The sequence below is a fragment of the Pipistrellus hanaki genome (genome assembly GCF_964339955.1).
Source record: "Pipistrellus hanaki genome assembly, chromosome: 16".
Classification (NCBI taxonomy): Eukaryota; Metazoa; Chordata; class Mammalia; order Chiroptera; family Vespertilionidae; genus Pipistrellus; species Pipistrellus hanaki.
Window position 1 is genome coordinate 35,069,627 of NC_140518.1, and position 106,620 is coordinate 35,176,246.

General features: G+C 50.4%; 4 protein-coding genes across 7 annotated transcripts; 2 read left to right on the top strand and 2 right to left on the bottom strand.

Annotated features, from left to right (window-relative positions):
- Nucleotides 1-1,479: 1,479 nt before the first annotated feature.
- SMTNL2 (smoothelin like 2) lies at nucleotides 1,480-22,001 on the top strand. Of its 3 annotated transcripts, none has more exons than XM_084864233.1 (8): nucleotides 1,480-1,557; nucleotides 9,070-9,151; nucleotides 9,634-9,876; nucleotides 10,708-10,783; nucleotides 11,714-11,881; nucleotides 12,798-12,915; nucleotides 13,308-13,459; nucleotides 21,042-22,001. In XM_084864233.1, the coding sequence occupies exons 2-8, from the start codon at nucleotides 9,097-9,099 to the stop codon at nucleotides 21,166-21,168; spliced, it is 939 nt and encodes a 312-aa protein (XP_084720359.1). In that variant the 5' UTR covers nucleotides 1,480-1,557; nucleotides 9,070-9,096; the 3' UTR covers nucleotides 21,169-22,001. The 3 variants fall into 3 exon arrangements, with proteins under 3 accessions (XP_084720359.1, XP_084720357.1, XP_084720358.1); XM_084864231.1 differs by having other exon boundaries at nucleotides 1,490-2,007; XM_084864232.1 differs by having other exon boundaries at nucleotides 1,490-2,007; nucleotides 9,634-9,873.
- A 24,756-nt stretch (nucleotides 22,002-46,757) lies between these two features.
- On the top strand, nucleotides 46,758-65,147 carry TEKT1 (tektin 1). Of its 2 annotated transcripts, XM_084861612.1 has the most exons (8): nucleotides 46,758-46,825; nucleotides 48,254-48,481; nucleotides 52,730-52,895; nucleotides 54,066-54,194; nucleotides 54,716-54,859; nucleotides 56,567-56,789; nucleotides 64,218-64,414; nucleotides 64,890-65,147. In XM_084861612.1, the coding sequence occupies exons 2-8, from the start codon at nucleotides 48,292-48,294 to the stop codon at nucleotides 65,095-65,097; spliced, it is 1,257 nt and encodes a 418-aa protein (XP_084717738.1). In that variant the 5' UTR covers nucleotides 46,758-46,825; nucleotides 48,254-48,291; the 3' UTR covers nucleotides 65,098-65,147. The 2 variants fall into 2 exon arrangements, with proteins under 2 accessions (XP_084717738.1, XP_084717739.1); XM_084861613.1 differs by lacking the exon at nucleotides 54,716-54,859 and having other exon boundaries at nucleotides 64,890-65,143.
- A 6,019-nt stretch (nucleotides 65,148-71,166) lies between these two features.
- FBXO39 (F-box protein 39) lies at nucleotides 71,167-78,799 on the bottom strand. Its single transcript, XM_084862990.1, has 3 exons — nucleotides 74,841-78,799; nucleotides 73,297-73,473; nucleotides 71,167-73,033 (listed from the first exon to the last, which is right to left on the bottom strand). Exons 1-3 carry the CDS (start codon nucleotides 75,864-75,866, stop codon nucleotides 72,905-72,907), a joined length of 1,332 nt encoding a protein of 443 aa, XP_084719116.1. The 5' UTR covers nucleotides 75,867-78,799; the 3' UTR covers nucleotides 71,167-72,904.
- A 2,233-nt stretch (nucleotides 78,800-81,032) lies between these two features.
- Nucleotides 81,033-96,320, bottom strand: XAF1 (XIAP associated factor 1). The gene is made up of 8 exons (XM_084863037.1): nucleotides 96,227-96,320; nucleotides 94,099-94,234; nucleotides 93,270-93,326; nucleotides 92,719-92,914; nucleotides 91,485-91,570; nucleotides 86,099-86,428; nucleotides 81,499-81,571; nucleotides 81,033-81,351 (listed from the first exon to the last, which is right to left on the bottom strand). Exons 1-7 carry the CDS (start codon nucleotides 96,256-96,258, stop codon nucleotides 81,515-81,517), a joined length of 894 nt encoding a protein of 297 aa, XP_084719163.1. The 5' UTR covers nucleotides 96,259-96,320; the 3' UTR covers nucleotides 81,033-81,351; nucleotides 81,499-81,514.
- Between the last annotated feature and the right edge of the window lie 10,300 nt (nucleotides 96,321-106,620).

Sequence of the window (106,620 nt, forward strand, 5' to 3'; positions counted from 1 at the left end):
GTCTCCCACGGTCTCTATCAAAGATTCTACCCAGGGAAAGAATGCAGGGAGCGGTTTGGCTTACCCTGTCCAGACAGCTATTTGGAACACACACGCGCACACACACACACACACACATACATGCAACACGCACGCCTTTTGGCACTTGACTTTCTCATGAAATAATTGCTGGAAGGCTGCTCGGATTAGGTAACCCGGCGTTCCTTCCTGTCCCCGTGGCGGAGGGGGGAGGGGGATCAGCACTCAGCATCTGCTGGGCCCATCCAGCTCCTTTGGGGTGACGCAGGCCAGACCAGGAGGTCCGTGGCTCCAAACATCTTTGGGAGCCAAACGCAACAGGAACGGGCCTCTCAGCTCTCTCGTCCCTGCGGCCATCTGGTGGCCCAGGCCGAGGAGGAGAAGGCGAACCAGGAAAGGTGTTGTGCACGGACAAGGATGTTATGTGCCCACTTACAGTTGAAATCAGTTTTATAATGCGGTATACATGGACATTTACATTATCTGTGCTCACCACCCTAAAGTGAGCTGTATCTGGGCTCAGGTATAACAGGGGCATTGAGAGGGCATAGAGGGAGGAGCCTGGCCTGTGGATGGAGGTCAGTGACGGAGACGTGGATGGAGGGAGGGGGTGGTTATGCTTCCCCTAGGCATCCTCACAGCTGCCCATCCCGGGATTTGGAGAGCAGGCCCTAGGCTCACGCTTCCCTTCTGTCTGACTTGAGCCACTTCTGACCTCTAACCCCAGCCCCTTGGTGAGCCCGGAGCCCCTACTGACCAGTGGCAGAATGGCACTAAGATCGTGCTACAGGGAGTGTGGCTGGGAGGGGAGAGACAGCGAGCAAACCTCACCACCTGTCCTTTACTTTCTTAGGTCTTATAACAGGTGCAAAACAATCCAGGCCACGGCCCCACCGGTGAGGACGTGCTCCTGAGAGCCGTGCCCATGCAGTAGAGAGGCCAGTGCCCCGCACAGGGTGAGGGTCAGGGGGCAGTTCTGGGATCTGCCCCTCTCAAGTCTCTTAGGGCGGGTGGGGGTGGGGGAGGAAGGGGGGGGAAGTTCCCGCCCCAGTAGGACCCCGAACTGGGGTGAGAATGCCTAGGGAAAGCATACCCTCCATGTAACACCCCCCTCCTCCGTTTGTGGTCTCCAAAGTAAAGCTCACTTGGGAGGACAAGACCTTTTCTCCGGGTGGGCCCGCAGCCCGCTCTCCCAGGCCGCACGCCACTCCTCCGGGGTGGGGGTCGGGCCTCGGACTCGACTCAGTGCCCGGGACTCGCACAGGAGGAGCGGCGAGGACCCGCAGAGGCACTCCTCCCGGTGCCTCTGGGGGTCCTCCACCCGCAGCACCGGCGGGTCTCCAGGGCAGGGGGCGGCCGGGAGTAGGCCGAGGCCCCGCCCCCGAGGCCCCGCCCCCCCGCGGCGCCCAGTCCCCTGGCTCCGGGGACCCGCCCCGCCCTCCGCCGCCCCGCCCACCGCCCCTCGGGCGAGCCCAGCTCCCGGGCCCCACTCGCGGCCGGGCGCTGCGGAGGAGCCTGGCCTCTCTCGCTCGCTGCAAGGTTCGTTCCCGGCCCCGCGCTCCCCGCTCGGCTCCCCGCTCGGCCATGGAGCCGGCCCCCGAGGCCGCGGAGGCGCAGGCGGTGCGCGAGGCGCTGGGCCGCTACGAGGCGGCGCTGGAGGGCGCGGTGCGCGCGCTGCACGAGGACATGCAGGGGCTGCAGCGCGGCGTGGAGCGGCGCGTGGCCGAGGCGCTGCGCCTGGCCGGGCCGCTGGCGCGCACCGTGGCCGAGCTGCAGCGCGACAACCAGCGGCTGCAGGCGCAGCTCGAGCGCCTGACGCGCCAGGTGGAGGCGCTGGGCTTGGCGACCGGGCTGTCCCCCGCGGCGCCGGGCACCCCGGGCACGCCCAGCCCTCCGCCGGCGGCGCCAGGCGCCCCGGACCACGCGCCCCGCCTGGGCTCCGCGCGCTTCGCCAGCCACGCCACCTTCTCCATTTCGGGCCGTGGCCAGGTGAGCCCCGGGGAGCGCGGGCGCCGGGGAGCTGGGGTCCGCAGGTGCTGCTGCTGCCCCGCGTCTGTACATCCGCTGGGTTTGGGGGGCTGTGCCTCCACCCGCCGCGCCGCGAGGACTTGGTGGTGGGGGGTCCGGCCCCACTTCGGGTTTGGAGAAAGCCGAGGAGCACTGTCTTGGCCCCCTCCCTTCTGGGGAGCCGGGCCTTGTTTGCCCTAAGTTTTGTCTCCCTCTCTCCGCTGTCTGTCCTGTGACAATAAGGGGTTGGACGCCCAGGTCCGGCCCCTGACCGATCTACACCGACCAGGGCCCCGCCCGCGCGCGTTGGAATGAATGGTCAGCACCCCCGACTCCCCCACCTCCATTCACGCGCCCCAGCGATGCCGCTTCACTGAGGCCTGACGGTTCCGGTGGTTATTGATTAACCAGATGGAGAACGAAGGCCCCCCGTTGGGGGAGGGGAGGACGCAGTCTGGTCAGGTGCAGCCAGGCAGGCGTGCTTTGGAGCTCGCACTGCAGGGGGCAAATCCCTTTACCGTGAAGGGATGGATGGAGAAACCGGCCCGGAGCAGCGTCTAGATTCCTGAGCTCAGCGACTGGCCAGGGGCCCACACCGAGTGGGGGTGGGGCGGAGGCCGCCGGTGTGGCCCGGTCACTGCCCTGGGCATGGGGCCTGGGGAGGCCGGTTAGGACGCCTCCATGGGCTGTGCAGCGGCCCTCAGGTGAGACTTTCCACTCTTCAAGAGGACATGTGCTCTTGGCTTGGGTTCCCAGGGTCTGGGTGTGAGTAGTCTGCACCTGCCGCCCCTGGGTCAGTCCTTCAGGCACTCAGGTCTCCTGGGGAGCGGGGGGTTGGGGGTCAGATTAGCCCTTGGCCCTGCAGGTCCCACCCTGGGTGGGAGATGGCCCCAGATAGAGCAGTACCAACCGTGCAGGCGGCCAGAGCAGGTGTGCTCCAAACGCAACCATCCCTCCCCGTGCGTGTCCCAGGAAGGCTTTGGGCTGCAGGCTCAGGGCTTGCTGCTGCTGGTGCGGATGGGGGTATGGTGGGGGGCCGTGCAGGCATCCTCCAGAAGGCGCAAGGACTCTCTGGCCAGAGGGGAGCCTGGTGGCTGTGAGAGTTGCGGGGGGGGGGGGGGGGGGCAGGCTGTGAAGGCCCCCTGGATGCCGGGCAAGGGACCTGGGCTTTGTCCCTGGGCCATGAGAGGTCCTCACACATGTGCTGGTGGCCGAGTCCTCGGGTGTCCCAGGGATCCCCATGAAGTGTCTGGAAATATGGGTACATTTGATCCTGTCGTCTGAGCAGGACACACTACGTATCCATAGTATAGTCACCACCGTGAGCTCCTGTGTGCCTGGTACACTGTCATCTGCCGTTTCTGAGGGTTCATTTTAACACGCATGTGCTACTTACCTGCTCGTGGAAGCAGCTGCCCAGGTTTTAACAAAAAATACTCCCAGAGCCATATATGTATGAACATGTATATGTACATGCACACACGCACATATGTGAGAGCATTCTCTCCAGTCGTCAACTTTTTTTTTTTTTTTTTCAGTGGGAGTTGGCCATGATCATCTGAGGTGAACGAGTCCTCTGGGTTATGGGGGGATGGTGGGTGAGGGGCGCTGGGCAGGGGAGGGGCAGGGTCCTCCTCGGATCTGGCAGCTCCCTCAAGGGTGGGTGGCGGGCTGGAGGGCGGCTGGAGACTGGCTGACTTAATGATGGTGGCCCAAGGAGAGAGGACAGCCATAGCTGGGGCCGTGGTGGGCCGATGGAAAGCTGGGTTGCCTCGGAGAGGGATGGAAGAGGGAGAACCAGCAAGGTGGAGAGTCTGGACGTGCGTAGAGAGGCAGAGGGAGGCGCTCTGCCGCGGGGACGCCTGGGTCACGTATCTGGCGGAGATGCTTGGCTCCGTCTGGGTTGTGCTGAGTGTGAGGGGCTGTGGACACCCTGGGCGAAGCTGTCCCGGAGCAGGTAGAGTCACCGATCTATTGCACTGAGAGTGGTCAAGGCTGCCAGCTGGGGAGATGCAGGGCAGAGCTGGTTGGGGAGATGTCGGGACAGAGCTGGTAGCTGAAGTCTTCAGTTGTGCAGGAGGAGGAGGTGGGCAGGAGCCCTGGGCAGAGGCTCCACCTCCAGCGCTGCCTGTATCCACTGTCTGTCACGCTGCAGCTTGGCCACAGTGAGCCCCGGGGTGGAGGGTGGGGAGGGGGCCCAGGCACAGGGCCTCGGGGCCACAGACAGCTCTCGGGGCCACACACCGTCCTTGTGCATGGAGCTGCCAGGGCGTCGGAGGCCCTGAAGAGCCCACCCTTAGAAATGGAGAGGGGGCAGCCTTCTCCATGGTTGGGGTCAGCAGGGAAGCTGCTGCAGTGGGGGACGAGGATGGAGACGCGGTTTGGGAGTAGGTTGTGGACCTCAGAGAGGCGTGGGACGAGGCGAAACAGCAGGCATAGCTGAGTGTGGGGCAGACGATAGCCAGGGTCTCCGGTGGGGTCAGAGGCTCTGCAGCCCCCGAGCCTGGCTCCCTGGGCCTGAGGCAGCTTCCTCCACCTGACTAGGAGCGCTGGTGCCCCCTCTCTCCCAGCCCACCTCTCAGAAGCCCCGACACAGGCTCCAGGGTCATGGCTGGATGCAGGGGCTGCTGCTCTCTCTCTCTCTCTCTCTCTCTCTCTCTCTCTCTCTCTCTCTCCATATCTGTGTCTCTGTCCCAGGGGAGCTCTGGGTGTGAGGGTCGCATTCGCACACTGGCCAGTGGTGGCTGTGGTCAGGCATTGTGGAGGCTGTGCTGTGCTGCCCGTCTGTGACAGCAATGAGATTGGTGTCATCCTGCTGTGTGGTTTTTTTTGTTGTTGTTGTTTTTTAATAAATATATTTTATTGAATTTTTTACAGAGAGGGATAGAGAGTTAGAAACATTGATCAGCTGTCTCCTGCACACCCCCTACTGGGGATGTGCCCGCAACCAAGGTAAATGCCCTTGATGGGAATTGAACCTGGGACCCTTCAGTCCGCAGGCCGGCGCTCTATCCACTGAGCCAAACCTGGTAGGGCCATCCTGCTGTTTTAAAATGGGGTCTGCAGGGGTTGGAAGTGGGTCAAATTCAGCATGTAAATGTGCCCTGAACTCTGGGTGTGGAAACCCTGACCTTGCCAGGACCTTGCTCCTCAGGCTTACAGAGGTCTGATGGGAGCCAGGGCGTGAGGAGACAGAAGAGCAGCCCGGGAGGCTCCAGGACAGGGGAGAGGGCAGGTCAGGGGGTAGGAGTCACCAGGGAGGACTCCATGCAGGAGGCCTGAGTCCCTGGAGCAGACGGAGCTGGTTTGGGGGCATTTGCTGAGCCCTTGAGGGCACCTCCTCCCCATTAGACCTCAGTTTCCTTGTATCTAAACCAGGGGGCACTGTCCCAGCCCCGCTGGGCCTCTCGCACTGAGCAGGGTGGGTGATTATAACGGGCATCGGCCCAAACTGCTCACAAAAGTGTCTGTAGAGCCACAGCTGTGACCCGGTGGATGAAGGGAGCCGGCCGGGGGCCTCGGTGGATGGCAGCGGCCCGAGGCCAGGCTGGGGGCCAGGCCGCAGTTGTTCCCTTGGAAATGCCCTCTCGGCTGAGCTGGAGCCGCTGGGTCCCGATGGCCGAGGTGGCGGAGTCCCGTAGGAACCACTGCCAGGAGCGAGGTGTCAGGCCGATCATGAAAGAAACCAGACTCGCCTTATCTGCCTTCCTTTCCCAGACACACTGTGTGATAAGGGAGTTAAATGCTTTGGGGAGAAGTTTGAGTTGAGTCTTTAAAGCCAGGGTGTGAACGAGGAGGAGGAGAGCGGGCAGCCGAGTTCATGGCTTAGAATGGCGGTTCTGGCCGCCTGGGCTGTGCTAGACATACGCATGGGCTCATGCATGGGCTCCCGTGTCCACACATGGGCCTGTGTGGGATCACGCAGCACTGAGAGTGCCTGAGATACGGTTCCTGCGCTCACAAAAGTGTTTAAAACGTCCCCAGAGAGAGTGTCTGAAATCAGACTTATTGCCTAGGCCTTTAACATTCCCAGGCCCCGTGTGGGAGCCTCCCCTTTTAAAATAATCCTCACCGAAGGATATTTTTCCCATTGATTTTTTTTTTTTTGAGAGAGAGTGGAGTGGAGGTAGGAGGGAGGGAGAGAGAGAGAAACATCAATGTGAGAGAGACACATGATTGGTTGCCTTGGCTCCAGCCCTGCTCTGCTCCTTGGCTTAAGGGCTCAGGTCCTGCTAGGGTACTTACCCCACTCCCACGTTTGCTCCCCCTCACCTGATGCAAATGGCTGTGCCTGCCCGAGGTCCTGGGAGACAGGTTTGTCTTTATTTTATTTTATTTTATTTTATATTTTACAAAGAAGAAGGGAGATGGATAGAGCGTTAGAAACATCGATGAGAGAGAAACATCAGTCAGCTGCCTCCTGAACACCTCCTACTGGGGATGTGCCCGCAACCAAGGTACATGCCCTTGACTGGAATCGAACCCGGGACTGTTCAGTCTGTAGGCTGACGCTCTATCCACTGAGCCAAACCGGCTAGGGCGGGAGACAGATTTGTCTTGAGTGTCCTCTCTGCCCTCCGAAGGCCGGAGTACTTTGTGTTGAGCCCTGGGATAAGGCAGGAGACATGAGTCCCAAACCTTGACTGTGCAGAAGCCTTTAGTCCAGGCTTGAAGTTAGGGGTGACCTTCTCCACCCTCGGCTTGAGACGTGGGCAGAGCCCTTTCCCTGGGTGAGGAGTGGCTCCAGTCACGGGTGGGGAGCCAGGGGCAGCTGCCGTGGGTCCTCCCAGCTTGAGTTCGCCCGATCCCTTTTCCCTCCGCTTTGCTGAGACCCCTTGGCAGGAATCTGGCTGGTTCAGAACCACCTTCCTGTCAGGCTGTGACATCTAGTCCCCTGGGGCATCGTGGGGTGTGGGCCTGCAACGTGCAGGGGCAGGTGGCTATGCCTCTCCCCCGCCCCCCCCCCCAGTAGAGACCCACCTTCTTGGGAAAGTGGTTTCATCATCAGCCTGTCCCTTCAAGTCCCTGCCTGGACCTGTGGAACCTGCTGGGCCAGAGCGAGGTGGCTGAGGGGACACGGAGACCCCAGAGCTGGGTGGAACCTGGAGGCAGGTGGGGGCTGGAGCTCAGGAGGGACCGGCTGTTTCTCCACTTTCTGCTGAGCTGGCTTCCAGTTAGCAATGGCGTGGCTCTAGGGGTGCCCTCCCCATGCTAGACTGCCAGGAGATGCATCCCCACCTTCTCTATTGTTCCTTGGAGTAGGCCTGGCCCCTCCCCTCTGTCCTCCTGAATCAGAAGTTGAGGGTCACCTTCTCTCCAAGGCCAGGCTCTTGAGTCCTGTCCTCTCTCACTTCCCCAGAGACCCCCACCCTGCAGAGGGTCCCCTAGTCTTCTGGAGCCTTTCTCTCCGCCTATACATGATACCCTACCCCTTCCATCTGAAAGACCCCCCCAAACCCCTTTGCTCCTCTCCCCTCAGGGCTAAACTTACCATGTGGTCTCCGTGTCTCCCCAGCTTCTCCCCCAGGCCATCTCCTGTGCCCTGCCCCCACCCCTAACCGGCCCAGTGACCTCTTTTTTGCTAAACCCAATGGATGCTTTTTAGAGCTCATCTTGACCTTCTTTTCCTTGACCTCAGGCCACCTTTGCATGCCGCCGACTCACCTGACTTCTTGATACACTTCCACACGCCTTTCTCAGGGTTCTTCTGGTTTCCCTCCCACCTGCCTGCCTGTGCCTTCTCACTCTCAGATGTCTCTCTGCCCCGGGAATGTGGTGCCCTAGGCCCTGGATTTGAGACCCCAGCTTCTTCATTGTCTGTCCGTCCTTCCTGCTAAACTTCACCCTCAAACACCCAGCTACTTCCTGACCTCACCTCCCTGATGCCTAGAGCACCTTACTCTGTCACGCTCCAAACTGAAGTTCTCGTGTCCCCACCCTTCCTGGCCACATCACTCACCCCCGGAAGCCTGGGCTTGGCGGAGGAGTGGCATCTACTGTCTCTCCACTCCTCACTCTCCCCAAAGCCCCGAGTCCTTCTTGCCCTTGGCTCTCCCCCTGTCCCGTCCCCCCTCCCCACGGCCCCCCACCTGGGACTAGTGAGGTGGCTGGCCCTCTGGGCTCCCCTTCCAGGCCACTCCCTTCTGGCTTCTGAAGGATGTCCCTGGAACACGGAGCTGATCACCTCCCGCACTTTCTCATGTGTACGCCCCCTGTCGGAGCCCTCATCGCCCGTCTGCAAAGCGGGGCTGGTAGCACCTAACCGGGGAGGGCAGAGCAAGCTGGCATCAGCGGCATGCCCAGATAAAGGGCCTGACACTTGGTAGATCTCAAGTGGCACTTGCATCGCCCACGTCCATATTTCAAACAAACAAACAGACTCCGGGGGCATGGCCTCACCCGGGTCACCTGGTGGTTGGCAGCCCAGCCAGGATGCCAGGCACTCCCGCCGGCTCTTGGTCTTGGCGCGCTCTCTGCACCCCTCCCCCGCTCCTGCGGTGTGTAAGCCAGTCAGGCCCCCGTGCCCTGGACGTGTGGGTGAATTCGTGACCCTGTATCAGTGCAGAGGCCACAGCAGGAGGGCTCCGGCGCCCGTTGTGGGCCCAGAAGAAGCTCATGTGTGTGTCTCTGCATTGCAGCTGCTCCCACACAGGCAGCCAGGCCAGCCTGCCCCGCTGGGATGAGCCAGAGCCACACTCGCCTCACCCAGTCACCTGGTCCAGCCCGGGATAGGGGCGGGGCCATCGTGCACACTCCTTTGGAACCCTCTCCATCTTGACCTTTGTCCCTAGCATTTTGGGGTTCTGAGGTGAGGCCAATGGAGGTGGCGTTTGCCTCGCCGCAGGATCCCAGGGGCTCAGCAGCTGGGGCTGGGTTTGCCCCCACTTGCTGTGTATCTTCGGCCCATCGTAGTATGTCCTGCGGGCTTGGGCTCTCACATATGAGTGCCGTCTGCGCCGCCAGAATCAGGAGGGCTTTGGGAGCGATTTTGGGAGGGCGGCGGCCCGGGCTGACGGGGCCTTGGCCGTGTTTGTGTCTCCGCAGAGCGTGGATGAAGCCAGCGAGTCGGAGATGAGAAGGTCCTCCACCCAGAGCGTCATTGAGAACGGGCACCAGCCAGGGGCAGGTAGGGGCGGGCTGCAGAGGACGGGCAGCTCTGGGGTCGGGGCCTTGGCAGCCGTGCATCTGTGCCAGGCTACCCCTCGGCTGGGTGGGGGGACCTGAGCGTCAGCCCTAACACATGGAGAGGCTGCCAGGAGAGCGGCCTCACTCAGAGAGAAGGAGGTTTCAGCACTGAGGGACATGGGAGATCTCCTGCTTCTGGAGGAATGCCAGCAGGGGCAGAGGGAGTGTCCAGGCCTGAGCAGGGGAGAGAGTGGGCTGACAGGCCACCTAATGCCCATTGACTTGTCTGTGAGGGGAAGTTGGACCCGATGTGGACTCTGGTTGGAGCAGTGAAAAGTCCCCATTCGCGGGAGGTCAGGGAGGCTGGAGTGGTCAGGGAGGCCTTCTCGGAGGAGGCGGGGAGAGGGTTTGGGGAGGCTGGAGCTTGAGGCCCCAGTGGATGCCTGGCTGACACTATCACCCCCCTCTTGTCACGTGTTGCAGGTCCAGGTGATGGACCCCCTGAGGCCACCCAGACCTTCCGGGCACCAGAGCCCCCCAAGCCTCGCCCCATGAGCCTCTCCTTGGGGCTGCCTCACCAGCCAGTCACGGCCGTCATGCGGGTCTCCGAGAGGTTCTCTGGAGAGACTTCAGCCACCGCGCTCTCGCCCACGTCTGCTGCCATCCTGGGAGGCCTCAGCTCGAGCCCCAGTGAGGCCACCCCCCCCTGGACTCTAAGTCCCAGTGGTAGGAGCAGGGGAGACCCCAACGCTGGCCTGGGAGGGTGGGGAGGGGCTGGGGTTGTCTAGCCATAGACTCAGAAAATCTGGGCTCAAGCCCCAGCTCCCCAGCCTGACACTCCTTTCTTTCTTTTTTCTCTATTAAATATATTTTATTGATTTTTTTACAGAGAGGAAGGGAGAGGGATAGAGTGTTAGAAACACTGATGAGAGAGAAGCATCGATCAGCTGTCTCCTGCACACCTCCCACTGGGAATGTGTGCCCTTGACCGGAATCGAACCTGGGACCTTTCAGTCCGCAGGCCGAGGCTCTATCCATGGAGCCAAACCGGTTTTGGCGACACTCCCTTCTTTAGCCCATCTGCATCCTCCATCCTTCCCAGAATCCTCTCTCAGAGCCGCCTTGAAACAGCAGCGGCCTTGGCAGGTGATAACCATGGCTTTTCTCACAGGTGGAGGCTGTGGTTAGAAGGCGGCCTTGTACCCTGCACATGTTGGCATAGTCAGTCCCGGGCCTGACTTGGGTCTGTGGTCAGGCCTCGGTGGCAGACTTGGGGTGGGACCGTATGGGCCTCCAAAGTGAGGGCTCGCTGGATGCACAGCACGGGCGGCCCTGGGCCCTGTGGTCTCAAAAGACCTTTTACGTCATTGCTCTTCATTCCCAATTTTCTTTCTTCACAACTGTTGGCTGAGGTGGGGCCAGCTCAGCTCAGGGGTCTTACGCGTCCTCGGAGGGGCGCTGGGTGAACAGTGCAGGGCCAGGTCAGAGGGAGGCAGGTGGGGCGGGCCCTCCGTGAGACCAGGGTTTGTTGTTTCTCTCCCTCCCTTTGTCCCGCAGAGAAGAATTCTCCTCTCCCACGGCCCTTGCTGGGCTCTGGCTATGGGGCCGTGACAGCAGGCAGGAGCAATGACAGGTGAGTCGGGGCCCGTGTTCCTGGTGGGGGGTCATTGCTCCCTATGTGTCATCTGCACTTTGCCTTGGACCCTGAGTGCCCAGACCACCTGTAGGGAGCTCCCTGTGCTGCCTCCAGGGCAGGGCACCCTCCTGGGCTTGTGGCCTCCGGAGAACTGAGGCAGCCGGGATGCTGGATCGGGTCAGAGCAGGGAAAGGGAGGCAGTGGCGTTGGATGGAGAGTGTTGTTTAGGGAAATATGGCTGCAGGCTGGCTTTTCTATGGACCCTTCAAGGCAAGTCCATTGAAAGGTTGGAGGGGTGTCTCCATTCGCCTGGAGGAAGGAGGGTAGAGGGACCCCCACTCTCCTCTTCATCCATCCAACCTGGCCAGCGTCCCTCGGAGCGGCTGCTGCCTGCCCTGGGCTGGGAAGGTACCTGGAGAGGCCCTAGGCTGTGGTCCAGGCCTCCCCCTGCCTGCTCTGCGGGTGTCCCTGTGTCCCCCCAGGCCTGCTGGGCTGTGATTGGAGATGGGGATGGGGGACTGGCTGGGCTTTCCTCTTTTCTTTTAATAATGAAGGAATTGTGACTTTCTGGCAGACTGCTCCAGGGGGAAAACAAAAGGGGGTCTTATCGAGTGGCGGTGGAGGAGGGGAGTGTGGCTCTGAGCGCACCTCCTGCCTCTCAGAAAGGGTGTCCTTGCCTGCCTCGGGCATTGACACCCTCACCCAGTGAGGGGCCCTTCTCCCTGCTGCTTCAGACAGAAAACCTGCCCAACCGGTCAGGCCCGGAGCAGGTGGCGCTGGCCTCCTCCTGCCTGCCCCCAAGCCCCCATTTCTGCCTCCTCTCACCCTCAGGGAGAGGAGGAGCCCGGGCCTGGGTGAGTGGGTGACGGCTGGCAATGGGAGCTAGTGATGGCGAGAGGCAGTGACGCCTCCTGGTTCTCTCCTCAGCCCCCCTCTGGTGACGCCGCCCCAGTCGCCCCCGTCCCCGCAGCCGCCAGCCGCCGCCGCTCAGGCCCATCGCCGGGAGCTGGTGAGGTCGCAGACGCTGCCCCGGACCTCCAGCGCGCAGGCCCGGAAGGCTTTGTTTGAGAAGTGGGAGCAGGACACGGTGGGCAAGTACGGACACTGGTCCTCGGATCAGGATGCGCCCCCGGAGTAGGCCCCGCCCCCGCCGGGGCTCCCACAAGGCACAGGCGGGACTGCTGGCCCCGAGCTGTTCCCCGGGGCCCTCCCCTAAGGGGTGACCTCGTGGGGAAGACACAAGCTCAGGGCCTGGGAGCCGGGCAAGGCCTGATGAGAGTCCCCCTCTCTGCCCAGTTTCCAGGGGGCCCCCCCGGGCTGTCCTCACGCCCAAGTTCCTTGTGAGTCGTAGCCCCTTTGGTTTCTGCGAGAGACCAGAGGCCGGGAGGGCAGCCCATTGGGATTCCCGGCAGGAGCTGGGAGGTGACACCCAGGACCCCTGTCTGCCGTCATGCCTGGAACGCTCCTGTTAGAGACAGGACTACGGGCCCTCCTGTCAGTGCAGGGTAGTGACACCTGCTGCGAGCAGGGGGCAGGCAGCGCAGGCCTGTGACAACCACTGGACCCCAGTTCTGGCTCCCGAGGCTCCGACTCTAGTGAGGGAGACAGACCCAGGGAGGGGGTGTCCCCACGGTCCAGACAACCCATCTTGGCTGTTAAGGGGTGTCCTTGGGGCCCAGAAGAGGCAACCGTCCTAGGTTAGGCAAGAGCCGTCAGCGTGGGGGTTCTCAGAGGGAGGCTCAGAAGGAGGATGGGCATCTGGAGGCTGGAAGGGGGCGGCTGGTCCTCTCGGAGACCATCAGGGGCGGCTGTATGGCTGGTGCGCAGGGTTCACGCCTGGACGTGGACACGGGCGAGGGAGGCCAGGTCCTGACAGAGCGGCTCCCTGGGTGAGCAGAGCAGGTGGGGCCACCTTCCCGGCCACGTGGGGATGGCCGGGGACTCCCCTGCTTCTCGGTGGCAATGGCAGCTGCGGGGCGGCCCCCACGGCAGGCCTGCGCTCTCTCCGCAGGGGCAGAGGCGAGGCCCGGGCCAAGCTGAAGCGGTCCCAGAGCTTCGGGGTGGCCAGCGCCAGCAGCATCAAGCAGATCCTGCTCGAGTGGTGTCGCAACAAGACTCTGGGCTACCAGGTGAGCCCCGGTCCCACCCTGGCCCCCGGGACCCCGGCCAGGGGCTTGACTAAGTATCACACCTTGCTTCTGTTTTCCTGGCCAGGGTAAGAACCCAGTGGGGGCGGGGGGGGGGGGGTAGGAGCTAGAGAAATGGTGCCTCCCCGGTCAGTCCCTAGCAGATCCCAGGAGTCCTGTGTCTGGCGCCATCTAGACTGGTGTGTGGATTGGTCTAGTGCCCCCTGTGGTGTGAGGTCCCGTGGCTGTAGCTGGTGGCTGTGGCTGAGCGGAGTGGATGCTGCCCCTTGAGAGGGGGGGCTGGGGAACCTGCCCATGGGGTTGCATTGGGCAGGGAGCGGAGGCGGGGTCCCCGCCCCCCTCACCTGGCCGCACGGACCTCGCCTTGCTCGCAGCACGTGGACCTGCAGAACTTCTCCTCCAGCTGGAGCGACGGCATGGCCTTCTGCGCCCTGGTGCACTCTTTCTTCCCCGACGCCTTCGACTACGGCGCCCTGAGCCCCGCGCAGCGGCAGAAGAACTTCGAGCTGGCCTTCACCATGGCCGAGTGAGTAGATGGCGGTCCCGCGGGCTCCCAGCCTGGCTCGGTCCCGGAGCCCGAGGACCACTGCATGGGTGGCGCTCAGGGGCCGGCAGGATAGGGGGCGGCCGATGCAGAGCCGAGGACCTGGAGGCCTTCCAGCCTGCTCTCCCCTGGAGAGATGGGGAGACTGAGTCCTGGAGGTGGGGATCTGCCTGGGTCCGCCCAGCTCTCTTCTTGGCGCCCCTGCCCTTTTTGCTGGGCGGCTGGCTTCCGGCGGATGGGCTGGGAGATGGGGCATGATGATGGGCAGTGGGGTGACGCCGCCAGAGCACTGAGTCTGCCTCGCGGGGCTGGTGGAAAGACGCAGCGGCCCGGGCGAGCCACAGCTGTGACGGATCAGCAGGAAATTCAGTAATGTCTGCCTGGGGGACATTTAAAAAACGCCTCCAATAAGTAGATGTTGCTTCCCTAGACATTATTCTGGTGTTTCATATAACACTGTCTGCCTTCTCCCTACCCACGTATAGGGGGGCCGTTCTGGGGTCAGGAGGCGCTTGGAAGCCAGTGGGGGTTTGGTGATTGTCGGGAGGCAGCCCCAGAGCACCAGGAGCCTGCGAAGCGGGATGTGTCTGTCAGGGTCCGGCGGGGTGCGTGCACGCTGAGTGGGTGAGGGACTCCGCACGCGGGGTGCAGGAGTGAGGGAGTAAGGGAGGGAGCCAGGTGCCATGCAGGGCCCTCGGCTGGTCAGCCTGAAGGGAGCCGGGAGCATAGCTGTGTGGAGGGCTGGCTGACGGGAGCTGCGCTTGGGGCAGTGGCTCTGACCCGCTCACAGTGACCTGGCAGGGAGGGAGCTGGGGGACGAATCCTCTGCCCTTGCTCTCCTGCCCGCCACGCCAGGGCTGCTTCTTGGCTGAGCACAGGCAGAGGGCAGGGCAGGGCGGCCACTGCTGCCTCCACTGAGGCCCCGGAGCGGCACCCAGCTCAGATGAGCGAGTTCGGGGCCGCCTGGTGCTGAGCCCGGCGGCGATGAGGGGAAGAAGGCCTCCCAGAGTGCAGTTTCCCGGCGGGAACGTTCCCATCCCCTCCTGCCCCGCCATCTCCTGCCCTCCTGCCCACCTGCCCACGCCCCAGTGGCTCCCCCTCTGCTCTGTGGTCTGTGCTGAGGGCCCGTGTCTAGGAGGTGCCCTCCTGTGCTTGGCGAGTTGGAGGAGCCCTTGCCCCAAGCCTCCTCACTGCATTCCCGGCCTGCCCTTCCGGCCCCCACACCCACCGAAGCCCGGCCAGGGAGGGAGTCGGAGCCGGCAGGTGCTGGGACCCGCCTTTGGTCCTGAGGGGTCGCCTCGGGCGGAGGCAGCGGCCCCTCTCCGAGCAGCAGCCCTGGCTCCAGGGCCGCGCTCAGGCCTGGCTCCCTGCTGCTGGCCCGCGCCGCTGGAACACGAGTGCTGCCCCTGTTGTGTTGTCTCGGATGACGCGCTTGGACTCGGGGCCCCTCGGGGTCATAAGAACTCCTTGTATACTTTAAAAGCCTCCCCTTTCTTGGCTGCTCGGGATTAGCTGTCATCCTAATTGCAGAAACAGCTTCGGATGGAGCGTGTTATGCAACTGGATCCAGACCACGGGGAAGGAGAGCCAAGTGCGCGGGGTTGGGGAGGGGCGCCTCGGCGGGATGGGGCCCAGCTGCCCGGAGCCCGGCCATGGACCTTCAGAAACCGGACCGCCGGAGTCTGCAGGACCGGGCAGCGTCACCGAGTCCTCCGTCAGGTCCAGTGGGCCAGGCGCTGCCAGCTCATGCCCCGGCTGCCTTGGTTCCCCTCAGCCCTGGGCCTGTGGCGAGGAGAGGGAGGCCCTGGGCCACGGGGTGGGAGGGGATGGGGGGGAGGGGCGGCCCTGCACCCTGGCTTGCTGGGAGCACAGCTTCCCTTGGCAGCCAGAGCCGGAGCGCTTGGTGGTTGTGCTTCCCCAGCATAAGGTTTGAGCCGGCAGCCTCCAGACTCCGCACACATGGTTCTGCTGTCCCCAGCCCCGGGGGAGCAGTGGCAGACGCTGCTCCAGGGGCTGCCTCCCTCCTCCCCAGAGCAGACAGTGGGGGTAAGAAGCTTGGCCCTGCCTCCCTGCGGCCTGAGTCTGCTCCTGGCTGGGGACGGGAGGGTGCTCTGCCAGGCCCCTGAAACGCATTCTTGTTTTTCCGCTGACTCGAGGGGGCCGGAGTGCCTGGGTGCGGGGAGCTTGCTCGGAGTCTGGGAAGGGGCCTCCCCTCGTGAGTCATCCGGATTGTCTGAGGGCACTCACTGCAGAGGGCTTGGGAGGTGGGCCTGGCTGTCCGAGGTGCTGGGGCGGACAGCAGCCTGGACCCCCCCGTGTCCTGGCTGGTTAGAGGAGATGGAGCGGAAGCACAGGGACACCTGCTCGGAGAGCCATCTACCGGTGTCTTACCCCGTATTCCTGAGGCTCCACACCGAAGCCAAGCAGGTGTGCGGGGCTGCCGGAAGCCGCCAAGAGCCGTACCTGCTGTGAGACGGAGCTGAGGAAGGCGGCTTAGGAGTGGGCAGTGTGGGAGGAGGGGAGCCGGGCTCTGATGAAGTTACAGCCTTTGGAAGGGCAAAGAGGACAGGAATGGGCCTCCCAACATTGGGGCCACCTCACAACAGGAAGGAAAAGTTTCCAGATCCTCCTGTGGGCAAGTTCCTTCAAAGCACAGAGACCCATCCAGCCGGTGTGGCTTAGTGGCTGACTGTTGACCTATGAGCCACGAGGTCAAAGTTCGATTCCTGGTCAAGGCGCATGCCCGGGTCGTGGGCTGGGTCCCCAGTAGGGAGTGTGCAGGAGGCAGCTGATGGATGATTCTCTCCCAGCATTGATGTTTCTATCTCTCCCTCTCCCTCTCCCTTCCTCTCTGAAATCAATTTCAAAAACATGTGTGTGTGTGTGTATATATATATATATATATATATATATATATATTTTTTTTTTTTTTAAATATATTTTATTGATTTTGTACAGAGAAGAAGGGAGAGAGATAGAGAGTTAGAAACATCGATGAGAGAGAGTCATCGATCAGCCGCCTCTTGCACACCCCCTACTGGGGATGTGCCCGCAACCAAGGTACATGCCCCTGACCGGAATCGAACCCGGGACCCTTCAGTCCCCAAGCCGACGCTCCATCCATTGAGCCAAACCGGTCTCGGCAACAAAAACATATATATTTTTAAAAAGCACCGAGATGCCTCAGGGCCTGTGGCGCAAAGGTGGCTTGTGCTTCTCTCCCCACCCCACCCCCAATAATTTACAGTCTCAGAGATTCCTCGTGGCCTAATCCGTGTGAACGGATGCGGTGTTGACAGCAGGACGAGCCCGCTCTGTCGGACAGGTGTTCAGGACTTGGAAAGCGGAGGCCCAGCCCCTTTTATGGGCACTTGACCCTCCGCACCCTCTTCCCCTCCTCCCCCGCGGAGCCAGACGTGCAGCCGAGGCTCCCGCTTGCCCTGCCGGGAATGTGCCCCGCTCTCGGGTTACTCGGAGCAGAAGGGGCTTTCAGGCTATTTGTAGTGTCCATGTGTCCCTGCCTAAAACCAGATAGGAGGCTGCAGCCCGAGCCCTGGCATCCTGGTCTTAGAGAAGCTTAAATAAGTAAAAATAACCCCTCCGGCCCTCCCCCACCTCCCTCGCGGGCCAGCCCTGAGGTGGCTGAAGCCCACGATGGCCTGGGGCGGGAGGAGGCCCTGTTCAGCCGCTCCTCACCCCGCCGAGGTGGGGCCCATGCTCACGGAGCACGGCTGGTACCCAGATGTGCGGGGACATGGGAAGTGATTTGTTTAAGTGATTTAAAACAAGTGCGTATCATGTATACAACATTCACATTTTATTTAGAAGGCAGTTAAAGGCCTCTGATAGTGGAGACGTAAAAACATTTTTGTAAACGTCGCTGATCATCTCCTGTCTCATGAACTGTGTCCTCAGCTTCCGGCAATCTCGTCATTACTGTTGTGGTGGGTCAGCTGGGGTGGGGGCTTGAGGGATGTGGTCCAGTCCCCTCGCTTCCTGCTTGCCTAAGGCCAAGGGTGGGGCCGTAGCCCCAGTCCTGACTGCCGCCCTGATTCCGGAGACTCGCTGCCTGGGCAGGGATGTCATTGCTCTGAGGGTCAGCGCTCCCGCTAGAACAGAGAAGGGATCAGCTCGCCCTCTCCGCACAGGTTGGATGACACCTGGGCTGTGCTGCGGTTTGGATGTGCTCCACGAGGGGATAAGAAATCAGAACGAGCTCAGCAGACAGGGCCCAGGTACCCGTTGGGAGCAGTGAAGGAACCACAGTATTCAGTTTGAGGGAAAGATATGAATTTGAAAATTGTCTTCCAACAGAACTCCTTTGGGGGAAAAATTTTTTAACCGGAGAATAGCCTGTGAGAACAATAGGTGTAAAGAGTCAAGAGGGGAAAGGGTGCCCAGCCAGTGTGGCTCAGGGACTGAGCATCGACCTATGAACCAGGAGGTCACGGTTTGATGATCTGTCAGGACACATGTCCAGGCTGCGGGCTCGATCTCCAGTGTGGGGTGTGCAGGAGGCAGCCAATCAGTGATTCTCATCCCTGATATTTCTATCTCCCTCTCTGAAATCAATAAAAATATATCTGAGAGAAAAATAAAAGGGGGCGGGGAAGAGTATGAGAAACTAAGGGAAAGCTCTCATGGCAGTGCCACCTGTAGAGGGATCCGAACTGTCCTCCGAGGATTCGAGGGCCCCTTCCCTGGACCTGGCGGTGAGCGTGCCAGGCAGGGCCTGCAGAGGGACGGTTGGTGCTTCTGATGGGAGTGTTTGGAGGATGTCTCTTCCATGGCCGAGGTTCTGGGTTCTAATGCTGCCCACATTTACTAGAAGACGGCTGAGGCCACGCTGTTGGTGGCTCTGGTGATGCCCTGGGCACAATGCGGAGTCTGCTCTCACACACACCTGAGGCCCTCTGGCAGCAGCCCCGGGAGGGCAGAGGGAGGGCAAGGGGAGGGCAGGTGCTCTCCTGGGCTGCAGGTGAGGAGGAGGGCGCCAGATGCTACGTGATACCCCAGGAAGGTGAACTCAGGTCCCCGGGAACCCTCAGGAGAACTCCGATTTTCAGACCTTGACCGCGGACAAAGCACCTTCGCATGCCTGCCCTTGTCAGAGCGCCGACTTTCCTGACACCGAGCCCTGCCTGGCCCGACCTGGGGAGCAAGGGTGCCCGCTCATTGGGCCAAACCACTCGCCACCCCACAAAGCTGCTGGATTCTCTTACAGGCTGCCCGCTCCAGAGCCAGGGGGGAGGTGGCAATGGGATCTGGGACAGATGTCTCCATTTCGCCTTGACATTTGGTTTCTGATAGGAGGCCTGGCGTCCGGCCAGCCCCACGAAGCAGGGCCCTGTGCTAATGTCAGGGGCCTTGTCTTTGGAGCACGTAAGCCCAGGGGCGGTGGGGACTGGGAGAAAGGGCTGCGTGAGCCACGGGAGCGGGGTCACAGCTCGGGGCTACAAGGCACTTGAAGACACATACACAACCTCCCAAAAAGGAGCAGGGGCAGGAGGGTGATTTTCTGCTGTTTATTGAGCTCTTTCCATGTGCCAGACACCGTTCCATCTTGTGTGCGTGGATTTGCTCATTAATCCTCACACCACCCAGTGAAGTGGCTGTTATTCCAGATGGGGAAACTGAGGCGCGGAGAATTTGAGGCTCTTGCCCACAGTCCTATGGGTAGTAGTTAAAGGATGGAGGTGGGATGGGAACCCTGACGGCCATGCACTCAGCGATGTGGGCGAGGAAGACCGGGGACCCCTGGAACTACAGGAGTGCCCACAGGTGTTGAAGGAAGGACACTGATGATTGGACCAAGTGCAACTGTCTGCCCTTTTGGGTCTGCCCGGTGCCGCCAGGCCAGCCGCATTGGTGTCCAGGGGAAGCGTCGCTCGGCATTCCAGAGGGCGCCATTTAAAGACTCAGGGCTGCCCCAGCCGGTTTGGCTCAGTGGATAGAGCGTCGGTCTGCGGACTGAAGGGTCCCAGGTTCCATTCGGTCAAGGGCATGTACCTTGGTTGCAGGCATATCCTCAGTAGGAGGCAGCTGATTGATGTTTCTCTCTCATCGATGTTTCCAACTCTCTATTCCTCTCCCTTCCTCTCTGTAAAAAATCAATAAAATTTTTTACAGAGAGGCACCTGTGGCTTCAGAAGGTGACAGGATGGGTGGGGTCTCTAAGAGCCAGAGGGACCCCAGTTCAAACCCTGATCAAGAAAGGGAGGGGAGAGGTCCAAAATGGCTCTGCTCAGGTGCACAATGTGACATTCCTGAACTATGGATTCTCACTGTCCCACCTCCATGGAGCCGAGGCCTTCAGCCGCCTCCCAGCAGGGATGGCGGAGTGGACAGCTTCCGTTACAGCCCAGCGGAAGGCGCCAGTTCCCATACGCATCTGTGCCAGGAGCCAAAATTAAACCAGTGTCTCCCATTGCATGAGGCACAGGGCCTGGGGGAGGGGAGGCAAGGTGGTTTTAGGCAATGTTTGAAACTTTGAATTGTAACCCATCAGTAGGTAGTGAACTCCATGTAGTGACTCATAACCAGCATTTAAAAAAAAAAAAAAAAGGGGGGGGGGAGAGAAATAAAGATGAAATATTATAGAGAAAATATGGGTAGTAGGGTATTTTTGTGAAATGTTATTTCCACATATATATGTGTGTGTGTGTGTGCTGAATTATGATGAAAAATCTCTCTCTAACCATGGGTCACGGTGAGAATAAGTTTAGAATCACTGTTTCGGGAGGCCTGGGGTGAATTTGTTTTTACTTTGCTCTTTCGACAGCAGGCCCTTGAATAATGTCTCATTCAATGTGGTTGTTTGGGTATCACGTTGATGAGATGGTGTAGACCACATGTGTCAAACACAAGGCCCGTGGGCCAAATCCAGCCCGCCAGGCCTTGCAATGTGGCCCGCACCGCGCTGTCATCACTGCACTCCGCTGTCAGTTTATGACATTGTCAGTTTATGACTGTTCAGTAAACCATTCGGCCCGCGATTTAGGCTGGATTTTAGATTTTGGCCCCTTCTCTGATTGAGTTCGACACCCCTAGTGTAGACCAACCATGTCAAACTCGAGGCCAGCGGGCCTCGCTCGGAGCCGGTGAGTTTGACTTGCTTGGGGAGGGACTCCTGTGGATAGCAGCCAGCCTTCGGTAAAATCGGTTTCGTGATGCACCCTTCTACAAAAGTTGCAGAACCTGTCCGCATGGTTCAATAAGGACGTTCCCTGCATTTATTTTTATCCTTTATGCTGATTTTCCATAGACTGCTGAGATACAGCGACATTTTTTTTTTAAGTTAAATTCAGTGAAATGTAATTTAACCAAAAATTGATGTAAGTCTACTTAAGTGAGAATCTGAGTTGCATGGGTGCTTCCCGAATGTGGGAGTTGGGGAAACACTGCGTTAGCCGAAGTGACCGCCCAGGTTCTCCGGAGGGGGTCCCGCTCCGGCTGAGTTCCGCTCTCCTGCGGGCTGACCACTGGGGGCGGGTGACTGTCCAGGACCGAGGACCGGGGACCGAGGACCGGGACCTGCCTTCTGACGGGGCTCCTGTGTTTTCAGGAACCTGGCCAACTGCGAGCGCCTGATCGAGGTGGAGGATATGATGGTGATGGGCCGCAAGCCGGACCCCATGTGTGTCTTCACCTACGTCCAGTCGCTGTACAACCACCTGCGTCGCTTTGAATGAAGCCCTGTGGGCCTGGAGCGCCGCATGGCAAGCCCAGGAGGAGCCCGCGGGGCGCCGAGGCCCCCGGAGCCAGGGCAGCAAGAAGCCGCGTCCTGGTGTGGGCGCTGCGGGCTCCGTGGTGTGTGACCGCCCACCCGCCCGCCCTCCCGGCTGTGTTACTGATGAAAGCGCCCTGAGCCTGCTCCGACTGCGTTGATCACAGCCAGGGGCGTGAAGGAAAAGGGAAAATCACCAGAGAGGGAGAAATTGGTGCTAAGTAATTATCTTTCTTTAAAAAAAAAAAAATGCTTGTCTGTAGATCCCCGAATGCTAAATCCCACGTTTCCCTCTGGTGAGTCTGATCCATTGGTTTCACAGGGTTACATTGATTACCAAGTTTTTTTTTTTTTTTTTAAATCAAAATACCCAGAGTTTTTTACTTCCTCACACTATTGTAGTTTCCTTTCCTCCCTCCCTCCCTCTGGGCCACGGCCAGGAAACAGAGAGGCCGCCTAATCAGCAGCCTGACAAAGAAGACCGAAGCCTTGGGAAGAAGGAGTTGAATCGCTCCCAGGTCCTGGGCTGCAGATGACCTTCGCGTCACCTCGGCTCTCCGGGGAGATGGGAAGGCCCTTGCCTGGTCCCGGAGGCTCTTGTCCTTCTCTGGAGGCCCCACAAGTGTTCGGCTAAGAATAGGCTGTCCTGCAGTTAACACTTTGGGGATGGACAGGCCCTTGGTGGAGAGAGGTAGTTTTTACTCACAGCTTTTTGTAGAGGATTTGCTGCAGATATTTATAAAAAGTAACTCCGTCTGTACCATTGACCGTTTGTACATAAAAGATGTGTCGAACTTCCCTCGGGGTTGGTTCTTTCTTTGGGGAGATGCGGGGCCCACATGGGGATCGACGGACAGGCCCCCTTTACGGTTTACCTGAATTGCTCGCCAAAAGGTTGGCAGTCCCATTCCCTCATCTCAGCTGTGGGAGGAGCACGGACAGAGCGCGCCCCTTGTGGATCCGTGTTGGCTGACATGTCTGTGAGAAGCTGGGGTCCTCCACCGCAGGTTCTGGGGTGGACCCACCCTCGGAGGAAGCCCATCCAGGAATGCTGGGCTAATTTTCACAGCTGTTTGATGGCAGGCTTGATAAATTTAGGAAAAATATATTTTTATTGTTTTCAGAGAGGAAGAGGGAGAGAATAACATCAATGATGAGAATCCTTGATCAGCTGCCTCCTGCATAACTCCCACTGGGGATCAAGCCTGTAATCTGGGCATGTGTTCTGACCAGGAAGGGAACCCCGAGCTCTTGGTTTATAGGTCAATACACAGCCACTGAGCCACACCGGCCCAGCAGTGGTAGGCTTATAATAGAACATCTATAGATTCTTTAAAGCCACAGCCATTAGCTTGCTCTTATTCAAGGTCCATTTTCTACTTGGGTTGGGTTTTAGCCCTGGACTTCTAGAACTTCCTTTTAAGGAACGAATGTATGTCTTCAGCTCGGACAATGGGCTCTAAGCACCATCACTTGTACGCCTGCTTAGAGTCACATGGGTGCCTACTGTGTGGGGTATTGGGACAGAGCTCTTTTGGGGTGGCAGGAGGATCGGGGCAGAGCTGGCTGGGTGGGTGAGCCAGGGATCAGCGGTCTGGTTCCGTCCTTCGGGTGCTCCCACAGCGGGGACCCCTCCCTTTCCAGCTCTCATCCCTGGAGGCTCAAGAAGGCACTTCCTGTTAGCGAAGACCCAGTGCCGGTTCCTGTCATGCTGCAGCTTAGGGTTTCAGGCCCAAAGCCAATGTGGGAACACGGGGGTTCTATAAAAAGCCCGCCTCTGGTTCTGAGTACTCACACATGTTCCATGCAGACACGGCCTTGCACCTCTGCACATAAAAGTAGAGCGGGCCCTGCCAGAAGAAGGAGCGATTTCTCTTAAACTTGAGGGATCGTGTCCCTCATGTCTCACAATCAGGATAATACAGACTGGATATTTTAAAAGTGGGCTCTACAGGGTGGTTGTCTGTGGCCTGCGGGGAGGGCTCCGGTTTGATGGGCTTTAAACCTGATTACCGCGAGGACAAAGCCTACGGGTTCCAAGCCACAGGGGAGACGGGCGGGAAGGCCACATGATCTCATGATGTTTGGAAATCACTGCATTAGGTCACGGTTACACGCAAGTTCCCGTCTGTGAAATTCGACTTCAGATTGCCTTCCACCATGGTATAAATGCTTACACGTCTTTCCCTCCCCCGCCTCTCCTGAGAGAATCGTTTCTCAGCTATGCTTGTGAGATTCTCCTGCTTTTTCCCAGATACATTTCCTCACCTGGATTTTGTTAAAACTTATTAAATCGGACCAAATTGGCCTGCGCGTTTCCCCCGAAGTGAACGTTTCACCAGAGCCAGGAGGGGTTTTAGCTCTTCTGACAGCTGATGGCTGTTTCTCCAGGCGAGTGAGAGCTGCTCGGCACTTTCTGAATATGATACAGCACATGCCGGTTGGAGGGGAGCGCGCGGGCCAGGTGTTTGGGGAACAATTTGTTAAAGCCAATGAGTTTCGCAAATGTGTGAGATGATGAAAAGTTCTCAGCTTTCCAGTTGCAGTGGTCAGTACCCGGTAACCGGAGGAGGCAGGCTCGAAGGGCTATTTTCTGCTGTCCCAGGTCTGGATGGCTCCAGGCACAGGGATGGCCGGCTAAAAAACGCCGATTAAGTGGGGCCATTTCTCAAATGTGACAGGTGGCCAGCTCGTTCTGATGAATTGATTCTGCTCGGTGAGGTGGCCAGCGGGGTTTCCTCTTTTCCCTGTCTCCTAGCTCTGCTCTCATCTCTGCAGGATCATCGATCACTGGCTTCTGCTGAGTGAGAAAGGTCCCTGATACGATGATCATCCTTCATCTCTCTTGATTTTAAGATTCCGTGTGGGCCTGCTTTTAGAGCCTTTGATCTCTTATCTCGTGGTTCTTGGACTTGCCTTGATGTCAAGCAGGCCCCCCTCTCGACACCCCACCTTCATGCCCTGAGCTGATGCAGGGCTGTCACGTAGGCACCCACACCCTCCGGCTGTTTCTTTCCAGGTTCCTTCATGGTCTCCTTTTCCTCTATCCATCACCCGAGTGCTATCTACATCTTACACTCTGCGGTCTGTCTTCCCATCAGGGGCCCATAGCCCAGGGCTGGTGTAGGCTTTGGGACTCTGGATGCCCGGATCGAGTGTTCTCCTCCCTCTTCGCCCTCAGAAACGGGCTCCTTCTCCCGTGTTAGCCTCCTCAGCAGATGGCAGCGTGGTCACTACCTGTTGTCTGTGCTGGAGACCTGGGCACTTCGGCCTTCCTGCAGAGCCACTCGCAGGAAGGATTTTTAAAGGTTTTTCTTCTTTTGAGCTCTGAAGCATCAGAGCTATTGGTTGTCCTCCAGGTTTTATTTTGAAAAGTCTCAAATGTACAGAAAAGTTGAAAGAAGAGTTCAGTGAGCAGGCTCACTCCTTTGCGAATTTGTTAACCAAATTCTGCCACGTCTGTGTCCTGTCTCACTCCTTTTCCTGAGCCGTTTGGAATAAGGCACAGATCCCATGACACTCACCCCTAAATACTTCAGCAGTCATCTCCCAAGAGTGAGAATATTCTCCTACACAAGCACGCTATGTTAGCATACCTGAGCAAGGGGACATTCACTCCTCTACTGTACCGTCTTTACGTAAATTTCCCTAATCGTTCCCACATGACTTTAAGGGTTATTAAAACATTTTAGAGGCCCAGTGTCCAATCGGAGCTCACCCACATCGCATCGGGTTGTGTGCCTCTCTTATCTGACAAAATCTGGAACAGCCCTCTCCACTGTTTGCTCTCCTTTTCATTCCTCCCCTTTGGAGAGCCCAGGCTGGTTGCCTTGGCGACTGCCCCCCACTCTGCTTTTGTCTGTTTCCTCCTGATTAGGCTCGGTGAAACCAGTTTGGCAGGATTTCAACCCAGGTGACAGGTATTTCCATCTGTGGGTTCGCCCACTGTTGGCCATGGTAGGTTTGACTGGGAGGGTAAGGGCTGTCCACACACCTCTTTCCAGCACTTCCCCAGGCAGTTAGTGCCAGGCCCTGTAAGTGTCCCCTTCCGAAACACCTGTAGGGTCATCGGTTGATGACTCCTGCCTGGATCTGTTATCATGTCAGGAATGAAAAAGGCTGATTTTTAAGATTCTGTTATTTTCCCTGTATTTATTAGTTGGCATTCCTTTGTAAAGAAGGCCTTTCCTTCTTCCTACGCTACTTTTGTGAGTGCTACAATGGACTCACGGATTTTTTTTTTTTAATTCATTGTGCTATAATTCCTGATGGTCATTGTTCTTTTTGATACTCAAATTGTCCAAGACAGCTCCTGCCTTTCAGCACTTCCTCACCTTCTGACAGAAGATGTTCCAGACTCACCTTTACTTTCTTTGCCCTCACCCGTGTGGGCTATGGCTATTACCAGAGCTTTAGTAACTCAAAAGAATGTCACATGGCACAGTAAACCTACGTTTTCCCACCCCTGTATTTATACATTTCTTCTGTACTGCAATACACAGACAGCAGTTTCATAATTAAAAAAATTAAAAAAAAATTTTTAAGAGAAGAAGGGAGATGGAGAGAGAGAAACATCAATGATAAAGGAGACTCATTGTCTGCCTCTTGCATGTCCCCTACTGGGGATTGATCCTGCACCTTCTGACTCATAGTTCGATGCTCAACCACTGAGCCACACTGGCGGTCAGTATCATAATTTTAAAATTGATGCTACTGCCAATAACTAACCCACTAAAGAAAGTTCAGGATTTCTATGCAGCCTTCTTCCCCCCTAGGACACATCCTTTCTTTCCCTTTGAAGTTACATTTTGAATTTGTCGTATTTGTTTCAATTTATGTTTGATTGAGATTTATGTCCATTACTTTATGAATATGTAAATTCTTTACCTAGTTCAAAAGTCAAAACTATCTAGAGAGGCGTACTCCCATCACAGCCCCCAACCCTTCCTGCTCACTTCCTGAGTCTCGGGTTCATCCTTCACTCTGCCTGCCTTTCTCTCCTGCTTTCTTTCCCCCTTCCCCCCTTCCTTCCTTCCACAACATTAAGGAATCTCATACCTATATTTTCATTTTCCCTTTTTCCTTACACAAAAGAGACCATAGCATATGCTCACTGTGTACCTTGATTTTTATTTTCATTAACAAGTTAAATTGCTTCATAGAGATCTTCCTTTTCTCTAAAGAACGGCTGCATGGGCCCCGGCCAGGTGGCTCAGTTGGTTGGAGAGTGCCCTGTCCACCAAAAGGGTTGGGGTTGGATTCCCAATTAGGTCACATACCTAGGTTTTGGGTTCGATCCCCAGCTGGAGTATGAATGAGAGGCAACTGATCAATGTTTCTCTCTCTCTCTCTCTCTCTCTCTCTCTCTCTCTCTCTCTCTCCCTCTCTCTCTCTCTTTCTCTCTCTCTTTCTCTCTCTCCCTCTATCAATAAAAAATAAACTAACATCCTCAGGTGAGGATTAAAAAAGAAAAGCTGCATGGACAGGTAGTTTTCTCAGCAGTGACCTGTGTAAGGGCACCTAGATTGTTCCAATATTTTGCTATTGCGAACAGGGCTGCGGTGGGCAGCCTTGGGCATACGCCGTGCCGCACTTGTGGAACTGTATCTTGAGGGTGAAATCCCAGAAACGAGTTGCCAGGCTGAAGGGCAAACACCTATTTTGTCCGATATGTCAACTTCCCCTCCGTAGGGGTTGCGGCATTGTGCACTCTCACCAGTCACATGTGAATCCCCGTTTCCCCCGTCACCTTTCCCCTGAGTGCTGTCAGGCTTTTGAACTTTTGTCAGTCTCATGGGTGACAGATGGCCGCAGTGTAGCGTCAAAGTGCGTTTCCCTCATAAGTGAAGATGAGCATATTTTCACACGGACGGGCCATTGGTACATCTTTTCCTATGAACTCTCTGTTCATGTCTTTTGCCCATTTTTCTATCTTTTATTCCTCTTTTTAAAAAAATATATTTTACTGATTTTTTTTTTTTTTTATAGAGAGGAAGGGAGAGAGAGAATTAGAAATATCAATGATGAGAGAGAAACATTGATCAGTTGCCTCCTGCACACCCCCTACTGGGGATGTTCCTGCAACCAAGGTACATGCCCTTGATCGGAATCGAACCTGGGACCCTTGAGTCCACAGGTTGACGCTCTATCCACTGAGTCAAACCAGCCAGGGCTATCTTTTCTTCCTCTTGGTAAAGTGTAAGGGCCCTTTGTATAGGAGGAAGATTTCTGTATCGCTTGATCCCAGTGTTCTGATTCTGCTCTGCCCTCCAGCCTATCCAGCTCATCTCACTTCTCACTTGGATTAGAACAGTTAACTCCTAAAACCGGTTTCTAGGCCTTTACCCCTGGCCCTCTCTCATCTACTCTCTGTGCTCCAACCAGAACGACCTTCTTAAATTGTAAATCTCGTCATGACAGACAGCGCCTCCATCGGATGGATCCCCCTGGTCTTCAGGATTAGCAGCTCCTTAACCGGGCGTCGGAGTCCAGCGAACCTGGCCGCACGTTTCCAGTCCCAACTCTCACCTTAGCCCTTGTCCTCCCCTCTCCCCTCTGCCCCGTTGATCTGAATCTCTCCCACTTTATGCTCCCAGCTCAGTGCAAACATCACCTCCGCAGGGAGGCCTTACTGATAGCGCCCCCTTCTCTGTCCCCAGAGCGCCATGAGCTTGTCCTGCCCTCAGCACTCTTCTTGTCACTCGATCACACGCTCCACAAGGGACCCTGCTGGTCTGCTGGGCCCAATACATAGCAGGTTCCCCATTGGTTCTTTCTGAGTAGGCGGCCCGCGTGGCCACGTCCCCGGCGCCAGGTGAGTACGGGAGGAACCGGCTGAATGAGCCCGTTGTTCTGGGCTTCGTGGACCCCGACCAAGTTTCTGAAGGCTAAGTGCTTCCTTTCAGAATGAATCAGGTGCCACTGCGTTTCCAGCCAGCGGGACATTCTTTGTGGGATTGCTTCAGCTCCAGCCCCAGACGCGCGGGCAGCGGTGGGAGGCAGCCCCGGCGGTGTGCCTGCTCAGAGGTCGGTAAATAAAGTGCTGTAACTTAGCTCCTCCGGCTCGGACTGGAGCCACCACTGGCCAGCAGGCTTGGATGTCAGCCCCAGCGGGCAGCGTCCCTGCCAGAGATGGAGGGTAATTAGTCATCATCATCATCCTGAGATTGGAAAAAAAGGAAATCAAGTCAGATTAAGGCAAGGCAGTGCCTGGAACCGGCCGGTGACCCTGCGGGGAATCTGAATTCAGTGTGAAAACAGTGCCCGTGCGGGCCCTGGTGAGGGGCCACAGAATGGGCCCTGGGGCAGCACCTCCCAGCGGCTAACGCTGCTTGCTGCGGAGGAGATGGTGGGGCGCTGTGGGCACCTGGGGACGGAGAGGCAGAGTCGTTCTGTCTGTTGGCACTGCCACCCCAGGCGTCAGACAGAGCTGCTTGCACACAGTAGGTGCTCTGCAGGGTCAGCTGCCTCCCTGTTGGCACGGCTGCACCATCCAGGTTGCCATTGCATCCCACGTTGGCAAACTTGGGGGACACCTTTTACCAGGCAACATTGTCACTTTACCCAGGGCTTCGGCATAATCAGACAAGGGTTCTTTGCATAACGAACTACAAATCGGCGGGGTGACCAGCTCTGCTGGCGGTTCCCGGTCTGCGGGGTTCTCGGGTCTGCGGTGAACTCAGCAGGCACAGGGGTGTTCCCCTCTGCTCCCCGCTCCAGCCTGCCGGGCCCACCCCTGAGAAGGGCTCCTTTTGGAGAGAAAAACCCAAGGTTCTGCCCAGAGCCGTGCTCCCTACCCCTCGCTGCCCCGTTCCTCCGGGCCAAGGAATTCCATTCCAAAGGTCTGTTTGTTTCCTCCCGTCACTCTATCCCGGGCTGCGCTGACCCGGGAGGCGTGACTAAGGCGAATGGAGTGTTTCCAGCCAGGGGCCACCACAGTGGCCGTATCCGGTGTCTGTTAGGACAGTGGATCTCATAACAGGTGTGTTTTTATCCCGGAAAAATAATGCACTTAATTTAGAGGGATGGACTTTCCTCCCAAGGACATTCCCCATCCCCCCCCCCCCCCCCCCCACAGCAGCATCTGCAGTGAAGGCGGCCTCCAGGGTTAATGAGGAGAGACCATTAAACTGTAAACCGGGAGACCGGCCTTCTAATCTCCAGCTTATCTCTCAATGACTGTGTGAGCTCGCAGGGCAGGCTGTAGTCTTTCCTCAAACAGGCACCAGCCCCACCCCACCAGCCTGGGGGGACCGGGGAGGGGGGTTAGTGAGATGACCCGGGACTTGGAAATCTGCAGCGGCGGGCCATGCTGGGCGGCACGGTGTGAAGCGTGGCCCCGGCTGTGCGTTGTGTGCGCCCTGCGGGTGCCCTGTGGGTCTCAGCACTCTCAGGACCAGAGGTGGGAAGCAGAAGGCACAGCTGGAGAGGGACCGGGTCAGGGCATTTTCTAAAACTGTCCTTGCCATCTAGATCAGGTGTTCTTTTTAAACATCAATTTCACCTAAACAAAAAATGACATCCTTTTAAAATTCGCTCTTTTATCAAAGCAATCCATGTACGTGGATTAAAAAGTCAAATGGGCCCTGCCCGGGGTGGCTCAGTGGTTAAAACATCAGCCTGTGCACCGAAGGGTTGCAGGTTCGAGTCCCAGTCAAGGGCACTTACCCCGGTTGCAGGTTCCATTCCTGGCAACTGGAGTGCATGTAGGAGGCAATCAATGGGTGTGTCGCTCTCACATTGATGCTTCTCTCTCTCTCTCTCTCTCTCTCTCTCTCTCTCTCTCTCTTTCTGTGTGTGTGTGTGTGTGTGTCATTCTCTCTAAATATACAAAAAAAAAAATCAATGGAAAACATGTTCTCGGGTAAGAATTAATAATAACAGCAACCAAGTCGAATGGTGCTGGAAGACACATCAAAAACACTAGCCCCGCCCCCTTCCTATCTTGTTCCCCAGGAGGGTCATCCTTATGGTTCCTCCTTCTATGCATTTCCCTTAGCTTGTCCCTGTCTTTCTAATGGACTCAGTTTTACTCTTCTTTCCTGATTTTCCCTGTTTACACTCATTGATTTCCCACAATGGGGGTTGGGGGGAGGGAGAGAAGTTGGCTCTTCCACACTGAGACCCCCATTCCCCATTATCTCCTCTCCCTCAAACCCCCCCACCCCCCGATATGGTCACATCACATATTTTGGTTAAGGTAGTGGTCAATGTTTACTGTATTATTACTATGCAAATAGTGTTCAACTGAAAGCGTTCTCCAACTGGCTCAGTGGATAGACCAATGGCTCACAAACCGAGGGATCCTGAGTTCGATTCCAGGCAAGGGCACACATACCTGGGTTGCAGTCTTGATCCCTGACCCTGGTTGGGGCGTGTACGGAAGGCAACCAATTGATGTGTCTCTCTCACATCGAAGTTTCTCTCTCTCTGACTCCCCCTCCTTTCCATTCTCTCTAAACCACTCCTTCCCCCCACAAAGAAAAAAAAAAAAAATCAGAAAAAAATCCTCAGGTGAGGATTAAAAACAACAAAAAATGAACTGAGTCTTATCTTCTTCCCCAAGCTGCTGTGGTGGTTTAAAAACATGCTTACAAATTCTTTGATTCTCCTTGCATCTAGAGGTGCGAGTCTGTGGAAACCCGATCCCCTTCCTACTTGAACAGGGCTACTTGATTCTAAGGAGTAGATGGCAGCTCAGGTGATACTGTGCTGCCTCTGAGGCAGGGCCGTGAAAGAAGGCACGGCTTCCCTCTGTCTTGGGACGTACCCCTGTGGGGCCCTGGGCAGCCATGTAAGAAGTCTAGCTATTCTGGAGCCACCATGTTGGAGAAATTGTGTAGAGAGACCATGGTGGGGGGGGGGGGGGGAGAGAAAGAGAGAGAGAGAGAGAGAGAGAGGACCCCCAGGTGGCCCATCCCTCAGCTCACTGAATCTTCCCAGAACCCTCCCCCCAGGCAAGGGAGACGTGCCTAGCTGAGCCCAGCCCACTGCCAGGACCACTAGAGCTGATCATAGTAAATGATTGTCGTTGTTTTATGCTGCTAAGTTCGGGTTAGCTCAGCAACAGGTAAGGGGAAGACTGCTCTAACTGAGGTCTCCCCATCTCATTCGATGGCAACTTCATCCTTGCGTTCCTTAGGCCAGAAAGCGTGGCGCATTTCTGACTTCTCTCTTTCTTTTGTGCCTCGCGTCCAATATGTCAAGAAATATGTTGGCCCTGCCTTCCAAGTCTACCCTCAATCCAGTCACTTCTCACCTCTTCCAGCTACGCCCCAATCCAACCCACCATCTCCCTCTCAGGCCATCACCGTTGTCTTTCACTGTGGCCACTGCAAGGGCCTTCCAGCTGCAATAGCATCTTGCTTCTCCCTCTCCGCTTCCCCGTGGTCTATTCTCAACACATCAACGGAATCACCTGCTGACACGTGTGATCACTTCACTCCTTAGCACAGAGCCCGGCAGCAGCTCCCATCTCACTCAGAGTGAAGGCGGCGTCCCCAGAGTGGTCCCCGGCCCTTCCCTTCCCGGGCCCCTTCCTTCCTGGCCTAGTCTTCTCCCCTCCCGGTTCTGCTCCAGCTCCTTCTCCTGTCTAGTCCTTGAATGAATTAGGACTAGATTCACCTCTGCCTTAGGTCCTTTGTGTGAGTTTAGTTCCTGGAACTTTTTGTAATTATTTTATTACAAAAATAGTGCTTTTTTCCCCATGTGTTTCCTGGAACTAATGATTCATTTTTGTTTTTTATTTTCTTAGCATTCTACATACCAATTGCTAAACTGCCCCCCCCCCCCTGCCCCCAAGAGCTCCCATGTTCTGGATACTATTTTCTACATTCCTCAGACACGTCCTTTTCTTTCATTCTCACCTGCTCCCCTCTGGACGGGTTGTTTTCTCTCAGCTGCCATCCTGGCACTTCCGTTCTGCCCTCCGTCCTCAGAGGTGGGTTGCACAGAATTGGCTGTATTGCTCAAAGGTAAGGGAAGGAGGTTAAAACACCCAGTTTGTGTGCAGAATGGCCATTCTCACTCATCACCCACACATGCCTTACCCAAGGGGCCAGCATGTCAGATTCCCAGGCGGGGGGCATGGTATTGGCCTCACAGAGTCGTCATGAGGATTCTGTGAGCTAAGATAAGGAAAATGCTTATGGCCGTGCCTGGCATTTGAGTGCACAAGTGGAAGCAACTATAATTATTCTCATCATTTTGAAAGAACATGACTGAGGGCTCTGGGGATTAAGCAGAACGTCGAACCCTCCTGTTCTGTGCCCCGAGACAAGAAGCAGTCTTCTGAGAGTGTCTCCCGGGAAGCCCACCAGCCCATGCACCTCAGCTCCGCAGATTTGGGGTGCAGTGGGGAAACCCCTCGTCCCGGCTGCTCTGGCACTGTGCCCAATGGGCTTCTATGGCACATCCCAGCCCAGCCCGGGTGTTCTTATTTCTTGGCATGAACTGGTCCCTTTGCAAACACAGTCATTTTGTCTTTCCTCTCAGCCCTCTTCTAAAGTTTTCTTCCACTCATTCCTGCCCCTACACATCTTTTTCAACGTCAAGTCCCTCTTTACTTTGTAACGAAGAGACCTGGTTCTGTCTTTGCCACTAATTGCCTAGAAATAGCTCAACCTTGGGATCTGCGTTCAATCTGCCCGCGTTGGAATCTCAACTCTGACATTGATTAGCTCTGTCTCATGGGCAAGCATGAAATCTTTTATGGCCTTAGCTTCCTCACCCGTCAGATCGGGATAATAAATAACAGTAGGGCTGCTGTGGGGATTAAAGAGATCATACAGGTGAAGCACCCAGCCTGGCACTCAGAGTTTAAAAAAACCCCACAACACACACACACACACACACACACACACACACAGGTCCTGGCCAGGTAGCTCAGTTGGTTAGAGGTTGGGGGTTCAATCCCTGGTCAGGACACGTATAAGAACCGACCAATGAATGCATACATACAGGGTGTCCCCCCAAAATGTATGCATACACTTTGAATAATTATAGAGGCAGTGTTTATGGAAATGAACTTCATTTTCAACATCGAGCTATCAGCTGTTAAGGAGTGTATACATTTTTTTTGGGGGGGAATGCCCTGTATGTGGAACAACAAATTGATGTTCCTCTCTCTCCCTTCTCTCCCCCACCCTCAAATCAAATAATCCATAAACAAGCCAAAACACCAAGCTCCCACATCACTCTCCTCCCCAGTTTAAGCCCTCACACGGGCTCTGTCACTCTGGGCACAGAGGCAGAGGAGGACTATTAGGGGGATGAAGCTCTTCAAATGGCTGAGGCAGAGGAAATGTGATCTCCTTGACTTTGTTTGCAGCCTCTATGAGACCACATAGCAACAGAACAACATAGCAACTAATGGAAAGCCATTCCATTTCATGCAAGTCAGTCAACTTGCATTTAAAAAAAAAACACGTTCCGGCTTTTACAAAATCTGCCTGAGTAGTTTCTGTGTCACATAGGCAAACTCCCCAGGGTAAAAAGTGGCATTTGATTTTTGTTTCCGCGCTAAGAATTCTCATCACAAGCTTATAAATGAGCCACAAACTCCCTTCTTGCCAGTCTATTATATTTTGTAAACTACCGTAGTTACTAGATTGTTACCACAGTGCCCTCTAGTGGAATATAATGATTTTCTTGAATTTAGGTCTTAGATTTTACTACTCATAGTATTAGGATCATTTGCGGATGTGGCATAACCATATATTTCACAAAGTTCTTTGTAAGAAAAATAGTTTATTGATTTCAGAGAGGAAGGGAGAGGGAGAGAGAAAGAATCATCAACGATGAGAGAGAATCATTGACTAGCTGCCTCCTGCACGATCAGCCAACAACCAGGGCATGTAGCCTGACCCGGAATCTTGAACTGTGACCTTCTGGTTCACAGGTCAACGTTCAACCACTGAGCCACGCTGGCGGGGCTCACAAAACTCTTTTTAAAAAGTACTTATGATTTCATCTTCAATCCTCTGAACAATGAAGCTTGGTTTTCACCATCTAGGATCTATCTTCCTGCAGAGTCGCTCTACCTGGTGAGCACATCAATCCTGCTCCTAATATCCTCCAGGGTCAGAGGGTTGCTTTCGAATCAGTCCGCAGAAGTTCTGGCGTGGTGGGGACAGCAGGCCCCACCGGGCACAGCCAGATAGTCCTGCACAGGGGCTGCGGTTAGAACTCAAAGAAACAGCCTGACCTCATCCTTTTGCGCCAGCCCGTGCCCCCCCCCCCCCCCCCCCGCCGCCCCCCGGCTGTATATCTCTTGGGGATCAGAATATCCACTCCAAAATGGGCCACTTTGACATAAGGATTATTTTGAGCTGGTAACTGTGAAAAACAAAAACAAAACAGATGCGGAGAAAGTTCTCTGCCCTCCCCTGGTCTGCCTCTTAAAAGGAAGGTGTTCTTCTGCACAGGAGGAGACTGATGCTTATCACTAGGGATGTGGGGGCGGGGGGAGTGTCTCACCAAGTGAGTCGTAGACAGAGACCTTACTGAAAGAACTCTCATCTTCCATTCATTTACCCACGTGTATCTTAGTTACGTTCCCACATTTCATCCCCTAGAAGCCCCAATCCCCTCGTCCCTGTCCTTTCTCAGTATTCATTGCCCTTCCTTAAAATGGTTCTTAAGCCCCATGTCTAGTTGTTCCTTTGAGTATTCTCTTCTGGGAAGCTCCATGCATGGAAAAAATGAACATCAAGAAAATGACTAGCTGGTTTCACTCAGTGGATAGAGTGTCCGGCTGCGAACTGAAGGGTCCCAGGTTCGATTCTGGTCAAGGGCACATGCCTGTGTTGCGGGCTTGATCTCCAGTAGGGGACGTGCAAGAGGCAGCCGATCAACGATTCTCTCTCATCTATTGATGTTTCTCTTTCCCTCTTCCTTCCTCTCTGAAACCAGTAAAGATACATTTAAAAAAGAAGAAAAAGATGCCGGGACCGGTTTGGCTTAGTGGATAGAGCGTCGGCCTGCGGACTGAAAGGTCCCGGGTTCGATTCCAGTCAAGGGCATGTACCTTGGTTGCTGGCACGTCCCCAGAGGGGGGTGTGCAAGAGGCAGCTGATCGATGATTCTCTCTCATCGATGTTTCTAACTCTCTGTCCCTCTCAATTCCTCTCTGTGTAAAATCAATAAAATATATTAAAAAAAGAAAAAAGAAAAAGAAAACGGTATGCCTTTTCTACTGCGGAACACCTTGCTGCTGGCTTGACCCTTGCATGTTGCTACCTCACCCTGTTCCGCAGCCTCAGCTGCTGTGCCTGACAAAGGGCCAAAGACCAGAAGCCAGCCACACAGAGGGCCCAGTGCCCCCTGCGCTCTGCCTCCTCTCTGCTTCCCAGTGGCTTTCTGTGCTCGGCGAAATGCCGGTCCTGCAGGGTGAAACCCAAGCTGGCTTATCCTCGGAGCTACCAGGGCCAGAAGTGATGGGGAGCAAGGAGGCACTCAGTTTTTCCTCCGAAAACACAAGGCGTCTATTCAGCCAATGCACGGTCACAGCACAAAAAGCTATTCTTGTATCAGATCAACAAAGGGAACTGGTCCAAGTGCAAGGACAATTTGAGATTTATATTCTGTTTCCTGTGGAAAAGTGAAACCCGAGAGAGACCCCTGGTAGGATAGAGCAGCCCCCCCCCCTCCCGCCCCCCGCCCCGACCCAAAGGTACGGTGTTTCCTAAATTGATTTGCAGGTTTGTGAGGGGGCCTGGGGACCCACACGGTGACCCCTGGGGTGCTGATGCAGGCTATTGGAGGCCCACACACATTCTGAGGAGCACCTGACGGTGTCTGCCAAGATTTAATAGCAGACCCCATTACAACTGTCAGGAGCACGGGGCCGTGACAGTGTAGGAGTGAGACTAAATACACTTACATTTTCCGGGGTTTGGCCCGATCCAACTTTGCTTGGCCCACGGAAATGCTAGCAGCTAGGTATTTATAAACCATAAGCATATGTTTAGCATCCTAAACTATTTATTTTAAAATGGAACATTAGGAAATAGTTGTTATTTATGCAGTTAACAAGTTTGCAATGAACATTTAACACATGAACAATTAATAATTCACACATACGTTTTACTATGCGATCTTAATTTAACAATAGCTTTCACAACTCCCGGGCTCAGGTTGTTCAGATTTCTGGTGAAAGCCTGGTCGGCATGGTATCCGTGGCTGTGGCCTGACCCGCACTGGATCCGTAACCACCCTTTTCCTGGAAACTGGATCTTCATATCTCGTTGCTGTGTTTCCTACTCCCATCATGAAGAACAGAGGCAACTGCTATATCCAGACACACTCTGCCATCGTGTGGAACTGTTCTTTATAAAAAAAATCTGTTAGATACAGAACGTATGTGAGAAAAACAATGCCCTTTAAGGAAAAAAAAAAAATCCCATGTTTTGGAAGATTCTGGTATTTTCCTTAGGAAATGCAATTCTGTTTAATCATATTATAAGTATGCTTTTTTTCTTTTTCTTTTTCTTTTTTTTTTGCATTTGTTCACTTAAAAAACAAATATTACTAAATAGTTATTTTATTTTAGGTGCTTTTCTCAGAATTGACCTAACTTATTTTTTTTATTTTATATTTTATTGATTTTGTACAGAGAGGAAGGGAGAGAGATAGAGAGTTAGAAACATCGATGAGAGTCATCCATCAGCTGCCTCTTGCACACCCCCTACTGGGGATATGCCCCCAACCAAGGTACATGCCCTTAACCGGAATCCAACCCGGGACCTTTCAGTCCCCAAGCCCACGCTCTATCCATTGAGCCAAACCAGTTTCGGCAGCATTGACCTAACTTAATCTTTAAGGCAATTTTCAGTGAATACACAATTCTGTACTAATTATATGTTATGTACTTTCCTGTGATTAATGTAAGGTGGGATAGTTCATGCTAAGAGAAGTGTTTTCCCGAGAGTCATTTTAGGAGAAGTTCTGCTTCCTTTTCCCTCTTGCAGCAGAAATGTGTTTCCCCCCAACTCAGTGAGGGGCCGTGAGAGAGTTGCTTTCTCTTACCTGATGGACATTATTCTAGCAAATGCAGGACAGGTGGCAAAATGTTCTCATGTCCTCGCTGCTGCCACTCAAGTTCTACATCTTATACAATGAGGTAGTGGGGAGAGATTGAAAATATTTCCAATTTAAAAGTTTGCAAGCCCTAACTGGTTTGGCTCAGTGGATAGAGCATCGGCCTGCGGACTCAAGGGTCCCAGGTTCGATTCTGGTCAAGGGCACGTACCTTGGTTGCAGGCACATTTCCAGTGGGAGGTGTGCAGGAGGCAGCTGATCGATGTTTCTTTCTCATCGATGTTTCTAACTCTCTATCCCTCTCCCTTCTTCTCTGTAAAAAAAAAAAAATCATAAAATATATTTTAAAAAATTTGCAAAAGGTAGCGTGTTTTGGTGTATTCTTACTCAACTCACTTAGCAGAAGATTCAGAGAAGGTCTCGGCCCGGCTTCTGACATGATACATGAAAAGGCCACTTTACCTTGAAAATGACCAGCCTGTGTCTTGTGAGCACCTGAGCGAGTGCGGTGCTCAAATAATGGGCGTGGTGGGCACAGTGGTGAGATTACAGGCTCTAGGGTCAGGTCCTTGTCCAAGATGACTCAACTAATAAGAGCGGGAGCTGGGATTCCACTCCACAGTGTGGAATCAGCTTCGGTATCTGATTTTTCTTTGTTTAATAAAGTTAGCTGCATAATATGGAGAAGATCCTGTAAATAAGTAGTAGCAAACCACATCATTTTCCAGACTTACAAATTCAATGTACCACTCTCTAGTCAGAAACTGATTCTAAAGCTCATAAGAATTAGTGGGAAGTTTTGGTTTCAAAGGAGACACACTCATGGTACATCTCCTCCTTCTTTGTCATAACGATCAACGTCAGCCAGATAACACCCTGCACTTTATGACCACTCCAGCTAGTCCCGGCTTGTCTGTGTCTGTACATGTTGACACTATTGCGTCATGACAAGACACTGCATCCCCACCGGTGGCCTGCGCTCGGCCCAGCACCAACTAACGGTGGCATAAACGCCCTTCCCCAGGCAGTTTTACATGAATAGACACACATACACGCCTGGATTTAAAAAAAGCTCTACTGAACAAACCCTTCCTGACCAAAGATACTTTTAGACGTAGCTGAAAAATATAAAAAGACAACAAAGCTGGTTTTAGCCTGAGGTTTACAAAATGTTGGTTAGCTCCCATGAGCTAAATGGGCCTAGAACATTTTTAATATAGGAGACATTTGACTCTACCTATTTTTTTTTACAGTTTTTAAAAATAAAGGACTTAAAACAAAAGCCAAACATTTGTGAAGCCACCGAGACATCTCTAGAATTCAGAGCCCTGGAATTCTAAACCCCAGGGCGAGCTTCTCCTTCCAAAAAGGAGGAAAGGAGGCGCAAAGCGGGAGGTGACTTGCTCAGAGGGTCAGTGGCATAACCCAGGGTTTGCGGGCTCACCTCTGAGCTGCCGGCCCAGGGCTCCTGCCACGGTACTCCCTTAGGTAATCCATTCCAGGCTCTGCTAAGGGCCATGATTTACTTAGCCATCGAAAGCTCTCAGTTCAGGGTTCATCCTAGAAAACCTACTCCATTAAAATAATTGCCCTCGCTCTAACCGGTTTGGCTCAGTGGACAGAGCATCGGCCTGCGGACTGAAGGGACCCAGGTACGATTCCAGTCAAGGGCATGTACCTTGGTTGTGGGCACATCCCCAGTAGGAGGTGTGCAGGAGGCAGCTGATTAATGTTTCTAACTCTCCATCCCTCTCCCTTCCTCGCTGTAAAAAAAAAAAAAAAAAAAAAAAAAAATCGATAAAATATATTAAAAAAAAATAATTGCCCTCTTCTGGGACAGGAATATTACATACAATTTTGGACTAGAGGTAAACTGAGACAGGGTGCGACAGAAGGCCAGACATACTATGTCAGAAACCAACCTCTGCACACTGAATCAGACCAAGCAGAAAGATACGTTTATCTTTGCAATGTCAGGGCGACAGGAGCAGTGAGTTCCGGGTTGCTCAGAGACGAAGGGTTTTTTTATGGGATAATAAGTTGTTGGGCTTTTTTTCATTTGATTGGTCTTCTTCTTTGGATCAGGATTCCTGAATCAGGGGAACAAGAAGGCGTTTGCGAATTTTTGAGGCTAGCGAATCCCTGTGCGGTTAGGTTAGGGTTCCTCCAGTGCCTGTGTTGGCTGTCCCCAGCTCTACCCAGACAGTCAACACGTTTGTTCCTGACATAAGCGACTCCATTTTCATTTGGGTCTACAGCTGTCAAAAGAAGAAGAATTGAAGAGCCTAAATATTTAGCCTGGAGAAGAGAGTTCTTAGAGGAGAAAGGGCAGATGTGTTAAAATACTGTATGGTTGCTCCTGTATAGGAAAAAGCCGGTTTATTCTGTAGGTAATCCATGTACACTAGTACCCATGGAGGGGAATTGTGGGAAGGCCTTTCCAGCTTATGGGAAGGGCTTCTGTGGGAGGAGTTGAGTTTTCCATCCCTGGGAGTGTTCAAACGTTGGAAACCATTGGCAGGAATGCTATACAGGAATGCTATACAGGGCATTTCAACATCAGATTGGATCTTAGATAACCTTTCAAGTTGTTTTTTTTTTTTCCAATTCCAAAATCAGATTCTCTAAAACAGGTATCTCAAAAACTCAAAAGCAAGTATTGGTTTAAAACCTACCACATTGCTTCCCAATGCAAAATGAAACGAAGATTGAGTGCTATCTCTCCGGGAAGCCACTCTTCAGTGAAGAGGTGTGCTGGGTCCTGGATTCACCCCAGCCGCCTCGCGGAGCCACGCGCGCGGTGCGTGGGCAGGAGCCGCGGCGGGATCCGTGATGCCGAGCAGACGCTGAGAAAATACTGCTGGACTGTGGGTTGGCCGTGACCACATGAAAGATGCTGAGGGCATCTCTTAGTCCTCTTGGCAGTGGAAACATGCTATTTCAAAAGAGAAGCCTGTGCCACAGCCTCTTTATCTTCTAAGGGCCTCTTAAAAGCACACTGCTCTTATTTCTCTTCTTTGGCAAGTTGGTGGACGTTTAAAATGCCAACGAAAGTTCTCATGTTTCTTAACTGCTGTTTTTGTTTCGTGTTTTAAATAGAGCTCTGCAGCAGAGGAGTCAGTTCCTGGTAAGGGCCCAGGACACCGGAGTCTTGAATAGTCAGCTCTGCACAATGGTCTATGCCAGCGGTTTTCAACCCTTTTTATCTCGTGGCACATGTAAACGAATTTCCAAAATTCTGTGGCATCCCTCCCATTTTTTTTTTCCCACTGATCTGACAAAAAAGTAAGTATAATTTTGATTCATGCACACTGGATGGCTATTGTTGTGCTGGCTGTTGCCATTTTTTTTATTTTTATTTTTTATTTTTATAATCAGGGAATGGAGGTCAGTGCCCCTGACTAAATAGTGAGGTATTGCATGTTTTAAAAATTCTTGTGGCAAACTGGTTGAAAATCACTGGCCTGTCACATTGAGACTTAATATAAAGAATGTAGAGACCTGGCTGGTGTGGCTCAGTTGGTTGAGCGTCCACCCATGTACCAAAAGGTCGCTGGTTCAATTTCCAGTCAGGGCACATGCCCGGGGTTTCAGGCTGGACATCAGTAGGGAGTGTTTGTCTCTCTCTCTCTCCCTCCCTCCCTCTCCATTTCTCTAAAAAAATACACACACACCAACAAAACCAAAAATGCAAAAACAATAACAATAACCAATAAAACATATTAAAGAAAAGAATGTAGAGAATGAATGTTGATGGTTTATCAATGAACTTGCTGTAAACCAATGATAGAAAACACTTCACATCTTACCAATAGCTTTATGTAGAGAAAGATCTTTCCCCCTTATTCATGTGCATTTGGTCAGGGAAGCTGATAGACAGTGCAATACCACTGGCAGTGCTACCGAAACGGAATTCAAAGGTCGTGGAGGCACTGTAGGATTCAACAAGAAATCAATATGGTGCTTTGGTAGAAATGTTGATTCCATAAAGTTCTATCATTGCATCAGCTGGACAGGACAGGTATTGATGTGGGTAGGAAACTGAGGCTGTGAGCTGTAAGGCCCGGCTGGCAGCCAGGCCCCAGGCCTCTGCTGAGTGCATGTTCCCACCGCACCAGGCTGCCGCCACCCGCTTCCTTCAGGATCCTTTCAGTGTCAAAATAACAACTTACCTCTGCCCAGCTCTCTCCACACCTACGTTTCTTCTTGCTGCCCTATTTGTGTCATCTGTATACATAAATACTTTATTACTATAAAAGCTTTTATATATTTTTAAAAAAATATATTTTACTGATTTTTTTACAGAGAGGAAGGGAGAGTGATAGAAACATCGATCAGTTGCTTCCTGCACACCTCCTACTGGGTATGTGCCCACAACCAAGATACATGCCCTTGACCGGAATCGAACCTGGGACCTTTCAGTCTGCAGGCTGACACTCTATCCACTGAGCCAAACCGGTTTCGGCAGCTTTTATATTTTTAAAAAGAGTTAATATAGTGTACACTTCTCAAATGGTAGGAAAGTATTCAGTGAAATCTTTCCCCTCTGACCCCCAGCCATGTAGATCCCTTAGGAGGGGCAACCCCAATACTACTAGTTTTTTATGTATCTTTCTAGAGAAATTCTTTGTGTATACAAAGAAGTACATTTTACTTTTTCCTATCAAAATAATGACAGAATACTCTATATAGTTTTCTGAACCTTTTTTTTCCTCTCATTTAATGTATCTGGGTGGCTATTCCATATAAAAATATTTAAAAAATTCCTAGTTATACATTTTACAGGTGAAAAGTGTCCCACTCTATGACTGTTTCATAATTTACTTTATTAGTCTTCTCTTGGGGGACAGTCAGGTTAAAATATATATATTTTTTGTCTATTACAAACAGTGTTGTATTGAATAACTTCTTAAAACATCATTTTTCACAGGTGCAGCTGTATCTGAGGATCCTGGATGTGGAATTGACTTGCCATGTCAAATAGTATGTGTGTTTATAAACTTGATACAAATATAATACTTAATAATATAATAAGCTATTTATGGAGCTCTCACTGTGGAAAAGTTTTGTGTAGGTTATTTTTAGATCAATGCAGAGATAAATTAAGACTTCAACTCTTCTACGCAGGAAAAAATAAGATGGAAAAATAATGAATTTACAAAATAGATGGTGTCATTTGAATCAGAGTAAAATAGAGCTATATCATAAATTCCATAAAAAGGCAGGGACCATCCTCAGTGTGAAGCACAGGTCCCAGAACTTAGAAGATGTTCAAAAAAACACTTGGGGAAAGTAATGAATGAGTCAGTGAGTTCAGAGAATAAGTTCAGACAGTGAGCAACAAGTCTTTGTGGAATGAATCAGTGAATGATTTAGAGACACATGAGTTCAGCTGGGTGGTCAGGAACGTCTTCATGAAAAGGGTGGTGACACTTGGCACCAAACATCTCTTATGGTTCATATGTTACTCTGAAAAAAAAAATCACACCACATTTAAAGCTTCTTCATAGTTGTAACTTTCTTGTACAGCTTTTCAATTTTCTCGGAATTTTTATTTGTCTTGAGATGTAATTTCAACTCACCAGGAGTATGTGGTTATACTTCTGGCTTATGAATCATCGTTTCTGAAAATTTTAAAGATATTCTTCAAGAACACTTCTTGCAGTTGCAATTTGAACTGATTGTGTTCCGGTTATATGGTTATGACACAGAGGCTTCTTTTCATCACACAGCTCACTTGGTTCCACTGTTTCTTTTTTTCTTCTTTTAAAAATATATTTTATTGATTTTTTTACAGAGAGGAAGGGAGAGGGATAGAGAGTTAGAAACACTGAGAGAGAATCATCGATCAGCTGCCTCTTGCACACCCCTTACTGGGGATGTGCCCGCAACCAAGGTACATGCCCTTGACCAGAATCGAACCCGGGACCTTTCAGTCTGCAGGCTGACACTCTATCCACTGAGCCAAACCGGGTTAGGTGGTTCCACAGTTTCTTATAGTCAATATCTCCTCTTTCCACTTTTTCTCTATTAATTCCCCCCCCTCCCAAAAATAAAGGGTACATGTCCAACTTCTAGAGTACTAAGATGTCCAACAATATCTTTTTGTGCTTTCATACTTAATATTTTTTAACTGGTTATAGAATTCCAGATTTCAAATAATTTTCTCTAGAATTTTGAAGACAATCTATGTTATAGGTGAAAAGATGATACCTACACATTCCTTTCTTCCTTATTCTTTGAATTAAGACATTTTAGCAGACTAGGGGGAGAGAGAGAGGGAGAGAGAATTATTTTAAGAGGGTGTTGCAATCCAAAGACTTAAGTCTTCAGCTCAAGGACATTCTCTCTCCATCTTTGTTTGTCATTCTCATTTCTTCCTCCTTGACAAATATTAAATCTTCTGGATCTATCCTTCTGACTTCATCTTTCTCTGGTGTTTTCCTTCTCCCAGTGGACACAGAATGACTTGGGGTGTTTTCCGGAAAGCCTCCTCGTCACACCTGTACTCAGAGTTGCCTGGTCAGGACTCTCAACACAGGAAGAGGCCAACTGTGGAAAAAGGCCTATACTCGTTGTAGCTATTTAAAATCAACTTGGTTTCCTGATTAAAACCCTTCAATTCCAGGGAGAAGGTGTCAAGAGGCGAGGCCAGATAATTAAAGGACTTTATGCTAGAGACTTCTGAGTTCACCATATCTGGGTCTCCTTTCGTCCTTGGGCCCATAGGAGGATTATCCTTCCTAGCTCCCTGCTGGACTGAAGTCACCACGTTTGGGGAGTAATTGCATCTTTAACCTTTGTAAATATGTTTACTAGCGAGCTGAGATTTCTAGTCTGATAAACACCAGAAGTAAAAAAGGAGTACATAGTCTTTTTAAAAAATATATTTTGTGTTTTTTTACAGAGATGAAGGGAGAGGAATAGAGAGCCAGAAACATCAATGAGAGAGAAACATCGATCAGCCGCCTCCTGCACACCCCCCACCGGGGATGTGCCCGCAACCAAGGCACATGCCCTTGACTGGAACCTAACCCAGGACCCTTCAGTCCTCAGACCGACGCTCTATCCACTGAGCCAAACCAGTTTCGGCGGAAGTACATAGTCTTAAAATAACAAATCAAGTCAAAAATCTATAAGCTCATTCTTATGGAGAAACTTGCTTGAAGATGTGAGTTTAACAAATCAAAAGGTTAGATTTAACATTACTTTTATCTTTGTTCTTAATCAATATCAAATTTTAGGATATTGTTCTGTTTCATATTATTTTTATGGTTACTCTCTATCATGCAACTAGATGCTAGTTTTCCATTTATGGTAGAGATGTAAAGTCTTCTTTAAAAATAATTATATTTACATGTAAAATGAGTGTATACGAAAAACACCAATTTTGCAGGTGGTGTATGGGTATGTAAAAAATTAAGAAGTTGGTCCTAGCCAGTTTGCTCAGTAGTTAGAGCATTGGCCCTTGGACTGAAGGATCACAGGTTTGATTCCGGTCAAGGGCATGTACCTTGGCCCCTGCTTAATACCCAGACCCGATCCCCAACCCCAACATGTGGGAGGCAACAAATCCACGTGTCTCTCTCACATTGATGTTTCTCTGCCTCTTCCTTTACCATTCTCTCTAAAAATAAAAATTAAAAAATCCCCAGGTGAGGATTAACAACAACAACAATAACATTAAGAAGTTGGTACAAGCCGAGACTGGTTTGGCTCAGTGGATGGAGCGTCGGTCTGTGGACTGGAGGGTCGCAGGTTCGATTCCGGTCAAGGGCATGTACATTGGTTGCGGGCACATCCCCAGTAGGGGGTGTGCAAGAGGCAACTGGCCGATGTTTCTCTCTCATCAATGTTTCTAGCTCTCTAGCCCTCTCCCTTCCTCTCTGTAAAAAAATCAGTAAAATATAAAAAAAAAAAAAAAAAAGAAGTTGGTACTAAAATGACTGAAGTTTGGGAAATATAACTTTATTCCAACCAAAAATACCTCAAAATCACTTAAAAACCTCATGTACTTTACTTACATATTTCTACTTTAAAGATAAGCTTTGGTTGTACTTACTAATATAGCAAACTCTAAGCTCTGTGCTTGATAACTGCTTTCCATGCCAGTCAGCCATACACTGGTGCCAAACAGACACTGAGTAATTATTGATAAGTTGTTCCACACTTCCTCTATTGGACTCATTCCTTTGTGTGTGCTTGTGCAAGCAAAATAAGGTTTTTCTTTGGAAAATAATTTCAAATATTTCCCATTACACTTAAGCTCCAGAATAAATAGCTGAAGGAAGAGTTTTTTAAAAAAATTTAATTTTAATTTTTTTTTAAAGCATAGGAAGAAAGAGACACCACCATCCAAATTTAGAGTTTTCAGAGGGCAGTCTCCAGCCGAGGAGAGACGGTTTGATTCAACCATCAGCCTTAGTTCTCAGGTTCGGCATCAAGGTTTTTCTATCCCCTGCCACCCCAAAGGGGAAAGAGAAAATTAAATTTGCATACTGACAAAAACGACAATGCTGATCTATGATTATAATTCATGTAGTTAATGTCATGTATTTTTGCCAATTCTATCATGTTTCCAACAGTTCCAAGAAAATCCCCTTCTGTAAATGGGGAGGCGATCCCAGGGTCTGGCCTCCAAGTCAGGGCCCGATTAGGAACCCGCAGAGACCATTCCGGCTGGCTCCCGCCATCAGCCCGCCACCACTCCCAACCGCCCCAGTGGTCGGCAAACTCATTAGTCCACAGAGCCAAATATCAACAGTACAAAAACCGAAATTTCTTTTGAGAGCCACATTTTTTATTTTTATTTAAAATATATATATATATATATATTTTATTGCCTTTTTACAGAGAGGAAAGGAGAGGGACAGAGAGTTAGAAACATGAGAGAGAAACATTGATTCAGCTGCCTCCTGCACAACTCCCCACTGGGGATGTGTCCACAACCAAGGCACATGCCATTGACCGGAATCGAACCTGGGACCCTTGAGTCCGCAAGCTGAAGCTCTATCCACTGAGCCAAACCGATTAGGGCGAGAGCCACATTTTTTAAACTTGAACTTCTTCTAACGCCACTTCTTCAAAACAGACTCGCCCAAGCCGTGGTATTTTGTGGAAGAGCCACACTCAAGGGGCCAAAGAGCCGCATGTGGCTCGCGAGCCGCAGTTTGCTGACCACTGCCTTAAGGCGTCGTCCAGCCCGACCTCGCGGTACACTTTGGGCATCCGAAACCCAGCGGGAGCAGCGCGGCCCGAGATCACCCAGCCCGCGGCCGGGCTGTAGCGAGCGGCTCTCCCCTGCCTGTGTCCCAGGTCTTTGTGACAAGTTGAGGTGGCCGAGCAGCAGGCTCTCCTGCGGCTCCTGGGCCCGATCCTGTGTCTCCTGCGCTGGAGACTGGAGAATTCGCGCCTGCGCTGAGCCTTCCGGAGAAGGTGCTTCGCCCAGACCCCGCCCCCTTTGCCCGGGGACACGCGTCATCGGTTGCCCCGGAGACTTCGTTGTTTACCTCCCTCTTCCGTGAGAGGGGGCAACTCCAGTTGGGATTAGGAGGCTCTCCTTAGTTGTTCTTCCTGGCGCAGAGGTAAGTACATCCCGGCCCCACCCCATCAACCCCTTGCAGCCCTCAGCCCTACCAAAAGTCTTATGCCTGCTCGGCTCAGCCCTAATGTAGGTCTAATTTCGATTTCTCCCGAGGCTTCTCAGATTTATAAAGGAGTCTTGTGTGTTAAGTTTGGGCGCCGGGCTCAGACAGATTTGGGAGAGATTGTAAGAGGGACTGGACTAGAAAGAAATGGGGAAACTCCATGCTGACTGTCGAGGCTGAGTCTCCTGGGATGCTCAGGCTGGTCAAGGTCTGACCAGGTTCCATCCTTGCAGGTTTGAAGGACTTCAGAGATCCAGACACCCCTAAGGCAGGCACTCAGATTTTTGGGTGGGGATGCGGGTGGGAGGGCAGGTTTGAGAAAGACAGTTCTCACAGCCAATCAGAGCTCTGTTGAGTTTGGGGAAGAAGGGGATTTTAGTCTTTCTGTTGCTGTGGGCCTCAGCCTGCTGCCTTCTCATGTGTTCTTTCTCCTTATTGCTCTCTCCTTTTCCTTTGTCCTGGGAAGTTTTTAGATTCTCTTATCTGCTAAATAGGCTCAATACCCAGTTGCTAGTTTACAGATAATCGTATGTGTTCATTTTCAAAGAAACATGTCTGGGTTCATCTGTTTGTCACTATCTAGTAAAATTGAACACTCCCCATTCTGATAAGTCAGAAAAATACATGAACGTGTTCACCAAAAGACAGGTTGGAGAATCTTTATGGCATTCTCATGATAGGCCCCAAACGGAAAACCACCCATGTACCCATAAACAGTAGAAAAGACAGATACATTTTGGTATATTTATACAGTAGTATACTACACAGCCATGAGAATGAACCAACTACAACTATATGAACAATACGGAAGAATACATAATGTTGAGTAAGATAAGTCAGATACAAAAGAGTACATACTGTATGGTTCCATTTATATGAAGTTCAAAAACAACAAAACTAACTTATAGTGTTAAAAGTCAGGATAGCCGAAACCGGTTTGGCTCAATGGATAGAGCGTCGGCTTGGGGACTGAAAGGTCCTGGGTTCGATTCCGGTCAAAGGCATGTACCCTGGTTGCGGGCATATCCCCAGTAAGGGGTGTGCAAGAGGCAGCTGATCAATGACTCTCTCTCATCGATGTTTCTAACTCTCTATCTCTCTCCCTTCCTCTCTGTACAAAATCAATAAAATATATTAAAAAAAAAAAAAAAAGTCAGGATAGTGGTTACCCTGTGGGGGTGCGGTGGAGAATAGTGACTAGGAAGAGGCGTGAGGTGCTGCTGGCAATGCTTATTTCTTGATCTGGGTGCGGGCTACACAGGTGTGTTCATTCTGTGTACAGATTATGATTTAGGCTCTTTTTGGCATGTATATCACCTACAAAATGGACATGTAAAAAAAGGACAAGTTGCTTTCTCTTTCCAGGATCTTACTTAATCTAAAAGAAGTCTGCCTTTGGCCAAATGGCCAAACTACTCCAGGCTCCGCCGAAGTTCCTGCCCTCCGAGTGGCACCTCGCTCACAAGAACCTGTACCACAAGGCCGAGGCCGAGAGGTCGCGGTCCGAACGCCTGGTGGCAGAGAGCGAGAGGCTTGTGGATGAAATCGACAAGTCCACGAGGAAGTCGCAAAGCGACGTGAACAAGAAGCTAGGTAAGACGAAGCACGTGGTGTGCTCATGAACACGTTTTGATGAAACTGTTCAGGGTTCGCTGGACTGTCATTTGCATCCCACGTTCAGAAGACTTAGGGAAAAAACAATATGTCTACGTTCACTGCCCCAAGACAGCATGGTAACCCGGTCTGATTTTCAGCCATCCATCATCTATGATTTATTCGTTCCATACACAGTAGTTGAGCATCTTAGAGCATCTCTGGACTAAGTACTGGGACTATCACCTAGTAATCAGAGGTAATACTTTTGAAGGGCTCCTCGCTTAAGGAGGAGAAAGATGCAAATGTTAATAACCAGAATATAACCAGGTAGGTGCTGGGGTAAGGGGTAGAGAAGTAAGAGAACTGAGAAAGTTTTCCACTGATTCTTAAGTTAAAAGTAATTTTATCTTGGGAATTCCATTCTTAAACACGATAAAGGGCACTGTCCTTAACTAAAACAAGAATAAACATACATTTCCCAAATGCCAAAAAATAATAAACCAGAGGTCACAAACTCAAGTGTTTGTAAGGATTAGGCAGGTAGAATAAGACCTTCTAAGGGTTGAAGCAGACCCTGTAAGGTAATAGGGCTTGGAGTAGATGGTGGTTGCCTGGAGGACATGTGCTCCATCTAAGGAAGGAATCAGCTACTAAATTTCAAACAGTCTTTTTCCAAGAAAGATTATGAGCTTGATATTGTCAAATTTTAAAAAAATATATATATCTTATTGATTTATTTATTTATTTTTTTTTTACAGAGAGGAAGGGAAAGGGATAGAGAGTTTGAAACATCGATCAGCTGCCTCCTGCACACTCCCTCCTAGGGATGTGCCTGTAACCAAGGTACATGTCCTTGACCGGAATTGAATCTGGGACCCTTGAGTCTGCAGGCCGACACTCTATCTATTGAGCCAAACCGGTTAGGGTGGTTATTGTCAAATTTTTGTCTGATAAAAAAAAAAAAAAAAAAAAAAGAAAAAAAAAAAGAAAAAAAAAAGAAAGAAAACCTGGAAAGCAGAAATTTTACCCACTTTTAAAATGTTGGCAACAAATTTAATGCATTTATAACATTGGGCAGGATGAACAAAAACACCTATGAAGAAAACATGGGTTGAGGGTAGTTAGTTTTTCAATCTCCAATAAACCAAAGCTGCTTCAGATCAATAATTTAGATGTTAGTTAGAACTTATAAAGAACTTTTAGAGATAAAGAAGAAAAAGGCAAACAACTCAATAGAAAAATTGGGGAAAACCTTGACAGACACCTTACAAGTGAGGAAATCTAAACAGCCAATGAAAATATGAAGAGGTACTCTAACTTCATTAGTCGTCAGGGACATACAAATTAAAATCACAGTTGAGATGCCATTACATACCCACTCTGACTCTCCTCCCTTAAGCAGAAGGCTAATAGGAGTTCCAGAAAGAGCACAGAGAAGATGGAGAAGAAGAAATCGTCCATGAGAGAATACAAGAACATTTCCTAGAGCCAACAGATCTAGGTTTTCAGATTAAAAAGGCATGTCTAATATGTGGCATAATAATTGAATAATATTGACATTAGGAAAATAGAGAAGACGTTTCTAAAAGCTTTTCAAGTCACATACAAAAAATCTGGAATCAGAATGGCATCAGAAACTTTGAAAACTAAAAAATGAAGCAATACCATCAAAATTATAAATGAAAATTATTTATAACCTATATATCTACCAAATATAATCAAACTAGTGGTCTGGTGCACAAAATTTGTGCACAGGTGCGGGGGAGATGGGGGGGGTGGTGGAGAGGGGCATGTCCTCTCCAATCTGGGACCCCACAGGGATTGGGCCTAAACTGGTAGTTGGACATCCCTCTTGGAATCTGGGACTGCTGGCTCCTAATCACTGCCTGATTGCCCCTAACCACTCTGCCTGCCAGCCTTCTCTCCCCCAACTGCCCCCTTGCTGTTCTGATTGCCCCTGACTGCCCCCCTGCTAGCCTGATCGCCTCCAACTGCCCCCCCCCCAACTTGCTCTCACCCGCAACTGCCCCCCTGCTGGCCTGCTTGTCCCCAACTGCCCCTCCTGCCAGCCTACTTTCCCCCAACTGCCCCTCCCTGCTGGGCTGATAGCCCCCAACTGTGCCCCACTGCCAGCCTGCTCTCCCCCAACTGCCCTCCCTTCCTGGCCTGATCACCCTTAACCACCTCCCCTACTATCATGGCTTTGTCCGGAAGGTCTCCCGGTCTAATTAGCATATTACCCTTTTATTGGTATAGGTGATGGACGAGGTAGAATAAAGGCATTCAAGAATTCCAAGGCTTCAAAAATTTTACCTCTCATGTATCCATTTCTTAGGAAGTTATTGAAAGATGTGTTTCAACACATTGAAGAAGGAAACCAAGAAAAAGAAAGGTTGGCATGGCTCAGTGCACACCCAAGGGGTCTCAAGTTCAATTTCGGTTATGGGCATGTACCTGGGTTGTAGGTTCAAACCCTGCCCCCCAGTTGGGGTGTGCGCAGGGTTTGTCTCTCTCTCTCTCTCTCTCTCTCTCTCTCTCTCTCTCTCTCTCTCTCTCTCTCTCTCTCCCCCCCCTCTCTCTTCCTTCCCCCCTCCCTTCCACTCTCTCTAAAAAAATCAATGGAAAAAATATCCTCACTCCTCGAGAGAGGATTTAAAAAAAGAAAGAGGAATAAATGAAATCCAGGAGGGAGGACTCCAACACATGAGATAGTGAAGGGAATTCCTAGAATGATGGCGAAGCAAAGTCATAGGGTGATAACCACGACACCCAGCTAGAGATTGGAGCTGGGGGAGAAAGCACTCCTGGAGAAAGGTCTCTAGCAAAGAAACAAATCAATAGGTTACTTGATGGGATATTTATACAGTAGTCCCTGCTCACCCATTGGGGATATGTTCCTAGATCCTCCACCCCCATTCGATGCCTAAAACTGTGGATAGTACCCAACCTTATATATCCTACTAGAGGCCCAGTGCATGAAATTCATTCCCTGGTAGGGCCCCTAGTAGCTGCCGGCCCCCAGCTGGGTACTTCCTCCCTTCCCCTGGTCAGCCCTACCCCCTGGTCAAACTCCTGGTGGAGGGGACAATTTGCATACTACACTTTTATTATATTGGGTATTTTCCCATGTACATACATATATACATACATACATACAATATATATCTTTTCACTGAAGGAAATACTTTACGGTGTCTCTTTGGCATGTCCTGATAGCCAGAATCACTAGTCTTGCATGTCGGGGCCATTATTGAGTAAAACAAGGCAAACTTTGGTACCACAACAGCCAATCTGATAACCAGGATGGCTACTAAGTGGCTAACCATAGTGCGGTGTATTCAGTGAGGATGCACTGGACAAAGGGGTGATTCTCGTCCCAGGTGAGACAGAGCGAGAAGGTGTGAGATTTCAGAATGGTGCGCAATTCAAACCTTATGAACGCTATTTTCCCCTGGAATTTTCCATTTATTTTCAGGCCTCAGTTGACCACAAGTAACTGAAACCATAGAAGTAAAACTGCAGATAAGGGGCACTGCTGTAGTTTTGTTAGAAAGTTTGAAGAAAAATTAGTAATAAATATATAGAAAAATAAAGCAAAAATATAATGATTAACCCCTCCAAAAACCCCCAAAAAGTTGTACAAGGAAAGAAATTTATCAGAGTATACTATGTGCTTCAGGTGTAGATGATGTTTAGATATTTACAATACCAACAAGCATTACTTTATTACTTCACAAGATGGTGATACAACTATATTGGGAAGATGGAAGGAGCAGAAGTATGTTGTGAAAGCTATAGAAGAGCAAATAAGTTCTTACCTTCATCATGGGACATTGGTAGAAGATATTCAAACTGATAATGAATCACAGCAGTGTAAGCAAATGGCGGAAGAAATACTAAATGTGTTTAGTAGTTGCTTCTAGAAAGTGGGAGTGGATAGGGATCAGTCCGAGATTTGTGATTCTTGTAATACTACTTGACTTTTCAAGCAAAATACATGCATATGTTTGATAAAATTAAGTTATTTAAAAATAGTGGACATCGAAGAGTTAGAATCAACGAGTGTGGAATGACCTTTGGATTAATTTGATGTTGAATGCAAGCAGTGTTTTCCCTCCCTCCCTGAGAAGTTCTAAGAGGAAAAGAAAATCTCAGGTAGTTTTGCAAGAGTCTTCAAGTTTCTAATCCAAAAGTTGGCTGCGTCGGGAGCAGATGAACCTGCTGTAACGCGTCTGTGTGCTTCAGAACAGAGACTTGAGGAAGTCAGATTCTGGAAGAAGGAGTTAGACGACAAACTTGAGCAGCTTGTGTATGCGACCGATGACCTACTCGCCTATCAGACCAGACTGCAGAAAGCCCTGGAGAGCTTGAAGGAGCCCTTGCACATCACCCAGAGGTGCCTGGAGTACAGGTAGGAGGGAAGGCGCCTCCAGCGAGTCATCCGTTACGAGAAATGAAGTGCTGGGCAGGAGAGCTGAGTGTGCTGGGTGGCGGGTTAGAAGGAGGCAAATGAGCATGTGCTCTTTTAGAGCCTGAAATTATCTCAGCATGCCCGTGGTGCCGGGCAGTGGACGCAGCACTAGACTGGGTTCTTGTCTAAACTCTGCCCCTGACTAACTTAAATATAAGTTAGGACTGGGTTTGGCTGTGGGTAATCAGAAAACCGCAAAATAACATTGAGCTGAAATAAGATCGTTTCTTCTTCTCTCCCATTTAAGGAGTCTGGAGCTAGGTCAGGGTTGGTGTGGAATGCCACAGTGTCAGGGCTCCAGGCCTTCTCTCTCTCTCTCTCTCTCTCTCTCTCTCTCTCTCTCTCTCTCTCTCATATATATTTTATTGATTTTTTTTTACAAAGAGGAAGGGAGAGGGATAGAGAGTTAGAAACATTGATGAGAGAGAAACATCGACCAGCTGCCTCCTGCACACCCTCTACTGGAGATGTACCCGCAACCAAGGTACATGCCCTTGACTGGAATCAAACCTGGGACCCTTCAGTCTGCAGGCCAACGCTCTATCCACTGAGCAAAACTGGCCAGGGCTCTCTCTCTCTTTTTTTAATGTTTTATAAATTGATTTTAGAGATATAGGAAGGAAGACAGAGAGCATGAGAGAGAGTGAGAGAGAGAGAAAGAGAGAGAGAGAGAGAGAGAGAGAGAGAGAGAGAGAGAGAGAGAGAGAGGGAGAGAGAACATTGATGGGAGAGGATGAGAGAGGACATCGATGGGTTGTCTCCTGCACACCCCCCTGGGGATCTGGCCTGCAACCTGGCCATGTGCCCTGACTGGAATCAAACTGGTATCCTTTTGGTGCATGGGTTGATGCTCAACCATTGAGCCACACTGGCCGGGCCAGGCTTTCTCTATTTTGTTGTACCATTGCACATCGGTCAGTTCTTTTTCGTTGCATTTTGGGTTTGTTTCAAGGCGCAGAGTCCCAGCTAGCGAATATCCCTGACCAGGCCGTCCACCCAGAGTGGGTGCTCCTCCAACCAGCGGCCCAGATGGCTTTCCGTATCCAGATGTTAGCAGTATCGCGTTGCCTCCCTCCGCACGGTGGCTGACCTGCCCCTTTCTCTGGGCAGGGAGCAGCGGGTGGGCATCGACCTGGTGCATGATGAGGTGGAGGAGGAGCTGCTAAAGGAGCTCGAGATCATCCAGGGGGTGATAGCCCTGCTGACCCGCACCCTGGAGGAGACCACCGAGCAGATCAGGTACGGCTGTTGGGGTCCACTCCCACATCTCCACTAGGCGTATCCACGAAGGTCGGGCTTCATGGCACAGAAAGAATGGGGTCCCGTACTCCTATGAGCACTTTCCATGGCCCGAGGGGGCTTGGGAACACTCAGGACCAGGCCTGGACAACCTCGCGTACCTGCCAGTCTCCCTCCTGTGGCGGGTGGGGCGGGGGCCGGATTTCAGCCCGGCTTAGAAACGGGAGGACACGCCAGCTGGTTTTTCCCGGCGCTGACCTCTCACACAGAGTGTGCCACAGCGGTGCCACGAGGAACTGTCACAGCTGGAGGATGTTGAAGTCCAGGCTTGGTGATGTGAATCTGTCACCAGGCATCTCGTGGTGTGTGTGTGGGGCGGGCGGGGGCTGAGTGATGGAAGGGAGAGGAAGTGCCGCCATCCGGACCAGACTTAGCTGCAGCTTCCTTTCCAGGGCCTCCCACGAGGCTGGGGGCGCCCTCTGGGCCTTCCAGGGCGAGAAACCTCTCCCTTCTCCCTTCAGGCTGAACCGCTCTGCCAAGTACTATCTTGAAAAGGATTTGAAAGACAAGTTTGTGGCCCTGACCATCGATGACATCTGCTTCTCCCTCAACAACAACTCGCCAAACATCCGATACTCGGAGAATGTCGTGAGGGTTGAGCCAAAGTGAGTGGGTTCCCACCCGCTGGCCTGGCCACGCTCTGCTCCTCCCTGCCACCTAGTGGCTGGCCCCCTTCACCTCCCCCGTGCTGCTCAGGAGGCAGGTAGGCAGGCAGGCAGGGTGGCAGGGCCGAGTGCCTCATCCCCACAGCAGGCTATCACGGTGAACAGCCCCCATGAAACCACCAGCCAGGGCAAGAAAGGAAGCACCACCACCACCCAGAAACCCCTATCCTGCCCCTTCTTGGCCAGTCCCCCCTTTTCCTCCCCAAAGATGACCACATCCTGACTTCCGACCGGTTTGTCCGCTTTTACAATTATCAAATAGCATCATATACTACCTATTTTTGTCACCTTTCTCCCAATCAGCATTATTTTGAGATTCATCAGTGTTGTTATATAAAGCAGTTCCTTATCAAACCAGCAATTTATATTAGTATGGACTCCTGGTATCCTGTTTTGTTCGGTGTGTTCTAATCTGTTGCTGTTATTTTTACTTCAAGTTGTCTCTACCTCTGTGATCTTGACCAAGTTCCTCCCTCTTGCCGAGCCTCGGTTTCCCCCTCTGTAAAACTGGGTTATGAAAGTTAGCTCACTAGGCCCTCACGCGGATTAAGTGAGATAATGTCTGTAAAACGCCAGCACATTGCTTGGCATAGGGTAGGTAGGTCTCCCCAAAGTGACATCTATTACCACTGACAGACCACTGTTCGCTCTGCCTGGAGATGGGGAAGCATTCTAAGCCAAGCATGTCAAACTGGCGGGCCATGGGCCGCATGCGGCCCACATGAGTATTTTTGCGGCCCAGACAATATAACGGTGTGTAAGAAACTTTGTCATAAAAGTTTCATAACTTAATTTTTACAATATCCTGTTATACATAATTATTAATAACGAACTACAACATTCGCTGATGACTGACTACTATCATCATGTTGCATTCGTTTTCCTTACACGCCTTACCTGGTGACCAGATGGTTTTAAATGTCTAGGCACACCATTTCTCTCCACTCATACTAGCAGCGAATATTTTAGCAGCCGATGGCCATGTCATTAGTCTTGGACTGACTTGTTTGGTGTGCGCAACAGGAAATATTTCGCTTTTGAACAAGAAAAATAGGTTTATTTGCATTACGCTCATTAATTTGTGCAGTTATTCAGTTGTCTGGTAAGTTAATGTTCAAGAAAAAATAATTGATTTTTATTAAAATGTTCTATTATGTTAACAATTGCTCATTTATTTCAGCCCTTTGTATTCAGCATGTCTCTATCGAAATAAACCTACGTTTCTATGAAAATTGAAACCTTTATTTATTTAAAAAAATATATTTTATTGATTTTGTACAGAGAGGAAGAGAGAGAGATAGAGAGCTAGAAACATTGATGAGAGAGAGTTATCAATCAGCTGCCTCTTGCACACCCCCCACTGGGGATGTGCCTGCAACCAAGGTACATGCCCTTGACCGGAATTGAACCCGGGACCCTTCAGTCGACAGGCTGACACTCTATCCACTGAGCCAAACCAGTTTTGGCAAAGCTTTTATTTTTTTGCGGCCCACATACACTTATACCTTGTTTGTTTGGCCCGTGTTAGCCTTTGAGTTTGACATGCTCATTCTAGGTGCTTCTGGTGTAAAGGTAGGGCTAGCTCCCCTCCCCGCGTCCCCTTCCCAGCCCAGACCCTCTGTGACCGAATGCCTGGCTCTGTTTCAGCTCCGTGAGCCTGGAAGACTGGCTGGACTTCTCCAACGCCAACGTGGAGAAGGCTGACAAGCAGAGGAACAACTCCCTGATGCTGAAGTCCCTGGTGGACCGCGTCCTGTCCCAGACGGCCAGTGACCTGCGCAAGCAATGTGACGTGGTGGACACAGCGCTGAAGAACGGGCTGAAGGAGACCAAGGATGCCAGGGACAAGCTGGCCGATCACTTGGCCAAGGTGAGCTCCCTGCAGGGGACACGGAAGAGCCCCTGCGAAGGTTTCCCCGTGGGAGCCTGCAGTGGCCGCTGGGTCAGGCTGCTGCCTTCTGCGCTTGTGGTCTTGGGTTAACTGAGGAGTAAGGGCCATTCACATCTCTCCATTGTAGTAGCAGGGTTTGGGTTTTGGGGATTGGCGTGGGACTTGGATCTACTCTGGGCTTCGTTGCCACTCATGACAGCAAAGGACAGGCTGTCTCCTCCCTCGGGGCCTCAGTTTCCCCTTCTGTGAAATATGGGGTGGACTATATGGTGTCAGACTTCGTTTATGACCCTGAAGTTCTGTGAATTGAACGCACCCAGTTTCTCCAAACCCAGCTGCAACTTCGGGATTCTGGCTGGTCGTCCACCTCAGTCTTCCAGTGGTGTGCTGGGGAACTGGCTCTCAGAGAAATAAAGTCCTCAGCTTGTAACCCGTGACACAGACAGTAGTGGTGCTGAGGGCATGTGCTGGGGGGCAGGGGGTGAGGAATGGCCAAGGAGAGGTCAATGGGGGATAAAGGAGACATACAGAATGCTTTAAAGAATAAAGAATTTAAATTAAAAAAATGAATATTATGTTGGAATAAAAGATGATAAAGTTAAATAAATTAAAAAATCCCCAGTTTGCTGAATTTGTAGGTCTCCATGGTGTAAATGCTTTCATCACAGCTGATTGCAGCTGCCCGTTTAACGATGGTCTGGCAAAGTTCCTGAGTACGTAATCATCAGAGCCCACGTGAGCCCGCTCCAGTATACCTCCCTACCGCAAGGACCCTGCGTCCCGAGCATAGATGACCATCCCACAGGATAAACTCAGGGTAGCTGAGAAGTTGAGTCTAGTGTAAGGTGACCAGACGTCCCGCTTTTGGCGGGACTGTCCCGTCAAAAGCGGGACGTCTGGTCACCTTTGTCTAGTAGGACATGTGCTAGTTTTGGATATGTGGGCCCAGATCCAGTCCAGTGACAGGCCTGCTGAGCCCTCTAGCTCTCTGAGCCTCGTGCCTCACCTGTAACATGGCCCCCCTCTGGCAGTTTGCTGATGGTGAAATGCAGAGAGAGGAAGGGACCCCAGGTGGCAAGGTGCACCTGGAACTAGAGCCCCGGCCTGCTCAACCCCAAAGCCTCGTCCTCCTGCCGCATTCATACCTCGCTCTCCTGGAACCAGAGCCAGGCTGTCAGGATTTATTTATGCGATGAGCAGGACAAGCCAGAGTGCAATCAAAGGTTATACTGTGGCCGTGCTTCCTATCAAAATCTGTTGCAAATGTTCATCTGTGAATGCCGTTCTGTAATGAGATTTTATACGTTTCATCTGGGGAAATGTCTTTCATTTAAATAGTCCTGCCAAGTACTGATAACAATCTGTGAGCACACGATTTTAATTGGATCCACTCATTGCTTGGAAGGCGTTTATAGAATTCTGTTTTGCTTCTTTTCCGGATACTGGCCTGTTAGCATGTCATTACTTTTCGGATTAATCACTCACTGTAGAAGCTCTTCAATCGTACAATTAAGTGGATTTTGAAATATGGAAATTTCCTCTGCACTTGTTTTGAGGTCTCCTCTTCTCCCCACTTCTCCCCCCCCCCCCAAAAAAAACAAAACAAAACAAAAAACCAACAAAAAACAACCACCACTGCTGGCACTTGGGAAATATATCTGCTGCACATCTGTGTGGGAATGGGTCTTGCTTCTTGTTTTGACTTTTGACAGCACAGCTTGGCAAGACTTGTGATTCAAACCACATTAGTGTTGAAATGACGTTACCGCAGTATGAGCTTTGCATGGGAGTGCTCTCTTGCCTTGTGATTGCAGGTGGGATTCATTAAGATTTATTATTACATCCTAGCTGGTTTGGCTCAGTGGAGAGAGTGTCAGCCCATGGACTGAAGGGTCCTGGGTTCGATCCTGGTCAAGGGCAAGTACCTTGGTGGCAGGCTCAATGCGAGAAGCAACCAATCGATGTGTCTCTCTCACATTGGTGTGTCTCTCTCCCTCTCTTCCACTGTGTCTGATGATTAATGGAAAAATATCCTTGGGTGAGGATCAACAACAACAACAAAAAGGACATAGTATTACTAAGTCTGCAGCAAAAATGAATTTGCAAAGCTATTCAGTGTTTTATTTATTTACTAGAGGCCCGATTCATGAAATTCATGCAAAGGCCTTGGCCCGGGCCTCGGCCCCGGCCCCAGCCCTCCGCCACCATGGCGGTGGGGCCTCTGCCACCTCTGCCTAGGCCCCAGCCAGCTGCGGCTTTGTCCGGAAGGAAGGACGTCCAATCTAATTAGCATATTACACTTTTATTATTATAGATTATTATTTTTTAATCCTCACCCAAGGACTTTTTTTATTTTTTTATTTTTTATTGATTCCAGAGAGAAAGGGAGAGGGAGAGAGAAACATCCAAGTGAAAGAGAAAAACATTGATCGGTTGCCTCATACATGAGCCCAGACTGGGGATCAAATCTGAAACCTAGGTATGTGCCCTTGACCAGGGAATTGAATCTGAGGCCCTTTGGTGTGTGGGACAACACTCTAACCATTGAGCACACTGGCCAGGGCCCTATTCAGTATCTTATAATAGCAGTTTCATGGGGGAAGGGAGTGGTTCTTGTTCAGAAACATTTCAGCCATGGCCCTGAGCTCACAATAAATGACACAAAAATTTCACCACTGATCAATTGCTGAGGAGGACAGCAAGTCAGGATATTCAGCTTCTATTTCCGGCAAAAATTCACCGAACTGATGATGAGAGCTAACGACGTCCACTGCTGAGGATACAGGTGCAATGACACCCGATGAATTCAGATCTTCTCTGCGAAGTCCTTTCCGGCGAATAGCACAGTGAATCATTAGAGCTGTCAAGAGCTCACATCTGCTCCACTTCTATGAACGTGTTCCCCTAAGCCGTTTCTGCTCCCCACACACGTGTACATCCTCAGCTTCAGCACTTTTTAGCAGATTCCACCCCGGGTTGTGTCGAATTAGTGTTTTCTCAACTTTTTGGAAATGTCCCCGCCTGCAGTTATTTTGTGCGACCATTCTTGGAGGCTGGTCCTTCAGTCCCTTCAAACTCAGCACCGACCCCTCGAACAAACCACCGAGCAGCGTCAGGACCCCTGCCAGCTGGCGAAGAGCAAGGAGACCACCCCAAACAAAACACGCCTTGTTTTTCCGTCGGCTGCTGATGCAGTTCCCAGGGCCCCGAACGCATCAAGCAACCGTTTTTGCAGAAAGACCAACAACACACAACTGTATGTCCTCTGGACACCCTCCCTCAGCTGCAGCCAGCATGCTTTAATTATTATAGTTTGTTATCAGTAAATGGCTTTCCTTGCTTGGCTGACAAATGAGACGCTTGGAACCTGACTTTGATTGCAGCCTCCTTTTCGTTTTTTGCGAAGAGATTCTGCGGTGATGAGACATTCTGTTTTAAATGTCTAATTTCTCTGACCACTGCTCTCCCGCGAGCTGAGGCTAGCATGACGGAGCGCGGTCTGGTGATGACGCGTGCCGTATTCTCTCAGCACAGCGCTTTGCTGCCTGAGGAACAAAGTCCGCACGTCATAGGCCTTAAAAGTGCACCGCACGCAGCCCGGTTTTCCTGTTTGGACATGACCGGTATGGGCCGGTGGTAAAAACTGCACGGTGATACACGCAGTGCTTGGGAAGCTGTCGTCAGAACCGTGTCATCTGGACAACAGTGCAAAGCACGGAGAGGGTAACATGCGTTCTGCTGCAACTTCTCACCCTGACGCTGTAGTTTGAAAGCAGCCATACAGATGAATGGGCATGGCTGTGCTCCACTAAAACTTTATTGTCGACACCAATATTTGAATTTTACGTAATTTTCAGACGACATGAAATATTATTATTTTTTCATTTTTCAGCTATTTAAACATGTAACCCCTCCAGTCCCCCTTTAGAGAGCAACCAAAGGATTTGTATGCATGCATATTAGCATAACCAGTGGACACAGACACTGGGACGGTGGGGGCTTGCTCCGGGGTGGGAATGGCTGCAGGGAGAGTCAATTGGGAAAAAAGGAGACATATGTAAAACTTTAGAGAATAAAAAAATGTATCCCCCCTTTTTAAATTTTATTTTAAAAATATATATATCTTGATTTTTTATAGAGAGGAAGGGAGAGGGGGAGAGAGAGTTAGAAACATCAATGAGAGAGAAACATCGATCAGCTGCCTCCTGCACTGAGGATGTGCCTGTAACTAAGGTACATGCCCTTGACCGGAATCAAACCCGGTACCTCTCAGTCCGCAGGCCGATGCTCTATCCACTGAGCCAAACTGGCTTCAGCCTTCCCCCTTTTTTAAAAAAAAGAAAAGAAAAGGAAAGGAGACTAAAAAGACAAGCCACAGATAACGCACTGTTATCCAAAATAGAGGAAGAACCCTTGAAACTCAACAATAAGAAAACAGCCCAACAGAAAAAGACGAAAGACGGAAACAGGCACCTCCCCAGAGGAGATACGCAGATGGAAATGAAGCACATGAAAAGATGCTCAACAGCCCACGTCCCCAGGGACTGCAAATTAAAACAACGAGATGCCTCAGAGCATCCCACACGCTGACAGTGCCAGGCGGGGATGCGGAGCAGCAGGCACTCGCATCGCTGGTGGGTGTGCCAAACGGGGCAGCCACTTTGGAAGACAGTCTGGCAGCTCCTTACAACACGAGACAGGCGCGTGTGATTCAGCAAGCTCGCTCCGTGGTATTTACCCAAGCGCGTTGAAAACTTATGTCTGCGCAAAAATCTGCATATGAATGCCGAGCAGCTTTGTTCATAATTGCCAAAGCTTGGGAGCAGCCAGATGTCCTCTGATAGAGGAATGGGTAAACAAACTGTGCTACATCCATACAATGGAATATTATTCAGTGACACAAAGAAATGAGCTATCAAGCCGCAAAAGGACACGGAGAAACCTTGCATGCGTATCGCTAAATGAAAGAAGCCAATCTGAAATCCATGCCGCATGAATCACACTGTCTGATGCCAACTACCTGACACCTGGACACAGAAAAAAGGCCCGTGGTCGTCAGGGCTTCAGATGGGGGGTGGGGTGGGGAGCAGGGAGGAAAAGGAGGCCCTCAGGGATTTGTTAGGCCACGGAACCTGCTCTGTATGATACGGTAACGGTGGAAACAGGGCATACATTGGTTAAAATCCATAGAATGTGCAGTACAAAGATTGAACCCTAATGTAAACTATGAACTTTAGTTAATAATAATAATGTATACAAGATTGGTTCCTTGTAACAAAAGGACCATATTAATGGAAGATGCTCATAACAGGGGAACTGTGTTGGGGGAGAGAGGGTCTATGGGAACTCTATACCTCCTGTTCCTTTTTGCTGAAAGTCTAAAACTGCTCTAAAAACTAACGTCCATACCCCTGGCCAGGTGGCTCGTTGTTTGGAGCGTTGTCTCATACACCAAGAGGTTGCAGATTCTGTTTCCAGTCAGGGCACATACATGGGGAGTGGATTTGATACCCATACAAGAGGCAACCGATGGATATTTCTCTCTTTTTAAAAAAAATATGTATTTTATTGATTTTTTTTTTTTTTTTTTTTTTTTTTTTTTTTTTTTAGAGAGAGGAAGGGAGTGGAATAGAGAGTTAGAAACATCAATCAGCTGTCTCCTGCACACCACACCTCCCACTGGGGATGTTCCCTCAACCAAGGTACCTGCCATTGACCAGAATTGAACTTAGGACTTCTCAGTCCACAGGCCAACACTCTATTCACTGAACCAAACTTGTTAGGGCAATATTTCTCTCTCTCTCTCTCTCTCTCTCTCTCTCTCTCTCTCTCTCTCTCTCTCTCTCTCTTCCTTTCTCTCTCAAAATATCATATCCTCAGGTGAAGATTAAAACAAACAGAAAACTAAAGTCCATTAATTTAAAAAACATTCTATTTCAGTCTGTATAAAAACAGTACGTACCAAACCAGACTGCACTTGTCCCCTAGGCTGCAGTGTGCTGACTCCTGATCTAACCCATAGCATCAGTAGTTTTGTTTGAAGGAATCTGTGCACTTAATATATTTTAAGTATTTGTAAAATTTAAGAAAATTTGGCCTGTTTTAAAAAAATCATAACAAAATTTATAATGAAATTATGATTTTAGTTGAAATTTTAAGTTTGAAGACAGTGTTAAAATATTTGAGAATTTACGAGGAATCAGTTTTACTAGTTTACTAGATTAACAAGGTCTTTAAGAACCGCAGAAAGCCTTGTTTGCTAAGATGACTCATATAGTTTTTAACAGTTTCATATCAAATTTATAAAAACTTTATGATATATCAAACTTACAAATGCTGCTTTAAATAAGTATTTGAAGAATTTTAATTAAGCTTGAAGTTGGAACAACTATTAATCAAAGTCAATTTAAAGTGATGGTTATCGTTTGCTAAATTTAAAAATAATATACTCTGAGAATGAACTTAAGAAAACCTTAAGAAATGTTAAAAAAAAAAAAAAAGGCTGAAGTAAACAAAATGCAATGTGTGGACCTCATTTGCATTCTCATTGGAATAAACCAACTCTTACAAAAACTATGGGACAATCAGGGAAATCTGAGTGTGTGTGTGAGGGAGAAAATGGTACTATCATTATGTTAAAAAACAATAAAAGCATCCTTATAGCTTAGAAATACACACTCAAGTATTTAAGACTGGAATGATATAGTATCTGAGATTTGCTTTGAAATAAGCTGATGGGCAGGGACGGAGAGAGGGGATTATAGATGAAACAAGATTGGCCATGTATCGATCATTGATTAAACTGATGAGTACCCGAGGTTCATTATATCAGCTCCTTTTGTGTATGTTCAGTAAAGATTTTTTTTTTTAAGCTTAAGAAAGAAACAAAAATTCAAACTAGTTAGCTATTAATCTAAAAACCCAAGTAACATCTAAGTAATCTTTTCTGTGCACAGAGCCACCTTCAAAGAAATCAGCAAAACTCGTATTGAACTGCTCACCCTTCAGGCTGCTAGGGAGCAGAATGGGTGCTAGTTGCCGGGTTGATGGAAATAGGCGGCCATCTGCTCAGGATACATGGTACTTAGTAGCAAGGTGAACAGGCAGCCTCTGCCGTTACTGAGGGCATTCTCAGGGAACTCCCATTATTTGGGAAGGAGATGCGGGGACAATGCCAGTCATGCCCGCTCCATCTGCGAGGTTCCAAGGTTGGCTGAGTTGCCTTCCCCACCAGCACTCACTGCTGTAGGGAAGGGAGATCAGACTCATTCTGGGGCCCTGCTTGGGCAGAAATCCGAGGTCCCCTCTTCCTAGCTTCCATGACCCCAACAGGCCTCCTGAGAGTGTCTGCTGTTGGGTTTTGAGGAGCCACAGCCCGGTCTCACCCTCTCCGATCCTTTCTGTAAGGTCATGGAAGAGATTGCTTCCCAGGAGAAGAATATCGCGTCTCTCGAAAAAGCCATCCTGGACCAAGAAGGGCCTGCCAAGGTGGCTCACACACGCCTGGGGACCAGGACATGCCGGCCCAACGTGGAGCTGTGTCGCGATATGGCCCAGTACAGGCTGATCAGGGAGGTTAATGAGATCACCCACAACATTGCAAGGTAATAGGCTGGCGGCCGGGAGGTGGAGGGCTGCCGGGGTTCCGCGTGAACCCGGATTGAGAACAGGGCCGGGCGATGCCGTCGTGGGGGAAGCCTGCCGGGCGTGAGCACTTTTGCATCTGTAATCTGGGAGGGTTCCTTTCTGGAGGACAGTCAAGGGGTTCCGTGTTAACTGCGGCCAGGTGCTGCCATGCAGGAAAGGGACACCCGTGCCTGAATGTTTCTAAAGCCCAAATCCAGATGTTTGGGTGAAACGCACAGCTTTAAATGTTGGCAGGTCGTGGAGTGACTGTCCATCTTGTGAATCTGGCCTGTGGCCACAGATCGGAAATCTCTGTCTTGAGGAGGAGACAGGGAGAAGGACGTACCCCTTGGGCTTCGGCAAGGAGCTCACGAACACATTCCCCCGCCCTCCCCCCTGCCAAAGCCACGTGGAGGGATGACTGGTCCCCTCACGCTCTTCCTCTCTCCCCAGATTGCAGGAGACGTTAGCCCAGGCCCAGATGGAGCTGAAGGGGCTGAACCGCCGGCAGCTCGCCCTGCAGGAGGAGATCCACGTCAAAGAGAACACCATCTACATCGACGAGGTGCTGTGCGTGCACATGAGGAAGTCCATCCCGCTGCGGGACGGGGATGACCACGGGGAGTGGGCCGGGGGCCTGCGCCCGGATGCGGTCTGCTAAAAGTAGGGAGCGGATGCTCAGATGCTCATTAAACCCTATCACCCACAGCCGTACCGCCCTCTCCTTTCAGGTAGGCGGCCCTTCTGGTCGGCCCAGCACCGCCTCGGCCAGGAGCTGAGATTGGGGTGCAAGGGTCTATGCTGCTGGTGCTGCTGGGGTGGTGGTTGTTTAACAGCTCAATTCCGTGATTCAGCACAGGCCCTTCTGATACCACAGGCCGGGGGCCCAGGGAGAGGGGCCCAGCACACTGGGAACGTCTCAGGAAGGCTTGGAGCCTCCCCCAGGAATCTGTCTTGGTCCTTCCCTGGGCCATGGGTTCTGCTGACTGCATCTGCGCTTACCCAGAGAGCTCACATCGCACCGTCTTCCCCCGCTACCACCCCTCTGGCCTGATCTGGGGGTGCCAGAGTTGGGCTCACTAAGGTCAGAGCCGCCCTCCCACAAGGGACCAGGATCGTATTCGGGTAACGGTAATGACAGGAGTCCTTGCATCCTACTGGTGACAGGTACAGGCAACCAAAGCCACAAAACCTACAAGCACTTACTAGGAACTCTGAGATTGCATTCTGAGCTCCCTGCCATACACAACACAGTATCTAGTCACAAGTCAAGCTCAATGAGGGGGACGGCCCCGTGGCGGGGAGAAAGGTCTGTCTACGTCCTGAAAGTTGAGAGAGACCCAGAGCGGGCGTGGGAGAGCAGGGGATGTATGAGCCTTTAAAGTGCACAGAGAAGGGGTGAGGCCCGAGCCCTGGGAACCCCAATACTTCCAGGCTGAGTGCGAAGAGGCCCACCTGCAGACCAAGAGGGAAGGAACACAAGGGTCCGGAGGGGGCCAGGAGAGCATGGTGTCACAGAGGCCAACACAGAAGAATGTTTCAAGGCACTGGGGTCCGGGGGTTAAACGCTCCAGAGCAGTGGTCGGCAAACTGCAGCTTGTGAGCCACTTGCGGCTTGAGAGCCACATTTGCTGCTCTGTTGACTAATGTGTTTGCCGACCACTGGGATAGGGGCTTCATCACAAGGAACAGCAACAGCATGTAATTATTGGGATCAAGAGTCTAGGTCAGTGTTGGCAAACTTATTTGTGAACAGAGTGGCAAACCTCAGCTCGAGAGCCGCAGTTTGCCGACCACTGCTCCAGAGCATCAGCTGGGAAAGGAAAAGCATCCTCTGGATTTGACAAGTAGGCGATCACCAGGGGCACCTTGCCAAAAGCAATCTTTTTTTTTTTTTTTTTTAATCATTTATTTATTTAACTTTCAATGACAGTCTACCGTCCACATTGTTTTGTTGTCAGCACAGCGGTCAATCATTTACTTTACGAAGTGTCCCCCCGGACGCCTCCCCGCTCTGAACACGCCCGATCTCCTCTGATCTCGGAGGCGAAGCAAGGTCGGCCGGGTTGGCACTCGGATGGGAGGCCGCGGGCATCTCAGTGGCGCGCTGGAGGCAGAAGACCGCACGTGGGCCGGGACCAGGAGATCTCGGTTCCACCCTGAGATGTGGGCGTTGGAGCGTGGATGACAGCCGCTGTCTGTCATGGGGACAGGCAACAGAACGCCAGTTGGCAGCAAGAGAAAAAGCAGAAGCCGAGGCTCCGAGAGGAGAAAGGAAGAACTCCCCAGAGGCCCCCCTTCCTCGGCTCCAGGTGGTTTCTGAGGCCCCTGGGCTCTGCGGGACCCCAGCATCCTCATGTAGCGTTCCCCGCTCTGCTCACTGGCTCCCGGGGGCTTTTCTGTGGCTGTCACTCAAGAGAGGTGTGGCTCTTAGGCCGTGCCCCCTGACTGGCTGAGAGGGGAGGGAGAGTGGGGGTTTCCCCCAAGAGGCAACTTGATAGAGAAAGGGGGACGTTCCAGGGAGTGGCCTGGTGTACACAAAGGCAAGGGTCTCAAAGAGCCAAATGTGTTTCCAGGGGAATTGGGTGTGGGCTCCTGTAAAGGATGTTACAGTTTCTTTTTCTTTTCTTTCCTTTTTTTAAAAATATTTTTTACAGAGAGGAAAGGAGAGGGATAGAGAGTTAGAAACATCGATGAGAGAGAATCATCGATCAGCTGCCTCTTGCACACCTCCTACTGGGGATGTGCCTGCAACCAAGGTACATGCCCCTGACCGGAATCGAACCCAGGACCTTTCAGCCCGCAGGCGGACGCTCTTTCCACTGAGCCAAACCGGTTTTGGCAAGGATGTTATAGTTTCAAATCAAAACCAAAGAGGACTTGTTATACAGCCTTGCAAGGCATGTACTAGTATACCATTGGTAATCCCATCAATTATGACAACCGTTAATATGTTGAGTGCTTACAATGAGTGATTTATGCAAACGGTTACTATCCCCACTTTACAGGTGAGAAAATTGAGGATGGAAGGGGTCACACGGCTAGGCATCAGACCGACTTAGCGGAGGTCACATGGCTAACGAGTTGCTGGTGCTTCATTGGATCTCAGGTCCTGAAACCAGGATCTGCTGCCTCAAAATATATATATATTTAAAATATTTTATTGATTTTACACAGAGAGGAACTGAGAGGGGCAGAGAGTTAGAAACGTCGATGAGAGAGAAACATCGACCAGCCGCCTCTTGCACACCCCTCACCGGGGATGTGCCCGCAGCCAACGTACATGCCCTTGACCGGAATCGAACCCGGGACCTTTCAGTCCGCAGGCCGACGCTCTATCCACTGAGCCAAACTGGTCCCGGCAATATTTTTTACCTGAAAATGCATCCATGGATTTTGGCAAGCCTTTTAAACGTGTAAAAATTGGGAAGAACCACATGCACTCTCTTAAAGCGGGCAGGATTTGCCTGTTCTGTGGCTGACTTACGTTCTCTGTAGGGAAATGAGTATAGACCCCAATGCCTCCAGCAACGCTCCCTGTACAGAGAACCCATTTGCTGCTTCCGCTGGTCGGCAAAGGTATACTCACATTATTGCACATTGTGTGTGTGTGTGTGTGTGTGGTCATTCACTTGTTCATTCATATGACAAATACTTGCCGGGCTCCAGTTTAGTGCCAGGGACGCAGAGATTAGAGGTGAATTAGGGCTCCGTGTCCTCTCGGAGGCAGGCGGCTCACAGGAACAACAAAGTCCTCTCAGATAGTGTGACAGGGCCCTGAGGGAAATAGACAGGGTGACCTGAGACGAGACACAGGACAGGCGGCTGCTGTAGAGAGGGTGCTGGGAGGCCTTTCTGATGAGCTGACACCGAGCGGAGATAAAGGTGGACAAGAAGGCTGCGATCATGTGAATACCCGGAAAAAACACCCTCGCCTGCCCGTTTTAATGAGCAGAGGAAAGGCCAGGTGGCCGGAGAAACGGGAAGGTGGTACAAGTTGAGCTCGGGGAACGGAGACAGGGGTCAAGTCCTGTGAGACCTTGTAGACCACGGTCATGTTCAAACCAGTTTCTGTAGAAAGGCATGTAGGTGGGCAGGGGCAACATAGGGGGGTTTTCAGGAGGCCTGAGGAGAGCTGGACCCAGAGCCCATTCATGGAAATACACTAGAGGGCGAGGGGCGTGGCCAGAGGCTTCCCTTTAGCCAATCAGAGGCTGGAGGCGGGGCACGGGGCCACCAGCGGGTCAACCACCTCTCCAGCCCACTTGCTCCAGGTATTTCTCCAAGGTCGTCTTATTCTTCAGTCACAAGTAAATCATCTGTTGCATAGGTGATGGACAAGGTTAGGCTGTCACTTAGGCTTCCTCTGGGGACAGATTGGAGGAAAGGGGATTGGATAAAAATCTCTCGGAAATGGCTTTGAGTGACAGCACGAAGGCTTTGGGGTTAGCCATGCTTTTGGCCCCAGTTTTGATAGTAACTAGTCCAGGAGTGGTCCGAGAGTCCCCTCCCCTCCCTGGGCCTTTATCTGTGAAGAAGGGACACTGGGGAGGTGGTGAGAAGGGCGGTGAGGTGGTTTGTAAGGGCCTTATATGACCAGCTGTGATCTGGAAGTAGAAGATAGAATTGACTAAATTAACTCAGCTTTATTAGTATCATAGATGTGCTCTTGCTGAACTGCTTAAAGAGAAAACGTATTTGTCTACGACAGTATGATGGGTCAAAACAAAACACATATTACTTTGAAATAATCATTCACTGTAAACAAGGCGGAATCACACCTCAACAAGATCTAATTTGAAATCATTTAACCTACACTGAGTGCGTCCTCTGTACCTGGCTCAGTTCTAGGCTCGGGGAGACAGAAATACAGGAAAAATGGATGCTCAAGGGACTTACATTCCACTTGAGCATTTAGATTTTCTATGTGGGTGTGTAGGTGTCTAGATTTTTTTAGTCTGCAATTTTGCAAATGTAGAGGAATAGGAATTAATTTTCTAAGCACCACCCAGGGAAACCATGCAACATTTTCACCATCTGTGATATTTAGCCAATGAACTGATGAAATTCTGTGGCTTCAAATTGCAAATAAGAATTTCTGTAGGCTCTGGCTGGGTGCCTCAGTGGATTGGAGTGTTGACCCCATACAACAAAAGTTTGGGGGTTCGATTCCCAGTCAGGGCACATACCTAGGTTGTGGGGTATATTCCTCATTGGGGCATGTACGGGAGGCAACCTACAATCTCTCTCTCTCTCTCTCTCTCTCTCTCTCTCTCTCTCTCTCTTCCTCTTCTCTCTCTCTCCTCTCCTTCCCCTCCTCCTCCTCCTCCTCCTCCTCAATCTCTCTCTCTCTCTCTCTCTCTCTCTCTCTCTCTCTCTCTCTCTCTTCTCTCTCTCTCCTCTCCTTCCCCTCCTCCTCCTCCTCCTCCTCCTCCTCCTCCTCCTCCTCCTCCTCCTCCTCCTCCTCCTTCTCCTCCTCCTCCCTCAAATCAATAAACATGCCCTTGGCTGAGGATTAAAGAAAAATAATTTCCGTGGCCCCTCTCTGGACTAGCTGTCTGGGTAATTGTGTATAAGGGGGTAAATACACACCTGTGAGCAATGGTTTATACCTTTTTTTGATCACTGCCCCGCTTTCCTTTTACACTTGGAGATTCAGTCGCCAGGGCTCCATCAGTTTTATCAACAGCGGAGAGGAGGCACCGGGGAGGCAGACTGCATTTCCAGCTCATACACAGATGTGGACATGCTGCATCTCCCAAGCTGGGTGCTCTCTGCGGACCCGCAGCGGGCATGGGGGGACAGCGGCACCCTTTCCTGCTCGGTGCTGGGGAAGGAGGACAGGCAAGGACAAAAAGCTGTCCAGGTCACAATTCTGGGCTTTCTCCACCTGCCACTGGGCCTCTGAATGTGGCCATTTAAGCAGTGGACACATTTAAAAGTCTGTGGGTTTGGAACACTTTCGTGCCCTGTGTCGTCCCACGAGCACTCTGTGGGTTATGATATTGTTTCCATTCCTCTGGGAGCTGGAATGCCTGTGTAGTCAGGGCAATTGCTGAGGGTCCCTGAGGTCCCTGAGGAATCCAAGGGGTCAAAACTATTTTCACACCAAGACATGCTATGCTGTGCCTCTCCCCCTCGCATTCTCTCCGGAGCTGCATGGTCTGGGTGACATTGCAGCAGACGCAGAAGCAGCCGCGAGAGCCCAGCTGTCTACCATTAAGCCAGACGTGAAAGAGTTTTGCAAAACTGTGAAACAAATGGAGACTCTTATGCAAACGTGTTAACATAAATAACATTTTAATGAACGTGTTTCCCATAGAAGATCCTCTACCCTTGGAGTCTGTGCTTGCAGATGAAAGGAAACGAACCAGAACTGGTCCACACTCTGAATAAATCATTGCACCAATCAATCAGCCCCTCTCCCAGGGGGTCTGCATGCCAGCTGAAACTCCCTCTCACATCAAGCTGCCTCCTCTCTGGTGCCCATGGAACCAGGTGGCTCCCAGAGGGCCCCTGGTTTCAGCTATGACACTTTCGAGCATCTTCTCCCGTCAGACCTGAGAGCTCCCCACAGTGGGACCCTCTTTCCTTCGCCAGAGTGCAGCGAACAGGAACGGTATCCACCCAGAAGTGCCACAGGGACATCAGATGAGACCATGATTGTGGACGTGTTTGAAAGCTGAAATGGATCCACACTGGGTCTATATGAACTTGAATAAAGGCCTAAGAGGCTGAGCAGGAATATGGGCACAGCATACAAAAGAGGAGACAAAATCTGAAATGAGACACTCATCAAAAGTACTCTGAGGTTTTATTTATATCTATTGAAAAAAAACCCTATGTGCAACTATCTGCACAAAAATCCCAAAAGACCAAAAGCTATACATCCCAATGGCATGGGCTCAGGAATGGATGACCCCCTATCTAAAACACACCGGATTGTCTCCTGATTCTAAAAAATAACATGTGGTTATTGTAGGAAATTTGAGAACTAAGGAAGAGACACAAAGAAGAAAATTAAAACCACTCCTCATTCTAACACCCAGATATAACTGCTAACACCTTTGTTGTGTTTCTCCTGTGCTTTCAAAAAACCTCAAACCCTTATGTGTTGTATATGATTGATATCACACTACGTATACAGCTTTGGGTCCTGCCTTTTTTCACTTAACATCACTTTGGGAACATTTCCCCACGACATTGCAAACTCTTTGTAAATATGAGAGTAATGGCCACCTCCAGTTCTGCCCCACCCCTGAGCGCTGGGCACCATGCTATCTGGATGGGAGAATGGAGGTGACACAAGAAAAGGGGGTGCCAGCCTGGCTGGTGTTGCTCAGTGGTTGAGCATCATCCTATGAACCCGGAGGTCACATTCGATTCCCAGTCAGGGCATGTGCCCATGTTGTAGGGCATGCAGGGGGCAGCCCATCCATGGTTCTTTCTCATCACTGATGTTTTCTGTCTTTCTCCCTTTCCCTTCCTCTCTGAAATCAATAAAAAAATATTTTAAGAAAGATAAGAGCCGAAACCGGTTTGGCTCAGTGGATAGAGCATCAGCCTGCGGACTGAAGGGTCCCGGGTTCGATTCCGGTGGTCAAGGGCATGTTCTTTGGTTTCGGGCACATCCCTAGTAGAGGGTGTGCAGGAGGCAGCCGATCCATGTTTCTCTCTTATCGATGTTTCTAACTATCTCTCTCTGTAAAAAAAAAAAAAAAAAAAAAAATCAATAAATCTCCCTTCCTCTCTGTAAAAAAATCAATATAATATATTTAAAAAAAAACCAAAAAACACACCAAAAAACAAAACAAAACAAAACAACAACAAAAAAAAGGGTTTAAAAAAAAAAGATAAGAAAAGGAGGTGCTGGCATTATTAATCTCCAATACCGATAATCCGGGAGCGGGATTCCTTCTGTAGGAGGGCGTTCCAGCTCTCGGGGGCTCCTTCTAAAAGTGGGGCATTCCCTGCTTCATTGGAGGGCATGCTGATGGACTTCCATTCATCCGGGATCAGACCTGGCCAAGGTCAGTGTCAGGAGGCTCTGACATGAAGGCCAGCCAGGACAGAAAGCATTTCTGAACTGATACTGTCAATGAGTATATGACACGCTTCTATTTGCTCCCTGCTAGCTACACTTTTTTGGGTGCACAGATTAGCAGCAGCCCGGGTAAGAAACTGCTCTGAGCTTTTAGCTCCTGGCTGAGCGAACATCAAAATCAAATGACAAAATAAGAAACCACCCCAGGATAGTTGGCAAATATAGCACTTTTAAAGTCACCTGGGGCCTTCCTATTACCAGCAGCCCCATCTTTCCTGGGGTGTTTGTGTTGGTGCGGAACTGGCAAAAAGGAGAAAGAGAAGAAAAAGGGGTCGGGGGAGGAGACACCCCAAGTGTCCTTCTGTGAGAGAACCAGGTTTTCAACTTCCGAGTGCTCCCCACTGTCTTCCTCTGGAGAGCGCCATTACATCATGGCGTAGGCGATGACAAAATAGTTAAGCTCTGAGTCGATCAGCTTTCTGTACTTCCGGTAAATTTCCCGCAGCGTCCTGTCCTCTTCATTTGTCTCATATCTGTTAGTATAAATTCTCACCTGTGCCAACAGAGAAACACATCCGTGGGCACTGAAAACAATCTGAATGACGTCCATGCACCAATTGTGCGCAGAATCAGGAAGAACCCAAACCAGGGTCCCTTGGGTGAAACTGTTCATGGAAATGAACTCAGGTGGTCTGACTGCCCCCACTCCTGCCTTGTCTCGGAGGGACCCTGTGGAGCAAGGCTGCCATGTTGGACCCAGGCTGGACGCCTGCTCCCTGGGGCCCGGATGCCCGTTCCTCCCCGGGGGGCTCTTACCTTGAGTGTGCGCAGGGCACACTGTCCTTCTTCCTGACTCTTGAGGATCCGCTCCACAAACTTCACATCAAGGAAAGCCCAGATTTTGAAGTAAAACAGCTTTCTGCAGGATAAGATGAGGAGGTGCAGCTCCTTGTCGAGTGACTCGTGGTTGTTGTTGAACTCAAAGGTTAGTTTCTGGAAAAGCACCAAAGGGGGAGACATACCTGGGCAAAGATGCCGGGACTGGCTGGGTCATTCCTGACATTTCCAGGACCTGACCTCTGGCCTGATAGCCGAGGTGGCGGCTAGAGGGCTTTCGATAAGATGCCTTGGACAGCTGAAACCGGTTTGGCTCAGTGGATAGAGCATCAGTCTGCGGACTGAAAGGTCCCAGGTTTGATTCTGGTCAAGGGTATGTACCTTGGTTGCGGGGACATCCCCAGTGGGGGGTGTGCAGGAGGCAGCTGGTCGATGTATCTCTCTCATCGATGTTTCTAGCTTTCTATCCCTTGCCCTTCCTCTCTGTGAAAAATCAAAATATATATATATTTTAAAAATACATGAAGATCAAGGAGGAAGAGGTCTGGAGATTTGTAAAACTTGGAGCTTGGAGGCCATGTATTTGGAGTCCAGAGACCAAGGTCCTGGTGGGTGGGCCAGGTGACTGTGGACGGGCCACCAAACCTCAAGTTCTTCAGAAGCACAGAGAATAATAAGTCTGCTGCCTGCCCAGGTGAGGGCGATGTGAGTCTCAGATGAGCTATTAGCACTCCGTAGACCCTCACCGATAGCAGTGGGTTTTATACCTATTCATGTCGATCGTCAACAACCGTCTGTGAGTGAGGGCCTTCGGAGGGACGACATAATCCTGATTTTATAGATGGGGAGCTGCCAGATTACAGAACAGCCCACCCCTCTGAGCCCTTCAGTGGCTTGGGTCAAATTTGGCTTTCTGTTTGGTTTGAAGTCACACTGTTTCCTGCCTCCTCGGGCCCTATGGGAAGAGAGGAAGGGGCTGCAGACCTGCTACTCTCCTGTAGATGCACCTTCTTATAAACATCTGTTTTAATTCTCACCCAAGGATGTTTTTTTAAACTCATCTTTTTTTCCCCCAAGAGAGAGAAACATTGATTGGTTGCCTGCCATATGTGCCCTGACTGGGGACTGGACCTGCACTTGTGATGTGCCCTGCCTGGAAATCAAAGTCCCAACCTTTTGGTGTGTGGGATGAAGCCCCAACCAATGGAACCACCTGGGTACACCTTTTTGATCAGGCCTCATATCTTTGAGCTGGGGACACAGGGGTTTTCCTTGGTTGACATTCAACCAAAACGTTCCTTGCGTTCCATGTGCAGGAAGTGAGCAGCCCCTTCTGTGGTCTGTTGTGACTTTATGGGGCCAGGAGGCTTAGCTTTGTCGCATTTCCCAGACCCTCAGTTTAAGGGTGACGGAGTGTGAGTGAGCCCAGCCCAGAGCAGGCGTCAGTAGCCTTTCCGATGGGGAAGCCAGTAACCTGGGTGAAGTCACTCCTGGACGCCTCCCCACCCTCGGGTTATACCTACCTGCAGAGTGTGCCGGAAGGTGGGCAGCAGGTCCAGCAGAGTGGGCCGCATGGTCCAGTCCGGGTCACTGAAATAGCAGCTTCTCAGACTGATGCTCCTGACGGGGATCTCCTGCAAGAGGATCCGGGACAAGCGATCGTACTTCATGACCCGCTCGAAGAAGAAGTTCACCTTCAGGTTGACAGCCTGCCTGGCCAGCTTGGCCCAGGACATGCCCCAGATGACCTGGCCATGGGGGTCATGGATGTGGCATTTGATGTTGATGGTCCAGAGGGTGCTGGCATTGTTCTCACACAAGTTCTCGAGTAGCTCGTCGGAGATGCAGTTGTAGTTCAGGGTCAGGGACGCCAGGTTTTGGAATGTGGCCATGGTCTTGTTGAACTGGGGGCTGCTGTAGACGGCGAGGTGGTGGCTGAAGAAGTCCTCAATGTTGAGCTCTGAGGCCATACTCTCATTCCTCAAGTAGCTCAGGGAGTTGAGAACATGGCAGCCTTGCTCCACAGTCAGCCTGGCCCCTTTCAGGTTGAGGTAATCCAGGTGTTTGCCCATCTTCTTTAAGAAGAAGCTCAAGCTTTTGATGAACGAGCTCCGGATGCTGTTCCTCCAGACCAGGCGTTCCAGCTCCAGGTGCTGGATGGAGAGAGACTTCAGACGGTTGTTACTCTTGCCCAGACTCGAAAGCAGGCCTCGCATGGTGACCTGGAACTTCTTGGTCAAGACAGCGTTGTAAGGATTCAGGAATTTGATCTCCAGGTGCTCCAGATAACGACCAAATTTCTTAACATACCAAAGAGCTGACTGGAATTCAGAGGCGTGTACCCTGGAAGGTCTCCCACTGAACGTGATGGTCCTGTATCGCCAGAGGTCAGCCGAATACATCATCTGGTTCCATTTCCTGCAGACAAGGGCCGCCCTGGACCTGTCCCTGTCTCCCAGCCACCAGAACACACGATGCAGGCACACATCGGGCAGGGTGGCCCAGCAGCTCTGGTCTTGGGGCTGGATCAGTTGGCTTTCTTCATCCATCAGGGAACCTGGATGTCCGGTGCAGCTGTGTGGTAGGCAGGGCTTCCAAAAGTGAGCAAAGGAAAGCAATCACTTGTTTTCTGTGGGGAGTAAAAAGGACGAGCCATTACCTGTTACCTGCCAAACAGAAATTAAACCCAATTGAATGAATTTGCACCATGGCCCCCTGTGGAGTAGACACTGTGCTGGTGCCCGTGGTCCACAGATAAAGTCACCCTATAGTCCACATCACAGGAGCCACAGCCCTTTAGGGGTCTATCAGGGACACAGACCAGCATGCAGTTACAGCAGCACGTGAGCACTGAGAAGGTTCAGATGTATTCATGGTGCAGGGTGGCACAAACAGAGGGTGACTGACTGCCTGGCTGAGTGAGCCGGAAGTAGAGCAGGCTTGAGGTCTGAGCTGGGTTCTGCAGGGTGAGTGGGATTTGCAAGGCTGACCAGGTTGGCCTAGGGGTAGTGGTGGAAGAGCTGAAGGTTTCCGGGTAAAGGGAACAAGGAGCGCACAGCCACCACACTGTGAATGTTCATGTGTTCACATTCAGGGAACTACCATGGATCTTCACTTGTAAGGGGAAGGGAGTGAGGGAACTGGAGCTGGAGTAGAGGGAGGGGCTGGATTAAGGGGCTCTGGGTGATGTGATAAAGGCTGTGTCCCAGAGGCCAGGGTTTCCCCTGTCCCCACTCCCGGGACTTTGGAATCCTGATGTGGCTGGTCCCCTTCTCTGGATGAGAATCACTGGGTTGAGCTATACGGTTGATGGCCGTGTTATATTCAGAAGGTGTAGCAGCAGAACAAGGGTGGAGAACCTCCACGAGGTCACAGGGGGCCAGGGAAGGTCAAAGGGTCACACATCTGGAAGTGGTGTGGTCAGTGTGTGGAGGTACAGGAAGGACACTTGGGAGTGGATGAAGGATGGTCTGGAGCAGAGTCCAGGCCCAAACCTGGGACGAGGGTGGCATGATAAAGGGAATGGGATGGGCTCTTTGGAGGACACAGTTTGGGAACTGGGGAACACAGACGTGGGGAGGACGGGAAGTCCTGACTTGGCTGTTGGGTTGCAGGTGGCACCCCCGCCAGGCCAGGGAGGCGCAGCGGGGAGAGCTGGGGAAGGCCCTCCTGAAACATGAGCCCCCCGACTTCTACAGCCACATGCTGAGAGAGCTTGACTTTTTGCTTTCAGTGCTTCTCCTGCCTGAAAGTACCCTCGTGCTCTTGAACCCTCCCGAATCCCCCATTCTAGAAACTTCCAGCCCTCCTGCTCCATAAAACTATGGGTTTCCCTACCAAGGGGCTCAAGAAGATTGACAGCAGTTCATTCACACTCAGAGCAGAGGGATGGGAGCTGAGACCCAGAGAGGGGAAGGGGCTTCGTGAGGTCAAGAACGAGTTAGAAACAGGGCCCGACCAGAGCTGGGCTTTCTCTTTCTCCTACAGATTCTTCCTACCTCCGCAGGGGGCAGGCCCGAAGGACAAGCTAATCCTATTTCTCAATGCAGGACCTTTGTCTGCCCAAGACCACTCTTAGGTTTTATTTATTCATTCGTTTCTTTTGTCCCACTGCATCGCCCCCCTACTGCAGGTAACTTCTCCAGTGTATTTGATGTGCATCTTTTTGTGTGTGCTTGCCCCCCCAAAAGTATCTATAATAATAAAAGTATAATATGTTAATTAGACCAGATATCCTTCTGGACGTCCTTCCGGACGACTTTCTGGATGAAGCCCAGGTTCCAGGTGCCAGAGGGAAGCTGGTGCTGGCAGAAGGAAGGCCTACTCTTGCACAAATTGTGTGCATCGGGCCTCTAGGGTACAATATTTGTAGGCCTCATTTGAAGCATCCATCTTGTATGAAAACTGCTGTTTGAAATTTTAATCCTGCTATTTGGCTTCTGTAAATTAAACCTTCCCCAGACAAGGTTATCAGTGCTGGTGCCAGGACCAGGCCTCTGGTTGAGATCTCAAGGCCCCAAGTACAGACGGGCTCTTTAAGAACTTGCAAAGGGCCGAAACCGGTTTGGCCCAGTGGTAGAGCATCGGTCTGCAGACTGAAAGGTCCCAGGTTCGATTCTGGTCAAGGGCATGTACATTGGTTGCGGGCACATCCCCGGTAGGGTGTGTGCAAGAGGCAGTTGATCGATGTTTCTCTTTCTACAACGTTTCTAGCTCTCTATCTCTCTCCCTTCCTCTCTGTAAAAAATCAATAAAAAAAAAAAAAAAAAAAAAAAAAAAGAACTTACAAAGGGGGCCAGAAACACTCCATATTTGGGAGACAAAGAAGGTAAAATCATATAAAGAGGGAGAATTCCTGCATGCTGGGGCCCAGAATTTGAGAGACATTTGCCTCTGGACCCGCACGTAATAAATGTAACTCCATCTCTCTGGTATTGCTCTGTTCTTCTTCAGTTTTCTGTAACACATTCATGTCCCTCTGCTTATGTCCATCATCTGAACGGAAGCTGTTTGTGGTGGGCGCCCCCGTCTGCCTCCTATCCACTCTGCCTAGATGAGTGCTGGCCTCCTCAGCTCCCACCAGCACCCCAGTGGCATTGAGAGTCATTCAGTGAGCTCCTGAGGAGGACTTTATTGGGGATCTTCTCCCCCACTTTGTCCTCATCACCCCATCATGGCCTATGGAACAAGTGGGGGGGGGGGGGGACCCTGACTCCAGCTGGCCCTCCCACCTCCAGATCCAGAGAGACTCCCATGAGGGGGGCAGGGGGGCTTGGCAGAAGTCTGCCCCCCCCCCCCCCCCACCAGGGCACAGGGCTCCAGTGGGTTCCCAGAGTCCTGCCTGCTCTCTTCCCGCTCCGCCCACCATCCATCCCTTCCTGGGATCTGCGCCGAGCCTTTCCCTCCCATGGGCCCACACAGCCCTTAGGCCAGGGGCGGACTCATTCTTCCTTTGAGTCCGTACTTCAACATTTAACAAATGAAAAAAATAGGGCCATCCCTCCGGCACACAGACTGCCCTAGGCTAGGGGCCTCCGCAGCACTCCGCTCGGAGGAAAGTGCTCAAGGAAAGCTCAGCCAACTCGAAGGCGAAATGAGAGCCTTTGCCCCAGCAGAGCCCCTTGTCAGGAGAATCGTCGCAGGTGGCTTTGGAAGAACACGTGGGGCCGCTGGGAAAGTTGTTGCAAGTTTCCAAGAGTCGTGTGCAATCCCTGGGACGCCCCTCCTCACCAGGGAGAAGCCGTGTAGCTTCCCACGGTTTGGATCCTGGCTCTGACCATGGCTGTGTGTGACCTCAGGCTAATTCATGTCTGTGTGCCTCCGTCTCCACGTATGAAAACAGCAGAAATGACCTATTACTCATTTAACCTACTCCTCATTCCTTGCCCAAAGGCGGAAGGAAGGGCAGGGGGCATGATCCTCCCCCTGTGGAAGGGTTACATAAGCTGATCTATGGAAAGCACCGGAACAGGGTATAGCACAAAGTAGATGTTGGCACACGTGCCTGCTGCCCACAGGAAGCTGGTGCCAGGGCACTTGTACAGCATCCCTGGGTGGAAGATGTGAACAAGCCCACTTTACAGATGGGAACACAGAGGTGTCAGGAGGTTAGGAGAGTCTCCCAGGGAGATGGAGTAGGAAGGGGTGGATTTGAACCCACCACCCTAAGGGACTCGCTATCCTAGGTCCCATCCACTTGATCTCAGAGCTGCCCACCTGGGAAGGAAACCTAAGGAAGTCAGATCGCCGACCCCCCTGAGAGAGCTTCCAGGAGGAGGCCGGCAGCCCCTCCCTCCCGCGGGCCTGGGCGCCCGCACCCACCTGGGACCGGCTCGCCCTGCTCAGGCTGCGCCCCGCTGGGCTGCAGGGACCGCGCGCCTGCTGCTCCTCCGAAGCCAACGCGGCCACCTCCGGCCCCGCCTCGCCCCGCGGAGGCTGAATGCCCAGCGGGGGCGCCTTTGTGACGCGCCCGCTGCGGGCTCTGCTCATCCCTGCGGGGCGCAGGGCGCAGCCCCAGGGAGGCCGAGTCCACCCAGCGCGGCACGGACAGTCCTTGCGCCCACGGTCGGGAGGGCACCACGGGGAGGGGCAATGAGGCCGGAGGACCCCTGCCCTCCTGCCTCTTGGCATGGAATGATAGGTTCTGCCTCGAACTCGGGGCGCAGTCCACGGCCCTTCCTGTCCTGACCCAGCCCCAGCCCCAGCATCCTGCCAGGTCCAGAGAGACCCAGCTTAGGCACCTCTTCGTCAGAGTCCACCCCCAGGTGATCTGCAATGTTTTCCACTACCGCCCCCACCCCCATGGGACTCCCAAAGGAAACCCCGAAGCAACCCTTACCCACCCAAAGTTCGAGAAGTGCCCTCTTCCCAGTGGGGGGGCAGGAGAGGGGGCGGAGGGAGGCAGGGAGCACGTAACCCACCCCCTGTCCCGGCTCTTCCCTTCCAGGCCGGGGCTGGTGCCCAGCGTCACCCCAAAGGCCAGGAAGAAGGGAGGCTACACTGTCGGCCAGTTGCATCTCCAGGCTTTTCCCAGCCCCCTCCACAGACGGCCTTCACAGGCACCCTTTGGGCTTCAGTGAGCCGGGGACCTGTGGGGGGCTTGGGGGCCTGTGGGGGGCTGGGGCAATGCTAACTCGAGGCCTGTCTTCACCAAGGCTGCGGATGGACGGCTGGAGAACACCCACACCAGGGCCCTCAGGCAGCTCTGCCTACAGCCCAGGCCCCCTTCTCTCTCCCTCCCCCCTTTCTTTCTTTCTGGCCCTGGCCCTCCTCTTTCTTGGGCCCCATCTGGCCCTGCTGCCCACCGCTGCCCTCTCTTGGGAAGCCAGTGAGAATCCAAAGAAAGGTGAACGAGAAGCTTACAAGGAGGGTGTTTTATTTATTTATTTATTTATTTATTTATTTATTATTATTATTATTATTATTTTTTCTTTATTGTTGCAAACATTACACGTCTCCCCCTTTAACTCTCCCAGCTCTCTCCCGCCTCCAGGCACAGGCCCTCACCTCCCTACTGTCTGTGCCCATTGGTTGTGCTTTTATGTATGCATGCAAGTCTTTTGGTTGATCACTTACCTCCCTCCCCTCCCCTGCCTTCCCTCTGAGGGTGTTTTTATTCTTCAGGGAATATACACCTATCTCAGAACTCAATGGTAAAGGAAACAGTCCAATTAGAAAATGAGCAGAGGACACGAATAGACATTTCAGATGGCAAATTAGCAAATGAAAAGACATTCAACATTGTTATGGTAAAATGCAATTTGAAATCACAGTAAGATACGACTACGTACTTATTAGAATAGTTAAAATTAGAAAAAAAAAATGATGACGGTAATACCACACGCTGGCCAGAGAATGTGGGGAAATGATGATGGTCACTCCAATTGCTGGTGGGAATTTAAAATGGACAAAGCTGCGGTCCCCCGACCTGTCCGGGCCATGGGGCCCAGATGCTTGGTCAGAATTCTCAGGCCGAAGAGCTGGAGGCTTTTTTCTCTCCTGGTTTTTCCGTACCTCTTGGGCAAACCTACATCTCTGTCCAAAAAGAGGGAAACAGTTACAATCCAAACCCTTTCTTCCACAGGAAAACCCCCCGAGGAATATAACCCTCCTCCCTTCCCAAGGAGAGGCTACCACAGAGAGTCAGCAGGGAGACCAGCGTGTCTTCTAGATCAGTAGTACCTTTTCTTTCCCAAATCTAGCTGGAGCTTCTGCCTTGTTTTTCTCTCCACGAAGCTAACCGCCAGCATTTCTCCTACAGAAATGGATATTAAAAAAGTTGGACGTGTTTAAAGTTGGGGGTACTACTTCCTGGGGTACTCCTGGGTACTGCTCTCCCTAGTTCTCAGAGCACAAACCCTGAGCTACGGATGACAGAGAAAAGGCATGGGGCCCAGTGAACTAGGAAGGACCTAGTGTGTGTGTGTGTGTGTGTGTGTGTGTGTATGTGTGTGGTGTTGGGTTGGGTCAATGTTTACTAAAGGCCTATCATCATCAGTGGGGTGGATGGACAGATTGAAGAACACCTACACAAGGGACTCTTATGCAACCATTAAAAAAAAAAAAAGCCACATATTGACTTGGAGGGAGGAATGTCTTTGGGTGTTGCTAAATCATAACATTAAGTTGCAATGAAATACATATAATCGGACTCCAAATGTGTATGTGGTTATGACCCATGTTGTTACTTTGTAATTATTTTTGTCTCAAGTAATATATTTTTATTTGCTAAATTTGGCAACCCTATTATATAAGGATGAAGGAATGTATGGAAGGAAACAACAAACTGTGGGAACTCAGAGAATGCGGCACCACCTCAACATAATAAAGGTCATATATAACACATGCACAGCTAAGGCACTCAACCAGGAGCAACTAAAAGCGTTTCCCTTAAGATCAGGAACAAAACAGGGATGTCCGCTTTTACTATTTCTGTTCGACATAGTACTGGAAGTCCTAGCCACAGAAATCAGATAAGAAGAAATAAAAGATACACAAATTGGAAAGGAAGAAGTAAAACCATCATTTACAGATGACATGATACTGTAGGCAGAGAACCCTAAGGATTCCACCCCAAAATTACTACAACTGATAAATGAATTCAGTAAAGTAGCAGGATACAAAATAAATATACAGAAATTGGTTGAATTTTTATATACCCACTAGAGGCCCCGTGCACAAAATTTTGTGCACTGGGGTGGGGGTCCCTCAGCCCAGCCTGTGCCCCTGGGGGAAGCAAGCCTAAACCTCAGTTGGACATCCCTCTCGCAGTCCGGGACCCTCGCTCCTTACTGCCAGCCTGTAGCAAAGGTGAGAGAAGCTCCTGCCCCTGCCTCTGAGCTTGCCAGCTATGAGCCTGGCTTCTGCCTGAGTGGTGCTCTCCCTGTGGGAGTGCACTGACCACAGGGGGAGTTCCTGTGTTGAGCATCTGCCCCCTGGTGGTCAATGCACGTCATAGCGACTGGTCATTCTGCCTTTTGGTCAATTGGTATATTAGGGTTTTATTACATAGGCTAATGAACTATCAGAAAGAGAAACTAAGAAAACAATCCTATTTACAATTACATTAAAAAAATAAAGTACCTAAGAATAAAATTAACCAAGCAGATAAAAGACTTGTACTCAGAAAATTATAAGATGCTGAAGAAAGAAATTAAAGAAGATACAAATAAATGGAAGCATATACCATGCTCATAGATAGGAAGAATTAAAATGTCCATACTACCCAAAGCAATAGATTCAATGCAATTTCTATCAAAATACCAATGGCAGTTTTTACAAAACTAAAACAAATAATCCAAAATTTTATGGAACCACAAAAGACCCCAAATAGCAACAACAATCTTGATAAAGAAGAACAAAGCCAGAGGTATCATGCTACAAAGCCAGAGGTATCATGCTACCTAATAGCAAATTATACTAAGGTAATCAAAACAACATGGCATTGACATAAAAACAGATACACAGATCAATGAATAGAATAGAGTGCCCAGAAAGGAGCCCATGCCTTTAAAGTCAACTAATCTATGACCAAGGAGGCAAGAACGTAAAATGGGATAAAGACAGACTATTCAATAAATGGGTTGGGAAAATGACAATTAAATGCGAAAAGAAGAAGAAAAGAAACCATTTTCTTAATACCATATTAAGAAAAACCTAAAGTAAAGAATTAAATACTTAAGTGTAAGACTTGAAACCATAAAACTCCTAAAAGAAAACATAGGTAATAAAATCTGTGACAGTTCTCTTAGCAATGTTTCTCTCTCCCTCCCCACTCCCCCACCCAGACATATTTTCTTGGGCAAGAGAAACAAAAGAAAAAATAAACAAGTGGGACTACATCAAACTAAAAAGCTTTTGCACAGTAAAGGAAACCACTAACAAGACAGTCTAGGGAATGGGAGAAGATATTTGCCAATGATACATCTGATAAGGGGTTAATATACAAACAACATACCATTCAACATAAAAAAAACAAACAACAACACACAAAAAAAACCATCCAATAAAAAATGGGCAAAGGACCTGAATAAACACTTCTACAAAGAGAACATACAGATGGCTAATAAACATATGAAAAGATGCTCAACATCATTAATCATCAGAGAAATGCAAATTAAAACCACAGTGAGATACCATGTCACCTGTCAGAATGGCTATCATCAATAAATCAATAAATAACAAGTGTTGGTGAGGATGTAGAGGAAAGCCAACCTTCCTGCACTGTTGGTGCAGCCACTATGGAAAACAGTGCAGAGATTCCTGGAAAAATAAAAAATGGATCTGGCCTTAGCTGGTTTGGCTCAGTGGCTAAAGTGTTGGTCTGCGGACTGAAGTGTTCCAGGTTCGATTCTGGTCAAGGGCACATACCCGGGTTGCAGGCTTGATCCCCAGCCAGTAGGGGGCGTGCAGGAGGCAGCCAATTAATGATTCTCATCATTGATGTTTCTATCTCTCTTTCTCGTTTCCTCTCTGAAATCAATAAAAAGATATTTAAAACAAAAACATTAAAAAAAGGATCTGCCTTAGGACCCAGCAATTTTACTTCTGGATATACCTCTGAAGAAACCCCAAACACTAATTCAAAAGAGTATATGCACCCCTATGTTCTCTTCTCTGAAGAGTTATTTACAATAGCCAAGATGGAAGCAATCCAAGTGCCCATCAATTGACAAGTGAATAAAAAAGTGATGATGCCGTGTTCCATATGCAATAGAATACTACTCTTCCATAAGAAGGAAGGAAATCTTACCAGTTGGATCTGCATGCATGGACTGAGGGGGTAGTATGCCAAGTGAAAGAGGTCAAACAGAGAAAGACAAATAGCACATGATATCACTTGTAGTGTGGCATCTCAAGAGCAAAATGAATGGAAAAACAAAACAGAAACAGACTCATAGATGCAGAGATCAGACTGGCGGCTGCCAGAGGGAGGGGCTTTTGAGGGCTGGGTCAAAAAGGGGCAGAGAGTAAGAAGCGCAAATTGGTGATCACAAAACAGTCCCAGGAATGTATCACACCGCATAGGAAATACCACCGATACTATTGTAATAACTATGTATGGTGCTAGGTGGGTACTGGGAATATTGGAGGCACCACTTTGTAAAGAATATGCCTATCCGCTATGCTGTACATCTGAAGGTAATCCAAAATAACACTGAATGTAAACTGTAATTTTAAATTTTCAAAAAGAGAGACTGTGGCACTAATAACACTTCAGCAAGCATGAAATTCACCCGTCTTTGTAAAATGCTATGCTTATGTGCATATATAGATGCTTAAAGAAGTTAGAAAATAGAGATTTAAGTCTAACTTTTTGTAAGGAGGATAGATCCTATTAACTGAAAAAGGCAAGTGGTGGTGTGATAAGTACCGGAAGGTAATACCCGGGGAAAAGAAAGAATTCAAACCCCATATAGGTTTGTTCAGGTTTGTGTGAGCAAACGTAAAGCCAGGCTGCTAGTGTTGGCATCTCAAGGAGTGGGACTGGGAAGAGGGGGTAGGGGAGGGGAGTGGAAGGATTAGCTTTGTCTGCTATATCTTTGTATGGTATTTGGATAGCATGTATTTTTAAAAACAAACAATTAAAGGTTTTGTTTTTTTTCTTACGTGAAGCATCCAGTCTGGAGCTTAAGAGCGTAAGCTTCGGAACTCAATACACACGGATCCCAGGCTGGATCCTGCCACTCTCTAACTGTATAATCCTGGGGAATTATAACTCAGCCTGGTTTCCTAATTTGTAAAATACAAACAACATACCTGCCTATGATGTATAACGAAGACTGACCTTGTGGAAAGAACTCTGCCTTGTAACTGGCACATAATGGTTAACTACCTCGAATGCTGATTCTTACTATTACTAGAAAATCATTTGGAGGTAAAACTCAGGATACTGAGGATGCAAATCCTATCTGCTGGAGGCAAGATACCAACTGGTTTAGGATCTTGAACGAGGCTCTGATCTCCGATGCCTTACCTAACACAGGAGAGAGCTAGACTAGAGGCCCTCTGTTTCACTCATTTACTCAACTGTTTAAGCATTTGGTGCAGTCAGCCCCTGGGCCAGAAACTGAGGACATGGAGATGAAAGAGCTGGCTTTGTCTTCCATGCAAATAAACCCGGTGGGAAGTGCCAGGAGAGAGTGGACTTGGGCACCCAGAGGAGGAGACAGAGAAGGGCCTTTCCAGTGGCAGGGTCTACGCACATCCCGCAGCTCCTGGGTTTCTCTAAACCCTGTCCAGATGGTGTACAACCAGGTAAGGAGAGGACAGGGGCTGGTACCTGATGTCGGCTGAGGGTCGGCAGGGGAAGCAGGATATCACACTGAGGACATCTATGCAGAACGTCATAGGCTGGGTCGTCCACAACCGAGGGCTTGTGCTCGGGCCTCAGAGACAGATCCGGGGTTTTGTTTGTGCCACTCGCTGCTTTCTTTGTTAAATTTTCAGAAGGAAGAGGAACTCTGTTTTTTTTTTTCATCTTTGGGCGAACATCTTTCACTGCGGTGGAAGTTTGATCTTCAGCAGCCCGACTTGAGAGGGACGGAGGAGAACTTCTGGTTTCTTCAACTGGAAAATATTTTGCAGACTCTGAGGCGGCATGGCATTTATCCTGCAATTGTGAGTAATAGATCAAATTTTAAAATGACTTTGGCTTTAATGGCTGAACAGTACAGCAGACTAGATAACCTGGAAACTTTCCACCAAGAAACAGTTAGAAAGGCTGGATAAAATACAGCAAGCATTCTCTTAAGTTGATAGCTGACTCTGTAAGAAAGGGAGAAAGCTCAGTGCCCAGGATGGAAACCTCACCCCTGAAGCACTTGGACTGACACTTTGGGAGATGTGGGGTCAATCTTGGACGAGAGAAAATTCCCATCCACACAAGGTGGGGAATTGAAAGTAAGACTCCCCTTTCCCAGAAGACAGTCCAGAACCTCAAAGGCTAAACTATGGTGGCAAAACAAACAAACAAACAAACAAATCAATCAATCAATTAATTGGATTAGAAAAATGGCAAGGAAGCTTGTCTACCTTGAGCTGGAGTTTGAGTGAGGGAAAGGAAAACTGATGCTCCGGGCAATTCAGAACCACACAGGTGTAGGCCATCTTTGTGTTTGGGGCTCTGATTACATTAGTCTCATACTGTGAGAACACCCATGCAGAAGAATTAACCTACAAGTTGGAATGTATGGCAAGAGCAATAACAAAAGTTCTCTGGAGGGCATATAACTTCAAGCTACATCGTGCAGGATTCTCACAGGTAGAATCACTAAACAGAAACTCACAAGTAAGGCTTACAGACACACAAGGAAGCAATCTACCTAAGCAAGAGTCATACCCAAGCAAAACCAGGATTAGTCTCCAAGAAGTTCAGATAATAAAACTATGGGATGCAGACTGTAAAATAAATGAATTCAAAATAAATAGAACAAGAGAAAATAATAAGATCCTATGAAAAAAGAGCAGGCAAATTTAAATGAGAAATAAATAGAACTAGAAATGAAAAATACAGACATTGAACTCAATGGATAGGCAAAAAACAGCAGAGTAGATAGATTTGAAGAAATCCCCCAGAATATAGGCATGATAACTAGAAAATGTGAAAAGTTTAGGAGACAAGCAGCTAGAATGAGAAGGCTTAATATACATCTGTTATGTTCCACAGGAAGAGTGGGGAGAACATGGGAGAGTTAAGGAATATTGGGGATCCAAAGAAATTAGAGCTTAGACTTTTTCTCAACTGATTAGAGAGATACATATTTAGATTCAGGTAGTGGAAATCCTGGGGAAGAGAGGAAAAAACCCACATTTGAGCACATTGTTCTGAGCGGTATGAGTAAGAATAGATCCTCTTTTAGATATATTGCAGTGAAATCTCAGAAGTTCAAAAGGTGAAGAGATCTTGAAATTGACCAAAGGAAAAAATATCTATAAAGGAATGACAATTCCATGGAAGGCAGACAATGACATGGAAAGATTATCAACAACAATCAAAGAGGTTGAAAGATGGTTGGAATGATTTTCAAAATGCTAAGAGGAAATAACAATTAATATCCAGCTAAACTACCATCCAAGAATGCAGAAAAAAGAAGTACATTTTCAGGTAAGTAAAGATTTCCTACTCACAGTTTTTGCTGAAAGAACTATTGAGAAGTGTAGTCCAGGAAGAGAGAACTCTTCCCCAGAAGGAAAGCTTGGGATTCAAAGAATGTGAGCAAAGCAAAAGGTAAATATGTGAGTATGTCCAAACAGGCATGAATTACATAGAACACTAATAAGAATGACTAGAGAGGGGTAGTATGAAAACAAGGTGGAACTAAATTATTCTGGCAGCATCAGGTGAGAGTAGAACATTAGAGTCAACATGTTCTCAAATCCATATATTGTTTTTTAGAAGGCTAGAGAATATGACTAATTTTAAACTTTAAGCCAGGTATTCATATTAAAATTTATGGGTAGCTAGCAAATGATAGAAATAGAATGCAAAATTGCCAAATCAGTAGAAGAGAAGAAAGAACATTTGCTCAACCCAATAGAAGGCAAGAGAAGAAAAAGCAGCAGCAGCAGCAGTAAGGAATAAACATCGCCCATGGTAAAAAAAAAAAAAAAAAAAAAAAAAAAGGTAGAAAAGAATTATTTTAATATTGTTGAGAATGATGAAGGCATTGTTGTTAAGGAAGAAAATGACTATTTTTAAGATGTACATTAAAGGATGACGGATGAAATGATAGGCTATCTTGGGTTTATTTTAAAACACTTTTGAAAAATAAAAGAAAAGGGACAGATGAAACAATGTTGAAAACTCTTGATTGTTGGTATACCTGCGTGATGAGTGCCCAGGAGTTTATTATATTACTTCCCTACTTTCATATTTGTTTGAAAACTTTGTAATATCATTAAAAACTATTTTTCGTTTCTAGTTCTACTTATTTCTCATTTAAATTTGCCTGTTTAGCCCCCTCCCCCCCCCCCCATATGATCTTATTATTTTCCAGAAAGAGTTGAATTGAAGCGAATTGAAGAAGAGGGAGTGGTGAACAGTGGTCTCCTCATAAAGGAATGAGGATGGACCATTGGATTTCACTATGTGAAGGTCATTGATTTTGATAAGAGAAGGTTCTTTTTGGGGGAGGTACAGGAGCCAGATTGGACTGGGTATAAAAATGGGCAAAAGAAAGGAAGTCAATGACTAGAGACAACTTGTTCAAACGTTTTGCTATAAAAGGAAACAAATAAAGAAGATGGTAGCTAACAGGAAATGAGATCAAGTATTTTTTGCTTTTTTTTTTTAAAAAAATATATTTTTATTGATTTTGTACAGAGAGGAAGGGAGAGAGATAGAGAGTTAGAAACATCGATGAGAGAGAGTCATCGATCAGCTGCCTCTTGCACACCCCCCACTGGGGATATGCCCGAAACCAAGGTACATGCCCTTGACTGGAATCGAACCCGGGACCCTTCAGTCCCCAAGCCGACGCTCTATCCATTGAGCCAAACCGGTTTCGGCTGTTTTTGGATCATCTATATATATATATAAAAGCCTAATATGCAAATTGTCCCCAGGGGAGTTTGACTGGGAGACCGATGGCTCACTATGATGTGTGCTGACTACCAGGGGGCAGTGCAGAATGAAGGAAGGGTCCCGCCGGCAGCTGCCAGCCGGGGAAGGGAGGCCCTGGCCAGTAACTGGAAGGCAGGTCCCTGCCAGCAGCTGATCCCAGGCCTAGGGACCCTACCTATGCACGAATTTTGTGCACTGCATCTCTGGTGTTAATATAAAGTGAAAGACTGAGAACCATAAAGCCTCCTGATGAACATACTGGAGTGAACAGTTTGAGACTCTTTTGCTACCTACTTGGGCAGCTCATTTCACCTCTCCCTGTTGCAGGAAAGAGAGGGGACAGTTGCTGGAGCAGTGGGACAATGATCTTGTGTGGGGAAGAATGGGGTGCAGTACACCAGCCAGCGTTAGATAGGAACGTAGAAAGCTCCTCTATGGTTAACGGGTGGAAAAGCAGAGTATGCACGTGTGGAGGCTGGCACGAACGTACGTGTGGTGGTGAGTGGTCATGGATGTTTTGATCTCATAAAGAAGTAGACAAACCATTATCCCCATTTCCCTCAAAAGAAGAGAGAGGCTCAGGGAAATTACACAACCAGTCAGTGGCAGAGCAGCACTGCAACCCAGAGTTTCTGACCACAAAGCCAGTTCCACGTTTGAGAGTAAGTGCATGGGCTCCTAGGTTGCCAGTCCGGACATGTTGGAGGGAAGTGATCAGCTTCACCCTTGTTTTTGTACTCCCCAAGTATCTTCTGCGTCAAACACATGACATGGACCACTTAGGTAACTGAATTAGCATCCATGTTCAGGAAAACAAAAGCACAGGAGATTTCCACGTGCAGCTAAGGCTGAGGATCACTTGGCAGGGGCAATGCTGCTTAAACTTGAAATGCTGGTGATCTTGTGAAATAGCAGACTCTGAGCTGTCATTGCTAGGGGGAGGCCCAGAGATTTGGCACTTCTCACAAGCTCCCGGGGGGATACTGCTATAGGTGGGCAATGGACCACACTTCACATAGCAAGGAGCTGAAAGGTGGCAATGACCCAAATGTCTATCAACAGATGAACGGATAAACAAACTGTAGTGTGATCGTGGAGACCACAAAAGGACGAAGTACTGACACACGCTGTAACACCTTGGAAACATTATGCTGACAGAAAGACCCCGATCACATAAGACTACATATTATATGAATCCCTAGAGACAGAAAGCAGATTAGTGGTTTCTAGGGACTATAAACAGGAAGGAGTAGGGAGTGACTGCTTTATGGGTAAAGGGTTCCTTTTGTGGGGGTGGTGCAAATGCTCTAGAACTAGATAGAGGCGATGGTTTCACAACATTGGGGCTGTACTAAGCGTCACTAATGATACGTTTTATATATATTTTACAACAATAAGCAAAAAGATCTAGATCATCCTATGGTTTTTTCCATTCTGATAGTCATAGATCTCTGAATTGAAGGGTTAAGAGAGGATTAACATTTTTCTGCTCAAGGAAAAGGAGATGAGTTTCTTAGAGAGAAACATTGGTAAGTTTCTCCAGAGAGAGAATGCTCTATCCTGCAGAAAAGGGGAATAACTTGACACCACCAATGTACCCACAGTGCTTAGAGGGAAGAATCTGTGAATGTTCCCAGGCAAAGCCAATCAACCATCCAATCAATCAATCAATCAATCACGTCACCACACCTCTACAAAGTCCCCCTTTGGTACCCAGCCATCGGATCAGCTTCATGGTGGGAAGATGGAGAAAGTTGTTCACTTTTGTGAAGGAGCTCCCAGTCTGATAGACAAGACTCTTTCAAGGGACAGACAGTTACAAAGCAGGTCCCAGTGAGGGCACGTCCAGGCCCTGAGGTTGAAGATGCTCAGAGGTGACCAGGTAGCTGGACTGGTCAGGGAGGCTCCTTGGGAGCTGGCACACATGAAGATGGGTTACATATGATAAATTAGCCCAAAGCAATTCACAACATCCCTTTTTTGAGCAAAACCAGAAATGAATGAGGTCCTCTCATATCTTATGTAAAATTGGACCCAGAATACTATCCTTCTGGAAAACAGACAAGCTACGGGCACCATTGGAAAATGACTAATTGCTACTCACCATATGGTGTAAGTACTTATTTCCTGGGATCATCTGGTTGCAATAATGACAGCAGATAGTGCTTTCGGGAGCTGAAATCTTCTTCCCTAATAAACACAGAAACAGCACCACAAATGATGGCTCTGGACAGCGGCTAGCCTAGCTGTCCCGCAAGTGCGTACATGGCCTGTGGCCACAAGTATGAGCCGTCCGGGCCCGCCCGCCTGCCCTGCATGGCCAGTTGCCCCACAGGCAACCCTTGGCTGAGCCATCCCCATCACCTTCTTTATGGCGGCAGAGGTGCGCTCAGCGCTGCCCATGACCCTGATGAAGAGACATTCTCCTGGTTTCTAAAGAGATGAGGGCGCCATTTGCGCAGATGCCAACCCCATCCTGCCTGACTGCTCTTTCATTGCACAAGTTTCTGAGCTCGGGGCTCAGACTGGTGTGGTACAGATCTCTGTGGATCGTGTTGCGTGGTCTGGCTGCCGTTGCACGGTGTTGATGGAGCTGTGTGGTGGTGTGAAGGTGCAGCAGGAATGAAGGGAATGCCCCTGAATTTGTACAAGCATCCCGGGCTTTCCTTTGCCATTGTCACCTTGAGTAGCTTGTTTACCTGGAGAGATGCACTGGACAGGCATTTTAGGCTCAGGCCACATGTTACCAAGACAACCGGTGAAGTCAACATCCGATCTGTCACTCTGATAGCTGCGTCCTCTGCTAACACAACTCACAAAGGGGCGACTGGGTGCAGAGACCACGAAATGGTACCAGGGAGTCACAGACAGCCCCAAGGCCATGGGCTCCAGCTAACGCCCTTCTGCCCACTGCTGCTGGTGGGAAAAGCTCCAGGCTTGATGCCGGAAAACGTGTGTCCAGTGTCACCTCTGCCTCTAGCAAGCTCCTGATTCATTCTGGGCATGGGTTTGCCATCTGTAGGAGGAGGCAGGCGATCTCTGCCAGGCTAGGATCGTGCCAGGGGACTTCCAGGGCAGGCTCCCATTTTGCCGGGCCCCATTGCCTCTGTATCCTTCTGGTGGCCCCCAAGCCCCCACCCCCTGCCTGTAGGTCTCCCTGGGCCGGCCGTTCGAAGAGCTCAGCACACACAAGAGGAGGCTACCTCTATGGTACGTGGTCTAGAACCAGAATAGCCGGATGGACCTGAGACCTGCACAGCCGCCATCCTCCCACGGCACCTGTCCTGTTGAATGCCCACATGCCTCGCTCCCGTCCAGGAGGCTCTCGCCCCGCTCACCTGTCTGGCGCTGGGCCTGCCCGCTCCCGCAGGCCTCCCTGTGCTGGGCCAGCACGCGGAGCATGATGGGCTGGTCGCAGTCCGGGCACAGCTCTGAGCGGCGGCTGCAGTGGTGCTCGTGGATTTCCAGCTTGCTGAGGCGCACGGCTGCCCTGCAGAACTCGCACACGACGGGGCGCTCCTGGCACTCCCTGGTCTGCGGGGAGGCGAGCAGAATGGCAAGGTCACTGGCCTGGAATGGCTGAGCCCAGCTGGGGACACGGGCCGATTTCCCGAGGGGCCTGAGCAAGTAAGAAAGCCGACGGGATGGGCCAGTATGGGACCCCTTTGGAGATGTTGAGCCCTCCTGGGCCACGGACCACAGCAAGCCCTCTGACCAGCATCGGGGGACCGGAGGCTGCGTGTCCCCCTGCTGCACAGATTCCACACTGCTTCCCAAGCCTCCCTGGGGGAGGAGAGAGATCAGGGGGGAGCCCACCACCGGCCCCTCCTCTCCCCTCTCCTCCCAGGGTGGCTGCTCCAGTGAAGGATGGACGGCATTTGATTCTCACCTCGTGAAACGCCAGCTCTTGCTTCCCCATGATCTGCTGGCACATGGCACACCCGACCTGCACAGAGAGAGACACCGGTCCCAGCACCAGCTGGCTTCCCCCACCTCCGCCTCCCACCAGGCGGGGCTCGGTGAGCCCTCAGGCCGGATGGGTGTGCTTGCCTCAGGCCCCGGGGGGCACAGCCCCTGCTCAAGAAGTGTTTGGGGGGGGGGGGGATGGGATGCTTTGAGTTGAAAGGGATGCCTGAGCCTGAGGATCTCAGACAGACAGAGGAGGGGCCCCAGGAAGGAGGGACATGAAAGAGCAGGAAAGAAAAGCCAGCCTGGGCCCTCACTGCCTTCTAGAGCCTTCCTCTCCAGCTTCTCCTCTTCACAATCTCAAAAGAACACCCAGAAGGGAGGGTGGGAATAAAAGGGAGAGATCAACCAAAGGACACACATATGAGCCTAACCAGTGGTCAAGGACAATAGAGGGGTGAGTGCATGAGTGTGTGTGTGTGGGGGATTGGAATGGGGGGTTGAGGACAAATATGTGATACCTTAATCAATAAAGAAATTAATTTAAAAAAAAAAAAGAACACCCAGTCTTTCCTACAACGGAGACCCCTTCCCCTGGGCTACACCATAAGCCTGTAGGGGAAGGGGGGGGGGGCACGGGAACAGCAGGGTAGACTCAGTTTCCCAGGAGACGGCGGAGTGTCACTGCACGGGGCCTGAGGCACGCAGGGCCGGCGACTGGCCCTCGGCAGCCAGGCCCGCGGCCGCAGCAAAGGGTCCGGGTCAGCCTCGCCGCGCGGCTCCCAGCTGTGTCCCTCCCGGGGCCGCCTCACCTGCTGGTGCCCGCTCTTGCGGTGCTCATCCATCTTCGCCAGGGGGACGGGCTCCTGGCACTCGGGGCACTGGGCCAGGAACACCAGGCAGTGCGCCTCGTGGAGGGCCAGGTGGGCAGAGGCCACCCGTCTTTTGCTGCCGGATGAAGGGGGAGGACATCAGGCCGATGGCGGGGATAAAGCATGGGGCCCTGCTCCCCACCCAGGGCCGCCGGGTGAAGGAATGTCCAGGCCTCAGACGCTGAACATATGAAGGTGACGTCACTGTCCCCGTGGCCCCACGCTGGTCCCAAATCAGAACATCGCAAAACCGTAAAGTGTAAAGTGAGAGGGCAGGACAGGGTTAACTCCTGACTCCAATTTGTACTGTGGGGCAGGGCGGGGCCAACTCCTGACTCCAACTTGTGCTACATCTTCCATTTTGTATAACCATGTCACTGTGTAACTGGACCTTAGCCCTCACCCAACCAATTGGAGTCAGCCAAAGCAGTGACCTCACCACCCCTATATACCCTTTGTTCTAGCCTAGAGAAACCAGCCCTCTTTCTCCACCTGGCTGCTGCGTCGGTCTGTGGGGAGTGAGCTTGGGCTAGCCTGGAATAAAAAGACTCTTTTGCTTTTGCATTGGACTTGGCTCCCTGGTGGTCTTTGGGGATCATGAAATCTGGGCATAACATAAAGGATGCGCTACAGGCTCTTCTACCGCCCGGGGCCAGCGAGGGTGGTGGAAAGGAGCAGGTGGGAGAGATTGCCCAGGGGCCCAGGGAAGTCTTGGGTAGGTTCATAGGTTCCCTGTGGTGATGATTTCATGGGCATACACACGTGCCAAACGCATGAAACAGTGCACTTCACGCATATACCATAAACACCGTGTATGTTGATTATATCTCTGGAAAGCTGTTTTTAAAAAATGGAGTAGTAAATGCCACCTTCTTTCAGAGATTTTTGTCTTGTTTTCAAGCGTTCCCCTGCCTGGCCCACAGCAGTTGGGAGCCCAGCCCCGGCACCCCCATGCTTGCTGCAAGGGCAATGGCAGCTTTCAGAATCGCCATGACTGGGAGAGCCGGAGGCGTCCACCTGTCCCCTGCCTGCAGCCTCACTGTGCAAACCCTCTCAGCTTCTGAGCCTCCCCGTTCCTGGGCAGGGGGTTTCGCAAGCCTCCCATGGACCTGGAGTGCCTCCTTTCATGTCCACCAGCCCTTGCTGTGGAGCTTGGGAGGAAGGAGACTCAGTGCCCATGTCCCGAAAGGCCCAAATGCCGGTCAGAGTAGTAGTCCCAAGTCCCTGCCTGTGGGAGGGACTCCCTCCCTCGGTATGCACAAGCTCTGGGCTCTGCACCGCCCAGAGAGATGGCACCAAGGCTGCCTCAACGTCCTTCCTCTCTTCTCCCGCCTCTGCCTGGCCTGGTCTCTCCCCCCTGATTTCCCTGCCCTGTTCCCTCAGCTCCTCCTCCTGAGCAGGTTCAGACACCCAAGCGCCAGGAGGGTCTGGCCGGAGCAAAGCTCTCTGGGAAGGTTCCCTGCTGGTTCCTGCCACAGGTGGGCCGCTTGGAGAGTGAGCCCTTCCTGAGTCAGAGGTGCGGGTCTGCACTCTGCTCAGGCTCCTTCTCAAGGGGAGGGGGGCGTGTCTCAGACTGCTCTCAGACTGCTCTCAGACTGCTCTCAGACTGCTCCTTCTCAAGGGGAGGGGGGCGTGTCTCAGAGTGGTGTGCAGACCATATGATCAGAACCCCAAATCAGGAGTAGCGCATCAGGGGCAACTAGCCTGGCTATTCGGCTCCGGGACGGTCCCAGAAAGTCTGGACTGTCCGGAGGGGTGGAGGGCGAGTGTGGCCCAGTGCTGTAAGGTGGTGCTGGCCACTTCCTCACCCCGTTACCCCAGAGAGCTGCTGAGGAAGGGGTAAGCCTTCCTTCCCCGGGGGCCGCCCCGCACCTGCCCTCCCTCCCTGGGAGCAGCTTCAAGTTCAACACAGCAAGCCATGTCTCTCCTGCGGAGGAAGGCCCAGCGACTGTTCTCCCAGCCCTTCCTGCAACTGAGACCCCTTCCTTGTCTCCTCGTTCCAGAAACACCCATTCTGCCCGCCGGCTCCCTGGGCAGGCTCGGGTGGCCGCTGGGCACAGCTCCTTACCAGTTCCTGCACACCTGGAAGGCTCCCTCCATGCTCTAGTCTCCGAGTCTTCCTGCTGAGTTTCGTTTCTTGCAGAAACAAAACTGAAAGTGTTCCCACAGCCCGGCCCACAGCTCCCGGGGGAGGGGTTTTCAGAAATCTCAGCCGGGCTGCCCAAGGTTCCTGTGGCTGGACACTCCCCCGCCACCCCTCTCTGCAACCGGCCAGCCCAGCCTGCCCCTGGCGCCTCCCCCACCTGTGCCCTCACCCCTGCTGCTGCCACCTGCCGTGTCTACAACCCTGGGGGTGGGAGCCAGAGGCCAGGCCTCCCTGGGCAGCAGCCCCGCCCTGTCCCAGGCCAGCTTCACTGCATCGGGTCTGTCCATCCCTTTCCTCCAGCACGGACCTGCCCTGCTCTCTTGCTCCGGTCGCTGGGCCTTCCTCTGCAGGAGAGAGATGGCTTGCTGTGTTGAACTTGAAGCTGCTCCTTGGGAGCAGCTCCTGGACTTCCTGCCCCTCTCTGGTCCTAGTTGGTGACGACTTTGAAAACAGGGCCCGGGAGGAATTGGGGATGCAGGTGGTGAGCACCCAGACGCAGCTGGGTGACTTGAGGACAGCAGCCTGCCTCCTCATTTGTAAATAGTTGTAGCGAACATCCCTAGCGCTCTCACAAGGCGCCAGCAGGCGAGGAAGATTCGATTTTCATCACCCCGTCTTCCGATTAAGAAACCGAAGCATGGCCCCAGCCGGGTCGCCAGTTGGTGAGAGCCGTGGTCGGCAAACTGCGGCTCAGGAGCCACATGCAGCTCTTTGGCCCCTTGAGTGTGGTTCTTCCACAAAATACCACGGCCTGGGCGAGTCTATGTTGAAGAAGTGGCATTAGAAGAAGTTTAAGTTTTAAAAAATTTGGCTCTCAAAAGAAATTTCAATCGTTGTACTGTTGATATTTGGCTCTGTTGACTAATGAGTTTGCCGACCACTGGGTTAGAGTGTCGTCCCCATACACCAAGGTTGCGGGCTTGATCCCTGGTCAGGGCACATACAAGAAGCAACCAGTGAATGCATAAGTAAGTGGGTGGAACAACAAATCAAACCCTTTCTCTCTCTCTTTCACTGTCAAAAAAAAAAAAAAAAGAAAAAAGAAAAAGAAAAAGAAAAAGAAAAAAAATCAACAAAAGAAAAAAGAAACCAGAGCATTGAGGGGTGATGTAACTTACGCATCGCACAGCAATAGGCAGGCAGCAGAGTCAGGCTTGCACCCAGGCAAAGCTCCCTAGGCCTGTCACTCCTGGAATGGCCTTAAGGCCGGGAGATCTGAGTTGGAATCCCGATGGTGTTGTTAACTGGCAGCTTGCGTCACCTTAGCCTTTGTTTCCTCATCTTTTGGACTCCACTGGGGGCCTGGAGGACTTGAGGAGACCAGGCGCTCCCAGAGGTTGTGTGCAAAGTTGCCTTCACGTGAGTACGGCTGTGCCTGTTCCCAAGGAGGAGTGCCGTTTGAGCAGACACTCAGGAGTCCCCTACCCAGACAGCTACCAACCAAGGACCCATTGATTCCGGAGAGGCCCAGAAACCAAGTTCTGTTAAAAGCAGCACACGTCCCAAATCCTACACGCTCCAATGCCTCCCGTGGCTAGAGGACATTTGTCTTGTCTCCTTGTGTTCTTGTCACAGGGAAAGCAGGCTACAACTTGTTAGATTACTGAAAATGATAGAAACTGTCTATCTAATTGCTCAGGGGATTGAAAAACTTACAGATAATTGCAATTCCACTGGAAGCATTTGGACATTATACACTGAGTGGTCAGATGATTATGATCTCTGAATGCATAATAATCTGGCCACTCAGTGTGTATCCTATATAATAAAAGGCTAACATACAAATTGTCCCCTCGACCAGGAGTTTGACCAGCAGGCAGGCCGGCTAACTGCCATGTCCCCTCCCTCTGGCCAGGCTGGCCAGACCCACCCATGCACGAATTCGTGTACCAGGCCTTGGAAATAACATATATATATATATCCAGATTATTATTTGTTCAAAGATCATAATAATCTGGCCACTCAGTACATATTATATGTTGAAGTTTTTAGAGGGGGTATAACACATATTTCTGTTTCCCAGAACTTTATTCATAAAAAAAATATAGCCCAGAAGATTGATTTGTTCCACTTTATTTAATTTTTTTAAGTTTACCTTTATTGTTGAAAATATTACAGATTGCCTGCCCCCCCCCCACCATTGACCCCCTTCATCCCACACCCACCCCTCCCAGGCCCTCACCACACTATTGTCTGTGTCCAAGGGCTATGCATATATGCATATAAGTTCCCAAGTTAGTCTCTCCCCACCCACCACCCACCTACACCTTCTCTCTGAGATTCATCAATCTGTTCCATGCTTCCATGTCTCTGGATCTATTTTGTCCATCAGTTTATATTGTTCATTAGATTCCACATATGATTGAGATCATGTGATACTTGTCTTTCTCTGACTGGCTTATTTCACTTAGGATAATACTCTCCAGGTCCACCCATGATGCTCAAAGGGTAAGTGATCTTTCTTACAGCTGCATAGTATTCCATGCTATAAATGTACCATAGTTTTTTTTATCCACTCGTCTACTGATGGACACTTGGGCTGTTTCCAGATCTTAGTTATTGTAAATTGCGCTGCTATGAACATAGGAGTGCATATATTCTTTCTGGTTGGTAGTTCAGGTTTCTTAAGATATACTTCTAGAAGTGGGATGACTGGGTCAAATGGCAGTTCCATATTTAGTTTTTTGAGGAAACTCCACACTGTTTCCCATAGTGGCTGCACCATCTGCATTCCCACCAGCAGTGCAAGAGGGTTCCCTTTTCTCCTCATCCTCTCCAGCACTTGTCCATTTGTTGGATTTGTTGATGGTGGCCATTCTGACAGGTGTGAGGTGATCCCGCATTGTCATTTTAATTTGCATCTCTCAGATGATCAGTGACTTTGAGCATTTTCCATATGTCTCTTGGCAAGTCCATCTCTAATTAGCTTCAACATTCATTTTTACTTTTTATAAACTCAATTAAGGCATTAATGTGTCATTAGAGAATCCTCATTGTGGTTTTGCATATTTACCTAAGCATGTTAATTAACTTCAGCTTTAGCAAGCAGGCACTGATAAATGCAGAGCAGCTTTTCACTGATGCACGAAGCCCCTCCTGACGTCCTGAGAGTCGGAAATAACAAAGAGAAGCACAGACGGGCAGTGCTTTGTTAAAGCACTTAGCATGGGGCCTGGCCACTTACCTTGGTGCTGGGGTGGGAGGACAGTGGCTTCTATACTTGTCCACACGCTGGAATTGCTTGGGAAACTTAAAAAACAACAACACACAAACAACAACAACAACAAAACAACCCGGAAGCCTGCACAACCCCAGAGAGTGGGGTTTCACTGGTCCAGCACGTGGCTGGGACTTGGGAGTTTTTGAAATGTGCCAGGTGACTCTAACCTGCAGAGAGGAGAAAGCTGGTTCTGAACCCTAGAATCCGGCCCGGGCCTTGGGCCTTGGGCCTTGGCCGCTGGTTTCCCATGGGAAGAATTAGAGATCAGGCCAGAGGCCCTTCTGCAGATTCCGCAAGTGGAGCTGCGTAGAGTGGGGACCGGCACGGGTGCTCATGGAAGAAAGATGGGCTGGGGGAGAGCTGGGGTTAACTGGTGGTCATCCCAGGAGACCCTGAGCTCCCTCCAATCACTACCCTGTCCCTGGATGAGCCATAAGGGATGAAGGGGAGAGAGGCTGGGAGGGTCTAGGATTCATTGAGGACCCAGCTCTCCTAACCTCTGCAGGTGAGCTCATAAGCAAGCCCACCCCAAGCCAAGGCGCAGGTAAGTTCTTCGCCTGGGCTGCCCGGGGTAGCACCAGGAAGAGGGGGATGGTGGCCTGCCAGATGTTTTTCCGGAAAGTGGGAGCAGATGTGGAGGCTGCTTACAGACCCTCCCCCCGACTCACCGACTCACCGGCTCAATCCTCTACTCTGGCATACACCCCTCCTCCCCACATCCCCCTGGGGCCTCAGAGCTCTCCCAGACCCCAGACACAGCTGAGCTAGCAGGTGTTTCGCGATGGTACAAAAAGGCCGACAGACCTGTGGCCTGCACATGGGGTGGGAGCAGCTTTTCAGAGGAGGATAATGGGTTGAAGGAAAAGGCTTGTACATCCAGCGACCGGTCAGACTCAAATGCATTCAGGCACTGAGTGAAAGACAGTGTGCGGTGATAATAATGACATTGTCTATGCTCCAGGCATTGTACTAAGCATTTTACAGGCGTTTAAAATCTGCCCAACAGCCCTAGTATAAGAAGTATTAGTGCCTTTTCGCACCTCTGGAAAAGAAGGCACAAGAGAGGTGACTACTTTGCTCAAGGCCACACAGTGAATGTCAGAGCTGAGCTTTGAACCCGGGTGACGTGACTCAGGTCTATGTCCGTCAGCAAGACACCATCCACTGTGTTTGACAGCTGTGGAGGGATGGGGAATGGCTGGGTTAGCATCCTGACTCCCTGCCTCATCACTGGGACACGTTTCTTAACCCCTTGACCTTTACTTCCTGCTCCTGCCGACCTCTAGGCAGTCTTGTGAATATCAACAATAATGAAAAAAACGGAGCTTTCCCACGCGTTGTTTCTGGCTGAGAGTCCCCCAGAAGGGGGTGGGGTGGGTTGAGCTGTAAAGAGGGGTGCCAGGGTGAGACATCCTGGAGGACAGGAATCGGTGACGGGGGCTGTAGGCGTGGACTTGGAAATGACATGAGTTTCTTTCCTCTACATCTCAACTTTCTTTCAAGATGTTTCCTCTTTGCAGAATGCCCCAGCCTGCACCACCCTTCCTTACATAAATTTCGCTGACGTATGACCTTCCTCCTCTGTCTCTGGTTAGTTGCTTGTCTGTCTGTTGCCTCGTCTCACTCCCAGCCAACCCCTGGTGCCGGTGATTTGAGAGTCATCACCTTCAGCCACAGGGTCCCGCATGCTGTGTGCCCCGAGGGCAGGGAGGTGCTGTGCTGTGCATAGTGGCCCTCAAACACTGGCTGACCTGAACGGAGGTGAAGGATGCGCATCTGGGATAATGAGCGGAAGTCATCAATCTCCCCACGCAACCCCACACCAGCACCCAGGGGTGCTCAGAGCACCAATGATGGCCCTTTTCTTTCAAATTTTTATTTATTTATTTATTTATTTATTTATTTATTTATTTTCATTTTTTAAAAATTAAATTAATATCTGTGTACATATTTTAACATTACCCTCCCTCTCCCATACATACCCTCCCTTCCCAGAGTTTTGTGTCCATTGGTTGTACTTATATGCATGTATACAAGTCCTTCGGTTGATCTCTTATCTCCCCCAGATCTCCCTACTCTCCCCGCTGTAATTTTACAATCTGCTTGTTGCTTTACTGTCTTTATATCTGACTTTTGGTTTGTCAGTTTATAATGTTCTTTAATATCCATAAATGAGTGAGGCCATGTGGCATTTCTCTTTCATTGACTGGCTTATTTCACTCAGCATGATGTTCTCTAGTTCTATCTCGAATTTTTTTTTTTTAAATAAATTTTTATTGATTTTTTTTTTTTTACAGAGAGGAAGGGAGAAGGATAGATAGTTAGAAAAATCGATGAGAGAGAAACATTGATGAGCTGCCTCCTACACACCCCACACTGGGGATGTGTCCGCAACCAAGGTACATGCCCTTGACCGGAATCGAACCCGGGACCTTTCAGTCTGTAAGCTGAGCTCTATCCACTAAGCCAAACCGGTTCTGCCTACTTTTGAATTTTAAAGAGTAGATGATTTTATAGCTAGTGCCTGCCCATGCTTTCTTTAAAAAGATTAGAATATTACAGAAAATGTAAAATCTCTGAGCCGTCGCTATTTTTAACTGGAGTGTGTAACCAGGCACATTCTGGTTGTACAAAGGCCTGTCCTGGTTCCCACCATCATCTGAATCAGTGCTCTGGGCTTGTATGATTGCATCATTCTGCTACCCGTTTCTGGCCGGTGGCCACCCCCCCCCCCCCCAAATCCCATAAAAAACTAGATGAAAAATGCCCTGTTGTGAGCTCAGAATTCCTTTGCAGACCACTGTGGCTACCGCTTGGCAGCTGTCCGGAGTTTCAGTCCCTTTGTGTCAGGCCTGTGGGTCGGGGGCGTGGGGGAGGGGGGAGGGGGAGTTGGGGACCATTGTCTCAGACTGATTAGACAGGGCTGCCCCATGCTACCTTCCACTGGGAGGAGGGAGAGGGAAAGCAGAAACTCCAGGCTGGACCAGGAAGAAGGGATAATAATGCACACCTCAGCACGTTGGATAGCATGAGAAATCGTGTGTGAAAGCTGTCCCAGGTCCCGGGAGGTGGGAGAGAATGTTAAAAGAAGGCTATCTCCATAGTTGGGTTTGAATGTGATCTTCCTTAGGCTTTCTTCTTTCAAGGGACCGCTGTGCCGCGGAAGATGATGTCACGACAGAGGTATTTCGCCTCCCAGACAGAAATTACATGGTGGAACTGGGCCCACTTCTGTCGGTGGGCCCTGCCTTTGGAGGGATCCTGTGGTCAGAGTGGGCCTGAGCCCTGGGAGGCGTGATCATAGAGGCTGCAGTCTCCCCCAGGACGGCGTGTGTGGGTGGGTGTTTGTTTTTCAGACCACATGCAATTGCATCAAATGACTAGTCTCTGAGTGGAATGCAGGTCCGGGGATAGCGGTGCTTGTGTTTGGGGCAGACTCCAGGCCTGGCTGGGTGGCAAAGCCAGGGGATGCCCTGCTGGCTCCTGCTTAGTTGGCACGCACAGGGGAGGAACCTGGTCATTAAACTCTTAGGCAAGAAGCAGCAGCTCCTTGGCCTTCTGTCTGCATCTGTGGTCCCAAGTACTTGCCCTGCCCGTCCTGCCAGAGGTCTGTTTCCACACATTCTCGGTTCTTTCTCCTGGTTAAAGACCTGCCTCCCACTCGCCCAGCCATTCCCATCCAATCAGCAATCACAGCTTTCCTCTTTGTCCCCAAAGGGACATTTCAGGGACAGTGTTCAGGGGCTTTCTCTCATTCTCTGGTGATTTTTTTTTAAATTATTATTTTTAATTTATTTATTTAAATCCTCACCTGAGGATATTTTTCCATTGATTTTTAGAAAGCGTGAAAGAGAGAAGGAAACACAGAGAGAAATACTGATGTGAGAGAAACACATCAATTGGTTGGCCCCAACATGAGCCCTGACCCGGGTCCAGGCCAGGGAGGAGCCTGCAACCGAGTTATATACCCTTGCCTGGAATCGAACCCAGGACCCTTTGGTTCACAGGCCTGTGCTCTATCCACTGAGCCAAACTGGTTAGGGCCCAGGTGATTTTTTAGATCTCAGTCATGGTACAGCTACCTTAGTGGCTGCCAGATCTCATGGGACATAAGCAAATGACCATGTCCATAAAATCTTTTGTTGTCACTTTTTTGGGGGGGTGAAAAAGGAAAGAATTCAGACCCTGAGCATATTTTTATTATCAGAAATGGAAGTGAACTTACCATGCATGGGTGAGTATTGGTGAAGCGCAGCCACTCAGGCCTCATTTTAGAGAATAATTAGTGTCTTTCAATTTTTAAGTACAGAAACTTATATTCACGCCTTGAAGGAAGGCGTCCTTTTTGAGTCTGTGAGTTTCTTCCTTGCTCTTGACGTTGTGTGGCCTTTCTCACAATGCTGTGCTGGAGCTTCCTTAACCAATTGCCCTGGCTCTGAGGTATTATTGTGCCCATCTCTTCCAAGTTTTCTATTCTTGAGGTCACGTGGGTAACTCAAAATGGTGATGGTGGGAGTATTTACACCACAGAAATGGGCAAACACTACAAATCAGAGCATTCCTTCCAAACTCCATAGAGCTGATTGTTAAACCTTTAGCTGCTCATCACTGCTTTCCTATCTCCTTCATGTGACATGTGCTCCATGCAGAAGGCCAGGGGTACATCAAGGTTGATAACTGAACAGAAAAAAAGGCAAAAAAATTCACTCAGAGGAAAGGTTATAGTCATCAACTTTAAAAAAAACACAACATTTTATTGATTTTTTTAGAGAGGAAGGGAGAGGGATAGAGAGTTAGAAACTTCGATGAGAGAGAAATATCGGTTCAGCTGCCTCCTGCACACCTCCTACTGGGGATGTGCCTACAACCAAGGTACATGCCCTTGACTGAAATCAAACCTGGGACTTTTTAGTTCACAGGTCCATGCTCTATCCACTGAGCCAAACCGGTTAGGGCAGTCATCAGCTTTTTAAAATTGGCAAGTTAACTTATTGCTTCCAAAAAATGAATCAGAGAAGGAATCCTATATAATATGCAAATTGTCACCTTTACTGGTTGGGGCCAGTGTTGGTGGTGGCAGCAGGCAGCTGGGGGGAAGGTAGGCTCCCCTGGCTGGCAGCTGCTAGGGCCCCTACCCACGCATGAATTTCGTGCACTGGGCATCTAGTATTAATATATTTGAGCCAATATGTCAGTGTTAGTTATGAAGAAAAAAAGTACCAGGCCAAATTGATAGAATATTGTTTTCTTTCTTTTTTTTAGGATATTATTTTTCAAAGTAGAGGGCATGATCAGGGTTGAATTATTCCCTTATCCATATTTGTTATTATAAGGTATAGTAGGTAGCGTCTAGCCCATCCTACTTTCCACTTTATTTTGTATGTTAATTAATTACTTTAACAATCAATTGGCCTATATACTCCTGGCTCAGGGATCATAATCACAAATAAAATAAAGTCTCTGCCCTAAGAGAACTTGCAGACTAGGGAAGTGAAGCTAGCCTGGAAAGAAATGAATGTAGTGGAACTTGATAAATACCAAGATATAATCTCACCAATGGGAGTGAGGGAGGGGGGATTTCAATCCATTTCAACTGGGGTAGTGGGTGTGGTCAGGTCAGATTACCTTCATGAACAGTGAGACAGACGAGTATGAGTGTGTGTATGTGTGTGTGTGTATGTGTGAGTGTGTGGGGGGTGTTGGTGTGTGGGAGGGTGAAATGTAGACTGAAGGTATATGGGAGTGGAATAGCACATTGCACTGGGATAGATAAACACCTGTTGTTTCGGTGGAGCAAACAATGGGAAGGAACATCTAGTCCTTTTCCCCAGAAAGCAACAGGTTGGGAGGCACTCTGCTTCCATCTGTTAATAGGAGTGCTTAGTACATTGACATTTAGCATCTTGATATTTTTGTTGATTTTTTGTCATTTTTTGGTATGTCTCCTGTGGTGTTTTTTTTTTTTTTTTTTTTGTCACTTTCACCTCCTTTCTTGCATTCTTTGGATTGTTTTAGAATTCAGTTTTAAATTTAACCTTGACCCTCTTGCTCCTGCTGCTAAGTCCCAGCAGCCCTCTTTGCTTCCGCTTCCGGGCAGGAGAACAGTGTTTACCTCCCCAGGCTGAGTCTTGCAATGAGAGAGCATGTGAAGCTGACTCACAGTGCTGAGTGAGAAGAGCATGGAGCTGCCCACAGTCTACCCATAGCCAGGAGCAGAGTTGCAAAAACCACCCACTCCCAGCGGATTTGCAGCGGGGAGTGAATATCTTACATGCATACTAGAGTCCCAGCGTACTAGGTTGCAAGTCTCACCTAGTGAAAGCTGACCAATGCTGTCTTTGAAGAGCAACGTCCAGTACTCTGAGCAAATCAGGCCCTGACTTTTTAGCAGCCCAAGCTTGTTTACAAATATAACAGTGTTTCCAAGTGGAAGTGTGGACACAAGTGACGCCAGTCTTGTGACCAGCTGTTGGGCAAACCTCTCTATAGAAATGTGCACCCAGCCCAAATATGACCTTGGTGATGAGTTTTTTGGTCAAGATGCCAAAGGCAAGGGTAACAAAAGCACCTGTCAGAGTGGCTGTTATCACAAAGACAAGAAAAAGCAAGTATTAGAGAGGACGTGGAGAAAAGGGTGCCTTGTGCACTGTTGGTAGAAATACAGGATTGGGCAAAAGTAGGTTTACAGTTGTTCATATGGAAAATAATACAAAAACTACTACAAGAAGAAATTCTGTTTTGCATATTCACAACTGTAAACCTATGTTTGCCCCACCCTTAGAAATCAGTGTAGTCGCTATAGAGGTTTCTCAAGGGAAAAAAAAAAAAAGGAACTATCATATGATCCAGCAATTTCACTTCTGGGTATTTATCTGAAGAAAATGGAAACACTAATTGGAAAAAATATATGCACCCTAAGTGTTCATCAGTGAGTAAATGGATCAAAAACGAACCTTGCCATTTCTGTTAACGGATGGACCTTGAGTGTATTATGCTAAGTGAAGGAAGTCAGACAGAAGAAGATGAGTACTAGATGATCTTACCTATGTGTGGAATTGAAAAAAGAGAACTCATAGTACAGAGAATAGATAGCGGT

Excerpts from the sequence above, each read along its gene's own strand:
- SMTNL2 (XM_084864231.1), top strand. The coding sequence starts at position 1,603 with ATGGAGCCGGCCCCCGAGGCCGCGGAGGCGCAGGCGGTGCGCGAGGCG. Across the intron at positions 10,784-11,713 it reads GCAGGCAGGAGCAATGACAG|CCCCCCTCTGGTGACGCCGC; the intron begins GTGAGTCGGGGC and ends TTCTCTCCTCAG. Across the intron at positions 13,460-21,041 it reads CTGGCCTTCACCATGGCCGA|GAACCTGGCCAACTGCGAGC; the intron begins GTGAGTAGATGG and ends CTGTGTTTTCAG.
- TEKT1 (XM_084861612.1), top strand. The coding sequence starts at position 48,292 with ATGGCCAAACTACTCCAGGCTCCGCCGAAGTTCCTGCCCTCCGAGTGG. Across the intron at positions 54,195-54,715 it reads GAGACCACCGAGCAGATCAG|GCTGAACCGCTCTGCCAAGT; the intron begins GTACGGCTGTTG and ends TTCTCCCTTCAG. Across the intron at positions 56,790-64,217 it reads TGGCCGATCACTTGGCCAAG|GTCATGGAAGAGATTGCTTC; the intron begins GTGAGCTCCCTG and ends CCTTTCTGTAAG.
- FBXO39 (XM_084862990.1), bottom strand. The coding sequence starts at position 75,866 with ATGGATGAAGAAAGCCAACTGATCCAGCCCCAAGACCAGAGCTGCTGG. Across the intron at positions 73,474-74,840 it reads CCTTCCGGCACACTCTGCAG|AAACTAACCTTTGAGTTCAA; the intron begins GTAGGTATAACC and ends GTGCTTTTCCAG. Across the intron at positions 73,034-73,296 it reads GTGCCCTGCGCACACTCAAG|GTGAGAATTTATACTAACAG; the intron begins GTAAGAGCCCCC and ends CTGTTGGCACAG.
- XAF1 (XM_084863037.1), bottom strand. The coding sequence starts at position 96,258 with ATGGAGGGAGCCTTCCAGGTGTGCAGGAACTG. Across the intron at positions 91,571-92,718 it reads GCAGGCCCAGCGCCAGACAG|GGAAGAAGATTTCAGCTCCC; the intron begins GTGAGCGGGGCG and ends TGTGTTTATTAG. Across the intron at positions 81,572-86,098 it reads CGACCCTCAGCCGACATCAG|GAGAAATGCTGGCGGTTAGC; the intron begins GTACCAGCCCCT and ends CCATTTCTGTAG.